This window comes from Vombatus ursinus, unplaced genomic scaffold, assembly GCF_900497805.2.
Source record: "Vombatus ursinus unplaced genomic scaffold, bare-nosed wombat genome assembly UNPS02000749.1, whole genome shotgun sequence".
Lineage (NCBI taxonomy): Eukaryota > Metazoa > Chordata > Mammalia > Diprotodontia > Vombatidae > Vombatus > Vombatus ursinus.
The window spans coordinates 314,042-458,220 of record NW_020940527.1 but is presented as its reverse complement, the minus strand read 5'-3'; the positions used below and the strand labels follow the sequence as shown (position 1 = coordinate 458,220).

At 42.1% G+C, this 144,179-nt stretch overlaps 2 protein-coding genes, 1 long non-coding RNA gene and 1 other non-coding gene across 7 annotated transcripts; 2 read left to right on the top strand and 2 right to left on the bottom strand.

Annotated features, from left to right (window-relative positions):
- The first annotated feature begins 22,174 nt into the window (after positions 1–22,174).
- LOC114042736 lies at positions 22,175–22,279 on the top strand. The gene has a single exon (XR_003569015.1). It is a non-coding gene; the product is annotated as a U6 spliceosomal RNA (small nuclear RNA).
- A 24,221-nt stretch (positions 22,280–46,500) lies between these two features.
- On the top strand, positions 46,501–53,774 carry LOC114040249. 2 transcript variants are annotated; one of them, XR_003568755.1, is made up of 3 exons: positions 46,501–48,067; positions 48,318–48,463; positions 50,116–53,774. It is a non-coding gene; the product is annotated as an uncharacterized LOC114040249 (long non-coding RNA). The 2 variants fall into 2 exon arrangements; XR_003568753.1 differs by having other exon boundaries at positions 50,105–53,774.
- Positions 53,775–53,864: 90 nt separating this feature from the next.
- Positions 53,865–99,330, bottom strand: PPCDC (phosphopantothenoylcysteine decarboxylase). Of its 2 annotated transcripts, none has more exons than XM_027858281.1 (6): positions 99,266–99,330; positions 91,174–91,393; positions 60,612–60,707; positions 59,198–59,326; positions 54,953–55,121; positions 53,865–54,596 (listed from the first exon to the last, which is right to left on the bottom strand). In XM_027858281.1, the coding sequence occupies exons 2-6, from the start codon at positions 91,363–91,365 to the stop codon at positions 54,511–54,513; spliced, it is 672 nt and encodes a 223-aa protein (XP_027714082.1). In that variant the 5' UTR covers positions 91,366–91,393; positions 99,266–99,330; the 3' UTR covers positions 53,865–54,510. The 2 variants fall into 2 exon arrangements, with proteins under 2 accessions (XP_027714082.1, XP_027714075.1); XM_027858274.1 differs by lacking the exon at positions 99,266–99,330 and adding an exon at positions 93,234–93,680.
- A 3,023-nt stretch (positions 99,331–102,353) lies between these two features.
- Positions 102,354–129,712, bottom strand: SCAMP5 (secretory carrier membrane protein 5). Of its 2 annotated transcripts, XM_027857187.1 has the most exons (8): positions 129,488–129,712; positions 121,171–121,236; positions 121,010–121,080; positions 117,076–117,204; positions 110,328–110,484; positions 109,159–109,260; positions 108,063–108,180; positions 102,354–107,022 (listed from the first exon to the last, which is right to left on the bottom strand). In XM_027857187.1, the coding sequence occupies exons 3-8, from the start codon at positions 121,014–121,016 to the stop codon at positions 106,828–106,830; spliced, it is 708 nt and encodes a 235-aa protein (XP_027712988.1). In that variant the 5' UTR covers positions 121,017–121,080; positions 121,171–121,236; positions 129,488–129,712; the 3' UTR covers positions 102,354–106,827. The 2 variants fall into 2 exon arrangements, with proteins under 2 accessions (XP_027712988.1, XP_027712980.1); XM_027857179.1 differs by lacking the exon at positions 121,171–121,236.
- Positions 129,713–144,179: the final 14,467 nt, after the last annotated feature.

Genomic DNA, 144,179 nt, shown 5'->3' with positions numbered 1-144,179 from the left:
CTGCTTTTACTCCCCCATCTTGGTTCCACCCTGCCTTCCCAATAAGATCAAGAGTGAAGTAAAGATGTCCTTTATCATCACTATTATTCAATAGTATACTGGAAATGCTAGCTATACCAATAAAAGAAGAAAACAAAATTGAAAGAATAAAAATAGGCAATGAGGAAACAAAACTATCACTCTTTGAAGATGACATGATGGTGTACTTAGAGAAGTCTAGAGAATCAACTCAAAAACCAGTTGAAACAATTAACAGCTTCAGCAAAGTTGCAGGAGTTAAAATAAACCCACATAAATCATCAGCATTTCTGTATATTACCAACAAAACCCAGCAGGGGAGAGGAGATAGAAAGAGAAATTCCTTTTAAAATCACTGCAGATAATATAAAATATTTAGGAGTCTATCTGCCAAGACAAACCCAGGGATTATATGAACACAATTACCAAACACTTTTCACACAAATAAAGACAGATCTAACAATTGGAGAAATAGTAATTGCTTGTGGGTAAGCTGAGCAAATATAATAAAAATGATTATTCTTTGTTCAGTTGTTTTTCAGTTGTGTCTGACTCTTATTGACCCCATTTGGGGATTGTCAAAGATACTGGAGTGGTTCAACATTTCCTCGTCTAACTCATTTTACAAATGAAGAAACTGAGGCAAGCAGGGTTAAGTGATTTGCCCAGAGTCACACAGCTAGTAAGTGTCTGGGGTCAGATTTTAACTCAGGTCTTCCTGACTCCAGGCCCCACATTCTATCCACTATGTCACGTAGCTGCCCCATAAGTCTACCTAATTCAGTGCCATGCTAATCAAACTATCAAAAAACATTTTATGGTGCTAGAAAAAATAGTAACAAAATTCATCTGGAAGAATAAAAGGTCAAAAATATCAAGGGAATCAATGAAAAAAAATGTTAAGGAAGGTTAGGTTAAGGAAGATCTAGCCATACCAGGTCTCAAACTATGTTACAAAGTGGTGATCCTCAAAACTACCTGATATTGGCTAAGCAATAGAGTGGCGGATCAGTAGAATAGACTACATACATAGTAGCAAATGACCATGGTAATCTAGTGTTTTATAAACCCAAAGATTCAAGCTTTTGGGACAAGAATTCACTATTTGACAAAAGCTGCTGGGAAAACTGGGAAGCAGTTCGACAAAAACTAGGTGTAGACCAACATCTTATACTGTATACCAAGATAAGGTCAAAATGGATACATGATTTAGACATAAAGAATGATACCATAAGCAAATTTTGGAAGCATGGAATATTTTATCTGTCAGATCTATGGATAAGGGAAGAATTTATGACCAAATTAGAGACAGAGAGCATTACAGGATGCAAAATGGATTTTTTTTTATTACATTAAATTTAAGATTTTGCACAAACAAAACCAATGTAGCCAAGATTAGAAGGTAAGCAGAAAATTGGGGGAGGGGATGTTTTTAGCAAGTTTCTCTGATAAAGGTCTTGTTTCTCAAATATATAGAGAACTGATTCAAATTTATAAGAATATGAGTCATTCCCCTCAAAGTAGATAAGCAGGCAGTTTTCAGACAAAGAAATCATAGCTATCTATAATCATATGAAAAAATGCTCTAAATCACTATTGATTAGAGAAATGCAGATTAAAACAACTCACACCTATAACACTGAGGAATATGACAGAAAAGGAAAATGACAAATACTGGAGGGGATATGGGAAAATTGGGTCACCAATGCACTGTTGTCGAGTTGTGAACCGATCCAACCATTTTGGAGAGCAATTTGGAACTATGCCCAAAGTACTACAAAACAGTGCATACCCTTTGACTCAGCAATGGTGCTACTAGGTCTGTATCCCAAAAATATTAAAGATAAGGGGAAAGGATCTATCTGTATAGAAATATTTATAGCAGCTCTTCTTGTGATGGCTAAGAATTGGAAATTGAGAGGATGACTATCAATTGGGGAATGGTTGAACAAGTTGTGGTATATGATTGTGATAGAATACTATTGTGCTATAAGAAATGACAAGCAGGATGCTTTCAGAAAAACTTGGAAAGATTCATATGAACTGATGCAAAGTGAAGTGATCAGAACAAGGAGAACATTGTACATAGTAACAGCAACATTGTAAGGATTAGCAATTGTGAAAGACATAGCTACTCTAATCAAGACAATGATCCAAGATAATTCCAAAGGACCAAAGATGAAAAATGTTATCAACCTCCAGAGAGAGAACTGGTGAACTCTGAATGCAGAATGAAGCATACTTTTTTTAAACTTTCTTTATTTTTGTTGTTTTATTTTGTTTGTGTTTTCTTTTGCAACATGGCTCATATAGAAATAAGTTTTGCATGACCTCACATGCATAATTAAAATCAGTTTGTTTGCCTTTTCAAGGAAGAAGCAGGAGGGAGGAAGAGAATTTGGAACTCAAAATTTTTAAAAATGATTATTTTTTTAAAAGTTTACATGTAATTGGGAAATATTTAATGAAATAACTAAAAAAAATTTAAATATGAGGCAAGGTTCTTAGCTGAGAGAGTGGGGGGGAGGGGAACCATGAGAGGTTTGAGGAGGGATTAAAAGGTTTAGCAGAGCTACTACAGAGAGTAGAATAGTGAATTGAGAAGGGAGGCATGGTAGGATTGTCTACAAGCAATGAGGGCCTAAATGAGGTTGTGTAACATAAATTTGTAGTGGACCCAGTTAGAATGGTTGCATGATTTTTCTCCACCTTTGTCCAGTAGTACATGTGTAGGAGCAAAGGTGGTAGCTAGTGGAAATGATCCAAGCCTGAGGTTGGGTTAGGTGTAATTGCTTTTATAGGGGCAGCTAGGTGGCACAGTGGATAGAGTGTTAGCCCTGGAGTCAAGAGGACCTGAGTTCAAATGAGGCTTCTGACACTTACTAGCTGTGTGACCCTGGGCAAGTCACTTAGCCCTGTTTGCCTCAGTTCTTCATCTGTAAAATGAGCTAGAGAAGGAAATGGCAAAGCACTCCAATATCTTTGCCAAGAAATCCCCAAATGGGGTCACAAAGAGTCAGACATGATTGAAACAACTGAACAGCAAAATTGGTGATATGATAAGGTGTGCAGAGATTCAAGAGAAAAGGACAGTGTAGAGTTGAATTAGTTCACTAAGGGGTCAAGATGGGGAAAAGAAAAGAAGGTGGCTAGTGCAGGGGAGATGACTTGGGAGAGAACTGAGTGGTCAAGGGATTAGAGGTCATGGTGCAGGTGAAGAATAGGGTTTTGTAAGGGAAAGCAGAGGGAGAATTGAAAAGCCAATAGGTTATGTTTGATAAAGGATTTCAGAATTCTTGAGAATGGAGGTGGTACTTTTGTGAGTGATAGCAAAGAAATGAGAAACAGAACAGATTTGCAGTTTCCATAGCAATCCATAGCAGAATTACCACATGTGGACTTTAATAATCCAGTACCTGATACATTTACCATTTGAAGAAATGAAAATGTCTCTCCAGAAAACAAGTCCAGACTGGCTGGATCTGACCAAATAAATACATAGGAAATTGATGTTCAAAGCAACATACTTTTTTTAATAGATAATTTTTGTTTTTATATCACATTCATTTCCAGATATATCTTTCCCCATTCCCCTACCAAGCAAGCCTTCTCTTGTAACAAAGATTAAAAAATAAAAGGAGACAGTTCAGCAAAACCATACAAATCACCAAGCACATTGGGCAGAAGGTAGCATATTCCATACCCAGAATCCCCCATCACTCTGATGAAGGGACAGAGATGGCTTTCTCAACTCTTTTCCAAAGCTAATTTTGATCATTATAGTTACATGGCATTCAGTTTAATGCAGCACAATTTCAAAGACACTCCAGGATCACTTTTTCAAATACATTGGAGAGAGGAAAATTCCAGTAGAACAGAAAAAAAAAATCATCAGTGACATTATTCCTCAGTTTCCAAAATGTAATAAAGGCAACTAGAAGGCATAAGCAAGTTTGGACTCCTGACCTGCTTCTACAACATCTATATGAGAATGGCCTGTGAATATATTGAAGGAATGCTTGAAAATATAATAATGGAGCATTAAAGGTTTTAAAGAAGAGTTGCTATAGCATATCACATTTTCACCATCTTAACTTTGAGAAGTTTGGTTTTAAGATTCTGTTGCGTTTATTGTATGTTGGTTACAAATTCAACTGCAAAGGAGCTAATCAGGGGACTTCCCTGGAGTGAGGCACCACCCATGGAACTGAGCCTACACCCAAGCCCTTTCTGGTAGGCCCCAGGTTTGGGCCCTTTGATAAATGTTTCCAAGGTTTTCATGGGGGGATGTGTCAAAGATAATCAGTGGCTGAGCAGGAAATTAAAGAATCAGTAGGCATTAGTCATGGTGAGCACCAGGTAACATTACAAAAAATGAAAGTCATATTTTAAAATACTGGAAATACTTCATTACTGATTTGGAAATGGATTTCTGGGTCAGCTATCTGTTTACAATGAGGTCACAAACATGTGAGTACAAAAATCAAGATTAATAATGTCACAGTAGACCACCTTTACCGTCATACAATTGGTTGACAAATGAAGAGAATGCAAAATCTCACTCTGCTCACTATTTGCTGATTTTACAGAAGCATTCGTTTCAATAGAGAAAAACACCACTTTGAAGGCTCTTTTCCAATAAGATGTCTATCAGCCATACATCAAAGATGAATCTCTAATCATCAATATCGTCATAAAATAACATCTGCCTGCCAAAGCTATTCACTACTACCAGTCAGTCAGTAAACATTTTTTAATGCCTACTATGTGCCAGGCACTGTGCTAAGTGCAGAGAATACAAAGAAAGGCAAAAGACAGTCCCTATCCACAAGGAGCTTACAACCTAATCATAGAAGGCATAACTTACAGATTTCAAATTGGAAGAATTGGGAGATGGGGATCTACAAATACTTCTGTTTGAGAATGGTATTGTGCTGATCGTCTTAGGCACTGGAACAATACAGAGTTCCCAAGAAAAGATTCAAACCACTCAAAGGAATTTGGATAAACCATCCATGAGGGAAAAATCAAGTGGATGAAGAATGCCTATTACACAGATTATGACATGCAGTTAGATGGATAAGCATTACAGTTCTCGGTATGTATGGGGAAGGAGGGAGAGAGAGAGAGAAAAAGAGACACAGAGACAGACACAGAGACAGAGAAAGAGAGATTGTCATAGTCTCACCATGCCCTCCCACGTGACTCTCTGAGTCAAGATGACATGAGGTAATTTTATAGGAATTTCAAACAAGGAAAAGATCATCATATGTTAAAATACAATTTCAAATTAACAGTCCAGAACTATTTGATTCCTTCCTGGACCACTCCCCTTAAGGATGGAAAAGAGTGCCTTCCTATGATCAGTAACTTAACTTTGAGTGCAAAAGAGGACACTGCTCCTAGGGGTGTGTGTGTGTGTGTGTGTGTGTGTGTGTGTAGTTGTAGTTGCTTCTGTCATGATCAACTCTCCATGGACCACAAGACTAATCATTTCTGGTATGTGAGGAGGCAATGTTCTTACAGAAGCAAGAGTTCAGTTTGGTCCTTACCCTCACTGCCTTTCAAAGGAAAGCCTTAGCTTTTACTTTCCCCACTTAACTAAAAGCAAAATTCTAGAAAGGGTTTTAGACAGGAGAAATGTTATCTCTTAACATTTCTAGAGAAACTGACAGCAGATTTTTAAAACAGGTTTCCACAATTCATCTGTTTGTGCTCCTGCACAATTTAAAGCATATTCTATATTTATTGACTTTCAGATCTCAATTTTGTACCTGCTATTCAGACACTTTACAAATCTCATTTGATCCTCACAAAAGTAGGTAGGTGCTGTTATTATTATTATACCCATTTTACATTTGAGGAAAACTAGACAAAAAGAGGTTAAATGACTTGCCCGTGGTCACATTGCTAGTAAGTTCAGGTACTGTTATTATCCCTATTTTATATTTGACAAAACCGAGGTAAACAATGGTTATGTAAGTGACTGAGGTCTGATTTGAATTCAGGTCTTGACTGGGAGGCCCAGCGCTCTATTCACTATGGCACCACCTAGCTGCCTGCCTCAATTTTTTTTTTAACTGTCCAGCCAATCTTGATGATTGAGCTCAAATGTATGGCCCACAGTTGTTCATTCAAGAAATTGTGGTCATTTGGGCATTCCTCTGTCCCACTGGAATCTCAGTTTGTTACACAATCTCCCTCATCTGCAAGGAAAAGAAAGTTCTCATGTCAATAGTCAATAAACATTTATTAAGTGCCTGCTATTTGCTAAGTGCTGGGGATATAAATAGGAAAAAAAGAAAAACCGTCCCTGCCTGCCCTCAAGGAGCTTACAATCTAATGAGGGAAGACAACACATAATAGGAAGCTGAAAAGGGGGGTACCCTATGTGGGAGTATAGTGAAGTCAATCACAGAAGTCCCAAAGCAGTGCAGTCATGTCTCATCTGAGCTCTTTCCTTGAGTGGAAACTTAGAGTTCATGACTCCACCCTCCAATCAGAGAGGCAGAGGGTGGTGATGAGGTGGAGCACTAGGCTGAGGAGATCTTGCAGATTGGCGAGGTTATCTCAATAATAAGCTTCCTGGGCCATAAGTCAATCTGAAAAGTCCCAAAATAGTGAAGCCTAGAGATGAAGCCACAAAGACAGTAGCTTTTCCTATCATTTCTAATTTTCTAGATTTTATACATTCCACATTAAAATGGTTAAGGTTGGCTTTATCCAAAAGTAAACACTTAAAATTTGCTTACTTCTCCTAAGTAGTAAGGAGACTCTGCTAACTAATCAGGTGGAGTGAAGTTGTGTCAATCAGACAGTTGTAGTCTTAGAGCATTACTGGCATTGGAGAAGCAACAAGTTGTTAAAGGGTCATTTCTATAATTGTTAGCATAGCATTTACTCATCTAACTTCTTTCCCAATTTTGTTGTTGTTGTTAGTCATGTAGTTGGGTCTAACTCTTTATTTATTTATTTATTTTCATTTTTAGGCAATTGGGGTTAAGTGACTTGCCCAGGGTCATACAGCTAGTACGTGTTGTGTGTCTGAGACCAGATTTGAACTCAGGTCCTCCTGACTTCAGGGCCGGTGCTCTATCCACTGCGCCACCTAGCTGCCCCCTGGATCTAACTCTTCATGACCCCATTTGGGGGTTATCTTGGCAGAGATACTGAAGTGGTTTGCCATTTCCTTCTCTAGCTCATTTTATAGGTGAGGAAACTGAGGCAAACAGAGTTAAGTGACTTGCCCAAGGTCACACAACTAGTAAATGTCTGAGGCTGGATTTGAACTCAGAAAGAGGAGTCTTCCTGATGCCAGGGAACTTTATCCACTGCACCACCTAGCTGCCCACAAAATACATTTTCTTTACAATAGAATGAAACATCTCCAGATAGGGGAGAGGTTATTAGTCCAGGAAAATTCACCTTTTGCTTCCAGGTCTATGGAAGCAAAAGTTCATTTACAGTGGAATTTATGAACTCTGTCTTGAGGATCCTAGGGCAGCTAGATGGTACAGTGGATAGAGTATCTCCAGTATCCCTGCCAAGAAAACCCCATCACAAAGAATCAGACACAACTGAAAAATAACTAACCAACAACAAAAATTAAGAATCTTGGCTTTGAATTGCTTTGGTGGTTAACAAGAATATGCTCTGCAATATCTTTCTTCAGCAGTTTCCACAGAGGGTCATTTTGTAGTCTATTTTAGCAGATGGGTGTCAACCTACAGAGTTCCATCTAAGAAAAACAAACAGGATTAGGTTGCATCCATGTTCATTTCTCCCAAAGCGGTTGGCATCCATGCAACCGTGCATGGGAGTCAGTCTGAAACTGAACTCCCTTTGGGTTTAGGGAACACAGTATATATACCCTTTCAGCAGGGGCTAATGTCACTCCCTCACCCCAGGACAGAGAAAATATCTCCATACCAGACCACTCCCAGCCATACCCAGACCATTCCCAGTCTTGGGTTATCTAGATAAAAAGAATCTTGTCTCCACCCAAGCATAAGTAGACCCACTATGGGCTTCCCTACCTTAGATTAAATTACTTGCAAGCTTGGGTGGGGGCTGACCAGGATAAGGAGAATCAACGCCATGTCATTATCAGTAATGCCCTTCTGAAGAAAAACTGAACTTAAAGTCAGGACTTTGGAAGAAGGGGTCAGGGAGAAACTTTGACTCTCTAAGATGTTGGTTATTAATCATCATTTTTCACATGGGTCAACTCATCGTAAAGCAGGAAGGTGTTCATCATAATAGCATTTAGTCATTTGGGTAGAATCACTTGCATGATTAAAAAAGAAAGAAAGAAAAAAGATCCTTTATGTGCTGCTCTTTGTCTTAATGGCTAGCATTTAAATAGGACTTCTAAAGTTTGTAAAGTACTTTATCCTCAAACAAGCCGGTGAAATAAATGTTATTATTATCTATATTTGACAGAGAAGGCTAAGGACAATTTAGTAACTGGAAGAGGCTCACACAGCTAGTAAGTGTGCTTGGCAGGATTTGAACTCAGATCTACCCTGACTCCAAGTTCATTGCTATATCCACCAAGCCACTTACCTCCCCCATTAACTTAGCCTGGCATCCCAATTTTATTTGCTGCCTAGTGGATGAATTGGAATGACACATTCACATTACAAGTACAAGCGTTCACATGGTGGTCAGAAGAAGCGATACAAAGTCACTTTCAAGGTCTCTCTTAAGAACTTTGGAAGTAAAAGAAAAATATAAAAAAAATTAAAAAAAAAGAACTTTGAAAGTGATTGTGTGACATGGGAGATACCGGCACAGCACTGCTTAGCATGGCATGCCTTCTTCAGAGAAGGTGCTGTGCTCCATGAGCAAAGCAGAATTGAAGTAACTCAAAAGAAAGGAGAAATTTAAAAAAAGAAAAGAAAAGACAGGAGAAATGCGCAAATTTAGAGAATCTACCCCAGATGTTTACATGGACTATTTGTACTCGATCTGTGGTAGAGCATTACCAGCTCATATTGGTCTGATCAGCCACAGTGGGACACACCTTAACTTGACTCTAGCATAGTGATGTCATTTTGGTCTTCTTCCAGACCGACGGACAACAACCAACCAACCAATAATGATATTATTGAATTTTTAAACACAAATGTTCAACCAATTCTTTTCAATTCAATTTTTGTCATGCACCAAAGATACCAATTAACACCAACTTTGAAGCATATTTTGTCAAGCCCTGGAGGCAGGTAAGAAAGAATTATCTTAGTTGCAAAAACGAATCTAGGAAAAGATCTTCTAAACTGTCTAACATTAGCTGAAAAGAAAAAAAAAATAAGTCAGTATTGTTCTGCCTGAGGGGAGAAAAAGGACATAGTCTTAGCCTAGAAACCCTACTAGAGCTCCTTTCGTTTGGGGAAAAAAAAACAAAAACAACTACCTGGTCATTCCCAAGATCATCTTGAATTGTACTTTCTGAAAAATCCCTCCCCATATGCTTCAGGCAGCCTATAGAGACAAAAGATGTCAAAGTTTGTTCATGAATCAAATTTTTCCTTTTCAAAAAAATTTTTTTTTTAACTCTCCTGAACCATCATCCCCTATGAACAGATTGACATTCTTTCACAGAGAGGCCTCTGAGCACTTTTGCAGTACTGGAATGTCGTTTCAGGTCCACAAGAAGGGGTGTAGCAGAATTTGTTTGGGCCCATTCACAAACACCCATTAATAAGCATTTCTAACTTCCCATAGTCAAAGCAATACAGTTTACCAAATGGCAATTGACTCTTTTGGTAAACCTGAGTTTATGTATTTGAATACTTAAGGTAGTCCTTTACCAGGGGAAAAGCCCTCTTCCTTTCCAGATCAAAGTGTATAAAAAGTAATTGTTTTAATTTACAAATCAACCACAGCATTCTAAGGATCATTAATCCCAGGATCTAATCTCCTACAAATGAATCACACTATGTATTATTCCAAAAATAAAAAAATACTTTTGTATGATACTTTCTAAAATCATAATGTAAAAAAAACCTCAAAACCTATAAACTTAACACTAACATACAACAGTCTCAAATACTTAAAACATAAATATAAAACTTATTGATGGTCTATTAACATTATCCAGTTGAATGCATCTTCAAATCATATACGTAGGAAAATGCATTCCATCTATCTACCAGTTTCAGCATGTTGTAATAGTCAATTCAGAAACCAGTAGAGGGTAAGTTATCACTTTTACTCTCACAATTACAGTGAGGCTGACCAGCAGTTACGTTCAGAACACAGGTCTACCATGCCGGGAATAATTTTGTTGTTGTTCCGTCATTTTTCATTTATGTCTCTCTCTTAATGACCCTATTTGGGGTTTTCTTGGCAAACAGAGTGAAGTGATTTGCTATTTCTTTCTCCAGCTCATTTTACAGGTGAGGAAACTGAGGTAAACAGGATTAAGTGACATGCTCAGGATCACACAGCTAGTAAGTGTCTAAGTCCAGATTTGAACTTTGGAAGATGAGTCTTCCTGACTATAGGCCCAGTGCTCTGTGCATTATGGTGCCACCTAGCTGCCTTGCTGGGAATAATAACTGACCCCAATTAATGTATCAAATTCAATATAAATATAAAATTTAAATTATTCAATTTTAAAGCTTGTTACACTTCCATAAAGACACCAGAATCTGTGAAATTAAGCTCGGAAATCATTAGTAAAAACTAAATCCAATTCCCTGAGGGGGAAGAAGCATTTCTTCAAAGGAGTTTCACAGCTTTATGGAAATGAATAGCAATCTCACTAGTCTGTTATCTCAATAACATCTAAAAGTCTTTAAATTTTTTTTTTGAACTTTTATTTTAAATTCTAAATTATCTCTCTCCCCCATGCATTGTGAAAGCACTAAAAGTCTTGAAACTTGAATTGCTACTTTCTGAAATTCTGGGCTTTTTTTGTTCTCTGTGCAATTTTTTTTTTCTAAGTTGGTCCTTGCTGGAGATTCTGATAGCTGGGAAAAAATTGTATCCTACCAGAAACTGAAACCATTCATCTGGGTTCTAAATGAGTGTTAATAACTCTAGGCAGAATTGCACTCTTTAGAATTTTCTACTTTCAAGAGCCCTTTATATACTTCTTTTAGTTGCCTTTTAATTCAGCTTTATCTCTTCACTGTGTCTGTGTAAACTCTCAAATTTCCTCTTTAATTCTCTTCTCTCTCTCTCTCTCTCTCTCTCTCTCTGCCTCCCCCTTCTTTGATTAGCCTTGACCGAGGCTTGCAAATCAAAGAATTGTATTTCTCTTTTCAAAAATTTTCAGTCATTGTATCACTATTTTCCTTTCTATCTAATAACTCTTAATTTTTTACCTCATGCCTTTGCTTTCAAATCATTTTAAACTGTTTTCAGATTTAGTTTTCTTTTTCCCAATTGAATCTCTTTTGCAAGTAACACTGAGTTCTTTTTTAAAATTGAATTTATTTTAAAAATTATTTTTTAAAAATATTCTGAGTTCCAAATTCTTTTCCTCCCTCTAGCCCACCCATTGAGAAGGCAAGCAATATAATTTCAATTATACATGTGAAGTCATGCAAAACATATTTCCATATTAACCATGTTGGGATAAAAAGCAAGAAAAATAAAGAAAGTGGGAAAAGTATGCTTCAATCTTCACTTAAAAGTCATCAGTTCTCTCTCTGGAGGAGGATAGCATTTTTCGTCATGGGTCTTTTGGAATTGTCTTGGACCATTATATTAATTAGAGTAGCTAATTCACAGTTGATCATTGTTACAATGTTGTTGTTATGATGTACAATGTTCTCCTGGTTCTGCTCACTCCACTTTGCATCAGTTCATATAAGTATTCCCAGGTTTTTCTGAAATTATCCTGCTTGTCATTTCATTTTTTTAAAAATTATACTTTATTTTAACATTATTTTTAAATGTTGAATTCCCAATTCTCTCCCCTTCCCCAGTCCATCCCCCACACACTAAGAAGGCAAGCAATATGATATCAGTTATACTTGTAAAGTCATATCATAGTGTTTTAATGCATCTCCAATTCATTGTAAAGCTATGCTTTTAGCTGATCCTGAAACTTCAAGATTTATAGATAATTTTTTTTCAATTTTACCATGTAAAACATTTTCAATTTGACTTACTAAGATCTTGAAAGTGCATGGAATATTCAAATTCCTTTTAGGTAACTTTGCTCCTAATTTACTCAGGAAGTGAAATTCTGCCAAATATTCAGAGGAGCTTACTGTGGTCAGGCAAACAAATCTCTTAAAAGGAAATCTTACCTTTTACTTTACTTGACTATTCTGATGCAAAGTCTTCTTGGCTTCAGTTAATTTAAATAAGTATTTTTGTTTCCAAACTGGAGAGAAAAGTTAAAAGAACAACACCTGTAACATGGTTCTTAAGCATCACATAAAGTTTAGCTAAGAAACATCAAATATTGATTTTTTTTCTACTTTTGGAGTCATTAAAGGAAAAACATTTAAATTGGCTTCAGTTCTGTTCGTAAACTGATCACCCTTTTACTAAAAGGGTAACACAGATTGTCAGAAAATACAGGAAACAAATATTTCTGTTGCTAGCAACAATCATTCATTCATAAACCTAAAAATCCAGAGTGATCTTTTAATTTAGATGAAACAAAGATCTTTTTTAAAAAATTGCCAAATCAATTTGTCCAAAAATATGTTTTGTTCCTCTAATAATAATGGCTAGCATTTATATAGTGCCTACTATGTGTCAGGCACTTTGCTAAATGGATTTATAAATATTATCTCATTTGAGCTTCACAATAAATCTGGAAGGTAAGTATTAAGTCTAAGTGTCTAAGTCTAATAGATAGTAAAGTCTGAGTGACTTCCCAGGGTCACATAGCTAGTGAGATTCTGAGGCAGGATTTGAACTCAAGTTTTCTTGACTTGAGGCCCAGCTCGCTACTCACTGCCCCATCTAGCTTCTCTAGTAGAGGAGATGGAAATTACTGGCTTTTCCAAGGACAGAGACATTTTTAAATGCTTTATTCTCCAGCTTGAGGTTCCTCCAACTTTTCCCAAATTGGACACAATACATATCTCACCTACATAGCAGAGGATTTGGTATCAAAACTCACTGACCTGAGTCAGGAATCTGTATCTAGAGATCTACTCCCATACAGCGGGGAACCTGATCTTGTATTGCTGGACACAGTGGCATTTCAAGCTTCACTTACCATTGCTGAGGCTCCACTGATCCTGAGGTCAGTCATTCTCTCTGATAGGAGTGTTGGTGGGCCAATTTTGGTCAAGCACTCGGAAATGACCAATTCAGTTGATCTCTTGAGGTAGAGGTCAAGTATTTCTAGCAGGGATCTTTATGATTTCATGGTTACACACTCCTTTACAGGGACTGGTCTACTGATTTTAAATTGTCATTCCCTTAGGCCTTTATTTCTTTAAACCATAGAACAATGAAAAATATCAAATTTATCCCTTTTAGTCATTTGGGAGCCTCTTATCTGGAATTCCAAGAATGGCTGGTACAGTTAAGCTCCTGCCCACAAACTAGACCATTTGTCCCAGGTGATCTGCTGCCTGCATCTACTGTATCATTCTATGAAGAAGGTAAGGAAAGCTCACTTGTTGCCAAGCTCAAAATGCCTCTTGCTATTAGAGATGTTGGTGAAATTTCCAGTGTTCTGGTGCTGGCTGGCATTGCCTTAGTTTTGGAGTAGTTGGTGATCTAAAGATGCTAAAGAAAGGGTTTATACTGGCATTATATAAGGATTATCACATGACACACAAGGTGTGGTGGCCACCAACACAAAACCAGATGTTAGGAGAACAAACCCAAAATCTGAAATAGTTTTAGGAAGAAGTTTATTAGGCCATTTGGTAGAAGAGAATGAGCCAGAAAGGAGGTGTGGCTCCCTCTCCTCTACCATATTGCCTAATAAATTTATTTCTAAAACTATTTTAGATTTTGGGGCTTGTTCTAGCAAGCCACAATATGGTATCAGAAGCAGGATTCCCTGGTGGTCACTCTGAGCTAAACCAGAAGATTTTCAGAGACCATGGAAACTAAGTAAGTCCTTATGATTTTAGGATTGAACACAGGCAGAACCTGAGCAACACAGGATCAAATGGAAACTATAGAAATTATTTTGCAACATAGAAATATTTGAATATGACATATTAAAATTCTGTCCTTGAAGTAACATAGGGAAGGTATGTCCCAATCCTTAAAGCCTCATGAGCTCCAAAAAAACAGAGATGGGAAGGTGAAACTGCCACCATGAATCTTTGAAAGTGAGCTAAATAGGGGCAGCTAGTTAGCACAGTAGACAGAGCTCTGGCCTTGGAATTAGGAGGACTTGAGTTCAAATCTGGCCTCAGACACTTGACACTTACTAGCTATGTGATGCTGGGCAAGTCACTTAACTCTGAATGTCTCACCAAAAAAAAAAAAAGCGAGCTAAGTAAAAGCAGTAGGCTCTATAATTTGAGGTGCTGGCAGCTAATGGCCCTGGGGAAAATTGAGATTTTTGGGGGCAGCTAGGTGGCTCAGTGGATAGAGCACTGGCCCTGAAGTCAGGAGGATCTGAGTTCAAATCTGGCCTCAGACCAAACACTTGACACTTACTAGCTGTGTGACCCTGGGCAAGTCACTTAATCCCAATTGCCTAAAAAATTTAAAAAAAATTAAAAAAAAAGAAAATTGAGATTTTCAAAGTTATTATTTGTGATTGTAAATCCAAATTTGATAACTGCAGTTTATTTCAAAGCTAAATCATAGTATAATGTTCTTCTATTTGGATAATTATGGTAAATTAGAACTTAATGTAAAATACATTTTATATTTGGCATTGAGGCAATATGCTTAGAAACTTCAAGGATCAGGAAAACCTGAGATCAAATCTGGTCTTAGACACTTAATAGTTGTGTGACTCTGAAAAAGTCATTTTACCACTGTTTTCCTCAGTTTCATCATCTAAAAAGTGGGATAATGGTAGCACATACCTCCCAGGGTTGTTGTAAGGATCAAATGATAAAGCAATTGTAAAGTGCTTAGCATAGTACCTGGCACATAGTAAGCATTATATAAATGTTAGCTATTATTATTTTTATTTTTTTATTTTTTATTTTTTATATTATTATCTTTATTAAGCATAATTATACTGGTTTTTTAAAATACTCTTGGTACAAAATGTCAAATTGATAGCTGAATGAGGTTATTTTTTATATAAGAGGATTTGAAAATACATTCAATTGAATTTATATTATTTGACTGGCAAAAAGTTTTGTGTTATGTTTCTAAAATCCATAATATTGCTTATGTTATTATTAGGCTTCTAATTTTTCTTGTGCTGTGTGTTAACTTGAAAAATAATAACCAGAGGGTGTTGCAATTATACCATTAAAAAAGTAACTTCTCTTTTAATTTGGATGATGTTAGATCATGAATTGGACTAGCAAAGAATGTGGTCACACACATGTACAAAAATATTTATAGCAGCTCTTTTTGTGGTGGCAAAGAATTGGAAATTGAGGGGATGCCCATCAATTGGGGAATGGCTTAACAAGTTGTGGTATATGAATGTAATGGAACACTATTGTGCTATAAGAAATGATAAGCAGGCAGACTTCAGAAAAACCTGTAAAGACTTGTATGGACTGATGCTGAGTGAAGTGAGCAGAACCAGGAGAACATTGTACGCAGTAATAGCCATGTTGTGTGATGACTAACTTTGAAAGATTTAGCTCTTATCAGCAATGCAAGGATCTAAGACATCTCCAAAAGTCTCATGATGGAAAATGCCATCCACATTCAAAGAAAGAACTATGGAGTTTTAATGCAGATCAAAGCATGTTGTTTGCTCTTTTTTTTCTTTGTTTTGTTTGTTTTCTCTTTCTTGTGGTTCCTCCTATTGGTTCTAATTCTTCCTTACAACATGACTAATGTGAAAATATGTTTAATAGGAACGTATATGTAGAGCCTATATCAGATTGCACACCATATTGGGAAGGGAAGAAGGGAGGGAGGGGGAGAAAAATTTAAAACTCAAAAGCTTATGGAAGTGATTGTTGAAAACTAAAAATAAATTAATATAAAAAATAATGTGGTCACAATGTTTGATATATTTAATTGGGTATATTTTGTTTTTAAAATGGATAATAATAATTTACTGTTTGGGGAAAAAATTAGTTCTATAGATCTTTTAAGTTGTTTTTATCTATGAGATTTTTTGGGACCTTCTATTTGGACAAGGCCACAAAATCTTGTGAGAGGAGCTACTGGATGTGAAGTTCTAGAGAATTTACAAGTTTGTTTATAGTAAAGAGTGAGTTTTATCCAATAAATTGTTCAGCCATCACTTATGAAAATAATGAAATTGTACCTGTTAATAAATAAATGGTTAATAAATAGTACATATTAAAGTTACATCTTTGAGGTAAATAACAATAGGCCTTAGATTCAAAGATTTTATTTTTGTCTTAGGGGTTAATAGGCAAGACAGATATCTGTTAGTCTGGAGGCTTTCAGTAACCAGTATTGTTCTGAGGTTCTGAGTAAACTATCATGCATTCACTGTATGTGTGAAACTGTAGCATGTAATTATTCTTAATTTCTAAATGACTGATTTCTCATTTAATTTCTGATTTAAACCAGAAAGGATAAGATAAAGTCTTGTATGTGCCTATACGTGCTTATATGTCCTTATATTTGTTTATTATTAATGGCTATTGTAACATGAGAAAAACAATAATAACCTAGTCCTAAGCTGTGGTTCATGAAATTTTTCTATTTGAAGTGTATCAAATACTGGAATTATAGTTAGATATTGTTCTGAGTTTTTATTTCAGGTATGTTGTACAAATTGTCATTAAGTCAATAGTCTACCATTCAAGGGAAATGCCACATACTACCCAAAAGGAGTTGGGTCTGAAAACTGCCACAGGTGGATGTCTGTGCCTGGGAAGGGTGAGGCATGACTTTGTATACATGAAGGTAAGATCCTCTTGACTCAATTTCTCCATTGTCCTATTCCTTTCTGAGCAAGAAGTTCTCCCACCTAGTTAATTCTCAGCCTGGCTATATAATATCTCATAAATAATGTGGAACTTTGCTGAATAATTGGCTGTTAACTAAGACTCTTACCTGGAATCAAACAGAGCTAATGAAGTTTTTCGCCCTGTTGTATCAGGTTAGTCTGTGCCCTTGAAGGAACAGGCTTGTTATTGTTATAACCATATCCCTCCTTTTTCCTTTCATAACAAATTTCCATAATCAGAGAAGGTGAATTATAAAAGATTTTGTCATGGAAACACTAAATCTATTAATTAATAGATTAATACTAAAGCATTTCTGAATTACTACAATAGGATGCAATTATGAAAGATCTCAGTCATTTTAATCTGATTTTGTGGTCAACTCCATATTTTAAGCAAGTAGGTAAATAAATTCTTAAGCTTGCCATACCCTTGCTAATCATTATATATTCAGGTATAAGATTAGGTCCTTAAAGTGTCTCATTCTTTCAGGATGGTATGAGGATTTTACATCTATATATATATACATCTATCTATATATATATATAGATAGATGTATATATATATGTCCTCAAAAGAGGGGTTAGGATAAAGATGTGGAAGTTTTAAATTTTGATGAAGTAACAAACTTTGAGAAAGCAACTAGACTTTTCTCTAAGAACTAGGAGATATACTCTGTGTGTGTGTGTGTGTGTGTGTGTGTGTGTGTGTGTGTATGATTGGCTTCTAGTGTTTCTAATGGAATATAACAGGCTTTGAGTATATTTTAGTAATAAATTCTCAAAATCGGATTTAGAATTTTAGATATAAATTGTATTAATAATTATAAAGAAAATTTAAATCATGTTTTCCCCTATTTTGAAGTCTCTGTCTGATAATAATAAGACACAAAAGGGCTTATTTTATAAGCCAGGCCTTCATGGATCCTTTTTTAAGATTCTTCCTTCAACCTGTTGATGGCACTATCCATATCAGGTATAGGGTTCAGGTAAAAATAGAAAGAGCAATTTGCATATCAAATCTGAAATTCTCTGAACTTTCAGGTGAATTATGAGTTCCTAATTTAATGTTCTTATAGCTCTGTCATTAATAGAATTAGTTCCATAAGACTGAGCTAGTTATTGCCACATGAACTAGTTATTGGAAAAACAAATTTAGGAGGTTTTACTTAAGATTTTAGCAATATTCAATACAGAATTTCTGAAAATGACTTGGAATCAGGGCAGCAGATCTTCTAAGAGGAGCCCCCTCCAGTGCTGCCCTGAGGTCTATTCCAGAATTTCTAAAGGAAGATGTTTCCAGGGACCAGTCAACTGCAGCTAGGACTCAAAATGTACAGATTTAATGGATATTGGAAGTGGATTATCAGGAACAAGGAGAATGTTATTTAATATTGATGATCATTATTGTATTGCTTTGGCTTTAATGTTTCATGGGGTTTATATCTGCCTACAAGAGGGATGTGCCCGGATTCCTTTTATTTACTGTTCAGGGATCAGGGCCATTCCTGCTATAACTTTTGATTAACTGAAAGCCTGTCTTCTGTTTTTGTTAACTCCACCTTACCAAAACCTGACTTAATGGAACAATAATGATAACTGATATTCCTCAAGTAGAATACAAAGGGAAGTTTGAGGTTTCCCAAAACGATTCAGTTAACACCCTAGTTAACTATATAAGGAAAGATTTCTCTGGCCCTAGTTCTCTTGGTTACTTTTATAGCCCTTTGGGCATAGTTCCAGATTGTTCTCCAGAATAGTTGGAGCAGTTCACTATTCCACCAACAATTCATTAATGTACTTATTCTCCCTCATTCCCCCCAGCATTTGCCGTTTCTGATAGGTGTGAGGTGGTATTTTGGAGTTGTTTTAATTTGCCTTTCTCTAATCAGTAGTGATTTAGAGTTCTTTTATATGACTATAGATAACTTTGATTTATTCTGAAAATTGCCTGTTCATATCCTTTGACCATTTATCAATTGGGGAATGGCTCTTATTTTTATAAATTTGACTCAGTTCTTTATATATTTGAGGAATGAGGCCTTTATCAGAGAAACTTATTGTAAAAAAAATTTATATTACTTCATTATTTATGGTACCTTTTAACAAAATGTAGTTTTCCTGATTATCTATTTTAATTAGGTCTATTTTTGCTTTTACTTTGTCTGAGATCATGATTACTACCCCTGCCCTCTTTACTTCAGCTAAGGCATAATAGACTCTGCTCCAGCCCTCCATTTCCACTCTGTATATGTCTTTCTGTACCATGTGTCTCTTGTACATAACATAATGTTATGTCTTCCAATTCATTTTGTTTTCCAATCCGTTCTCCTGTTTCTGTTCTGTGGGTTAGCTCATTCTATTCCTACTCACATTCACAGTTATGATCACTAACTGTACATTTCCCTCCATCCTTTTTTTACTCCATTTATCCTTCTCTTTTTTTTTGTCCCTCTTCAAAATTCTGCCTGGCTTCCTACCATTACCTCCTCCGATCCATACTCCCACCTCCTTATCATTTCCCACTTCCCATATGTCTTCCCCTTCCCCTCCTATCTCCCTATTAGGCAAGATAGATTTCTTTACTCAGCTGAGTGTGTATACATATTCTTCCTTCTTTGAACTGATTCCAATGACAGTGAGGATCAAGTATTGCCTGCCACCACCCCCTATTTTTCCTCCACTATAAATCTCTTTCTTGCATACCTCCTTTATGTGAGAAAATTTACCCTATTCTTTCTCTCCCTTCCACCTTCTCCCAATGCATTCCTCTTTCTCACTCCTACATTCTTATTTTGGAGATCATCCCCACATAACCAACTCAAACCCATGCCCTCTGTCTATGCAGACTCCTTCTAAGTGCCCTAATAAGGATAAAGTCCTTAGGAGCTACATGTCTCATCTTCCCATATAAAAATATAAACAGTTTAACTTTATTGAGCTCCTTATGATTACTCTTTCATGTTTATCTTTTTATAGCTCTCCTGAGTCTTCTGTTTGAATGCCAAATTTTCTATTCAGTTCTGGTCTTTTCATCAGGAAAGCTTGAAAGTCCTCTATTTCATTAAATATCCATTTCCCTCCTACTGTATTATCCTTAGTTTTCCTAGATAGGTTATTCTTGGTTGTAATCCTAGCTCTGTTGCCCTCCAGAATATCATATTTCAAGCCCTCCACTCCTTTAACATGAAAGCTGCTAAATCTTGTCTGATCCTGACTGTGGTTCCATGATATCTGAACTGTTTCTTTCTGACCGCTTGAAATACTTTCTCCTTGATCAGGGAGTTTTGGAATTTGGCTATAATATTCCTGTGAGTTTTCATTTTGGGATCTCTTTCAGGAGGTAATCAGTGAATTTTTTCTATTTCTATTTTATTCTTTGGTTATAAGATATTGAGGAAGTTTCCTTGATAATTTCTTGAAATATGATATCTAGACTTTTTTTGATCATGGCTTTCAGATAGTCCAATAATTTTTTTTTGGTCTGGGCAATGGGGTTAAGCGACTTACCCAGGGTCACGTGGCTAGTAAGTGTGAAGTGTCTGAGGTTGGATCTGAACTCAGGTCCTCCTGACTCCAGGGCTGGTGCTCTATCCACTATACCTCCTAGCTTCTACCTGGTTCAATAATTCTTAAATTCTCTCTCCTTGATATATTTTCTGGGCCAGTTGTTTTTCTGATAAAATTTTCACATTTTCTTTTTTTTTCATTCTTTTGACATTGTTTTATTGCTTCTTGAAGTCTCCTGTAATCATTTACTTCCACTTCCCCAATTCTAATTTTTAAGGAATTATTTTCTTCAGTGAAGTTTTTGTACCTCTTTTTCCATTTGGCTTAGTCTGCTTTTAAAAGAGTTCTTTTCTTTTTTTCTTTAGGCAATTGGGGCTAAGTGACTTGCCCAGGGTCACACAGCTAGTAAGTATCAAGTGTTTGATCTGAGGCCGGATTTGAACTCAGGTCCTCCTGACTTCAGGGCCAGTGCTCTATCCACTGTGCCACCTAGCTGCCCCCCCTTTTTTTTTTTTGCTTTTTTTTTTTTGGTGAGGCAATCAGGGTTAAGTGATTTGCCCAGGGTCACACAGCTAGTGTCAAGTGTCTGAGGCCAGATTTGAACTCAGGTCCTCCTGATTCCAAAGCCAGAGCTCTATCCACTGCACCACCCAGCTGCCCTGCAATCTCTCACCTTTTTTTTTTTTTTTAGGCAATTGGGGTTAAATGACTTGCCCAGGGTCACACAGCTAGTGTTTCAAGTGTTTAGTCTGAGGCCAGATTTGAACTCAGGTCCTCCTGACTTCAGGGCTGGTGCTCCATCCACTGTGCCACCTAGCTGCCCCAAAAGAGTTATTTTCTTCAGTGATTTTTTATGCCTCTTTTACCATAAGGCAAATTCTGTTTTTTAAGGTGATATTTTCTTTGGTATTTTTTTTGTGCCTCTTTTATCAAGCTGTTAATTGTCTTTTTATAATTTTCTTGCTCTCAGTTTATCTGCTGGTACTTTCATCTACTGGACATACCTTTTTAAACTGGAGCTCATAAAGGAGCTCCCTCTGGAGTCACATCAGTGTCTTTAGACACCACCCTCTATTAATTGTGTAATGGCTAGAGTAATGGACTTGCAATCTGAAAGAACTGGCTTCAACCTGCCTCCATCACCAGAACCGTGTGGCTCTGGACAAGTCACTTAGCCTTTATCAGCCTGTTCCCCATTTGTAAAATGAGAATAATAATACCTCCAGTACCTTCCTCAAAGGGTTATTGTGAGGATCAAATGATAACAGATGCAAAGTGCTTTGCAAACTTTAAAGCACTATAGAAATGTCATGTCTTACTATGATGGTGATGATTCCTCAATGAAATTCATTGGAATTTAAATCTTTAGAGTCTCCCATACTTCTTGAACTACCTGTCCTTTCAGAATTTCAGACTGTCAGAAGTGAATTGTGGGAAGAATGGAACTGACTCCATTTTCTTTGTCCTTGCATTTGTTGTTATTATAGTCATTTTTTACTTTTTCTTGCCTCTTTGGCATGTCTCCTTTGGTATCTCCTTTCCCCCAATTGATTTACAATTACAAAAGAAAACTCATAGAACTTTGTATAGTTCTACAGACTCCTCTTCTTTCCTTTATCTTATCTAAGAAAACATGGAGTGCTCACTTTGGCAGCACACACACTAAAATTGGAACGATACACAGAAGTAGCATGGCCCCAGTGTGAGGATGACATGCAAATTCATGAAGCATTCCATATTTTTAACACCTCATTTCTCAAACATATAGAGAACTGAGTCAAATTTCTATAAATAACAGCCATTTTCCAACTGATAAATGATCAAAAGATGTGATCAGTTTTCAGATGAAATAATCAAAGCCATTTATAGCCATATGAAAAAAACACTCTAACTCACTATTGATTGGAGAAATACAAATTAAAACAATTCTGAGATACTACTTCATACATACTAGATTGACTAATAGGACAGAAAAGGGAAATGACAAATATTGGAGGGAATCTGGGAAAAATGAGACATTAATGCACTGTTGGTGGAGTTGTAAACTGATTCGACCATTCTGGAGAGCAATTTGGAACAATGCCCGAAGGGTTATAAAACGATACAGACCTTTGACCTAGCAATGCCATTACTAGGTCTGCATCCCAAAACAGATATAAAAAAAGGGAAAGGACTATATGTACAAAAATATTTATGGCAGCTCTTTTCTGGGGGCAAAGAGTTAGAAATTGAGGGGATGCTCATCAATTGGGGAATGGCTGAACAAGTTGTGGTATGTGATTATGATGGAATACTATTATATTATAAGAAATGATGAGCAAGATGTTCTTAGAAAAACCTGGAAAGACTTGCATGGGCTGAGGCAAAGTGAAAGGTACTGTGTGCAAAGTAATAGCAATATTATAGGATGATCAGCTGTGAATGATTTACAATTCTCAGCAATACAACAATCCAAGACAGTTCTGAAGGACTTAAGATGAAAAATGCTAATCATCCCCAGAGAAAGAACTGATGGTATCTGAACACAGATTAAAGCATATTTCTTTTTTTTACTTTCTTCATTTTTCTTGAGCTTTTTTGTCTATGTTTTCTTTTACAACATGACTATTACAGAAATGTTTTGCATGACTATACATGTATAACCTATCGAATTGCTTGCCTTCTCAATGAGTGGTGGGGTGGAAGGAGAAAGGGAGAGAATTTGGAACTGAAAGTTTTAAAAATGAATGCTAAAAATGGTTTTTAAATGCAACTGGGGAAAAAGAAAATACTAAAAAGTGTGAAGAAAAAAAAGCAAGCTGATTAACTCACAAAGATACTGTATCCTTTGGTCTAGCATAGATGGCTGTGTTAAAGAACACATTCTTTCTTTTGTAATAATTTAAGCATCTTTTAAAAAAATGTATTCTCTCCTACCCACGTGCCCTATATCATCTTACTCAAACTCTCTGGGTGATAGACGATAAGCAGATAGATAGATGGATAGACAGACAGATGGATAGATAGATAGATGATAAGTAGGTAGATAGATAGACAAGCAGAGAGATAGAGACAGACAGACAAGCAGACAAGTAGATAGACAGACAGTAGACTACCACACAGACAAGCAGATAGATATAATACCTATATTCTTTGTATGTGTGTATATAGATATAGATATATAAACATACCCCATCAATAGATGACAGACACATGTGTCTCATAATTCCACAGATGAAACACATGCACATGTATCTATATGTATACATATATTTATATGTGTATGTGTACATATATTGTATGCATGTATGTGTGTGTGATTTGTGGAATTGTGAGACACACGTATCTGTCACCTATTGATGGGGTATGTCATATTCTTGAGTGGATAGAGAAATTGAAATGTATCTGTCTGCCTGCATCCTGTGCTGGCTTATTCATGCAGTGGCTAGCAGAGATCTTGAAAACTCTTGCAACAAAACCCTGGGAACCTTCTTTCTGAACTTCTCCAAATCGGTAGTCCTGATCTATAGGATACACGTTGTGCCCTCCTTATCTGTTACCTACTCTTCGATAAGGTGGCCACTTCCTCTCAAGGTGCCTATCATTTCCACTTCAACATTCAGCTCCTCCTTAGTGGCCACAATTTGGTCCAGCACTCTGAGGTCAATCTCTGAATTCCCCCATTGCTTCTTCCTCCATTTTCTGAAGATGAAATGATCAGCAAGTCAAGTCAAGAATGTATCCTTGCCGCTTCGATTTCAGCACTTCTGTACATATCCTGAGAATTGAAGTCTCCTATCATAACTTTAACCCTCTGCCAACTTTGAAATGTGGTTCATGAACTTAACGTTCGATTCTTCCATCTGGCCAGGTTGTCTGTAATATTGCATGATATCTCTTCTGATTCTACATCCTTTTATCATCGCCTATAAACTCTATGCCATGTTTCCTCATATCTGCCACCCTATAAATGCCATAAAGGTTAATGACGGTGAGAGTGGCAGAGGTGTGAGAGCATGTCATCCCATAGTTCCCACGAAGGCTAATGAGGATAGCAGGGCTACCCACATCGCTCCCTCTCATGGCCCCATCATAGGCATGAGGGCAGTCCTGATGTTCAGTTCTGGGCACCACCATTTAGCAAGAGCACTAACTAGCTAGAGAGTTTCCAGAGAAGGGTGACAAGGTTGATGAAGGGCATTGTGTCACAGGATTAACCGAAGGAACTAGGAAATGCTTGTTTTGTAGAAGACTCAGGGGACACATGGGAGCAGCAATATTGGAAGGACTATTATATGGAAGAGGGATTCAACTCATGATGCTTGACTCCAGAGGGCACAACTAGGAGCAATGGGTAAAAATTGTAGTGAGGCCCATTTCTACCTGTTACAAGGAAAAACTTCCTAGTGATTAGAGGCACTCCAAAATGGAATGAAGTACCTCAGGAAGGACTTCCTTCCTTCCCCCACAGTGAAGGTCTTTATGCAAAGGTTAGATGACTACTTGTTGGGGGTATTATAGGAGGAATATGTGTGTATGTATGTATATGTGTGTATATATGTATGTAGACACACATGTGTGTATATGCATACACATATAGAGAAACATATACATACAGTCATGTGTGTGTGTGTGTGTGTGTGTGTATGACTAGATGAGCTTTGAGATGTTGCCTAACTGTGAGATTCTGTGATGCTGGCTATGTGTCTGAGCCAAGGATCTAAATAGGAAGCCACCCAGGTTGTTAAACCACTTCCAGCCCTCCAACATTCAGTTCACATCCTTATAAGGTTGGGATTCCATATCGATGGCAACAGATATCCTCACCAATATAGATGCCTTCATCCTCAGCACTGATTTTGTTTTAGCGTCCGAGACACTTTGGTTATTCTTCAAAGATGTCTATCTGCATGACCTCTCATCCATTAGTCAGTCAATAATCATAAATTAAGCATTTATCATTACTTAATCTATATCACATTGCTTACCATCTTAGGGAAGAGGGAAGAGAGGGAGAAAATTTGGAACTCAAAATTTTATTTTAAAAAATGTTTTAAAATTATCTTACGTGTAATTGGGAAAAATAAAATACTATTTAAAAGGGGAGTGGGAACACACAGATTATGCACCAGATGCTGCACTAAGTGCTAGAGATGCAGAGAAAGATTTAAAAGCAGTCCCTACCCTCAAGGAGCTCCCAGTCTAATGGAGAAGACAACATGCAAATAACTATGTTCAAACAACCTATACACCAGACAAATTGGGGATAGTCTCAGAGGGAAAACAGTAAAAGCAAGGAGGCCTGGGAAAGGCTGCTTGCAGGAAGCTGAGACTTGAAGGAAGCCAGGGAATCTGGAATTTCAGAGTTGGAAGGGACCTCAGTGATCATTTAGTTCAGTCCATACCTCGACAAGTATCAATACCTATCAAATAAATGGTTATTCAGTCTTTGTTCTCCTCATATTGGATGGGTGACCTCAACTGACGTCTGAGTTTTGGTCCACCTTGTTCATACCCTCTGTCAACCTTTCAGGGTTGGATCTAAGAAAGACAAACAGAATTAGGCTGTATGCACACGTTTATTTTTCTCACAGTGGGTGGACATGCATATGAATGCAGAGGAGCTCAGTTAAAATGAGCTCAAAGAAAGCTTAGTTGAAGGAGATTATATATCCATGGAATAAGGAAGTGTTCTCTCCTCCTGACTTGGGATGCTGGTGTCTTTTGTCAGCTAAAATTATAGTTTCCATAGAACAAGAGAGTGTCCCCAGGATGTCTGGTTTCTGTCAGCCATAAGCAAAGGAATGTAGTGTCTTAAGAGAGGGCCTTAAAAGAAGATAACAAGAGAAATGCCCCTAATCAAGATAGTGTCTGGTACAAAGCACCTGGTCTTTATCTGTCATAAACAGGAGAATGCTACTGGTCAGCTTCATTTGGTCTTGAGACTGCTGACACAGCAAGAGAACGTTGGATTCACTCAGAGGGCACAGCAAAGGATTATTGGTAAGGGCTCAAATCCTCCTCTCTAGTTGGCTACTCCAGGTTTTCAGCCTTCTTCAGGTAAGGAGGGGCTCAAGTGGGTCTCACATTTCCAAGTTAAGGCTCGTCTCTTTACCCTTCAACCCATGTCCTGCTAGAGAAGACAAGTAAGATACCAGAGATGTGTCTCTATTGTTATGCCGCCTACCACTAGAATGTCTCACAGGCTCTCCTGTCCCCTACATGGCTGACTTCCTCCAACTATGTAAAAACAAGGATCTGTAAGGAATGGGATACAAACTAGAGCTCTGCCCCAGTGGCTAGTACAGGGGAGAGAGAGTGGAGTGCCTAAAAGAAGGGTGGGAGAGCCCTAGAAACACAAAATATTACAGCTGAAGAGGACATAAGATATCATCTAATACAATCCTTTCACTTTAAAGATGAAAAACTGAGGCCTGAAAGGTCAAATGACCTGCCCAAGGTCACACAGCAAGTTAGTGACAGAGCTGGCATTAGGACCCAGGGCTCCTGACTCCTAAATTCACTCCTTCACCTTTTACGGAAGACTACCCTGGAACTGACTCCCTCATGATTCATATGATTTAGAGTAGATAGGGCCTTGGAGACTAGTCCAACCCTTTGCAGATCAGAAAATGGAGGTTCATGGAAGTGGTGTTTTGGCCAAGTTCATGCAGCTAATACAACATGCAGTTGTATGTTCAAATCCTTTCCCAAACACAAGAACTTTTCTTCCAGTTGAGAGAAGAGCCTTGAGGTTTATGAGCTTCCCTTCCCTCAAACCTCAACTTCTCCCAGAGTAAATTGCCCAAAAGTTTATAACCTCCTGATGAGCAGAAAGCAAACACTTCGGTACTTTTTCCCCTTAAATGGTGACTCATAGTGCCCTGCTGTCCTCACCCAAGATTACATGTGACCTCCCCAAGGATAATCATACTTGAATTTCACAAGAAAACAGCTGTCTCCCTTGTCAGTCTTCCTACCCCACCCCCATCCCACCTTCTCTATAACTTATAGGCTAAGTTATCTAGAGCACTGAGAAATTACATGACTTGCCCAGGGTCACAGAACCAGTGTATGTATTCTTAACCCTCATAGTGGAAGTAAAAAATTCTCAGGCTCCACTTCCTCAAATGGAAAAGAAGCTGAATAATACTGTGGTGAGGAAACCTCCTCTCATTATTCCCTTGGTTCTTTTGTAAATAGCAATGGCTACACTGACATGAAATCTGTTGACTTTTGTCCCACTTCCACCCATCATAGTCTGCTCTCCCTTGAGTCTTCTGACAAACATCTTGCTATATTTATATTTTTGCATATCTTTACTAATATTTTACCTTGTGTTTTTGCATTTATATTCATTAGAGAAATTGCCTGCCTGCCTCAAGTCTCTCCCAACTCCAGTTCATCAGTGATTTTCCTAACACGTCTGATCATGTCACCCCCTAGTCAACAGACTTCTGTGACTCCAAGACCAAATATAAACTCCTCTGTTTAGCCTTTGTGAACCACTTACCAAAGGTCTGGTCCAAAGAAACAAACAGAATCAGTTTCCCCCTTAACTAAAAGTTTGTCCTAAGAACAAACGGAATGGCGTCTCCCTTACCAAAGGTTTGTTCAAGAACAAACAGAATAGAGTTCACCTTACCAAAGGTTTGACCAAGGAACAAACAGAATCAGGTTGTATGTGTGCTATAATGTGCTAATTTATTCTCATTAAGCCAGAGGGGTGATACATGATGGAATCAGAAAATAATTCTGAACTCAGAGGCAAACAAGCTGAAGAACATCTTTTATACACTGAGAGCAATCCCAACTCAGGATGCCTGTGTCAACCCAAGATTATAGTCTCCATATGTGTTTAACCATAATGTGAGAAAGGAATTTCTTAATAGGATAGGTTGTAAATACAATAAAATAAGAAAATATCAAGGTATCAATTGAAATTATAAATCCAGGGTGCCTGTGTTTCTTTTATCAATAACGTGACTAGATAGATATAGATATAGATCATAACATAGCACAGCATGTGTCCATAAAATACCAAATAAGAAAAGCTCTATTATTCAAGATAGTGTCCAGTTCCAGGCCCCTTGTCCTTGGTAGTCATAAACAGAAGAATGCTTCTGGTCAGCTTCATCCAGCCTTCTAGCTGCTGACACAGGAAGCAGCATTTTGGGTTCCCTCGGAGAGCAGAACAAAGCACATCTGTTAAGCCAGAGCACTCAAAGCAATATGGGAGGTTAAGCCCAGAATGGGCCAAAAGTATCTTTCTCCTGATTGGCCTATCCAGGTTTTAGGACTTTCTCAGGTGATGAGGGGTTCCCTTTGTAACCAAGCCTTCCTCCTATGGTTCCCATCTTCTTAAATCTTAACTCTTTGTCACATGCTTTTTGAACCAGTAACACTAGCCAACCTCCCTGTTTCACGAACAAGACTCCCCATTTCTCAGCTCTAGGCACCTCCTCTAGCTGCTCCCCCCTCCCCATGCCTGGAATGCTCTTCCTCCTCCTCTGTACCTTCTAGCTTCCCTGGCTTCTTTCAATTCCCACCTAAAATCCCACTTTCCTTCCTTCTATTGATTACTGTCTAATCATTGTCTGTATATAGCTAATTTGTTCATAGTTTTTTGCACATTGCATCCCTAATTAGACTGTGAGCTCCTTGAGGGAAGGAACTGTCTTTTGCCTTTCTTTTTCCCTCAGCACTTAGCACTTAGCCTGGCACGTAACAAGTGCTTAATAAATGCTTATTGACTGATTGATCCTAGGCAATGAGTTGGTCACTTAACCTCTGTCTGCCTCAGTTTCCTCATGGGGACAATAAAATCACCCACTGCACAAGGCTGCTGTGAGGATTAAATGAGATAATACTTGTAAAACCCATGCACAGCCTAGGCACTTTATGAATGTGTGTTTCCTCTCTTTCCTGTTTGGGATGGTTGCTTATAAGAGACTGACTCCATTAGAAGCAGGCAACATCTAACACAGGGGTTAAATTCCTCAGGCCAGTTGGCTGTTCCTCTCAGTCTTTTAGACAAAGAATCCACCTGGCTCTGGGAGAGGGGGACAAAGGGACAAAGGGCAGGGGACTGACGGTTCTTTGCACCTGCACATTTTCCCGGTGGGGTTATTGGTCCGAGGCAGAGAAGCAGCCTTAATTGGTGCCATCCAGTCTGCAGAAACTCCTTAATCCGAAGGATTACTTCCCACTGCAATTCTCTCCCCTGAGGAATGTACATAAATTAGCAGGCCCGAAAAATCTGAGGATTACTCTGGGTGGGGTGGCAGAGGCAGCTCTGAAAGGAGGGGGGAAGACAGGAATGTGGCTTCAAAGTTCTTGGGGCAGGATGGCCGGGCTATCTGGGGACAACCAGTTCTCAAGCGTTCAGCTTATCTCCGTGCCTTCTGAGCTTGTTATCCGGGGGATGTGCTCTCTGAATGGATTCTCCAGCAGGAGGGATTGGGAGGCACCAAGGAAGGCATCTCTGGTCCTTCACTGGCAGTCATCTTCCTTTCCCCTCCTCCCCCAACTATAAAATCATAACAGTCTTAGAGTCAGACTTAGCAGTCACCTGTAAAACCAGGGGACACATTAGATGATCTCTAAAGTCCCTTCCAATGTTAAACATCTGGGATTCTGTGATAAACTCATCACTAGGAAACTCATTATCCCAGAGATTGCATCAGCTTTGGTACTCATGCCTCGTCAATACCATCAGCCTGTGCTCCTCTGATTGGAGGCCTGGAGGGTGGAGCAAAAAAAAAAAAAAAAAAGAGAGAGAGAGAGAGAAAGAAAAAGAAAAAAGAAAAAAGAAAAAAAACCCTTCTCCCAAAGCCTGTGTTTAAAGAAGGCTCACAGTCCAATCATTTCCCACCAGCCGAACTCCTTGGATTCGACTTCACTGTCATCATCCCAACCCCCAACCTTTTCAATTTCCTTTTGTCTGTTGTTTTCCTATTAGTTGCAAGCTCTTTGAGGGCAGGGCCTATCTTTGTTTGGTTGGTTTTTTAATTTATATCCTGCTTAGCACAGTGCCTGGCACATGATAGGGCTTTTAATAAATGTTTATTGAATTGAAGCGGATCTTGTTCAACCTCAACAGAAATCCCTTATAGCCCATTTCATTTTAGCCAGACTACTCAAATTGTTTGAAAGCCCTTACTTGGATTGAACATCTACTGCCTTATAATTTCCAGCCATTTGTCCTAATTCTGCCCTCAGGAGCTACACAGAATAAACCTAATGCCTTTTGAAGACAGCTATAAATTTTCTCTTTTCCAAGCTCAACTTCCCCAGGTCTGTCAACCCTTTCCCATGTGACCTGGTTCTTAGTTCCCTTATGTGTTAACTGAGGTCAGTGTATCAAACTCAAGTAGAAAAATCCCTGCAAGGGCCACATATTGACTCAGAAAACCACAAATTACTATTATCTATGTTGTATTGTAATTTATTGCTTTAAGCCTTCCCCAATTGCACTTTAATTCGGTTCGGGGCCCATTCAGGAGTCAGAAGCAGCTACAGTTTGGTACTTCCAACACAGCCTTAGGAAGCTTCACCTCACCATCTGGTCACCTTTCTTGGGACAGGCTCCACTTTGTCTCTCTTAAAATGAGGTGGTTTTAACTGGGCAGAGTATTGGGATCTCAGAACTATAGAATCATAGAGCTGAAAAAGACCTTAAAAGATCACCTAGCAAAACCTCTCACTCAGCGTAGGAATCCCCACCACATCACTGCATACCAGGATGCAATGCAAGGACAGTGGCACTATGTTCTCCCTTGTTTGGAACTCTCTGTGCTACTGCAGGCAAACATCCTGTGCTGCATCACACTCCTGAATCAAACCGAGAATGCGATTTTCTAAAACTTCAATTCTTGTCCTCAGTAAACTGTTTTGCCTCATCTTGTAGCAGGATTTTACAATTACTGCTATGGACATCCGGTTGACGTCGATGATACTACTAGTGTTGCTGAGTCTGTCACTCATTTTATTATTTATCTTCCCCTCACCCCCCACAGCTGTGTCATTTGTAAGTTTGACAAGCAATCTTTTTATGATTTTATCCACACCATTGATTAAAAAAAGTCAAAACAGCGCAGAGCTATAGAGCTCTGATGATTAAAAAAGAATGTCATAGATAAAAAATATTGTCAACCAGACCAAACCGGCCTCTAACCTGTGGGTGGCCTGAGCCGAACAGAACAGGCTAGAGACAGGAGAGTCAAGAATCAAACAGAAATTTAATTTCAAAGTGAGAGAAATGGCTTGCAAGTAAGGAGGAAGATTAGACACACGCACCAGGCCCTGCCCGAGGCGCTGTGGGGAGATGTCCACACTTATACCAATAGCTGTAGCCCTGACAATGAGAGGTAACAGCAACAATGAGACAAGTCTGATTCCTAGCAGGGCTTCATGACCCCAACACGGAGACTTGTCCAAGCTTGTCCGATGCTCATCCAAGCTCAGAGAACACCTGGTGCTGGTCAAAGGCATACAATAATTATGTGATTTTGCCAGGGGGTGGGATCGTCCAGAGGGCCGGAGCAAAGGATTGTTGTTATGCCAAGCTCAGGGCACAGCCTGCTTGCTGGGCCTTAGCTCTGGAAAACAGGGTGTCTCCTAATATCCTGACGATATCAAACAGAAGAGAGCTCTGTCAGGGACCTCCCTCCAAATTGGCACTAATGAACACTTTCTGAGTATTGGCCACCAATCATTTCACTACATTCCTATTACTCTGTGCACGTCTCTCCAACTTGCTCACAAGCATTTCATGAGAGATTGTCAAATGCTTTGCTAAAACCCATATATGCTATTCATAACATCCCGTGATCTACTAATCCAGTCACTCTATCAAAACTGCACATATTTGTAAGGCCATTTACGGACCATTATGGAGTCCAGGGTGTGGTTGGGGCTGAAGGTCAGTCTACAGTCAGAGTTCGGAATCGGCCTATGTCCAAAGTCAGGTGTAAGGCTGTGGACAAGGATGAGGCTTGCTCTGCATCTTACAAGGGTCATGGCATCAAGAGTTAGTCTGAGGCTGAATCAGGAACGAGTCTAAAACTCAAAATGTCACTGGGGTTAGGCTCAATCTGTTATCAGGAGCCGTATGAGGTACAAGTTAAAGGAACTGGGAATGTTTAGTTTAGACAAGAAGAGGTTTATTGGGGACATAATTGTTGTTTTAAAGTATTTGAAGGCTATTGTATAGAAGACCAATTAGAATTGTCCCAGAACTTCATTGTCTCGGGGTACCAAGGCTGGAGCTGTTGACATGGGTTCAAGCTAGTCCATGAGGGGATAGGTTTGTCTCTCTCTCTCAGGCTTGAACAACACACCAGCATGGCCACCATAGAGGTAGATGCCACACCCAACTGAATTAATGCTCTTTCCTTTCTGGTTATCCTTTCTATGCCATGACTAAATAAACCTCAATTTGCCAATTGTTTGATGGTCTAGGAATATCTTATTTCATTGCAATTCCAAATCTGAAGCACCAGGCCGGGCTGAATCAACCTCAGACTATAGCAGATGCCTCGAGAAAATGGGAGAATTCCTGAATTTCTTCATCATTGTAGATCTTCCATTAAAGGACTGATGAACTGTTTCGGGATACATGTAAAAGGGATTCTCAGCCACGCACAGGTTTAATTACATGGCCTCTAACTTCGCCTTTGAACTTAAGATTCTGTGATTCTTTTTTTTTTTTTTTGGTGAGGCAATTTGGGTTAAGTGACTTGCCTAGGGTCACACAGCTAGTGTCAAGTGTCTGAGGCCAAATTTGAACTCAGGTCCTCCTGACTCCAGGGCTGGTGCTCTATCCACTGTACCACCTAGCTGCCTTATACTTTTTTCCTTTTCTTTCTTTCTTTTCTTTCATTTATTTATTCATTCATTCATTCATTTATTTGATTCTGTGATTCTTAGTCTGTGGCTAGAATTAGCATGCCTGGGGCCAGAGGATGATTATTTTTCCTTTGTAAATCTAATTGATCTAAATCATCTACCACTTCAAAATCTCTACTTTGGCTATAATAATTCTGAGTGATAACCATTGGACCAATCAGTCCACACTGTCTGTAAGGAACTCTGAGTCCTGCTAGACTAGCTGGGGGTGGAAAAATGTGCTCACATCTAAAGACAGCCTCTCTGGACAGATCTCCCGGGGGTCTGAGCATCTTTTGTCCTCAGGACATTCAGAACAATCTGAGCCTGAGGCTAGTGCCAAAGACAGAGCTTCAGAAAGCAGCTGGAGCAGAAGGGACTGGCCAGGAGTCGGCCTGACGCTTTCACTCTCCAGGGGGGTCTGTAAGACAGAGCCAGACACAGGTCCATGGCCTTGACTGTGGCTGCCCTGTGTGCCTCTGGTATTGCAAGCCCCCAGGGCAACACGGAGGACTCCTCATGTGAGGGGTGGGGTAGAGGAGGCAGAGGAATTGGGTAAATGGGGTCCCTGGGGCATTTCACTGGCAGAACACTAAATGCATTGGGGGGCATCAAGTAAGGCTAGAGGAGAAGGAGGCAGGGGGCCAGCTGACAGCAAAGGTTTCTTCTGGAGTGTGCATACTATGTCAGGGGATGTGCCTTCCCCCTCCTTTAGCTACCCAACCTTTGCCCAGCCTTGGCACAGAGACAAGCAGCCCATGAATGCAGACATGTGACTAAATGGGTGGGTATGGGCCCTGGGACAAATGAGAGTGAGGTTGTACTGAGGCCAGTGGTCTAACCTAGGCAATCAAGACCAGCCGGCATCCTTCCCCATCCCTTGAATTTATTAAAAAAGGGAATTGCAAAGAGGAATAAGGACACCCAATATTAAGAAGGAAAATTAAAGTCCAGTGCAGGGAATAAGAAATGTTTTCCTTTTACCCATCATCTTACTCTCCTCCCATGAAGCTGGGCACCAAATCTGCCTCTTCAGACTTAACACAGAGAGTAAACCCAGAAAGGCACATCTCTCAGACAGAAGCCAGATCATATGCCTGGTTCCATGTGAGGTGTCCTAGTCTGCCATGATCACCTGTTCTCCTACCAGCTATGCTACCTTGCGTGCTGTCTGACTCCAGCGGGCTTCAGTTTCTCCAGCCTTGACTGTCTGGTTTGATTGTATGGATCAAATAGGACCATTTGGTCCAAAGAGGACCAAGTAAAACTGCTTTGTAAACTATAAATCGCTATCCAAATATAAAGGATTGCTAGAAACTGCCTTGGGCAGCTAAGTGGCACAATGGGTAGAGTGCTAGGCCTGGAGTCAGAAAGACCTGAGTTCAAATTTGGCCTCAGATACTTATTAGCTTTATGACCCTGAGCAAATCACTTAACCCTGTTTGCCTCAGTTTCCTCATCTGTAAAATGAGCTGGAGAAGGAAATGGCAAACCGCTCCAGTATCTCTGCCAAAAAAAAAAGCCCCAAATGGGGGTCATAAAAGGACTGAACAACAACAAGAAACTGCCTTAAATTATCCATCAGTTACTATTTTCATCAGCATGCTGGAACCATATAACCATCTGATTTGACATCTCATTTTTTCCTGCTTGCTTTCCTCCCTCTCTGTCCTTTGATTTCCAGTGTGGTTTCATCCCCTCACTCTCATTCCCTTCTATAGAAAAGAAAAGGGAGAGAGGGGAGAAGGTATCGATGCCCTATTCTCTTTCCAGTTTTCAGTTCTTTTGAAGATAAGCCTTTTTCTAAAAGCACTGAGCACCACAGTCCTGGCTGGCGATTAATAGTACCCGAGAAGTGAGAAGTGGAGGGAAGGTATTAAGGGGCTCATTAGTTTCAGACAAGGAGACTTCAAGACAGGCAAGTCTGACTGAGAGGAATGCAGAAGGTGGTGAGGGCCCACTTAGGGTAGGTTGAGTGTTTTCTTCTTTGGCTTTCCTGAGCCCTTACTCCTTCATCCCAAACTTCGACCCCAGCCTAGATTAAAATGTCGGTCCTTCTAGGTCCCCAGTAGAGATATCAAAACTTTGCTCTGATTCCCTGGAAGGAAGAAAAGATGGCACCTGTATTCTGCATCTTAAGGTTTAAGGCTAGAAGGATCGCCTGTTTCAACTCCTTTTATTTTACAGATGAAATGACTAAGGATCAGACAGGTTAAATGATGTTTACAAGGCTCTTAAGGTTGTAAGTAGCAGATCCACCCAGTGCTCTTTTCACTATTGCCAAAGAAGGGTGGGTCACTGGCAAGAAAAGGACCAGGGGACTCAAGGACACAATTTAAGTCCTTTTCCCAGCTAAACTGGTCCTTCTCTGCTCCCAAGGCTGGTTTGGTGGTTTTGTTTTAGGAAAAACAGCACCCCCCCCAACAATTAAGCCATTCTTAGAAGCCCTGTTAGCATTCACACACCAGCTGGCCTGTATCTATTTTTCTCATCCAACTTTCTCTTCCTGACTGATGCTTCTATCTCATCTTCTGAACTCAAAGCAGAGGCCTAGGTGGGCACTGGGTTCCATCCTCCTTGCTTGCACTTTTAGGAGTGCCAGCTTCCATTCTGGGCAAGAAGCCACCAAAAGAGAAGGGACATACTCTCCCTGCGGGGGCTGGGAGAGGGGGAGGCCTCTGTGGAGAGTCTGTCTGTTCTGGTCTTAGAGCATTGGAGCGTTCTGCACTAGGTGTATGAGATCAAAGGCACCCACCCGTGCCTGCTTCTTCATTCCTCTGGTTTTCTGGACTCTGAAGAAGCAGGTGCCTCTTGGGCCAGGCAGCCTCCAATCCTGGACACTCATTTCACTTTCCTTTATTCTGGCCACACGGGGCTGCCCAGACTCAGGTGAGATAGCAACAAAATGAATTCTACTCAGGCAGGGTACCCTCTTGGGAATGCCCAACTTTCAGTTTCAATCAAATTGCTCTGGGATGAGAGTTGGGGGAGGGAAGTGTGGGTGGGACGGGGGGAGGTGAACATGACAGAGAAGAAAATATTTATCAACATCAGACCTGGAAGTCTTTGACCACCGGCATTTATCTCTGTGCCTGACACATAGCAGTCACTTAATGCTTGTTGGTGGATGGATTAGTTGATTTATAAAGTCCTGCAAGTTTTAATCCTATACCAACTTTCCATTTCTTCATCTGGGTTTCTACAGGGTGCTTCCAGATTTTCCAAGTCTCTCTTGGTATTCTACAGAAAGATGAGGCAAACTAGAGCCCACAGGCCAAATCCAATATACTGCCTGTTTTTGTATGCCCAGGAGCTAAGAGTGGTTTTTACATTTTAATACTAAAGATAAATATATACATTTTAAAATTAAGGAAATGGAATTTTATTTTAAAATGCAAAAATCATTCTTAGCTCACTGGCCATGCAGGAGGTGGCAGGCTGGATTTGGCTCTCAGTGAAGCCTGTGGGGTCATAATAACTCATTCATCTATTCATTCCATCATTCATTAGTTTAAAAATTCTACTCATTCATTCAACAAATATTTATTGAGAACTTGCTCTGTGCATGACACCCTATCAAAATCAAGCAGGAACTCTCTCTTGTCCTCCTGGAGCTCACAGTTTAGGTTCAAGAAACAAGATATGCATGTGACCCAATTAGGGAACGAAACCGTGTGGTGTGTGCTAAGAGATAAAAGAACGCTGCAGCCAACAAGAATTAAAAGAATCAGAATTGGCGGCAGCGAGGTGGCACAATGGATAGAGCACTCTCCCTGAAGTCAGGAGGACCTGAGTTCAAATCCAGCCTCAGACCAATCACTTGACACTTACTAGCTGTGTGACCATGGGCAAGTTATTTAACCCCAATTGCCTAAAAAAAAAAATCAGAATCTAAATGTTCACTGAAGCCTCCAAGCTCCTTTCGGACTCTTCTCCCCCTCTAGGAGTCTATAGATAGGTTTCAAAGGGTCTCTGAACTTAGATGAGGGGGAAAAAATTACATCTTTGTTTTCACTAACCTTTGATTTCCTTCAAAATCCTATGTATTTTATTTTATGCTTTTAACAACATAATTTTGAGAAAGAGTCCATAGGTTTCAGTAGACTGCCCAAGGAGTCTGTCACACACACACACACATACACACACACACACACACACACACACACACACACACACGCTGAGAACCCTTGCTCTGGTCCAATATAATACCAAGCTTCTCAAACTTCTTTAGGAGTTCAGAGAGGAAAGGAAACAAGCATTTATTAAGCACCCACTATATTCTAGGCACTGTGCTAAGAACTTTACAAATATCATCTCATTTGGTTTTTACAACAACCCTGTGAGGTAGGTGCTGTTATCATCTGCATTTTATAGTTAAGTGACTTGCCCAGGGACACATAGCTGGTAAGTGTCTGAGGCTGGATTTGAACTTAGGTCTTCCTGACTCCCATATCACCTAAATGCTTAAGAATCACTATTGGTTGAAATAAAAGTGAAAAGCCTCTTGAAGGAGGAGGGACTTGATTTGGGCCCAAAGAATAGATACAGTCTGGAACAGACTGAGTGAGGGTGTTCTAGATGGGCAAGGGGCACACTGTGCATTGTTGGGTGGGACTAGGAAGAATTAGGGAACAGTGAGGAGGCTGCCTGTATGGAGCAGATTTCTGGAAGAGTACTTGTTTTGTAACAGACAAAACTGCAGAGGTACTTTGGAGACGACCCTGAATGGGGCGGAGCCAAGATGGTGGAGGGAAAGCAGTGACTTTGCTTGAGCTCTCCCGCCAAACTCCTCAAAATACCTATAAAAAATGGCTCTAAACAAATTCTAAAGTAGCAAAACCCACACAAAGACAGAGTGAAAGAAATTTCCAGCCAAAGACAGCCTGGATGGTTGATCAGAAAGGTATATCGTGCCGGGCTGGGAGAGGAGCAGAGTTTGGCGTGGGCACGCAGGCCGCAGCGAACCTGGAGCAGGCCTCAGAGGACTGAATCGCGGGCAGCTGTGGCGGTTTCCAGACTTCCCAACCCACAAACACCTGACAACTTAGAAGGTCAGTTGGAAAAGTCTGTGACTGTGTGAGCAAAGGAGCTAGGTCTCAGCCTCAAGTCTCAAGCGTGGCCCGGGACCGCAGCTTTTTCCTGAGCTTCCGGCCCACAGACTGAGGGGGAATCAAGTGGCTGATCAGAGGGGGATTATAGAGATCTCTTTGTCAGTGCTGAGGCAGGAATCTCTTGCTTTACCAGTGCTTGGATCTGGGTCACAGTTCTGAGGGACGATCCTGGGGCAAGGAGGAATGCTGGTGTGGTGAAGCTTGTTGTGGTGGTGGAGAGGAAACATCTCACCCCTTATCATAGCACCTCGGAAGAACTGAAAATTTTCAGGTCCCTGGAGGTACCTCTGAAAACAGCTGTACAAACCCCCAAAGCTTGGAACAGTACATTCTCCACTTTGGAAGCAGACTTTTACCTTAACAAAGAGTTTAAAACTCAAGTAATTGGCCGGAATCATGAGTAAGCAGCGAAAAAAGAGTCAGATTATATTATCTTACTTTGGTGACAAAGAAGATCAAAACATACAAGCAGAAGAAGACAACAAAGCCAAAGCTCCTGCATCCAAAGCCTCCAAGAAGAATATGAATCAGTCCCAGGCCTTGGAAGAGCTCAAAAGGGATTTTGAGAAGCAAGTAAGAGAAGTAAAGGAAAAACTGAGAGTTTTGCAAGAAAATTATGAAAAACAAGAGAAGACCCGAATGACAGACAAGGGCTCTAGGTTTTTTCCTGGAGGCAGTGAGGAACCATTGAAGGTTTCCAGGAGGAGAGACCTGCAGTAGAGCAGTACTTCAGAAAGATTAATCAGGTACTGTTGTACAATTTGAATAGGTTACGGAGGGGATTCCTGAAGGCTTCAAGACCAGAAAGGAGGCCTTTATGAGCTAATGAGTGTGAGGATTGCTAACAGTTTGGTTCCCACAGAATTGATAAGAAAACAGGACAGGAGGAGATTAGGTTATTGATTAATTGATTTCTTGGTTTATTGGTTTACACAAATATGTAAACAAGATAAGGGAGTACATCAGGCGATGTCCCCCCGAAAGTATCTTGTTTGTCCAGGCTTTTTGGCCCTTCCCCCCCTTGATTGCCACACCACTGCCACATCAGCATTAGGTTTGCTAAATAAGGACATGTATGTTTGGATTGGCTATACCCTGTTTCCTTGTTCCTTGTCTCCGGGGAAGAATTTTTGCACCTAGATTGTAAGCCTGCCTCCTAGCCAATGGGAAGAAGGGATAGCGGTGGGTAGGGGTTTGTTCACGTCAGGGTATATAACCTCGGTTTGCTTTCTGTGCCTCGCCTCTCTCCTGCTGGTAGTGCACCAGAGAAGGAGATGCCCCTTCTTGCGAGATTGTAATAAAGAGTGACTTTTGCTTCCACCTTGAGAGGTCTCTGAGTTTAATTGGGTGAGGGTCGCTGTCCCACACATGAGCACCTAGTCTATGGTGGTGGCTGTGAGGATAAAAAGGAGTAGATACAAAAGCATTATGAAAGAGGAGTCCATAAGACAGGTTGACTATCTGGATATGGGGAAACGGAGGAGAGGAAAAAAGACAAAGAAGGCTCTGGATTTTCAAGTACCAAGTGCCTCATGGGTTGCTGCTGCTGCTGCTGTTGCTTCTTTTTCGTCTTCTTCGTCTTCTCTCTTTTTAATAGTTTCTATATTATATATTTATTTATTTCATTAAATATTTCCCAATCACATTTTTTTAAAATTTTGAGTTCTAAATTCTCTCCCTCCCTCCAGCCTCTCTGCCACCCCTTGAGAAGGCAAAGCATTATGAAGATTATACATGTGAAGTCATGCAAAACATATTTCCATATTAGGCATGTCACAAAAGAATACAAACTACACCTAAAGAAAAAAAAAAAGAAAACATACCAAAAAAGGAAAAAATAAAGGAAGTGAAAAAGTATGTTTCACTTTGCACTCATTGTTCCTCAGTTCTCTCTCTCTGGAGGTCATCGGCATTTTTCATTGTGGATTCTTTGGAATCGTCTTGGTTCCTTGTCTCTGTCAGAGTAGTTAAGTCTTTCACAGTTGATCAACATTACAATATTGCTGTTACTGTATACAACGTTCTTCTGGTTCTGCTCACTTCACTTTGCATCAGTTCATCTAAAACTTGCCAGGTTTTTCTGAAACCATTGTGCTCATCATTTCTTATAGCACAGTAGTACTCCATCACAATCATGTATCACAACTTGTTTAGCCATTCCCCAATTGATGGGCATCTCCCCAGTTTCCATTTCTTTGCCACCACAAAAAGAGCTGCTATAAATGTTTTGTACAAATAGGTCCTAGACTTTTTATTGAGAAACATAACAACTTCTGCAAGTAGGCCATATTCCCTCAGGGACACAGGTTGCTGTTGGCCAATGTAAAGTGCCAGTGGCCACCTTGATCAAGGATAATTCTGTGTTGTCCAAATTGAGATTAGCCACAGAATCAGCTGCTATCCATTGAAGGAACTGAGGGTGCTTAGCCTAAGGCAGAAAACAATAGGGTAAGACAGAAGGGACAGTGATAGCTATTTTCATGTATTTAAAAGGCCATCCTATGCAAGAGGGATTAAACTGGCTGTTTGGCCCCAGAGGGCTGAAATGGGAGCAGTGGGTGGAAGCTGCAAAGAGGCAAATTTGGGCTTAAAGTCAGGGAAAACTCCCTAAAAACTAGAGCTGTCCCAAAGTCAAATGGGCCGCTTCCTAAGGGGAAAGTAAGAGTGGGATGGGGGAAAAGTAGGAGTGAGGAGGAGTTTTGCTTTTCTTTGAGGTCTCCAAGAAGAAGCTGGATGGTCACTTGTCAGGTATGTCATAGTGGGGAATCCTTTCATGGATAGGTTGAGATAGTCACTGAGGTCCCTTCCAAACCCATAAATTCTGGGATTCCATGTTGGTTTTGCGGATTGAGTTGAGGGCAAGAGAAGATGGTTAGAAGTAGGGGATAGGGGGCAGCTAGGTGGCACAGCAAGGGCCCTGGAGTCAAGAGGACATGAGTTCAAATCCAGTCTCAGACACATAACACTCAGTAGCTGTGTGACTCTGGGCGTGTCACTTAACCTCAATTGCCGAAGAAGAAGAAGAAGTAGGGAATAGTGCAATAAAAGGGAAAGAAAACATGGCCCGAGGAAACAAATGGCCACCATCAAAGTTGTATCTTGGGAACTACTCTCTAGGGTGTGCACACCAGCCACCATCACTGGGTGTGTCACTCCAAATATGCTTTCTAGAAGATGTAGATGGCTTCTCCAAAGACATTTTTTTTCATCTGTTCTAAAAAGCCTTGGCTGAATGAAAACAGAATACAAGCAATGCCCCCAAAGTCAGGGAAAAATAAGGTCTCAGAGCTGGCAAGGACCTTAGACATCCGTAGTCCATCCTTCCAGGGATTTTCTCCAGCAGGGCCACAGGGCAGCTATATAGGAGTGCACACATGGTTGTTCTCCAAGCCCAAGTCAATCTCATAAATTAGATGTGCTAATACCCTTAACTTCCCTTTCATAATCCAAGTTGAACAAATCATCTAAGAATTTATCTAAACTTTTATTACTTTGCAGATCTAAACCTGGGGTCATTAAGGAAGATACTGAACTGTGTTGCATCCATAGGGCATAAAGGAATCCAATCACCTGATGAATCATTCCAGTGCTGTTCATAATCCAATGCAAATCAACAAACACATTGGCAGCATCATGCAAGAGCCCTCATTGGGGCAATAATTAAAAAATACTGAATATGCAAAGTAATTTCAGGAGGAAAAGAGTGCTAACAACTAAGGGGCTCAACCCTCATGTAGGAGAGACAACATGGGCTGTGTTTTAAGGTGGCTGGAGTTCTACAAAGCAGAGAAGGGAGGGGAATGAATTTCAGAGGACAGGGAGCACTTATGCAAAGCATGGAGATATTGGATGGGTATCATATATGGGAAGAGCTATTAGGCCAGTTTGTCAGTCAGTCAAAAAGCATTTACACATAGTAAATTTACTATGTGTAGGGCACTGTGCTAAGAAGTGGAGATATAAAGAAAAGCAAAAAACAGTCCTCAATTAGCTTACATTCTAATGAGGGACATAACATGAAAATACTAGATACATACAAGATAGATACAGAGTGGATGAAATGTAATATGGAAAGGGAAGGCATTAGCAACTGGGAGGAACAGAAAAGGTCTCCTGAAGAAGACAGAATTTGAGCTGAGTTTTGAAAGAAGTCCGATAAACTAAGAGATGAGAAGATAGCCCACTACAGGCATTGGGGCCAGCCATTCAAGGGCATGGAGACAAGGGATGGCTGTTATGCTTGTGGAGCTTGTGGAGCAGCAAGGCTTGTGAAGTTATATTGCAGAGTGTGTGAAGGAGAATAAATTGTCAAAAGTCTATAAAGATCAGAAGAGGTCAAGTCATGAAGGGCTTTAAATGCCAAACAGAGAAGTCCATATTTGTTCCTGGAAGTAATAGGAAGCCACTGAAGCTCATTGAGTAGAGAAGTGGTAAGGGGCATATAATCAGACTTGCATTTTAGAAAAATTACTTTGGCATTTGCATAGAGGATGGAATGGAGAGGGGAAAAACTCGGAGGAAAATCAATTAGATTTATTGAAGATTATTACAATAGCCCAAGTGAGAAACAATGAGCTCCTGAACTAAGGTAGTACCTGTGTGAGTATAGAGAAAGGGATATATATGGGAGATGTTCTAAAGGTAAAAATAACATGATTTGCCAATGGATTGGATTCATGGGGCAAGAGTGAAGAATTAAAGATGACACAGAGGTCTCAAACTTGGGGAGTGCTAGAAGGATGGTAGTGCCCTTGACAATAATAAGGAGGTTAAGACATGGAAAGGATTTTGGAATGAAAAATGAGTTCTGTTTTGGACACGTTGAGTTTGACATGCTTATAGGACATATAGTCTGAGATGTTTAAAAGGAAGGCTGTTTTGATGCAAGGCTTGAAGAAATCAGATCAGCTCCATCTTGTAAACAATATCTATTTTGTGACTTAAAGTTCGGTACAAGCTTTTGCTCAAGTGATTTGAGAAATACTGTACCACAAAATGTTCTGGGATAGCTTTTGCAAGAATACAGAACTTAGCACAAAGCACAACTGTTCTGGGAAATGTTCTGTACATCTTGTGGTTGTACCCTTTGGTTTTACCATGCTCTGTCCAATCAGAAAAATGAAATGCCCTTGTTGCTCAAAATTACAAAACTTTATTTATTCCTCATTATTGACTATAAGAAAGCTTTGATGACTACCATTCAGTGTCCTTGTGCCTACTGAGGGGCCTTGGATCCAGTCTGTTGTACAAGTGCTTAGCCTTGCTAATAAATTGATTTGATTGGATTTTGTTTCCTCAGTCCTAAATCAATTCTATTTGCAACAGACTGTAACTCAGGAAAGAGACTAGGGTTGAATAAATAATCTGGGAATTTAAGATGCTTAACTGAACCTATGAGAGGTGATAAGATCACCAAGTAGATGGCACAGAGCAAAAAAAGACGACCTTGAATGACACCCATGGTTAGTGGGTGTGACATTGATGAAGAAGCAACAAAGGAGACTGAGGAGCAATGGGATAGAGAGGAGAAGAATTAGGAGAGAATAGTGTCACCAAAACCCACGGAGGAGGAAATATCCAGGAGATAATCAACGATGCCAAAGGCTGCAGAGAGGTTAAGGAGAATAAAGATGGAGGAAAAAGCCATTCAAGTAGGCAATTAAGAGATCATTGGTAACTTTGGAGAGGACAGTTGTAGTTGAAGTCGGGAGTCAGACTGCAAAGGGTTTAGAAGAGAGAGAGAGAAGTGGAGTCACTGAGTGTAGACAACTTTCTCAAGGAGTTTAACCATGAAAGGGAAGGGAAATTTAAGATGAGAGCTAGTGGGAATGTAGGATCAAGTAAGGATTTGTTTTGGTTTTGTTTTTAAGACTGGGGGAGACAAGGGAGTGTTTATAGGCAGGAGGGAAAGAGCGAGTAGAGAGGAAGATAAGAGTGATGATAGTAGGTGTAATCTGATAGTGGAGAAGATGGAAAGAATAAATCGCTGATGTATGGGGGTTTGCCTTGGCAAGGAGAAGGTCTGCCTCTTCATCTAAGACCAAAGTGATCAAGGGGGAAGATGTCTGAAAGATGTAAGGTAAGGAGGAGTTTTCAATGAATGACCTCAATGTTTTTTTTCCAAGAAAATATGAGATAAGATCCTTGGCTGAGAGGGTAGAGGTGCTGTAGGAGGCTTGAGAAGAGATAGGAAGGTTTGGAATAGCCACTGTGGACAGTGGGATAGTCAATCAATTATGGAGGAACAGAATGTTTGCTTTGCCACAATGAGTACCCAATTGAGGTTGGATAACATAATTTGGTAATGTGAACCATCAGCATGGTTTTGTGATTTCCTCCAGCTCTGTTTCGTGGCACATTAGAAGGAGGAAAGGAGGAATAATCAAAAACTTAAGTTTAGCAAGGCATGATCAATGAGATAGAACAAGGGATTGGAGAGTAGAAGATAGTGTAGAGTTCAACTGTTTCACCAGTTCAACTGGTCAAGATGGGAAAGGGAAGAGACTTTAGCCCACAAAGAGGTAATGACCTGGGAAAGAATTGAGGGGTGGCGGGATTAGAGGTCAGGTGAGGTGAGAATGAAGAACAGGATTAAGAGTTGTAAGGCAGAGGGAAAGGTAAAATGATAAAAGATCACAACCAGATAGAAGAATTTCATAGATCATGAACATAGAAGTGGAACATTTGTGGGTGGTAGCAAAGCCAAAGGGATAACCATCTCTATGTGAAGCTGAGATGGAGTAGAATAAGTCATGGGAACTAAGTAGAAAACAGCTGGAAAGTTAGGGAATTTGAGGGAGCACCAATATGTATGTTGGAGTCCCCTAGTACAAGAGTAAGAGATGGGAAGGAAAGAAAGTGCTGAATTCACTGAGGAAAGGAGAATTTCCTTGGGAATAATAGATAACAACCACCAGTATCTGAACTAGGTAATATATTTGTAATAATAATAAATCTGTATAAGAATAATAATAATAAATTTAATAAGTAATAAGCACTAGTATAATAAATTTATGATAGTAATAAATTTGAATAGTATGAACCTCAAAGGAAGAAAGGTTGTTCGGTTAAGGTGGTGGAAGAAGAATCTCTCTGGAAGTAGCAACGGGGAGCCAGGAGCATTTCAACTCCCCTACCATGGCAGGTGCTTAGAGAGTGAAATAGGGATAGGCAATATGAAATAGCTTTAAATGTGAAACCAAGGATTTTGTACTTTATCTTAGAGGCAAAGGGAGCCATTGAAGATATCTTGGGGGACAGGGGAGGTGTGACATGCTCAGATCTGTGTTTCAGGAATATCAACTTGGTAGCTGTTGGAGCATGGATTGGACTAGGGAGGCGACAAGCAGAGAGACCTATTAGAAAGCTATTACAGGAGGATGTTAGGAAGCTATTATGTTCTGATCTCAATGAACCTTAAGGATGTCCTGCTAATCCTCATTATCATCCCCTGAGGAGGAAAGGGACAACTGTGTCATCTCCGATAGCGGAAAGCTGCCCAAGATCGAATTGGGCATGATGCACAGCACTGGCCACACCATGTAGTCTCAGGAGACATCCCCTCTTTGGCCCCTGTCCTGAAACACCAGACACGGGGGCCGGTACCTTGAGGTTCTAGGTCAGACTGCTGCCGACTTGCTGTGTGATGCTGCCTAGATTGCTTCCCTTCTCTTTGCATCTGGGGCTTCATCTGAGAAAGGGGACATGTGCCACTTCCTATTTCCCCCATTTCTGGATATGCTACTGAGGGTTTCTGAGAAACTCTTAAAATTTCTGACGGCTTTGTCTTTGTTAAGCATGTGACCTAAGGAGAGGCAGAGAGATAAGTCGGCTAGTAGGTCCATATTCACTAAGTATCCACTGCGTATAAAGCTTTGCACCCAAAAGTTCTATGATAGACATATCCCTACCTTAGGGAGCTTACAGTAGAACGAGGGAGTCATCGCACACATATAATACTTTAAGGACATTTTCAAAACTGTTTATTAGCAAGTGCAAATTAACAAAATGCAAATGAGGCATACCAGAGGTAGTGTGATATGATGGAGAGAACATTAGATTTGGAGTCAAAAGCACTGCGTGGACTGGAACACAGACCCTGCCACATATCACCTGTGTGACTCAACAACACTTTTTGGTTGTTCAGTTTCACCATATGTAAAATGCAGGATTTGGATCAGAAGACCTCGAAGGTCTCTTCCAGCTCTAAATCCCATGGATGTTTGTAGAGATTAAGCCATATGGATTGGAGGTCTCTCCAGCTCCTGTCTCCATGTCTTGGCACTGGCTGCCCTCCATTCCTGGAATGCTCTTCCTCCTAGCTTCCACCTCCTGGCGTCCTTCAAGACTCAGCTCCAATGCCATCTTCCAGAAGAGGCCTTTCCTGTTCCTTCTAGCCTCCAGTGCCTCCAAGGTTACCTTTCACCTACTCAGCAGGTATCTTACATATACCTATTTATCCATGTCATCTCTTTGATGTGTGAGCTCCTTGAATGACAGCTCCTGAGGGCAGGGACTATCTCTTGCTTTTCTTTGTATCATCAGCTCTTAGCACAGAGTCTGGCACATAGTAGGCACTTAATAAATGCTTGCTGACTGATTTTCCAAGTCATTTGAACCTGTAAAGTCCCTTGCAGGTTTAATTCTATGACCCTATCCAAATCCCACTAATCCTTCCAGGCCTAGATTCTTAGAGTCCATTTAAATCTCCCTTCTCTGACTCCCCACATCATTTAATCTAAGCCTAGATCATACACCATTCTACAGTAGAGATGCTACCATCCCTTCTCTTAAATAATCCATATTGAATTTAAACCTTTATTAACTCTCCAGCAATAGTGCAGATTTGCTGGATAACGTCATCCAAGTTACCCTCACGGCCTCCAAGCATATTGTTTCATATGTCTTCTTTGTTTCTCTAATACTAAGTTCTGAAAGGGCAGGAAGCAGGACTTCTCTTGCCTCCTCTATTTGTAGCACGTGACACTGGCAGAGTCAGTGCCCATGCTGACATCTGGGGTAAGAAGAACCCAAAGCGATGTGACTTTAGATTTCTTGTTTGTCTGGAGCAGGATGCACTGAATCATCTCGAAGACGGACTGCATCGTCTTAATGCTGCGGCATCATCTGGCATTCAGATCCGTAGCTTTCACATACATACCCTCTATTTCCCGTCTAACATACATCTGTAGCCCTGGGCAGTTGGGTGGTTGGGAAGCTAATCAGCAGCAGCCCATCAGAGACAAAATCCTCCTGCTTGATTTACTTTGGCTAGTGCTCATGGACGTTGCTCCTTTAAACCACACCCCCCCTCCCCACCATGAAAAAAAGGAAGCATAGCTCAAGCTATGAGGACAGCAGGCAATCAGTCAGGTGGTAAACAAGAATTTAAATGCTTACTATGTGCTAGGCTAGCACAGCACGAGGCATTCCCAGGCCAGTCTCAAGAGACTAGGAAGCTTCAGTCCCAGCTCCACCACTGGCATATCAGTGTTTTGATTTCCCCGTCCATGAAATGGGTCAATTCAGCTGCCCCTCACAGTCTTTTGGAAAGGTATGGATTGGGCAGGGGGCAGGTGATAGAGAGGAAGGGAGGAAGAATAGCCACAGGGTGGATGTGCTGTAAGTTCCTTGAAAGAAGACTGCTAGCAATTTGGGATATTATTAATGAAGACCCAAAGAACTGCTCTCTTTTTTACTGCTAAGGAGAACTAAGGCATGTAGAGATGGAGGAAATCAGACAAAGCATTTTTTTAATGAGATCTCCAGGACAGAGGTAGGTGAATTTGCGATCTTTCTCCTAGAGAAGAAAAGTCTTGTAGGATGGAGTGGCTACTTCTACTAAAGAACTGCAGGAAGAGCATCGGACGCAGGCCCTGTCGCTCACTAGCTGCGTGACTTTGGGCAAGCTTCCATCCTCAGTGGGGGCGTCCCAGCTCATCAAAATTCGGTGGGTTTTTCTGTCTGCTCTTTTCAGTCACAATCTTCTCCCCACTCCCTACCAGCTCACTGCTTCCGTTGCCCTCCCCCCCCCCCTCCCCCCCGCCGGCCCCCATGCCCGTACGTTCTCTCCTCCCCCCCTTCGGCTTTTTGTGTGCTGTATTCCCCCGTTAGACTGTAAGCTCCTTGAGGGTGCTCCGGTCTGTCCATGTCCCTTCTAGAATGTAGTGTGCAGAACAGAACCTCATACTCTGAAGGGGGTGTACCCAGCACACACTGCACCTCCTCCAGGAAGCCCTCCCAACCACTCTGGCCAAAGAGGCTCTCCCCTTCCTCCGAAGCCCTAATGCACTGAGAGTGGTTATGCACTAAAAAGAGGTGAATTCCCACTCTGAGGAAGGACCTTTAAATCCTGCCTCATTTACTGACCTGTGTGACCTCAAGCAACTTACTTAAAGGTCCCTTCCAGCTCTAAAATTATGAACTTTCACATTCATGGCATGAAATTAATATAGTTTTAACTTGGTAGTTGCCTGAGAAGAGCCTGGAAGTAGATGTATAAAATAACAACTCATGTTTATCTAGAACCTTAAGATGTGCAAAGCCCTGTGACATTAGGAGAGTTTAAGTACTGTCTCCATTTTATAGCTGAGGTCAAGTTACTTGCCTTTGGCCAACGACTAGCTTTGAACACACCCTGAGGGAGGGAAGGGGGTGTCAATTATTTTATCCACCTGCATCAGTTTCTCAAGATAAACCCAAAGAACCAGTAGCCCAAGTCTGTCTTGCTTGGAGGGAAGGGGCCAAATAAATTGTGTTTTGAAGAGATCTCCACTAGCCTGAGGGCACCACAATTCAAAGTTGGGGAGCTAACCACAGACACAGCAAAAGACTGCAGAAGTCTCACACTGCTAACTCCCATCCCACTTTTCTTATCATCAAACCCCATCTTCCTGCTGGACACAACAACAAACCATTGAGTTAGAATAGCCCCTATGGCAGAGAAGATTCTTAACAGATGTAGAGGCAGGACCTACTGTCACCTAAAAGCTCCCTCTGACTCACCACAAAGTACACATGTTCCCCCTTTGGATTTTCTTGTATTTGGGTTGTTTTTTTAAAACACCCATTTATTATCTCTCCCTTACCCTTTCCTCTACCACCAACTGAGCAACAATAATGATAAAACAAATTAAAGCTGTCATAGCAAGTATGTCTAGTCTGCCAAAACAAATTCCCAAATTGTCCACGTTTCACTCTGCATTTTAATTCTATCAGTTCTCTGGTAAGAGGTGGACTGCTGGTTTCTTCTCCAGTGCTCAGGTTTCCTGGTTTATCACTGCATTTATCAGACTTTCTCAGGGGTTCTCTTGCATTTGCAACTTGGTTTTCTAATAGAGAGTGAGAGAGGGGTGGCCAGGCTCCTTTTGGAAGCACTCACTTCCTTGTACTCACAGCCCCTCCACCTCTTTTCAGCCTGGCTGCAGCTCAGCACATGCTACACATCCATTTGTACTTTTCAGAGTAAACTACATGGTTCTCTTCAGAACAACCATTTCTAGTTTGTTTGGGTTTGTTCTTTTTTTTTTTTTAAGAATCTTTACGTTATTTTCCCCAGTTTCCTCTCCCCCTTCATTCTAATATTCTCCAGGTCATTTCCAGATGAGAGACACTCCTCAAAGAGTCATCTTCCCTTACTGGAGAAACCCTTTTGACCAGCTCTCATTGACCCTGAAATGCTCCCAAAGAACAGGCTGAGAATCCCCAACCTGAGGTCTGGCAGACGATGAGCTCAGCACCATTGGACAGAATCACAAGGCTGATCCAAGCTCTCAGCTGATTCCAACTGTCCAGGATCCAAGAGATTGTTAGCTGTACTTCTGCCCTTCCAGGGTATCTCAAAGGCCTTCCTCCCCAGCGTGCGCTGCATCTGTCTCTGTTGGCCACCACCCTCGTTGCTTTATGAGACATCAGCAGTTCCCCTTTTGCCCACATGAAGACAAGGCACCTTTGAACTCTCACTGTATTTCCAAGAATCCCAATTACCTCATGGGAGTCTGCTACAGGGTTCTGTTATGTAGGTCAGCAGGCAAAGGGGCAACCATGTGATCTGGATAGATAAGCTTGTGATGAGATCAGCCTGTTCCAGCAAGAGGGCAATGTGTTTGGGAACCACACTTCTACAAGACAGCTCCGTGAACTTCCAGGGCCAAGCTCTCCAAGGTATCAACTGGTGGCCCCGTGTGACCCCTGAGACTGGAATCTGCTGCCACTGTACCCCATGCCCACCCACTGCAGCCAGGCCAAGCCTTTCTTTAATGGCAGAAGCAAGGCCCAGGCCCAACGCATTGCCTCAGTGACATGTGCAATGCCTTATAGAAAAGCGTGGCACCGCCAGAAAGCCTCCTGAGGGTTCATGAACTTGGGAGAAATGTACATCTTTGTTTAACTATATTAGGTTTCCTTTGTAATCCTTTGTATTTTATGCATTTAAAAACATCATTTTGAGAAGAGGTCTATAGGCTTCTCCAGGCTATCAGAGGGGTTCATGATCCAAAAAAGTCTCAGAAGCCCTGATACACATCAACCTTCTTCAAGATTCCTTCAGTTTCCTCATCTCCTACAACACAGGATTAGCTCTGGAAAGGAAGCTGAACCCAAGTTGAATGACCTGTCCAAGGTCACACTGGTGGTATCAGATTTCCCAACTCCAAGTTCAGAGCTCTTTCCACTGCCCCATGAAAATCTCCAATCTTTCAGCTGGCTTTCTCTAAAATGCCTCCAAATCACCTTACCCAATAACCACCAAACCTCTCCCCAACCCAAACAGGGACCTTCCATTCAAGTCAGGCTGGTCTTTACTGTTCATTCTATTGCCGTTCCTTCAGATCATTCCTCTTGCCTGGAATGCCCTCCTTCTCACCTCCACTCTATGTCAATCCTACCCAGACAAGAAGGCCCAGCTCCATTCCCAGCTGCTCCCCAACCATGCCAGCCCTCCCCCTCTGAACTCCAGCTTTAATAGAGCACTTGATTAGATATACTCCAATAGATTTATGATCTCATCTTGTGGGTATTACCTCCAAAAATGCTGGTCAAAATCCATCTGTGTTCACACTTCCTATCTTATCTTGTTCCCTAATTTGAGTCCAGTCACTCTGGCTAAGCTTTCAGGTCCTCGAGGGCAGGGACCATAGCTAATATTTCTCTAACCCAACAGTACTGAGCAGAGGCTGAAGGCTTAACAGGTGCCCACTGACACCATGTAACTAACCAGATCCGTCTCCCTGTAGGTACAAACAGATCTATGGCTGCTGTCACTGCCAGAGCTCCTCAATGACTGCCCTGCCCTGACCAAAAGTCACCAAAGTTATTTAAACTGAGCTCATATCAGCTATCCCTGGTTAGGGTCCAAAGAAGTCTAGGAAGGGCCCACATTCACAGAGAACATAACTGCTCTCAATTCTAGGATGAACTCAGGTAATGCCCTTGACATTTTGAAAGTCATAGCTAATGCCCTGGGCCTTGGTTTCTCTGTACTCAGAATGTAGCCAAATCCTTTGGAAGAGAAAGGACATCAGTAAAAAGGATGACTGAGAAAGCTAAAATGGTGGTTCCCCAGTGACTCTTACCACTCAAACTCAAAGGTGGCCTGGATGCCAGCTGCTTCACCAATCACTGGACCCTCTTCTCATGCAGCAGTGGGGTCCTCCTAACATTCACCTCCATCTGAGGAACCCCCTTGGGGAATGTTCCTCTCCTCAGTTCCAACAGGGCCAGTTCTTAAAATTAGTGCTTTACAGCTGAGGATAATACAATGAACTTTCAGTAATTCAACCAACCACCCTTTTCTTTGCCCACTTAGTGTGGAGATGGGTCTGAAAACAATGCTCTCTGAAGAAGGGTTGGAAAATCAAAGGATTGAGCCTTAACCCTGGAAAAGAAAAGCCATGAGAGTGACACAGGACCGCTGTCTTGAGACACCTGAAGGACAGCCATGTGGCAGATGGTGTAGCTCCAGAGGTGTGCAAGTCCAGACAGCCACCTGGGCCAAGGACTGAAGAACCAATAAAAGTTATGCAGAAGCAAATTTCAGCTCAATGGAAGAATTTTCTAAAATGTGGAGAGCTATTCCACAATGGAATGAGTTTCCTTATGAAGTTAGTGAGCTCTCTGGCCTAGGAAGAACACAAATGCTGTGTAGATAGGGCACTTGTCTTGGGAGTCAGGAAGATCTGAGTTCAAATTTGATCTTAGGCACTTAGTAATATAATGTGTGACCCTGGACAAGTCACTTAACCTCCCTTAGTAGTAGAAAAGGAATGTGCATATGCCTGTGTAATTTTCAACTTAATAATTCTTGCAGTAAATTCTTGGAGAGAGGAAGAAAGTTTGGAACTAATATTGTCATTTGGAACGTCACTTGATCTTCTGTTTCATTGATCCACGTGTCCTCTTGCTTCGGATCATTGAGTTGACTATCAGTGTTCTTTCCTAATGCTGACTTTAGACCACGTTGTTGATTTGTCTCAAACAAAAGCATTGGAATTCTCCTTTCATACTTGTGACCTAAGACAATTTTATTCTACTGGTACAACTCTATTAAGCAAAGAAATGGAGAAATAAAAGCAGCTCAAAGGGGTATGCTGCTGTGGACAATGCTGATCTCCCCCACGTGCCTACCCTGGGATAAGGCCAACAAATTTGGTGACTGAATCTTCTGTTATGATCACCATAGCTCCCACCTCTGGCACCAGAAGTCAGGAACCAACAGGAAACTTCAGAGGAGAGGAATGAGAACAAGATCTGCCCCACGGTGGAAGGACAAAAAGCAGAGAGTAGCAAGCGGGATGCTAGGGAGGTTTGGGGTCTTCTCTGCATCTTACCATAACTGGCTTTCTGTGTGAGGTTTAGGGACTAAACCCACTGAGTGTGTGTGCTATGGGGGAGGCAGGGGGAAAAGCAGTGATGCAAAAAGAATGGTGAATACAGAGGACCCCAGTGTAGAAGTCCTGGGCTCTACTCCGGACATGCCATGAAGACTGAATTCCTTGCCTGGTATTTGTGAAGTGATCATTTGAGGGTACAGGAAAATTCGTGCAAAGTGTGGTAAGGGATTTAATCCTCGCCACAAGATTTTCTTTCTCTGGTTTTCACCATCCCCATTCCTTCTTATTTTTCCAAATCTCTTCCTAAAGAGTAGTACAACTGAATACAAGTATCATTTCGATGGAAATATAGGAAGCATTCACTTGTGAGGGCCATTGTTCTAGGCATTAAGAATGTCAGACTAGTCAACCCACACCCTTCCTTGGGCCAGAGTTTATCAGGTAGGGTCATATCTGCAGACTTTGAAAGTGACCTGTAGACACACACTGCAAGGAAGGAACGAATGATATTTCTCATTCCAGTTAAATAATTCAACAAACATTTACTGAATGCCTATTATGTCGAGACACTGTGCTGGGCACCATGGGGCTATCAGGAGGTACAAGGCATAATTTCTAACTTCAAGGAACTTACAAGAGAGGAAAAAGACGAGAATAGAAACACCGAGTTTCCTGATCTCAAACAGGGTCTGGGCCCTTAGGCTGTGAACCAAGACACCAACCAAATAGCAAGGGATTCAGCTGGTCTGTGGATCTCTAGACAAGAATGAGTCTAAAACCAGTTCCTACATGATGCACATAATTCTTTATCGCAATTTCCCAACCCTCCAATGCATATGAAACACTATGATGAACACCTGCTTCCCCACATTTCAGGAAAACAGTCCAAATCACTATCAGAGAACCTGATTGGCCCCCACGGAGGCAGCACGGGGGTGAGGCGGCTGGAGAGGACTGCCATCTGCACCCCCACAGGAGCCCCAAGAGAAAGCCCAATGGTCCCGGATCCCAGTTCCTGTGTCCTGGGGCCAATCTGCTCCTGGGAAGGGCACAATGCTCCAGACTGGCCCGAGGACCAGACCACTCCAGCCGAGTCTTTGTCAGTGTTACTGCTGCTTCTCCTGGAAAACTGGCCAAGCACAGCCTGGTGCGTAAGCCGTTTCTTGGATCAACTCTGGTGCAGCAAGTCCAGTTCCAAAAGGACCTCTTTCACTTTCCCCACAATCGTCCAGACTTCAGCCATGGCCCCCAGACCTGAAGAGCAAAGCCATCCAAAGTGAAATCTGGGATAATGCAGAGGCACTGTAGCCTTGGTGGCCTTTAACGAAGCCACATGAGCATCCCCACATACCAGGGTTGGAAAAGGAGCCAGGGAAGCTGTAGTCCTGGTGCTAACCAGGAAGCCTGTGAAGAAGGTGAATCCTTGCAGAGACCAGTACGGAGCCCACCTGGCCTGACCATCCCAAATCTACCCCCTCCCCACCCCTGTGACACCCCAAGGACTCGAAGCCCCATCTCGTCTAGGATGGGGGTAGAACAAGCTTCCTGGGACAGGCCAAGCGGAACAAGTGGCTGGGGTAGGGCCCGAGCTGGGGCTCATGAGGCCTTACCTTCATCTCCACATGCGAGTTTCTTAGCCACACAGGGGACTTCGGTGTAGCCGAAGCCCTTCAGCTGTTCCACGTGCTGGGCCGTGATGGGATGCTCCCACATGGCAGTGTTCATGGCCGGGCAGAAGAGAAGAGGCTTTGCCCGATCCCAGGCTCGGATGACGCAGGTCTGTGAGGAAGGGGGAAAGTGTCACTCAACACTAGTTCTTGCCAGAAGATCTTTGATTCCAGCCAGGTGCCTGTCTATCCCCTCCTCAGGCAGAGGCCAGTTCCATTGCCTAGAATGTCTTAGCCTGGCCATATGACACCTGCTAGTTAAGGTCTTGCCGCTTAGTTGACCTCTTTGTTTTCATGTGTATTAGTCCCTTCAGCCCAGAACACCTTCTCCTCTTCCCTTTGCTTAACCCTCAAGGACTGACTCAAGCCTCACCTCAGATGGCAGCTGTCTCCCAGGAGAGTTCTCCTTTAGATCTCCTAATGCACTTAAGGTTTCTAATCAATCACCTGATACTTAGTAAATAGTATCTCATACTATTTGTTAACTATTAGTTGAGGGTCACATCTTGTCATCCCTACTCCACAGTGAGTGCCTCAGTAGCAATTATAACTAATTTACCCAGAGCTTTAGAGTCTGCAAAGTACCTTCCTCATGACCACCTGGGAGGCAGAGAGGCCACCTCTATAACCTGCCCCATACATACAGGGAACCTGAGGCACTGAGAAGTTCAATTACACAGTTAGTAACTGCCCAGATCAGAATTCGAACCCACACCTCCTGTCTATAAGGGCAGAAGTATTTCCACTGTGCAACACTGCTTTTCTCTTTCCATCTTCCCACAGTGCCTTGCTCACAAGACAGTATGGAAGCTCAATAATTACCAGGTGATCAGCCTCTCCTCCTAATCTCTCCCCTAACTTTGTCCTCAGCTCTAAGGAGGCTAAAAATTGTGCAGGATTCCCAGTGAGTGACAGGGTACTTGCCCCAGGATCTCAGCTACAGAGCTGAAAGAGACCTTGGCCCTCATTCATCCAATCCCTGCACTTTTCAGACGAGGAACTGGTGATGGAGAGAAGTTCAGTCTCACAGGAAACACATGGCAGAGGCAGGATTCAATCCCAAGGCCTTGGGAAGCCTCATCCAGTGCTCTCCCCACTGTAATATACTGCCATTGGCTAGAGGCCTCTGGCTAAACCATAAAGGGTCATGGCTAACCTAGTCAGCTAAGCCAGATGACTGCAAGCCACACAATTAAAGGCAGGGTGTCTGACAGGTCTCCAAGCCATCTTACCAAACCACAGCCAAAGATGGGTAGGAGACAGGACAGATTCCCAAAGGAAAAATACTCAAGGGACCAGGGGCTTCTCTGGTGGAAAGGAAGGCTGTGATAGTTCCCATTTATCTACATGTTAAACTTTGTAATTCTCTTAACAACTCTGAAAGGGAGATAATGCCTTGCAAAGGGAGAGGAAATGACCTGCCCACGGTCCCACGGCTAGCAAATAGTAGGAGCCGTGACTCAAATTCAGATCTCTTGAGGGCCAGGACTGTCCTCAGGGACACACTGTGTCTAGTGCACAACCCACCACACCACACAAGGTGACTCTCTGCAGGAGTCATCGCTGTTCGGACGAGTCACTGCTGGTTTGCAATCCGGTTTTGGTTTTTTTTTTTTTTTTTTTTTAAAGATGAGTCTTTTTGTAGTCACACCTCATATGATGTGGCTATTTTCAGTCACAGATAATAAATGCCAAAGGAATTTGGGGTGGGGATGGGGACAGACAGAGATAGCCAGAGACAAAGAAAGAGAGCAATGCTCTCAGTGAGGATCTCACCCAGAAGGTGGGACTTGAACTATTGCCTTTGCAGGCTGGGGAGGACATGGCTAATCCATCGACAGCCATTTACTAAGCACCTACTACGTGCCAGGCACTGTGCTAAGTGCTAGGGATACAAAAAGAGGCAAAAGAGAGTCCCAGCCCTCAGGGAGCTTATAACCTAAGTGGCTGGATGGCCCCTGGTTGGAGAATACTGGAGCAGGGCATCTCATTTATGTATGGGCTGGACGAGATGGCCTTTGAGGTCCCCTCTGACTCTGAGATCCTGTGACCCAGAGGGCCTCCCCGAAGAAGAGAATGCTCCTCTGCCCAGGCAACTGTCCAGATTCGTCTTTCCCTCCTTCCGTCCTGGCTTCAGGGGCCATCGTGAGAAACGGTGGTCTGTGTGCTGCTCTCCTTGATGGGAAGGCTAATGCGTGACGTGCTGATGAGGGAGTCAGCGGTCCTGCTCTCGGGGCTCCAAGGTTCCACCCCGCAGGATGGGAGAGAAGAACTGCTACCTCCGCAGGCCTGCCCGAAAAGCTACCTCAAGCACCAGAATTTCCCTCTCGTCTGTCTCCACCAATAAAACAACTGAAAGAGGTGCAGGCAGCTAGTGGTTTCACTTGCATTTCCTCTTGGCTCCCAGCCAAGCTCCTTCTGCAGAACCTGCCTGTGGGCCTGAACAAGCCCTTTCCATTTGAATTGGTTGTCCTTAGCTTCAGGAGCAGCCACTTAGCACATGTCATTGCTGGCAGAAACACAAGACAACCCCAAGCATCTGCTTTTCCTAATATCTCTCCAGAGCACGGAATCTCTGTTAAACCACAGGCCCCCAAATTCAAGCACTGCTCACAATCACATGGTGCACAGAGGGCAGAAAGGACTCATCACCACTACATCACCTGAACAGCCCCCTCCCCAAACAGCAGGGCACCTTGTCTCTGCTAGAGGGAAGCGTGCTAGGCCGGGGGGAGAGGGGGGAGAGAAGGCCTGCTCACCAGTTAGAAGATCTAGATTCTGGTCTGGGCTCTGCCTTCCCTGTTCCACTGTGACCCTGAGGATGTCACTTACCCTCTGAGGATCTCAGTTAATCTCTTATGTGGCATGGAAGGAACTCATTACTACTAACCTAAATGAGGGGATGGGGATAATCTCTGGGCAACAAAAAATGGGGATGGATGAACCTAAGGCATATTAAATTATACTCGCTGCTTCACGGTACCTCTTCACATACTATCAAAGTCAGAAGGGACCTCAGAGGCAGCATGGTCCAGTCTGACTCAAATGAGCTCATCTGCCACAATGGCCTCTAACAAGTGGGCAGCCAGTCACACGGCCATGTCCCGCCTGGCCTGCACCTTCTGGGTGAAGCCCTCCCTAGGAACACCAGGGTATTCTTTCGAGGACAGCAGTTCCTTTGAAGCCCTTGGGTCTCTGACAAGCCTCACTTCCTAAAGTCAGTATATCTTTGCTTTGCTCCCCCCAAAATCAGCTGATACCTCCATTTCTTTCCTTCCCCTCTCTACCATGCCAAGGTTATTCTAACTGACAGAGAATCTGCACCATAGATCAGTGGCTAAAGCTTCAAGCTAAACAGAGAGAGCAGTTGGGCGTTTGAGTGAGGGCCGACAGGAAGTAAACACACTTATCTGATCTTACATACGTGTTTTCAGACCATACTGATCAAGTGGAGCTGAAGGGGGAAGCCAGAGGGTGGGGAAAAGAGAGGGAAAGAAAGGTGAGGAGTTATAAGATGATGGAAGGAAAGAAACGGCCAGGCAGGGCTGCCCACATCTGTTATCCTGGCTGCCAGAGAGGTGGAAGGTATAGGACGAGTTCAGGAATCCTGAGCTGCCATGGGCTAAGGGCTAAGTGTACTGCACTGGGTGTCTGCACTAAGTCTGGCATCAATATGGAGAATCCTCCAGGGGGCAAGCCTCCTGGCTGTCTGAGGAGGGGAAACTGGCCCAGGTCAGAAACAGAGCACGTCAACAGCCCTTGTACTTTCACCCTGATGGAGACAGGGAGCTCTAGACTTTAAAAAAAAAAAAGAATAAAATGGGGTACCGAAAGATGAGTGAGAGAGACAGAAGGGGGGGGGGGGGGGGGGGAGGAACAGGGAGAAGGAAAGGAAAGTCATCCAGGGTCCAGAACAGAGCATGGAGAAAAGTGACAGGGGATGACATAAGATGCCTTAACCAGGGCCATGCTCTTGGCATGTCTGTTCATCAGCAATTAGTCTATCTACCTTCCTGGACAAAAAAGAGACAAGGTCTGAGGAATGAGCCCCTTCTCCTGAGGCAAGCAGAGGCACCAAGAGCCTGGGCCACCCTCACTCTGACCACAGAGCCAAACGGAAAGTGAGAAGGCCTGATACCAGCAGGAGCAGCAACTCAACAGGAAGGCGGGGCACGAGGGGTCACTCACCAACAAGTTGTCACAGATGCCACTGGCCACCTTTCCCAGCGTGTTAGCATCAAGGGGGGCGACTACCATGAGGTCTGCCCATCTCCGAAGTTCAATGTGCAGGACAGGGTCAGAGCGGAACTTCCACATCTGAAAACAGGAAGTCGATTCAATTCAATCCAGCAAACACTTACTAAATGCCTACTGTGCCAGGCAGACAGAAACCCTGACCCTAGGGAAGCTTACATTCTACCAGGACGTGGAGGGCGCAGGGGCTGCTGCCTTCACAAACACAGACCAATAAGACTTTTGACAGGCCACACCAGAAATGCACAAGGCTGAACACAGAGAGAGATCACCCAGAGAAAGCAGAGGCTGGTAGACCAATGGCCTTAGAGCAGGTGTTCCTCACCTGGGAAGAACTCTGAGGACTCAGATGGGAAAAAGGACCTCTTTGTTTTTACTGACTGCTAACTGAAATTTAGCATTTTCTTCAATTATGAACACCTTTCTAAGAAGGACTTGGGCTTCCCGAGACTACCTGCCAAAGGAGTCTATGACACAGAAGAAGTTCAAGAACCATCCAATACAGAGATGGGTGCCACACCTCACCCTTCTAGTCCCTTAAATTCAGTTGAGGGAACAGAATTGTGGCATTTCCTTTGACAAAGGGAACACGATGCCTCCATTCAATCTTGGGTTTGCATTTATTTGTGTGCTGGAGCTGGAGACAGCAAAGACAAAAGACAAAACGCCACACTCCCTGGCCTGGGGAAGCTAACACTCTCCAGCTTTGGGATGTGGACCATGGGGAAGGCAACACCCGGTGGGGAGCTCCAGCCCCCGAAGGAGGAGGAGAACAAAGGACAAGGGAAGGGAGGCAGAGAACACTGTTTAGTGAGGCCCAGGCAACTGCATATTTTGTGGACCAAGTAGAATTTTTCTGGGTCTAAAGATTTTTAAAAACTATTGGCAAAGCTGCCTGTAGCTTATGCTTTATGGCTGATGAATCAGACCGTGGAATTCCCTGCTGCAGGATATTAGAATCCTGCAGACAGGCTGAGGGAAAGGACTGGATAAGCTCGTGCTAGTGAAGACAGTGCTAAGTGATGTGGACAAAGATTGCAAACTGAGCTCCTCCGAGGTTTCAACAACACAGATAATAATAAAGGGACTCAGCCTCAAGCTGGGGGCAAAGGTCCTCTGCCTGGAAGCACAGACTGGATTTCTGGTCTTTCAGTCGACTTAAGGCACCACAGCACAGCTGGTCGACAGCTTGAGAAATAGTTTCCATGTTTCTTCCGCACGTGAGGTTCTGACCACTGACACATGTCTGGACCTTCTGATATGGTCTGGCAGAGCCCAGGAGAATGGCCATGGGTGGAAAGCGGCAGGAACGGTAAGCAGTTTGGGCCCAGGGCCCCAGAGCACTGACCTCCCATTCATCAGTGTCACTATAGACCGTGACAGGAACATCACAAGAGTTGTAGAAATGTTTTGCTCTCTCCGTGGTCACCACTGCCACTTCCAACTGCCAGTGGAAAAAAGAGGAAGAAGGGAGAGAAGAGAAAACAGTTACTCAAAGGTCTGAAGGCCCAAGAGGGGTTGCAGGCTGAAAAAACAGGTTTGCTTTGGCCACGGCCCTTAGAGGATGATTTCCTCACACTCCCATCATCCCATTTCTCACGTTTGCACAGCACTTCCTCCGTTGCCCAAAGGTCAGACCCCGCCAGGTGCCTGTGGTTTCAGTTCCCCCTCTGAAGGAAGTTGAGTGGGTAGGGCTGCTGAGCTGTTCTGGATGAGTCACCAGGTTCCTGGAGTATATAAATCAGCAGTAGCCCATCACATTAGCAGGGTGAGGCAGAGAAGCAGAAGCAAGGAGATGAGAAAGAGCGGCACTGAGAAAGGGAAGCAGCTTCTCAAAAAGTAGTATGGAGGGGTAGCCAGGCGGCTCTGACCCTAGAGTCAGAAAGACCTGAGTTCAAACCTGGTCTCAGACACTTATGAGCTGTGTGACCCTAGCCATGTCATTTAACCCCATTTGCCTTAAATAAACATAAAACAACAAGAAGTGATATGGCTGAGCCCACAGAAACAGGCAGGGGCCTCACCACTGACACTTCGGTCTGTCCTGCTTTCCAGAAGCAGAACAGGCCTAGCAGACAACACTGGGATCTTGCCCGTCTTGGACAACCACATTAGGATTGTGCCCAAGAGTGGACATCAGTGGTTGAGGGGCTGTAGAAAGACAAGCACACAAATGCACTATTAGTGGGACTGTGAAAGGATTCGATTATTCTGGAAAGCAATTTGGAATTGTGTAAAAAAAGTGATTAAAATGATATTTCACCGCTAGGCACAAACCCGAAGGAAGTCAACGACAGAGAAAAAAAGGTCCCACAGACACCAAAATATTTACAGCAAAAAACTGGAAAGAAAGTAGATGCCCATCTATCAGGGAACAGCTAAACAAACTATGGTACACGAATACAATTGATTACTCTGCTGTGAGAAACAATGAACATGGGGGGCAGCTAGGTGGTGCAGTGGATAAAGCACTGGCCTTGGATTCAGGAGGACCTGAGTTCAAATGCGACCTCAAACATATAACACTTAGCTGTGTGATCTGGGGACAAGTCACTTAACCCCATTGCCTAGCAAAAAAAAAAAAAGAAAAAAGAAAGACAGAAAGAAAGAAAGAAAGAAACAATGAACATGATATATACAAAGAAGCCTGGACAGACATATAAACTGATACAAAGTAAAGTAAGTAGAGCTAAGAAAACAATATACACAATGACTACAATAATGTAAGTTGAAAGAAAAACAGGGAAACTGAGTAGTATAATATCATAAAAGGCAAGCTTAGCTCTAAAGAGATATGAAAAGCTATCTCCCCCTGCTCCTTTGCAGAGATGGGGAGACCCATGGGCACAGAACACTGCATAGAACATCAGACTTTTTTAAAGATATAAATTGGTTTTATTGAACCCTTTCCCCCCTCTTTAGTCTTTAAGGGATACCTCTCTGGAAGGGGGCAGAAAGCAGAGATACAGAGGGAAATGTGAGTGACATAAAGCAAAAGATAATCATTAAAAACCTATTTAAGGGGTAGCTAGGTGGCGCAGTGGATAGGGCACTGGCCCTGGAGTCAGGAGGACCTGAGTTCAAATCCAGCCTCAGATACATAACACTCATTAACTGTGTGACCCTGGTCAAGTCACTTAACCCCAATTGCCTCCCCAGGGGAAAAAAAAAAACCCTATTTAAAAAAGAAATGTGCCCCTCCTGATAACCAAAAATAAAATATGAAGGTTTGATCACATAAGATTGAAAAGCTTGTTTTGCATGAACAAAATCAGGGGCAGCTAGGTGAATAGAGCTCTGGCTTGGAGTCAGGAGGACCTAAGTTCAAATCCGGCCTCAGACACCTGACCCTTACTAGCTGTGTGACCCTGGGCAACTCACTTAACCCCGACTGCCTCACCAAAACAAAACAAAACAAAAAAAAGAATGCATGGACAAAATCAATTAGGATAAGAAAGGAAACTGTCAATTCAGGGAAAAAAAAATCTTTGCATCAAATATCTCTGATAGGTGTGATACCCAAAATATTGAGGAACCTAACACAAATATATGAAGTCAAGAGCCATTCTCCTTGATAAGTAGTCAAAGGACATGAATAAACAGTTCTCCAAAGAAGAATTAGAAATTACAAGCAACTATATGAAAACTAATAGGGAAATGCAAATCAAAACAAGTCTGAGGTGTCACCTCCCATGGGTGTCCTTTTGGCAAAGATGACAGAAGACAGGAGTAGTTAATGATGTATAAGAGTTAGGGCAGGATGGGGATACTAATACACTGCTCCTGACTGTGAATTGGTCCAAACATTCTGGAAAGGAATTTGAATTTATGCCAAGAAAGGGACTATCATGTCCATACCCTTTGACCCAGCAATCCCACTGTTAGGCATATGGCCAAAGGAGGTCAAAGATAGAAAGAAAAGTTCCATAGGTACCAACACTCTTGAGGCAGCACTTTCTGTAGAAGTAAAGAACTGGAAACTAGATAGATTTCCATTAATTAATTTAATTAATAATAATTTCTAAATAATAATAAAGAATTAATTAATTGAACAATGAATTCAAAGAATATAGAGAGGCATGGGAATACCTATGAATTGATGCAAAATAATAGAAGACATAATGACTAGAATAACAGAAATGGAAAGAAGAATGGAGAGCACCTACAAAGTCACACTCAGGACTTAGAGACTACAACCACAAAACACCCCTTAAAGCACTCACTGTGTGCCAGGTACTGTGCTAAGTGCTGGGGAAACAAAGAAAGGCAAAAAATACCCTGTTCCCAAGAAGCTCAAAGCCTCTGTGAGACTTCATGGGGGAGATAACATACAGACAACTATGTGCAAGACATACTGGAGATAAGCTCATTAAGGGGGATCAGGAAAGGCTTCTTGAAGAAGGTGGGGTTCTGGCTGGAGCCCAAAGGGAGCCAGAGAAGCTATGAGCCAGAGATAAGAAGAGAGAAGACTGTATTGCAATATAGAGAGTGTGTTTTGTTTGAGTTACAGCAAGGAAGCCAGTGTCACTTGACTGTAGAGTATCTGGAAGGTGGGAAGGTGTAAGAAGACTGAAAGGCAGAAAGGGCTTTAAAAGCCAAATAGAGAATTTTAATTTGATCTTCAGGGTAATAATAAGCCACTGAAGTTATTAATGAGTAAGTTGGTGACATGGTTAGACCTCGGCTTTAGGAAGATCACTTTGGCAGCTCTGTGGAAGATGGATTGGACTGGGGAGAGACTTGAGGCAGGACAACCAAGCAGAAGACTGTTAGAATAGTCCAGGTGTGAGGTGATAAGGAGCCTGTACGAGGGCGGTAGCAACCTGAGAGGAGAGAAGTGGATTTATACAAGAGATGTTAAGAAAGTATAATCAACAGGACTTGGTAATGGATTGGATATAGGGAGTAAGAGAGAGTAAGGAATCAAGGAGAACACCTAGGTTGAGAACTTGGATGACTGGGAGGAGGGAGGTGAGCTCAAGAGTATTAAGGAAATTAGGAAGAGGGGAAAGTTTTGGGAGACAGATAATGACTTCAGTTTTAGACATGCTGAGTTCAAGGTGGATAACAGGACATCCAATCCAAGAAATAATTGGAAAGACAGTAGTTGTTTGTGTTTGTGCCATGATAATAAAATAAAAATAACACTACTACCTATATTAATTTACAGAGAGAGACTTGGAATACTAGACCTCAAACTACACTAAAAAACAGTAATTGTCATAACTAGTACTGGTTTAAAAATATGGAAAAGTTGATTAATGGGTCAGCAAGACCCATTACAATCGAACATAGCAGTATTGTGTTTGATAACCACAAGAACCTGAATTACTTAGGTAAGGACTCTCTATATGACAAAAATTGCTGGGAAAGCTGGAAAGTAGTCTGGCAGAAAATTGGTTTAGCCCAGTATCTCAAACCATATACCACAATAAGCTCCAAATTGATATATGACCTAAATATAAAAGTTCATATCATAAGCAAATTTGAAGAGGGGAAAGAGATACTTTTTATAACTGTGGATGGAGAATTCTTAACTAAATATGGGATAGAGATGATCTATAAAATTAACATTTTTACTACATTCAACGAAATTTACATTTACAAAATTAAAAAGCTCTTACATAAGAAAAATCAAGGTAGTTTGAAGGAGAATTAGAATTAGGATAATCTGACCATTCTGGAAAACAATTTGAAAGAAAATTCATTAAACTTTGACCCAACAATACCACAACTAGGCATATACAACAAAGAAATAAAAGACAAAGGGGCAAGACCCACACGTACAAAAATATTTGTATCTCCACTATGCATTTTACCAAAGAGCTGTTTGCTCATCAATTGGGGAATGGCTATTGTAGTATATGAATGTAAGGGAATATTACTGTGCCTCAAGAAAGGACAAATATGACAGACTCATAGAAACGAGGGTACACTCGTACGAAATGAGCAGAACCAGAAAAACAATGACTACAGCAATGTAAAGGAAACCAATTTTGAAAGACTTCAGAACTCTGACTAATGAAATGACCCACAATGACTTCATAACACTGATGATGAAACACATCCCCCACTGCTTGGCAAAGAGTTGATAAACTAAAGGTGCAGAATATGACACATTTTCAAACATAGCCAATGTATTGATTTGTCTTTCCAGACTATACTTACTCGTCACAAAGAAAAGACTGTATATTTTTGGGTGGGGTGAGAGAGGTAATAAGAAGTGAGAATAATTCTAAGGTTTGGAATTCAAGTGACTATTCTCAACAGAAATAGAAAAGTTTGGATGGGAAGCAGGTTTGGGTATTTAAAAAGAACAGCTGGACATGTTGAGTCTGAGATGCTAATGAGACATCTTGGTAGAAACGTTTAACAGATTAGTGGCAATGTGGGGCTAAACTGTTGTGATAAATTTACTGAGGTTTCCAGACATTTATTTTTTGTACAGAAATACATTTTTGTAGGTACTCTTAGTATGGAAACTCTCTTCATGGATCCAGAACAGCAACTCTTCCATACCTTAGTCTTAGTTGCCTGAGGCACTGGACAGTTAAGTGACTTGGCCACAGTCTCACTACTGGCATTTGTCAGAAGCAGATCTTGATCCCAGATCCTTCTGACTTAAAGGCTGGTTCTCTATCTGCTTTGCCAGGGGACCTCCCAAGTAAGGCTGTGATAATCAGACATGGAAAGTTAAAGTTTGCCTTCACACTAGTTAATAAAGAAAGGTTTGCTATGCAAATTAAAAGTGTAAAAAGTTTGGGAGGGAGGGATTAGTGTTCAATCTTCTATACATTAGAGAGGCAGAGCTAGTGCTCCTCCATCATATCCCAGCCTCTACAATTATTTTAATTTAATTTGTACGTATTTTCTCTTGACTTATTTGTATTTACGTGGTATCTCCGCTCTCCTCCCCCAGAATGTAAATTCTCTGGGGGCAAGTCTTGTCTCTACTCCTCTCTTGATATACCCAGGGCCCATCAAGGTGCCCGGTGAATTAACAGGTACTTGTTAAACGATGATTTTTGAAGAGAATCTCCATTTTATAGATGGTTGGTTGTTGTTCTTAAGAGGATGAAAATAAACTCACTGTGCTAGAGTCAAGATACCATATGTCCAACTGTGACTGATCAGACCAATATGAGCTTGGAAGACTCTACCACAGGTTGGGCACAAACAGTCCACGTGAATATTTGGAATGGAGATGTCTCTAAATTTGCACATCTTGTGTTTCTTTTGAGCTATTGCAATTCTGCTTCACTCAGAGAGCACAGCACCTTCTTAGATGCAGGCACACCATGCTGCGCATATCCCATGTCATGTGATCAATTCTAAAGTTTTTCAGAGACACCGTGAGAATGTCTTCGTATCACTTCTGATCACCATGTGAGCACTTGCCTTGTGTGAGTTCTCTGTAAAATAGTCTTTTAGGCAAATGTACATTTAGCATTTGAACAATGTGGCCAGCCCACTGGAGTTACACTCTCTGCAGTTGAGTTTGAATGCTCGGCAGTTTAGTTTGAGAAAGAACCTCAGTGTCTGGTGCCTTATCCTGCCAAGTGATCTTCAAAATCTTCCTAAGACAATTCAAATGGAACTGATTCAGTTTCCTGGCACGATGCTGGTATACTGTCCAGGTTTCATAGGCATACAACAATGAGGTCAGCACAACAGCTCTGCAGATCTTCAGTTTGGTAGCCAGTCTAATACCTCTTCTCTCCTACACCTTCCTTCAGAGCCTCCCAAACATTGAGATTGCTCTAGCAATGCGTGCATCAACCTCATTATCAATGTGTACATCCCTGGAAAGCACACTGCCAAGGTACATGAACTTATCCACAGTATTGAAGACTTCTCCATTTGCTATAACCAATGATTCCATATATGGATGGTGTGGTGATGGCTAATGGAGCACCTGTGTTTTTTTTGGTATTAACTGTTAGGCCAAAATTAGCCCAAGCAGGAGAGGAATGATCCATAGTTGGTTGCATCTCAGCTTCAGAGGCTGCACTGAGTACACAATCATCTGTGAACAAAAAATGCACCAAGTCTCCCTCCACTTTAGTCTTGGCTTGTAGCCTTTTCAAGTTAAATATTTATCATCAGTGCGGTAACTGACCTTGATCCTATGTTCGTCCTCATTGAAGGAGCCTGACAACATGGATGAAAACCTTTACCATTTTATAAGTGAGAAAATGGAGGCTTAGAAAAGTTGGGGGATAGGGCAGCCAGCTGGAGTCTTCTGACTCCATAGCTCTTCTCACTCTACTACACTGGGAACTATGTCTTAACATGTGATTTCTTGAGCTGCTGTTTCACAAAATCTCATCTGGCGGTCTTCTGGCAGTTAGTGGGCTTTTTCCTAACTGATCTAGGCAAACCCTTAGATATGCCCCCCCCCCCCAGGCCTTCCAGCTTCCTAGGACAGAGCCTGTGGCCCAATAATCTGGCCTTTGGAGCTTAACAGGATAGAGTCATGATGCAGCATCAAAGGAGGGCATTGGAAATGTACTTTCAGAAGAATTGAACCTTCTATTAAATGAAAACTACATTCAAAACTATTTCTTTTAAAATATTCTATAATTAAAACTAAATATTAAATCAAGCTAGAGTCAGCCCAACTTTATCAAAATCAGTCCCAAATAAGCTGCAACTCCTGTGGGGGTAAGGTCCAGATACTTTTTTTTTTTAACAATACTCATGATCTAATAGAACAATGGGTAGAGCTGTGGAACACAGGACTGGCAGTCATATGTAGTTGGATTGTGCCACTAAAATCTTGCTCTGACATCTCAGTATGGCCAAGGGATTCACAAGAGCTCACTCTACCAGAATACATCAAGCAGGAAAGCCAGGCACAGGCCTAGCAATGGACTTGGAGCCTTAGTAAATGCAGAGGATTCATCTCCAAAGTACTTACTAATTTTTTTGACCACAATGGTTCACACAACTTTCCACTAAGGTGGGGAGGGGCCATGCAAAAATATAGTGGCGGAAGTACTTATAAAAATATCATAAGTTTTCTGATGAAGGGTTCCTTTAGGCCAGGTGTTCTTAACCTGGGGTCCACAGACCCCCACAAATAGATTTCAGAGGGTCCATGAATTTGGATAGGGAAAAATTACATCTGTTTTCACTAACCTCTAACTGAAATTTAGCATTTCCTTCAAGAATTTAAAAGCATTTTTCACCAGACTGCAAAAAGGAGTCCACGGCATTAAACAAAAAAAAAAAAAAAAAAAAAGGCTAAGAACCCCTGCTTCTGACTATAGGTTTCTTTACAACTGAGAGTTCCAGGTTGTGTCTACTGCCCCAGATTACTATGAGCAACTTTAAAACAACTGTTGGTTTTTTTAAATGGCATTCCTTCACATGAGCTGCTGGAGCTCTAAAAGAATTCATTACCCTTTCACCCCTCCCCCTACATTTACAGAAGTACACTAAAATTTTTTTTAAGACTTTTGATTTTTTTTTTTTTGGAGAAAATCTTTCATGAGATCAGTTTCTAGGTATAATCACCCTCACTCTGGTAAGCTAGAGTCAGTTATCACAGCCTGGGAAATGAAAGACCCTTGAGACTCTGGAAGAGGAAACAGAAATTAAGTCTGGGAGGATACATCCATCTTCGCTTCTGGCTTGCTTCTGATGCAGATTACACAGCCTATAGAGAGTGAATTGAATGGAATTCACCTGCACCCCAAAGTCTGAACTTTTGACTTCCACCTTCCACCAGGCACTAAGCCTCCATGACTCCCTGTCTTTCAAGGAAGCAAGCTTCCTCTGAATTCTGAACAAAGCAAAAGAGACGCCGACCAAAAAAAAAGTGAAAATGGCTTTTAACTGGGATCATTGCAAGATGTAAAGCAAAGTAGAGCAAGTCCTGAAAACCACAGAAGTGTAACTTGAGAAGAGTGACCTGCTGCATTACGGCATTCACTGCTTCCAGAAGAAATGGAAACGTATTTTGAAAAGGAAATGCCACCTTGATTTCTGGAGCAAGAGAGTTGCAAGGAAAAGAGCCTCGAGCCTCAGGAGTGTGAGCTGCCAAGGCAAGCTTGGGTAACCACACGGAACAGTATGAAACCCAGATCCAAAGACGTGGTGCATTGACACTGGCAATGCCCACAGGGCACACGCTGCCAGCTCCATGAGATGTGGGGAACATGCGCACTCTGGGAGGAGGGAGTGGCAAGCCAAGAAGTCTGAAGGGAGGAGCCAGGGATGGATGGTCCACCCAGCAAACTCCCAGCACACTCCCAGTGATCATGACACATCCCTAAAAGCCTTCTGATTCAGGAATCACAACAGAAACTTTCCTTCCTCCAACATGAATCCCACCATTCCCCTCAGTGGTCTGAAAGACAGGAAATCTGGGTTAGGGGAAGTCCCAGAGGTTTCAGAATCAGAAGGCCTGTGCTTCAATCTTCACTCTGCTGAGCCACCTGTGGGACCTGGGGCCCGTCACTCTGTGTACCTCCGTTTCCTCATCTTTAACATAAAGAGGTTTGACTACATAATCTCTGAGATTCCTCCTAGCTCTGACCTCATTGGAACCTCGTTGTGTGATCTTAAACAAGTTGCTCAAGGTCTCAGATACCTCACTTGAAAATAGCAAGCTTCGGGGGCAGCTCGGCACCAGCCCTGGAGTCAGGAGGACCTGAGTTCAAATCCGGTCTCAGACACAAATACTCACTAGCTGTGTGACCCTGGGCAAGTCACTTAACCGCATTGGCTAGCCAAAAAAAAATGAAAATAACAAGCTTAGGGGCAGCTAAGTGGTGCAGTGGATAGAGTACCGGCCCTGGAGTCAGGAGGACCTGAGTTCAAATCCAGTCTCAGACCAGACACTTGACACTTACTAGCTGTGTGACCCTGGGCAAGTCACTTAACCCCAATTGCCTCGCAAAAAAAAAAATGACTAGCTTCCCTCTATCCTCTCTCTTCTTTATCCTATCCTCTCCATCGTGCCTTCCTTCCTCTAAGATTAGGCCTAGTGGTCCTGAGACCACCATGACAGTCTCCCCCAAGGGAGGCTTTAGCTTATAGAATCTATTAATAGAAAAATCCTGACAACAATATTTTTAAGGTTAGTGCAGTTGTGTATCCAAAAATACTATCTTTCTCACAGTTAGCTCACTTTTCTCCTTGCACCTGTGTACCCCCTAAATCACATGGGCCCTGAACCTTCACAAGCAAAGTGGCTGGCACCAAGTGGTCACCAAAGTCATGGCAGATGTATCCCACTCTCAGAAGGGCACTTTGGAGCACCCTTTTCCAACTGACTAGACCTGGCCTCTAAGCTCTCCAACTCAGTGCTGCCCTTAAATGAGTTATAGTCTTATGTTAGTGTGTGTGTGTCTGAGTTGTATGTTTGTGTTGAACTCACTCTCACTGTTTTACACCCAAACTCATTAAGGAATTGTTGTCCCTGATGTCTCTGGCTGGTCCATGGGCCTTGCTTTTGACATAAACTGGGTCCCCACCCAAGGCCTTCACCTGTTGGGAGCTGCACCTCTGCTGGTGGAGCACAGCACTGGGAGCCCTATCGCAGAAAGCAAGGATTAGCAGGAGAACCTCATGACCTCTGAGGAGAGCCTCTCATGCCAAGGGCCTGTCACAAAGCACCCAGGAAACTCATCATTGGGAAATCTCATTGTCCTTTAATTTGTCTGGTATTCAGATCTCTTCAATCCCCTTTGCCCCTAGAACTGGACCCTATGACTGGAGAGCACGGCAATGAGTTCTAGGGCCTCCATTTTAAGAAGGGACTCAGCCCAATCTTCTCCCCATTTCTCAGCACCTTCACTGCTCCTGGACTTCTCTGAAATTCTCCGTCCTGCCCCTATGCCCAAGCACCTTCTTCTCATCCCCCAACCCTATGCCCTTCCACTTTGTAATTTCCTTTTGTGTGTCATCTTCCTCCATTAGCACAGTGCCTGGCACACAGTAGGCACTTAATAAATTTTTTTTGGCTAAATGACTGTTTGAACTGTATAATCTCCAACATAATTGGACCCTGGCACACAGTAGGCACTTAACAAATGTTTTTTGGCTAAATGACTGAGTTTGGACTGGATCATCTCCAACATAATTGGTGTCCTGGAAAGTCCTTTCCTCTAACACCCTATGATTATTTACCTAGTGGTAAAGTGGCCCTTTACCACTAGGGCCACGCCTGGGAGAATTCCCCTCCCACTTACCTCTAGATAAGCCCCTGGAAGAAATAAAGAGTAAGATAGATAAAGCATTTATTAAGCTCTATTAGGTGCCAGGCACTGTGAGGAGGGTTCTTAACCTGTTTTGTGTCATGTGCCCCTTCAATAGTCTGACAAAGCCTATGGACCCCTTCTCAGAAGAATTTTTTTAGAGGCATAATATAAAATACTTAGAGTTATAAAGGAAACCAATTATATTGAAATACAGTTATCAAAATATTTCTTAAAAACAAGTTCATAAGTTCAAATCTGGCCTCAGACACTTGACACTTACTAGCTGTGTGACCCTGGGCAAGTCAATTAACCCCAACTGCCTCACCAAAAAGCAAAAAAACAAACAAACAAAAAAAAAACCAAACAAGTTCATAGACCCAAGTTAAGAACCCTGATCTAAAGATAGGAAGTAGAACAACAGTCTAAGTCCATATTTTTCTGTATCAAGTGAGGTTCCACTCAATCAAATATAATACAGCTACTTTCCCTCCTCCAGTTCCTCCAAAACACAAGGGAAAACACAGAAGTCAAAATAATAGTTATCAGCATTTACCTAGAACAGACGTTTCCAAACTTATTTGGCCTACCACCTCCTTTCAAAAAAAAAAAATCACTCAGTGCCCTCCAGGAAACCTTTCTTTAACCTTTAAATAATTTTTTTCTTAAATTTACGTCATTTCAAAAAAATATAATTTTTTTTTAAAAATTACTAATCTTAAATTTAATAATTTATTGGAAATTCATGGGGTTTTTCCTGCATTGAAATTTTGATGCCACAACATTGTATCATGTAACCATATAGTATCATATTGTAAACAAGTCATTACATGCACATATTCTTGCCAATGCATGCTGGACTTCCCAAAATTGCAAATGCTCGCCTGCCGACAGTTGCTTGTTAAGATCTGTCGGTGGATTTGACCACTGATCAGTTATAACTTACATTTTGTGTGTTTATTTGGAAAATAATGTAATCACTACACCTTTAACTCTGTTACACAACAAATGAAATACGTATGAACGGCTTTTCAAATTTTTCTTCTCTTCTCTTCTATCCTTATGCTTGCACTGTCCCCTTATTTTTATTCAACGCCCCCCAGTTGCACCTGGGACTACTTCCATCTGGCACTCCCCAGTGGGTGGTATTGCCTACTTTGGGAACCTATGATAGAACTTTAAAATTTACCAAACATTTTACAGATGCTACCTTATTTGAGTCTCAAAAGAAAACTGGGATGTGGGTGCTATTACTATTCTCACTTTACAGAAGAGGAAACTGAGTCACAGTGGTTAAGTGACTTGTCCAGGGTCACAGTAAGGTCATCAGTAAGGATTTGAACACAGTCCTCCTACCTCGAGTGCTAGCTCTGTCTACTACACCAGGCCTGGATAGCCTATTCAGCTAAGATATCATATAACCAGGCAAATGGTCTATAATTTTAACTTGGGCCTCACTTGAATGGCTTTCTCTGAGCAATGCACATGATAGCAATAACAGAAAAAGAAGGATGAGAGGTGTGCAGGGTCCCAGCTGGCCATGGGGCTACTGCATTAGGGTCCAGTGCCTGCAGAGGTAGCTGTGTGGCATGAATCGAGGTATTACTGCAAAGCTGCTCTGAGAGAAACTACAGAAGAAATGTGAATGCCACAGATGGCTCTGGTCTTAGTGTGTTGCTGCCAGAGACGAGCCACCAAGAGGGATCTGAAACATTATTGCCAGCCTCAGTAACAAGTTCGTAGTGTCAAGCAGGTGGCACTCTGATCTGGAAAAAACAAAAATCAAAAACAACTCTATGCAGCCAATGCTGCTTCTGCTCTCTTACTCCCTCTAAGGGCACTCTGCACAGCTGTTCTCAGCAAAATCCTTTTCTAATCTCTGAGTGTTTTTTTCTTGTGCCTTGCATGAATAACTGGAGTCATCTTTTTCAAAACCCCTCTCCTGGCTTCTCTGCCTCTACAACTCGTTGCCATAGCCAGGAGGAGCTCACAAAGAACACCTGTTTATTCAGACATAGATTGTTGAGAGTAAATTGTGCTTACGAGCTCCCAACCCCTGGTATCTTGCCCAAAGTCTAATCCAGGATTTGATCCGTTGGTATTTGCTGAGGTGGGCTAGCCCCGTCTACAAAAGTCACTTGTTGGGTTCCATCTGGGAAATCAGAATGCTAATTCCCAGTAAGGGCAGCTTTGCCTTGTCGCATTAGAGAAAAGGTGAGAAGCCTGTCCTAAGCAAATTAACACTAACTCTCTCATGTCTCCCAAGTGGAGACAGAAAGCCTCAAAGCCAAGAAGAACTGGGAAGGATCTGGAGATCAGTTTCAAGGAAACACAAAATGGGAAACAGGCTGATTTCTGCTTCTGCCTCCCCTCCTGTTCGATTTGTTTCATTAGGGCACAGCACAGACGTGCTACCTGCCAATTTAAGGCAGCTGACCAGATTGCCTCCACTTATTATGGGCTAGCCAAGAGTAGTACCAAAAAGATGAGCAAGAACTCCAGATCAAGCTTCAAGCAAGTATAGCAGCAAAGTGAATTTTGCAATGACTGCAGAAAGTGCAGGTTTGTTCTTCTACCACTATTGCACAGCACTTACGTTCACACTGACTCCAAGCAGGCTTCCTTAGTCAAGGGCAGGGGGAAGAGGCTAAAGGAACAGTCTCTGTTCTTCAAGTTATGGTAAAATGAGATGTTCATTGAAAGAGGAGAAGTGTTTCAAGAAGGAAACAAAGAAGAAAGGACCCCAAGAGGCTGACAGGACTCTAGCCCAAATTAGGAGGTCAGAGGGTAGACACAATGAAGGGTACGGTACAGTACAGTGTGAGGGGCTTCCTGTAAAGGAGAGCTGGATAATTTCAGGAGGAAGCAGTTTCTTGTGCTCTGCGGGATGATGACGCCCAGCCACAAGTGTATCTTGGTGAGAGATTATACAATAATGGTCAGAGAAAGAAGAGATAAGCAGTAGTTGTTAGTGGCTCCCTGATGAGGGGCACAGAGGTGACTGTTTGTCAATCTGACAAAAAAAAATGGAGAGATCTGCTATCTTGCCAAGGCATATATCCAAGATGTAACTGAAATCCCTCTTAGACTTGCCAAAACTGATAACAACAACAACCCACTCACGGTGATTCATGTAGGAACAAATTATACCATTAGAAGGAACCTCAAAAGAGCGCTAAGGATTTCATGTCCTGTGCCAAAAACTGAAGACTTTGGTGGCACAGGTGGTGTTAGCATTGTTTCTGCTGACTAAAGATACGAAACTTGGAGAAGAAGTGAAGTTGGAAAGTGAAATTCAGAAGAATATATACACACACATATAATATGTATACACACATATATATGTGTACATATATACATATATATTTATACACACACACACACACACACACATATATATATTTCTCTTAAAGAACCATTCCCCAATAGATAAGTGGTCAAAGGATATAAACAGACAGGCAGTTTTCAAGTGAAGAAATGCAAGCTATCAAGAACCATGTGAAAGTATGCTCAAAATCACTAATAATATTAAAATATCTCTGAGGTCTTACCAAAAATTCATTAGATTGTCAAATTTGGCAAAAGATGAAAATAGCGATGGCTACAGAGGTTTGGGAAACACAGGCACATTAATATAATAGTGAAGCTATGAACTAAGAAGCAATTTGGAACTGTATCCCAAAAGTCACTGAACTGGGCATACTTTCTGGCTCAATGGTACCACTATTAAGCCTATAACTGTCCTTCTCCTCCATCCCCCCACCCAACACGGAGTCAAAGATAGAGAGGAAGGACTCATATGAACAAAAATATTAGAATTATAATAATAATAACTAACATTTACATAGTGTTTACTATATGCCAGGAACTGTGCTAAGTGCTCTACAATTATTATTTCATTTGATAGCAGCGTGTTTTATTGTAGCAAACAACTGGAAACAAAGCAAAAGCACATTAAAAGGAAAATAGCCAAACAAATTTTGGTATATGAATGTAGGGATAGGAATAGGAATTGGACCTACAGTTTCGCTAGTAAAAGGAATTCTCGGGTAAGGAAACTCCTGCTACAAAAAGCAGATTGGCACCTTCTGTGCAACTTTTAAGAACTTTAGAGTAAAAGGTTAAGAGATTTGCCGAGGATCACACAACTAGTATAGGTCAGAGGTAAACCAGGACTTCCTGGCTTTGAGGTCACTGGTCTTTCTACTACTTCAAGTTGTCTCCATGATGAACGTAAAAGAATATCACTATACCACAATAAAAGATGAATATGAAGAAATCAAAGGAACTTGGGAAGATGTAAACTGATGCATATTGAAATGAGCAGAAAGAGAACAATTTACATAATGACCATAACAATGTGCAAGAAAACAATTCGGAAAGACTTCAAGAGTTTAATCAATGTAGCAACCATTCATGACTCCAGAAAACTGATGATGAAGCGTGTTTCCCACCTTCTGGTGAAGAGTTGCACTATAGGTACAGATGGGACATCAATTTTTTTGATTGACTATATTTATTTGTTATAAGGAAGAGCTCCTATGGGGACTAGGGGCTGAATTAGCCTGTCCTAATAGAAATATCCTAAAAAAGAGAAGGAAAGGGGCATCAATAAAATATTTTTTCAATATACAGAAAAAAAACCCCAAAGTTCAGAAGGAGATACAAACAGGCCAGTTTTGCTACAGTCTTATTTTTTAAAACACTGTAACAAAAGTTTATGATTTCATATACAATCTTCTTTTTTGTACTTTGTATATCGAAATGTCAGTCAGGCAGTCAGTCACCTAGTATTTATAGCTTACTAGGTGCCAGGCACTGACAAAGAAAGGCAAAAACATGGTCTCTGCTCTCAAGGAGCTCACGTTCTAATAGGTGAAATAAATGTTCCGATAACCACGTATGTATAAGATGTACAGTATAATGAAAGACCATATTGGAGAGAAAGAGCTGAGAGGAAGGGGAAGAGAGAGGGTAGGAAAAGTCTCCTGCAGATAAAGTCTGAGGCTGAATCTCAAAGGAAGCCAGAGAAGCTGGGAGTCAGAGGTAAGGAAGGATGTGAAGAAAATTTTGATACCCCTAACTCAATTTAATCAGCATTAACTCAGTTCACGATGATTTTACGGGCATCCGTGATTAACGTCAGATTGAACAGAGATTAATAGGTATATTGTTAGATTAAGAGTTATATATGTTAGGGCCAAATAACCTCATGTATATCTCAATATATATAAGATCATAAGATAAAATCATATGACTGTCTGTTATAGAGGATGACATTACATTAACCCTGGCGCTTGTTACTGTAGCATCAATCCCCTCATCCCTATGAATCATTATGACTGTTCCCTTGTGATACTTCCTTTTGCCCACCACTTCCTTATTTCCTAGGATACTGCTGACCAAAACACCAGATGTTTGATTTCCTATAAAACTCTCTGCCAAGGTTGTAGGTGGAATGCCTTTTCCAAGAAAAACCTGTGGTTAATAACACGGAATTAATGACTTAAAAGCCCACTAACAAAGAGGTTATGATTAATGTTTATGTCCCTCAACCAATCACAGAATTTTCCTCACTTCTGGTGTTCACCAATCATGAAATTTTACTGCTTCATTCTATTTTTAGTGTGCTCTCAATCTATATAAATACTGGCCATCTTCAACCAGTAGGCATCGTTGACTGTGAGGTAGGTCTTGGATCTTGACAGCTTAGGGACCGTAGGTCTCCCTAAATAAATCAATTATTGCTTATACCTCAGTTGCCCCTTGTTGCTGATTGGAAATTTTGCGGCCCACAAGGAGTACATTCCAGCCAATTCGAAGCAAATGTGGAGTCAGGAGATGGCGTGTGTGAGGGCCAATAAGAAGGCCAATGTAGATGGACTGGAGAGTGTTCAGAGGGAAGTGAAGAAGCAGCCTGGAAAAGCAGGAAGAGGCCAGGCTAAAAACTATTTAAATGCCACAGAGAGGATTTTATATTGGATCCTAGAGGTAAGAGAACCATCCACTGGAGTTTAATGAGCAAGGGGATAACATGGCTAGGCCTGCACTTTAGGAAGCTCACCTTGGCAGCTGAATGGAGGACAGACTGGAGTAGGGAGAGATTTGAGGCAGGGAAGTCAATTAGAAGGTAACCATTCAAGTCAAAGGGGATGAGTTTGTACAAGGGTGATGTTTCTGTGAGTAGAGAGAAGGAAAACCATACAAGAGATGGTGTACTGGTAAAAATTGTTTGGTAACAGATTAGATATGTGGAGTGAATAAGAATGAGAAGTTAAGGATGACACCCAGGTTTTGGGCTGGGGTGCCTGGGAGGATGGTGGTGCCCTCAACAGTAACAAGAAAGTTGGAAAAGGGGAAGGTTTATGAGGGAAAGTTAAGGAGTTCTGCTCTGGGCAAGTTGAATTTAAGATGCTTATGGGACATCAGATTCAACATTGTTCAAAAATCAGCTGGTAATTCAGAACTGACACTCAGTAAAAAGATTACGGAGGTATATAGATCTGGGCATCATCTGCATAGAAATGGTAGTTGAACCTATGGGAGTTAATAAGATTACCAAACAAAGACAGTACAGAGGGAAAAGAAAAGTGGGTCTAGTACGAGCCTTGGGGGGCAGCCATGGGTAGTAGCCTAACCTACAGATGATGATCTGCCAAAGGAGATGGAGGAGTGATCAGACAGGTAGGAAGGGAGTCAGGGGACAGTCATGTCACAAAAACCAAGAGAAGAGAGACTATGAAAGAGAAGAGGGTGATGGGACAAGTACCAAAGGCTGCAGAGACGTCAAGGAGGATGAGGTTGGAGGAAAGGTCTTTGGATTTGGCAACTAAGAGGTCGTCAGTAACTTTGGACAGAGCAGTGTTTGCTGAATGATGAGACTGGAAACAAGACTGCGGAGCGTTCTGAAGGGAGTGAGAGGAGACGAAGGAGAGTTACTTCAATGGATTTCTCCAAGGAGGTGAGCCAAGAGGAGGAGAGATATGGGATGACAGTTGCTGGAGCAGTAATGTAGAGGGAATGTTTGTGTTTGTCGATGATTGTCAAGTTCATATTACTCAAATACTCCAACGATCTGTGATCTCATCAATCTGAATGTTTCCTCTTTTACTCACAGATCACAACTCATCCATGTCTGCCCACCCTGTGCAACTCTTGTCCACGTCCTCCCACAAGTACGGACTGTACCTGAAGTTCAAGAGGCCTCCCTCAATTTCTCTCAGCACTAGGAAGGTGGCAGTGGAGCTCTCTGGATGTCCACCTGCCATCCTTCATTCTTGACGTGTTTCCATCTTCTCTTCCTATCATGCAATTCCTCGATGACATCTTTTACAAATGTTCTTCTTCAGAGTTCCACCTTGGTTATAGGCGACAGACTGCCTGCTCACACTCTACGTGCCTCTCCGTCACCTTCTGTGTGACACTCATCTTCTGTTCTCCAGAGGCAGTGTTATCTAACTCCAAACTCCACTGCCACAGGGTGGTACTCTTGGGATATTAGTATTTTTTTAATGGGATTTTAAAAGCACCTTACAAAGCAAAAGTCTAATTTATTTGCAAAAAGGAGAAAGATGGCTGCCAAAGGTAACACTGGGTTAGAATATAAATGTGTTTGTAAATTTTATGAACGAGCAGTATCATCTCATAAAAAAGAGAAACAGTGGAAAATAAAACAAAAACTATTTTAAAGAAAAAATGGCAAGGCAGACAACTAAATAAAGTCACCCCAAGGGCATTCAAAGACAAAAATGGAAAGAGGACTACATCAGAAGAAAAAATTTAAAGACTTACAAAAATAATTAAAATAAACTGTTTTCTCCAACAAGGACAATGGAACCACCATGGCTAGACCCTAACATAATACTCTTGGATGTGCTTAAAGAGTAAGGAGAAATGACGGGCAAAGCAGCCAGCCTGGACCAAGTAGATAGAGAGGAGATCCCTGCTAGAGGTAACAAAATTTTGATGTCATCAACAGACCAATACACAAGGTATTTTAAGGAGGAGAAGACATGAAAGTCCTCGAAAAAGAACCCAGAACTTATTAATAATGAAAAAAAGTCAACCAAGAAAACATCAACAACTACTGCCCTTTACGCCTACTCTCCCATCAACACAAAATCTTAATTCAAAGGTATGCTTGACGCAGGCACTGGGGAACAAGAAGTCTTTCAAAATCAATATTTAATAACAGATCACATTTTTACCATTTCACAATTAGTGGAAAGATGTAGGGAATAAAAGATGTAACATCCCATTACACTTATTGTTTGTTGATTACAAAAAAGCATTTGCTCAGGCAGAACAAAATGCTGCCTTAGCCATACGGGTCTTTTTACAACAAGGTGTCCCCCATCCATACATCAAAATCATTCAAGATTCTTTGAAAGATATAACAGAAATAATCTTTTGATGATCAACATCAAGAGAAACACAAACCAGGAGATGTATGATCCTTAGGAGGAACAGTATTATAATAATGGGTGACGGGGGAAAGTTGAGTTAATGTGTTCATTCTTCTTTTGAGAGTGGGTCTCTCTCTTAGGCTAGAAGCACACTGGCCACTGAAGGGTCTGATCCTACTGACAACTGGCACAGAAGCTTCAACGCTTTCTCCTGTTTCACCTAAAAGCCCTGTTCAGGGCATGCCTGTACCCTCACAACACCTCCTGGTGCCCCTCCCCTAACCTAGTCCAGTCTTATGTTGCTTCTGTTGTCTCTTCCATCAGAATGATCATTGGACTGGAAATGAGAGAACAAAAAATGATTAACAAGAAGTTACAACTGAACAAAAATAAGGAGATGATGACAGCACTTGTCTGTCTTCAATGAGTTGAAGTCACCAGGGATGGAAGAAAAACATCCTAAGGCCCCGAAATAAATGGTAGGTGTAAATGCTGAATTCCTGTCAATGATCTTTCAAAGAACATGGGCAACAAGAAAAATGCCACAGGCCTGGAGCAGGGCAAATGTTCCCGTTTTCATTAAAGAAGAAGGTAGAGTCTACAGACTACAAGCCAGTCACCTTGACTTTCATTCCCAGCAAGATTGTAGGACAAGTTATTAAAGGCATGGCTTATGAGCATTTAGAAAGAGAAGCAGTAATCCCACACGCCAATGAAGTTTCATCTAGTAGAGGTCATCCCAGGCTAGGGTCATGCACTTTTCTGAAAGGAGAAGCGGGCTGAGAGAGATCAGGGGAATGCTGCAGGCGTACTGAGAAAAATCAAATTGACTTTGTTTTGTAATTGACTCTATTCTGTATCACTGCTGATATTTTGTATAGCTCCTTCAGTCATATTTCTTTGTCTATGAATTAAGTTCAGAAGTTCATTCTTCCTATATGAGTTTAGAAGTCATTTCTCTATAAATCATTTTAATTAAAAGAAAACTGTTATCTCCCTACCACTAGCTGTCCTTGCATAATTAGAAGAAATCTGTTATCTACATGCCATTAGTCATTCTTGCAGATAGATTAAATCAACCAGCATTTCTTATCAACAAGATAGAGAAGGAGAGGTTGTTGCTAGCCCTTCATTCCCAATTTCCAGCTAATCATATCGTCCACTAGGTCTGTGATGCCTCTGACTTTGTCACCGATCATATTGTCTTCCCCACCTATGACGATGTCTTCCAGTTTTTGGATGATTCTTTTTCTATAAAAATGATCTTTCAGCCCTCATTCAGGGTCTCAGCTTGCTGAGGAGGCTGAGACTCTTCTTATTGGCAAATCTGTGCTTTGCTAATAAATTGATCATGCTCGAAGCTTTGTGCCTTAGATTGCCTTAATTTCACTCTCGACAGTCTGCTTAGAGTTCAGGAAAGCATTTGATAAATCTCTCACGCTGGATAAAATGGAGAGATGAGAACTAGAAAATAGCATACCTCAGATGGCTTCAGAACAAGTTAAATGACTGAACCTAAAAGAGTAGTTATTAATGAGTCAACATCAATTTGGAGGAATTCTCTGGTAAAATATCCCAGGGATTTGCCCCTTGCTGTCAGTAGCTCAATATTTTGGACAAAGCCATAAACCATACACTTATGAGAACTGCGGATGACACAAAGCCCAGAGAGATAACTGATATACAGGATGACAGAGCCAGATCCAAAAAGCTCTTGAGGAGCTAGAACAGAGATTGTTTACCTCTTTTGTGTCACGGACCCCTTTGGCGGTCCTGGGAGCCCCTTCTCAGAAGCATATTTTTAAATGATTGAAGAAAATGTTCAATTTTAGTTAGAGGTTAGTGGAAATACAAATGAGATAATTTTTTCCACATCTAAATTCACAAATCCCCTGAAATCTATCCCTGGACTTTTGGGGGTTGCATGAATCTCAGATTAAGAACCTGGGCCAGAACAACAGGCCAACTCCAATACAAGAAAATGTAATAAGCATAAATGTAAAGTTCTATACTTGGGTCCAAAAAATTAGCTTCATGATTATAGAATGAAGGTGTAGCTAGACAATAGATTCTATGAAAGAGATCTGGGGGGTTGGTGGACTACACACTCCACATGTAACAACTTAACAAACATGGATTCAAGTTTGACATGGCAACTAAAAAAGCTAGTGTTGGCCCAGGTTACATAAAGAGATACACAATGCCCAGAAGGATGGCCTTCACCTGCTCAAGTTAGATCACCCCTGGTGTGCTGTGTTGAGTTCTGGGTACCAGATTTTAGGAGGAATATGGACAAGCTGGAGAGACGTTCAGAAGAGGGGGACCAGCATGGTAAAGAGTCTCTAGTTTGTGACATACGAAGTTCAACTGAAGGCACTAATAGCTATAAATAGCCTAAAGAAGAAAGAACTTTGTGAGTGGCATGAGAGCAGTCTTCAAATATCTGAAGGGTCTTCATATGGAAGGGCTTAGACTTCTGTGGAGTCTCAAAGGCCAGTGTGTTACAGTAGAACAGAGTGTGGATTGATTCTCTGTCACTTGTGCTAATTTTGGCCTGACTAAGAAAACGGAGGTTCTCCACTGGCCAGCACATTACCATCCATAGGTGGAACCATCAGTTACATTAAACAGAGAAATGCTGAATGGCGTGGATAAGTTCACTCATCTTGGCAGTGTACTTTCCAGGGATGTACACACAGATGATGAGGTTGATGTAAGCACTGCTAGAGCTAGCTCAATGTTTAGGAGGCTCCTAGTAAAGCATGGGAGAGAAAAGGTACTAGGATGCCTACCAAAGATCTACAGAGCCGTTGTGCTGACCTCATTGATGTACACCTGTAAAATCTGGACAGTATACCAGCACTGTGCCAGGAAATCGAATCACTTCCATTTGAATTTTTTTTTTTGGCACATAAAACTGAAAATCTATTATGTACAACTTGCTATTTGTTTTAAATATATAATAAAGTTATCGTGTAACTTTCTTTTTTTTCTTTTCTTTTCTTCCCTCCCTCTCCCCCCACCCTAAAGATGGCTACCATTAGACACAAATATGTATGTGTATGTGTGTATGTATATGCTTGTGTGTGTGTGTGTGTGTGTGTAAAATCATTGTATACGTACTTCTATTTATCAGTTCTTTCTCTCGATGTAGCTAGTGTCTTCCTTCATAGATCCTTTGTAGTTAATTTAGGTATTTATAATAGTCAAAATGACTTATTCACTAATAGTTGTCCTTAAAATAATATTGCTGTTATTGTATACAACGTTCTCTTGATTCTGCTCATTTTTACTCTTCATTATTTCGTGCAAGTCTATCCATGTTTTTCTTTCTTTTTTTTTTTGGTTAGGCATGGGGTTAAGTGACTTGCCCAGGGTCACACAGCTAGTAAGTGTATATATCCGAGGCCGGATTTGAACTCAGATCCTCCCGACTCCAAGGTTGGAGCTCTATCCACTGCGCCACCTAGCTGCCCTCATGTTTTTCTAAGATCATTTGAGCTCATCATTTCTTTAGCACAGTAGTATTTCATCATAATCATATACCACAACTTGTTTAGCTATCCCCCAATTGACAGGCATCCCTGCAGTTTCCAGTTCTTTGCCACCACAAAGATGGGGTGTAGGGTGTGTTCAGGGAAGACTAATACCTCTGGTGTGAAGGCTGCTGAGCCCTTTGCAGGGCTGCTTTCCACCTTTGGTGTCCACCTGTTCCACCCACCTCTCACCTGTGGCTCCAAGAAGCTGCAGAATGCACAGCAGCCACACCCCGGTAAACCCTTTCAGCAGACAGGCTAAGCCATGGTTGAGAGTAACCAAGAGGTCTCAAACCCATTGGTGGGTTAGGGGGGTATCTACCCCAAGCATGTGAAGATTTCCCTGGTGGAATGGGCGGATGAGAACAAATTGTTCCAACAGCCATGAAGACAGCTGAAGCAGGAGCTGGGGAGCGCTTCGAGCTTGGTTAGACATCGAAGAAGCCAAGGTCATCCACCGCATCTTGAGCCGCTTGAGTCCTGCCACTGGACTGTGATGACTCTGGAGGTGAGAATGAGGCCAACGACTTCGTGCAACTCTGCTTCACTTAAATCCAATTTACACACGAATCAAAGAGCATTACCCATACCATCACTGTTTTACAACAACCACAAAGATAGCAGCTATAAATATTTTAGACCATACAGGTTCTTTTCCTTTTTCTCTAATCATCTTTGGAAACAGATGTAGTAGTGGTATTGCTAGATCAAAGCGTTTAATAACTCTCTAGGCAATAAATTGCTCTCCAAAATGGTTGGACCAGTTCACAGTTCCACCAACAATGAATTAGTGTTCCAATTTTTCCACATCCCCTCCAATACTTGTCACTTTCCCCTTCAATCATTTTAGCCAATCTGATCGGTGTGAAATGGTATCTCAAAGTTTTTAATTTGCATTTCTCTAATCAATAATGATTTAGAACATTTTTTCATATGACTATAAATTGTTTTCATTTCTTCATCAGAAAACTGCCTGTTCACATCCTTTGACTTGTATTGTTATAGATTTTATAAAGTTTTTTATATATCTAAGATATGAGACCTTTATTTGAGAAACTGTCTATAAAATTTTTCTCAATTTTCTGCTTTTCTTCTAATCTTGGCTACATTTGTTTTATTTGTACAAAAGCTTTTTAATTTAATATAATCAAAATTATCTACTTTACCTCACTCTGCCATCTCTTACTTATTCACAAATTGTTCACCTATCCATAAGTCTGTTCTTCAAATTTTCTTGAAATATCTCTCTTTATATCTAGGTCATGTATCCATTTTGACTTATCTCGGTAAATGGTGTAAGATATTGGTCTATACCCAGTTTCTGCCTTTCCAGTTTTCCCAACAACTTTTACCAAATAATGAATTCTTATCCCAAAAACTTAAGTCTTTACAGTTGTCAAATATAAGGTTACTATATTCATTTGCTGCTGTAAATTTCATGTCTACCCTATTCCACTGAGTTACCTTTCTATTTCTTAACCAGTACCAGATAGTTTTGATAATTACTACCATATAATATAGTTTAAGATCTGGTATATGAATTGTCTTAGGAAGATTCTGAAGATCACCTGGCAAGACGAAATACAAACACTGAGGTCCTCTGTCGAGCTGAACTGCCAAGCATTCAAACTCTACTTCGAGAACACAACTCCAATAGGACAGCCACATGGTTCAAGTGACGAACGTTATGCTTAACTAAGCGACTTTTCAGACTCACACAAGGTAAGCACTCACATGGAGGTCAGAAGAAGTGATACAAATATACTTTCAAGGTCTCTCTGAAGAATTTTGCAATCAATTACGAGACATGGGAAACGCTGGCACAGGCTGGCCAGCATAGCGTGCCCACATCAAAGGGGCTGTGCTCCATGAGTAATGCAGAACTGCAGCACCTCAAAAGAAATGTGCAAATTTAGAGAAATCTCCACTCCAAATGTTCACATGGACCATTTGTGCCCAACCCGCGATAAAGTCTTCCAAGCTCGGATTGGTCTAATCAACCACAGTTGGACACATTGTACCTTGACTCCAACATAGTGATGTCATTTTGGTCTTCTTCGAGTACAAAGGATAATAGGCAACCATATTTTTGGATTTTGGATTCCTGCCAAAGTGGGAATTTGTTTTGCTCCACTATGCATATTTGTTAAGGGGGTGGTGGGAGGAAGAGAAAGTAAATTTTCACTAATTAAAAAAAGTTTAATTTAATTTTTAGAAAGCCACCAAACCTAAGTGGCATGGGCTGCCTCAGGAGGTTCCCTCTCACTGCAGCTGTTCAATGACAGGCTGAATGACTTCTTGTCAAGGATGTTGTAGAGAGCATTTGCTCAGGCCTGGGTTACACTAGAAGGTCTCCAAGATGTCCAGCTCTGAGCTTCTGTGATTCTCCTGGCCTGGCTAAGTTCCACACCCAACCCCTTTGCTACGGCCAAACTACACAGGAACTGTATGTAAGGACTGGTGGCTGCTCCTTGGTTTGATTTGGGAATAAGAACTCACATTTACATAGCACCTTAAAGTTTATGAAGAAGCCTCCTAACAATAACCCTGTGAAGTGGAGAGTATAAGTATTATTATACCCATTTTAGAGATAAGGAAACAGAAATGCAGAGAAAAGGTCACTCTACTTGTAAATATCAGAATATTGAACTCAGGCATTCCAGAGTATAAGTTCAATGTCCATTCCACTATACCATGATGCTTCTGACCTGTAGGCACAGAAAAGGGATAGTGCATAGACAGTCTCCACCAGTAGACTATGGGAAATCTGGTTGTGTTGGCTCATTTAACCAAGCAGGTTAAGCACTTCACTATTCAGCAGGCTACATTTCTTTCAGGTTAAAGCTAAAGCATCTGAAGACACTTCATCCAACCACAGGATGACAGAAGCACAGACAAAGAACTGGAAGAGACCAAAGAACTGGAAGATTGTCTGGTCACAGAGTGAGAATTGGGAGGAACTTTGGAAGCCCTCCATCCAGTCTAAAATCCCATTGCTTCTTTTCACAAAGGAGGAAACTGTGCCAACAATCAGCAGTCAGAGATGAAGTGGCTGATTTAAACCCAGGTCTTCTCATTCCCAGTGCTGCACACTCTCCACTCTTCCCACCAGGCTCTGACCCGTGTGAAGGAGACACCAGCACAAATCAGAAATCAGCTTGGCCCGTGAGAGGCTTACGATCTACAGGGAAGATAAGACAAAACCTGTGCAGCTACTCTGCAAAAGAGGATAGAATATGAAAGTACCCAGGAAAGGTATAAAGAACCATGAGAGTTCAAAGGAGGAAGAGATTATTTCTGGCTGGGGGTGATCAGGAAAGGCTTCACAGAGGAGTTCTCAACTAAGCCAGATCCTAAAGAGTCAGGCTTTTCAACAGGCAGGAGACAGGCAGGGGAAAAGGTGAGGAAAAGAGGGCATTTCAGACTCAGAAAACAGCATGAGTAAATGAATGGAGGCAGTTAAGTCCTGGCATATGCTTACAGCCAGTTTGCCTGGACCTCTGAAAGCCTGGGAGGGCATAGTGTCAGATAATGCTAGAAAGGTAGGCAGATTGCTGAAGACCTTGGAATGCCAGGCTAAGGAATCTGGGCATCACTCAGTAAGCAATGGGAAACCATTAGCCTTTCAAGCCACTCACCTGAAGGCTAACCCAATTACTAGGCTTTCTTCCCACAGGAGTAACTGCCACCAACCACACTGGAGGAGGCCACTTCCTCCTCCAGATATCCTTTACATCTCAAAGTGTTTAGACAGATGGGAATGGGTGTAGATGGACTTCCCCTCCTCATATCCTAGTAAATTCTGATGAGAACCCAGCAAAGCAGGGAGGGAAATAGTGCTGGGCTGACGTTTCCCACTGAGTCCCAGACTCAGTTACAGTATGAACTGCCTGAGTATTTCCTGGGTCTTCCTTTGTCTGAACTAAATCCTGGAACTTCCATGCTGGGAAAAATTAAATGCACCCACGAGCAGCAACAACTGTATTCAGTAAGATGTAAACAGCCACCCCCTTTAAAATCCACACATACACACCCCAACTTGTTACTACTCCCTCAGAAACTTCATTGGCACAAACTAAATCCCTTGGAGACTGGGGATCAGCAGGGGGAACCCCTTGCAGTTCCAAACTAACCCCTGGAGACATTATCTAATGATCACATCACCACAGACCTCCATCACACACTTGACCTACATTTCAGATCTGCTGACCAGTTTCCTCTCCCCATCCTGCTTCTTGTCTGGGCAGCTCTAACTAGTTGCCAGGAGCAGGGAGAATAAAGAGAAAGCCCTTTCTGGCTGAATTAAGTCAAGTTTTCATAAGCAAAATGAAGTAAAGCCTCATTCATTACACTTGCCCAATTTGGAATCGGTGGGGCTATGGACAGGAGTTTTGTGCTGTCAGTGAGAAGTCTGCTAAGCAAACAACCATGCGGCAGTTTTTGAATACTTTAGAAGCTCTTATGTACTTACAATCAGTGACAAATCCCCCATATTCAAAAACCACATCCTTTACTTGTTAACATAATGGACTAGCTTCTGCAATTGAATATACTTAGAATAAAGGTATAGATCTTTCAACACAATCTCTGTTAATTCTAGAAGTTCGGCACAATGTAGAAGAAAGAGCACTGGGTTTTCGAGTCAAGAGCTGAGCTGAACCTAAGGATAAGCAAGACAAATGAGGGGAGATAGGCTGCCTACAGCCAAACATAAAGGGAGAGGAACAGACCAGGGACATTTGTTTAAATGACTCCATGTAAAGGCACATGTTCTTAATGACATGGAACACAAGTATCTAAGACAACTGGTGGTACAACGGATAGCGCACTTGGCCTGGAGTCAGGAAGACCTGAGTTCAAATCTAACCTCAAGCACTATGTGACCCTGGACAAGTCATTTAACATGCCTACCTCAGTTTCCTCATCTGTAAAATGGGGATAATAATAGCACCTACCTCCCAGGGTTGTTGTGAGGATCAAAAGAGATAACACTTGTTAAAAAGAAAAAAAAAAAACGACTTAGCACAGTAGCTGGCACCTAGTGGGAACTATATAAATGCTTATTCTCTTCCTCCCCTTTTCTGCTAAGTCAAGTTGCATGTGTTATAGTAAAAGCTCAAAGCCTCTAACGGATCAACAATAACCCACTGGGTCACCATTTTCCAACTTCGCTTATGACACAGTTAGACTCTGGTCAGAAGAACCAATTGCTAGTTCTAACTCTGCACCAACCAACTATGTGACCTCGGCAAGTTACTTCCTCCTGGGTCCTCAGTTTACCTGATTTATAAAATGAGGAGGTTGGGCTTCAGATGATTTCCAAAGTGGCTTCCACCTCTAAAATCTTATGAATAAGTTTCAATGAAAAGTGAAAGGAAGGTTTGGGGCTGGTGGCTTCAGCATGCTGTGTTCACCCTTAGATCAACACTGCCACCTACTGAACACACACATTACGGTCAAGTAAGAAGCAAGGGGCAAAACAAGGACTGAATCAGCAGTCCATTCATTCATTCATTCATTCATTCATCCAACAAATATTTATTGCCCACCAGCCAGAAGTAAACTTTGTGCTATATGTTACTGGGAATAAAACAGAAGGTGACAATCCCTGCCTTCAAGGAGCTTATAATCTAGTTGGAAAAACATGTAAATCATAACACAGCATCTCATGTTCTAATTAAGTCCGGAGCAGGGAGAGGGAATTATATATGGTCTGATAGAGTCAGGAAGGCTCTATCAAGGTGAGAGGATTTAAACTAGACCTTGCACAGAAGTTAAAATTTGGTTGGGGAGAAGGTGTGCTACACTAGCAATCAAAGGGGAAAAAATGAAACTGTAAGTTTATGGGGGAGGGGGGATTCTAAAATCCCTAATCTCATAATAAAAGGTCACACATGTTTTAGGGCTAACTTGCCCCCCACACTCCCCTTCCCATCTAACTAGCCTCCAGGACTGAAAACAGGAAGGAATCAGAGCTCCCCAGAGGCCAGATAAGATTGGTGACTTATACAGAGAACATCAGGCCAAGGTCATAGACTCAGCCAATCAGTATTCTCCCCGTTCCTATCCTACTCGGAGATATTTCTTACAATAAATATAGTATGAACTTTCTTCCCCTCTTTTTAGAGGTGGAGAACTAGAGTTGTGGAAGGGTAGTGTGAGACACAATTGATATGTTGATTAGTTCTGCTGAAATGCTTTTCTTTCTTTTTATTATTATTATTTTTTGGTGAGGCAATTGGGGCAAATGACTTGCCCAGAGTCACACAGCTAGTGAGTGTTATATGTCTGAGGCCGGATTTGATCTCAGGTCCTCCTTACTCCAAGGCCAGTGCTCCGTCCACTGCGCCACCTAGCTGCCCCTTCTTTCTTTTTTAAAATCTCTGTTACAAGAGATAGCTCACTGGGTTGCAGGAAGGCTATATTTGGGGAAAAAAATGATGTGATAACAAAACATATGAATACAAATAAGACGTCTTTAAAAAAGAAACATGGCATGAGCAAAGGCTGGAAGATTAGTAGACCAGCCTGGTTAAACCAGAGTTTGTATAAGGGATCAGAAAAGGATGGGGATCAACCCAGCCAGACCAGCAACACCTCTCACCTGTACTACTGCAATACCTTCTTAATTGGGCTCTCTGCTTCCAGCCTCTCGCAGGGGTGAGGAACCAGCAGGCTCAAGGCCACATGTGGCCCTCTAGGTCCTCAAGTGTGGCTCTCTGACTGAATCCAAACTTCAGAGAACAAATCCCCTTAATAAAAGGATTTGTTCTGTAAAACATGGACTCAGTCAAAAGGCCACACCCAAGGACCAGTTCCCACCTCTGCCAACCCTCTCTAACCCATCCTCCTCACAGCTGCCAAAATTAACCTTCCTGATAATGTCCCTCCACTACTCAAAAATTCTTCAGGGCTCCTGATTATTTCTAGGATAAAATTCAAACCCTTCAGCCAAGTGTTTGATGACCTTCACAATCTAGCTGCAGTCAGCTCTTCTAGGCTTAATTCACCTTACTCCCCTCCATGTAACTCACTCCATTCCTGCCATATGGTCCAACTGCCATTCTCCGAATTCAACATTTTGTTTCCTTCTACCATGCCCAGAATGCATTCCCTCCTCACTTCTGCCTCTTCCATCGGGGTTCAGTTCAGGTTCTCCCTCCAGTGGGAAGCTTCTTCTGATATTCCTACTTGAAAGGGCTCCCTCCCTCCCTGTATTGTCTGTTTTTCCATTTTTATCCTTGCACCCTCAAACACCTACAAAGAACAGAGATTTGCACATAATAAGCACTTAGTTACTAAATTTTCACTGAATTTAATTGAAATCATGTTCTGGAGAGCCCTCAATACCAGTCTAAGGAGTTTGGTGTTTATCCTGTTATAACAACAACAATGATAAAAATAATAATAATATTAATAGCAATAATTGTAAAATGTCAGCTATTATTATCATATAGAGACAATAGGGAGTCCCTGGAGATTTCCAAGCAGAACTTTACATTAGGAAGATTAATCTGATAGCTGTGTGTAGGATCCATGGTACAGCAGATAGCATGTTGGACTTGGAGATGGAGGTTCAAATCCTGGCTTGGACCTCTCCTCTTCTGAGCTCCGAATAAATATTTTTCAACTGATTGATGAAAGGCTCCCTACCCCCATTTAGTCTTGGCACCTAAACAGTTCATAATAAGTGACGTAGGGAGAGGGAGAGGGGCCTTCTTTTCCTCATGAGATCACCCAAAACTTTATTTGGTGACACTTACCCCTGGAATCTCTAAAAGGTCAGCAACCAGAAGAGGCAGCTTTAAGGCAGCCACACTCCCAGTGACTCCCACGAGCACATGGACATTTTTCTTCCTTGTTGATAGAGCTGTTCCTGATGCAGGCACTGGCTTGGAATACAGGCTGACTGCAACAGCATCAGGCTCTGGGGAACCACATGCTCTAGGCTCCATGAGATACCTTGGCAGCAACGTGCAGGACCTAAAGACAGAGGAAGGACAACATTCTCAGTTTGTATCCCAACTGGGGCTAAAAATTGGTGTCAGGAACCTTAACTAAGAAGCTTCATTGTTTATATTTGTAAGCAGCATATTTAAAGAGGAAAACGCCGTACAGAGAGGTACTCTGCCAACACTGCAGAGGCAAACTCCACTTTTGGTGGGGAAGCAAGCTCAGGCAGTCTTTCCAAATTCCTAAATGCCTCTGGGACACCCTTATTGGTAGAGAGTCATCTTCCCGGGTTTTTTCCCCCACCCCTTTATATACCATACACACCAGTCCCATGTCTCCAAAGGTCCTAGTGCTCCTTATCCTACCATTCTGCCCTCTGAAACTCTTGTTCTGTTACTAACAAACTGCCCTTCACATCAGTCCTATGTTCTCCCCCTAGAAATTACTTTGTTTACTTACACATGTACATGTGGTTTCTTCCCCAAAATAAGGCAGGGATTATTTCATTATCTCTGTATCCTCAGTACCTAGCATAGCACACAAGTACTTAATAGGGGGCAGCTAGGTGGTGCAGTGGATAGAGCACCGGCCTAAGTCAGAAGAACCTGAGTTCAAATCCAGCCTCAGACCAAACACTTGACACTTACTAGCTAGATTTAAGGCCTAAGAACTTAGGACTGGAAGAGCTGTGAGCAAAAGGAAGGGACTATTTCCTTTTTTGCTTTTATATCCCTCAGTGCCTTGCAAATGGTAGATGCCTAATAAAATAAAATGCTTGTTGAATAAATGGAAACACAACACCATAGAACTGAACCTAACAACATCTAAAGAACCTGCCATGAAGGACACTAGATGCCCACTGGAGAACCCACCTTCTCTCCTAACAGTCTCTGGCTCCCCGTGGCCATCTGTAAGGAAGAGAAACCCCTGCCTGGCACCTCCCTACCCCCAAACTTCTAAAGAAGAATGACAAAGGCAAAGAGAATTAAGTCCACATAAATTATTTTTTGGCTCTTTGGGCTTCTACAATCTACTCTTCCCCATAAAGACCCCAGCCAACAGAGGCCAGACTTTTCGGAGCAGTAGCTAAGAGTACTGCATTATCATACGTAGCACAAGCTAGTGCCAGCTTGATCTAAATTATCAGTGACAAGGTCCCCAAAGTACCAGCTGCCTTTTGGCCTGGGATGTGCTGCCCCAGCGGCAGGGACATGGGTAGAACTGCCCAGTTGAAAAACTAAACTCCAAATGAATGTATTAAAAGATTACTGAGTAATAAGAAATGAATGGTATGAATAATTCAAAGAAACTGATGCAAGATGAAATACATAGTACTACAAGAACAATATACCACATACAATGACATAAATGATATAAAATAAAAATAACATTAAACTGAAAGAACTCTGAGTAACGAAAATGCCAATAATGGTTCCTGAAAATCGATAATGAAACATCTCTCCATCAGACAATTATTCACACCATCAGCCGTTTGGAGGGCTTTGCGGGGTTTTCTTTGTTTCAAGGGAGGGTTCAGCTGAGCTCTGCACCTGGAAGGGGGGATACCCAATTCAATGGATAAGATTTGTGAAAGGCAGTGAGGCAGACAATGAAAGTAACATTGAAAGTAAAAACAGGCCCACCCTGGAAGAGGCTTACGTTCTTCTGGGGGAAGCAACATGTACACAGATAAGAAAATACAAAGTAGATACAAAGTAATGGGGAGGAGGAGACGTGGCTAACAATTGTAATAAAAAAAAGACTTGGAATACAGACATGGCCGTATTGTGATGATATAAAACCAAAAGGAAACAATCTATCTTATTTTTAAACATAAGTAACCACTGCTCCAGTATAGGGAGTCACTCACCCAGCCGTGCTGGGAAAACCAGTCCTGCCAGCTGAGAGGGAGAGCCTGCTTATTCCCAGCACCTCCACGGCCCGTCCTTCAGAGAATAAGCCACTCCCCCTCCTTGCCATTCCCAAGGGAAGGAAGATGTAGATTCTGTGCTTTAGGGGAGACAACCAAAGGCTGGACCCCAAACCTGGAGCCAATACCAGTCAGACTGAGAAAGAATAGAAATGAGCTCCTGGTTTCTGTTTGGGGACTGGGTTTCTTCTCGGTGTCTCAAGAGTTTTCTCATCATGTCGTCATCATCACCTCTGGGGAACAGGTGACCCTGGAGAAATCAGATCAAAGGCAGGAAGCCAGTCTTTTATTTCTTTTGCCTCCTCCCCAGAACGGGGCCCCTCCCTAACACAAAGAATGAGCAAGGCTATTTTGTCTCAGTCCCCAGTTGTGAGTGCTCGGCCCCATCTGAAAAACAAACAAACAAACAAACACTGTACCCCCTGTCCTGATGGATATCTGCACATATTGTCTGTCCCTTACCTTCCATCCCCCTACCCAGTAGAATGCCAGTTCCTTGGGAGGCACAGGCTGCTTGTTTGTCTCTGTATCCCCAGGGCAGTCAGGACACAGCTAGAGGGCCAACTGTGAAGTCAGGAGGAGCAGCATTCAAAGCCTATACTGATCTAACCCCAGAGTGTGACCCTAGTAAAGTCACTTACCCTCTCAGGGCTCTAAACAACTCTCTCAAACCAGAGAGGGTCCTGCCCAGGCAGAGGGAGTTTCCTCACCCTGGACTTCTCCATATCAAGGAAGTCACAGGTCCAGCCTCTATCTCTAGACCCAGGTTCTACTAGTGCTATGCCTTGCACATAGTTAATGCTTAATAAAAACTTGTTTCACCAATTCATAAACCAAAAAGGTTTTATTAAGTGCCTACTATGTGCTAGACACTGCGCTAGGCACTGGGGAAACAAAAACAAAAGCAAATAGTCCCAGAATTGGATTCCCTTTCTCGTAGAAAACCTTTCTATTGCCCTGGGTCAAATCTGCAGAAATGGGAGTGAGGGATGGGAGTAGTTACAAATCCATTGGCTTAAACAAAGACACCACAGCAATATTCCCAAGGCAAGGATGCTATCCTATCTGTGTGACCTTGGCCAAGTCACTCCCTTTGCCTCCAGCTCTTCCGCTATAAACAAAGCAGTTGGACTCAGCTGACTTCTTAAGTCCCTTCCAGCTCTCGGGGTATTATCCTATGATTATCCTTTCCAGTATGGAAACATTTCTATGCTTCCAGGCTGAGGGTTTATGGCCATCAGTCTATATTTACTTTAAATTAAAATTAAATACCAAATCAATAAAGCTGTTACTACATCCTGATCCTGCTGGATTCATGTATTGACACAATGGGGCAAGGCTGAAGTGCCCCAATGAGTTGAAGGCAGTACCTTGATTCTCTAACCTCTATCATTCCTCCCCCACCCCAACCCCAGTTCATATCATAAAGACACAAGTTCATGAAGGTTCAAGTACTCTCACAACTTCCAGTGCCATGCAAAGTGAAAATTCTTGGCTCAAGTTCAAACAGTTGGCTAACTGGAATCAAGCATCTACTACGTGTAAGATTCAAAGCCAAAAATGAAATAGCCCCGACCCTCCAGAAGCTTCCAATCTACTGAGCTAATGAAGCCCTGAAAGCCATTGTGGGTCCTTAGTCTCAAAGCCCACTGCCACATGCTGATCCCATCTGTCAGCACAGCATAACTAGAAGTTTAAACTGTAGCGGGTAGGATTTAGACAAGACATTAAGCTAATCACAAGTGTCTTGTAAAGATTTTTATGAAACCAGTAGAGCACTAATTTTCAAGAAGGAAGTTTTCCCATTTATTTAAAAGAGGTTTTATTGATGCCTCAATTTCTGGAAATACTCCCTTGATCTCCTAAGCTGAACCCTCCTTTGTTACAAAGGAAAACAGTTAAGCACAAAAACTCAAGGGTATTTTAAATAGAATCCAGCCTAGAATCTATGGGCAACAAAATACAGTATGAGCTTAGTCAAAAATCCAGCCAGTAACTCTTGGTAACAGATAACAAAGTAATTAACATATGTAAAGTGCTTTGCAAACCATAAAACATTATGTAAATGTTAACTACTAATACTATTAATAATAGTAATAAAAAGCTGACATTTACATACAGTGTTTGATAGTTTTTAAAACACTCTGCAGTTACCTTATGTGAACTATTTTTGAGCCCCCCATCACCTAAGAAAGGCCTAAAACCTGGAATGGTCAATCAGGAGAAAGACATTTTGGCCCACTTAAGCTTAACTTCCTTCCCATAATGCTCTGGCATAATAGACATGCTTTGTTCTGCTCTCTGAGTGAACCCAAAATGTCCCTTCCTGTGTCAGCAACTACAAGGCCAGATGAAGCTGACCAGCAGCATTCTTATGTTTATGACTACCAAGGACAAGGTGTCTTGAACTGGACACTATCTTGAATAATGGGCCTTTTATTATGTTTTCTTATGTTATATTATGTCATGTTAATAGTAAAAGAAACACAGACAAACTGGATCTATAATTTCAATTGACACCTTGACATTCTCTTATCTTATTGTATTTACAACCTATCCTATTAAGAAATCCCTTTCTCACATTATGGTTAAACACATATGGAGACTATAATTTTGGGCCAACACAGATATCCTGAGTTGGGATTGCTCTAAGTGTATAAAGAGTCTCCTTCAGCTTGTTTGCCTCTGAGTTCAGAATTATTTTCTGATTCCATCATGCATGATTCTCTGGCTTAATGAGAATAAATAGGCACATTATATCATGAGTACAGCCTGATTCTGTTTGTTCCTTGGTCAAACCTTTGGTAAGGTGAACCCCAATCTGTTCGTTCTTGAACAAACCTTTGGTGAGGGGGATCCCATTCTGTTTTTTCTTAGGGTAAACTTTCGGTTATGGGAAAAATTAATTCTATTTGCTTCTTTGAACCAAACCTTTGGTATGTGGTTGACACTTAATTTGCAATAACCCTGCAGAGAACACAGGGCAGATATTGTTAATTACCCTTACTTTAAAGATGAGAAGAAAACTAAGGCTCAGAGGTTGGATACCTGCCTAAGGCTTCACAGGGGGAAGCAAGGTGAAAGAGCCAGAACATGGCTCCAAGACTTGGGATTCCAAATCTATTATTTTCTTTTCTTTTCTTTTCTTTTCTTTTCAAAGTGTAATGGCACAAAGAATACTGAAAAAAGAGTCAGATGCCTGTTTTTGAGTTCTGGTCCTAACATTTACTAAGTCAGACTCAAAGACTATTAAATCTGGATAAGACCTTTGAGATGAGTCATGTCATGAGATGAGTCTGAACCTGTTTCCTGATCCATAAAATGGGAGTGATGAACCCTGCTCTGTGTACCTCACCAGGGATATGTGGATCAAATGAAATAACACTGTATATAAATTACCTGCTTTGTAAGATATAATGTACAATACGAATTTTAGGTATTACTGTTACTGTACCAAAAGCTAGTGTCTGCTGTGAGGTCTCTTCATATTTCCTGGCCTCAGAGTAGGGAGTCCTGAGAGTACCTGGCTAGAGTGGGGAGGAAAGGGGCAGAGAAGGGCAGTTTTTGAGAAGAAGAAGAGAATAGACTTGACTTAAATGACCTCTGGAGGTTCCTAGTATGCTATGAACAACAAAAGGTTAAAAAAAAGGAGAAGAAGATGGATGGTGCCTCCCAGTGGACAACCAGAGACAACTGGCATCCTGGGCTTCCGATAAGCTTCCTTTCTACAAGGAAATGATCCAGAAATTCCAAAAGCACAGTATCCTTCCTTAAGTCAATGTTCTATCTGATAGAAGCCCATTGGACACACAAAAATGTTTTTGAATCAAAACTACTTCCTAAATGAGTCACTCTATGACTCACTGGTATGTGGGCCACTCCACATACATCTAGAAATATGCATGAAAGGGACCTTCTCTCACAGCAGGAAGTTCTGGACCACCTCATTGGCCAATAAAAGGTAAGGTCAAGCAAATGATCTATTTCTTAAAGAGTGAGTCTAGGGGCAGCTAGGTGGAGCAGTGGCTAGAGCTCCAGCCTTGGAGTCAGGAGGACCTGAGTTCAAATATGACCTCAGACACTTGACACTTACTTACTAGCTGTGTGACCCTGGGCAACTCACTTAACCCCAAATGCCTCACCAAAAAAAAAAAGAGTCAGTCAAACTCTGTATGCCATTAAGTGATGATCAGGTCTACCAGCCAAACTGTAGACAAAGTCTAATTCTTATCCTGCTGAACATTACGAGTATGTAAATATTAGATTTATAAATGCACATAATTTGAGAACATATTTTTATTAATTCTGTTCTCCATGGCACAAGGGGGTTTATATTGTGATAAATCAAGGCTCTGCTACTTACCACCAGGGTGACTAGCCTCTCATTTTCTTCATCTATATAAAATGAGAAGGTTGAACTTAATTGATTTTAAGATCACTTTCTAACTCCTGGTCTATGAGGGGCAGGTATGCCACTGAAGGCTTGAAGTTTCAAGTGATAATAACAGCATGTACATTAATTTCTAGGATTTGCATAAGATACATAAATGCCTTGACTTTTTGCTATCCAGCCTAGTGTAGTGGAAAGGGTACCTGACTTGGAATTAGAAGTCCTGGGTATGAATCTGAGCTCTTATACACAGAATCTGTGATTTCACTTCCAGTGACTCATAATAATTGACATTTCTATAGGGTAAAAGCTCTTTGTAAGCAAATAGTTTGAGGGTAAAGACCATTTCCTTTTTGGTTTTGTACCTCCTAGCTCCTAAGTAGTGACTGGCACACAGTAGGGATTTAATAAATGCTGAACTGAATTATTTCACTTCAATCTCATATCTGAGGTAGATACTTAGGTATTATGAGGAAACTGAGACACAGGGAAGTTAAAGTGATTCATTTGCCTATGGTCCCACTGCTACTAACTGTGGTTACATTTGAACCCAGGCCTCTTAATGCCAAATCCAGAGCTCTTTCCAGTTTTCCAGGTTATAGTCTTAGATTCACAGAGCATTCTTAATTTTCCCAAAGTACTTTACCACATATATTCCCCAACCTTCTAAATCTGGGGTATACTTGCTCCCAAGGGGGTAGGAGCTTGTCAAGAGAGTAAGGGGAATATTTCGTAAATAATTCTATCTAGTAGACAGCTAGTTCAGCCTCAGACCCTTACTAGCAGTGTAACCCTGGGCAAGTCATTTAATTTCTGTATGCCTCAGTTTCCTCACCTATAAAATGTGCATACTAGCAGCACATGCCTCAAAGGGTTGTTGTGAGGATCAAATAAAATGGGATCCCATGATTTCAATGGAGATAATAGTTAATAATAACTAGCATTTTTACAGCTCGAATGGAATGTGTCAAGCACCATGCACGTGAACCTTACAGCACTATATTATATTGCCCCTTTAAGGTTTGCAAAGTGCTTGGCACATTATCTCATTTGCTATTATTTATATGTGTGTATGCATGTCTGCATGTATGCACATGTTACATATGCACATAAATACATATATGTGTATATGTGCACATGTATACATATAAAATTAATGATATATTCATCTCTATATCTACGAACTCGTGGTTTCAATGGGGTAATAGTTAATAACAACTAGCATTTATGTATTATATATGACAGAGTCGGATATTACTATATATATATAGTCTATATATAGACTATAGTCTATATAAACTGAGGCCCAGCAAGGCTGCGCGACATTGGGAGCAACCTTTCACCCTCTCCTGCCCCAGGTGGAAATAAAGACTCCCCCTCCCCTCCTTCCCCCCTCCCCTCCCACTGAGGACTTCCGCTCCGTGGGTGACTCATTTCCTCTCTCTGGACCTCAGTTTCCTTATCTGTAAAATGACTCTTTGATCTCAAAGGCCCCTCCCGCTATCTGGGATACTACAAGCCCCTAACCCAGCCCACCACCATCCCCCTGCCCCATCTGGGTCGAGCTCGCTTTCGGCCTCACCCCCAAGCCAGGTACGTCTCCCACCGGGCCTCCAAATCTCGCGACACTTTAGTTCCCAAGCCCGTAACCCCAGACTGTCAACCTCGCGAGAAACTGCGAGTGGCCGATGGCGCGCAGCCTGATGGGAGTTGTAGTTTGTCGCTCGGTAGTCAGCCGTCTCCAAGAGACGGCGTTAGTGGCTGGAGTATGTCCCGTGCGGAAAGATCTACTGCGCAAACTCGAGCTCCCCAGTGCCTGGGGAGGAATCCACGCCCACCCAGGCTTCAAGCCCGGCTCCTTCCTTCCGCCTTTTTTAAGTGCTTACAATCAGCTGACGGCAAGGATTGTAGATAACAACGTGGTTTGCTGAAGGTCTTGGACGGGGTTTATATTTTTAATAAGAGCACAAATCACCTGCGTAAAGCCATCTGTGACCGCTTTGCCTTTTGTAGATTACCTGCTGTCTACTCTGGACACATCTGCATGTACTTGTAGTTACTGATATGTTGTCTCTCCCCCCCCCATTAGACTGTAAGCCCCATGAGGGCAGAAATTGTTTTTACCTTGGTATCTCTACTGCCTAGCATAGTGCCTGGCACATAGTAGGAGCTTAATAAATGGTTCTTGACTAGCTGATGTGTCTCACTTAGCTCTCCCATCTCTGAGCTCCTCCAGTATTTAGGATTCAATCCACTGAGTTCAGTACTTAACAGGTTTTAGCACTAGAACTTTTAGCCCCAGAAAGATCTAGAATGCAAGGGATCCAAGTCTTCAGCCATCCTTACATTTAATTAGCACTTGAGGTACTTAGTAAATACTTGTCCATTGAGTGGGAAACCCATGCAGCACGATTTTTGCTGTGACATTGGGTTCTCTACCCACATCCTCAGGTACTCCCAAGACCACCTACCCTCTTCAGGAGGCTCTCCCTAATTAACCCCTTTCAGTTATTATGTCCTTGTATTTCTGCAATTATACATATAGATATCATATACATGTATATATTTCCTACTTGTTTATGTGCATATATGTATATATACATATATGCATACATACCTATATATATATCTATATTTCTGTGTGTATATATGGTATGTGTATGTGTATGTGTGTATAATACATATATACATTTTTTTCTCATGATTACACCATGATCTGACATGTCCCCATTTAGAGTGTGAGCTCCTGGAAATCAGGAATGTTTCTGTTCTTTATTGTATTGCCCAAGTTGCTGAGATAGAGCAGATTTTCAGTCACAATTTAGGTTTTTTTGGTCTATAGAATGTACTTTCCAAATCCTTTACCACTCTCTGCCCTGCCCCACCCCACCCTAAGACGTTTAGCTCTTTGAGGCACCAGAAATGTCCCCTTGCAAAGGATACCAAGGAGTCCTGAATGCTCCAGACAGGTTTTATTTGTAGGGAATACCTGTGCGCTGTCCAACATGCTACATGCAAGAGTCTACAGGTCATGCCTACCCTGCAATGGAAAGACATAGGGCAGTGGATTCTGCTGGTAGTCGTTAGGAAAAAGAAAAAAAAAGGCCCTGCTTGATCCAGCCAACCCTGCTGGCTATCACCTCTTCTCAGCTGAACTGCCCAAGATAATCTAAACTGAGTGCTACCTCTACTTCCTCTTCCCTCATTCTCTAATCTGCCTTCCATCCTCAATATTCAACTGAAACTGCCTTCTCCAAAGTTACCAGTGATCTCTTAACTGAGAAATCCCATGACCTTTCCTCAATCTTCATCCTTCTCTGCAGCCTTTAATATTGGCCATCCTCTGCTCTTGGATACTCTCTTCTCTTGATTTCCATGACACTGCTCTCTGCTGGTTCTCCTCCTACCTATCTGACCACTCCTCAGTTTCCTTCACTCATGCTTCCCTCAGGTCAGGCCCACTCACCCTAGATATCCCCCAGGGCTCTGTCCTGAATCCTCTTTTCTTCTCCCTCTATGCTATTTCACTTGGTGCTCCTATCAGCTTCCATGGGCTCAATTTTCATACATGCAGATAATTCCCAGATCTATATACTGAGCCCTAGTCTCTCTTCTGAGGTCTAGTCCCACAACACCACCTGCCTTTTGGACATCTTGAACTGTATATCCCGAAGGTATTTCAAATTCAACATGCCCAAATCAGAACTCATGTCAAAGGCACCACCATCCTCCTGGTCACCCAGGCTTGAAATTTTGATGTCATCCTTGACTCCTCAGTCTCAATTACTCCACTTACCAACCTGTTGTCAAATCTTGTTTCTACCTTCACAACCTCTCTCATGTACGTGCCCTTCTCTTCATTAGCCACAGTCCCAATTAATGCCCTCATCTCCTCTCATCTGGACTCTTCCACTGGTCTTCTGGACAGTTTCCCTGCCTCAAGTCTCTCCCTAATCCAGTCTGTTCTCCACTCAGCTGGAGAAGTGATCTTCTAAAAACTCAGTTTTAACCATGGCATCTCCCCTACTCAATAAACTCCACTGGCTCCCTATTGCCTCCAGCATCAAATATGAAATACTAAACCTGGACCCTTCCTACCTTTCCAGTCTTTTTTACACTTTACTCCCCCCATGAATTCTACTTGAGATTCCTCATACATGACTTTCCATCTCCCAACTCCATGCCTTTACCCTGGCTCTCTTCCATCCCTCCTTGCCTCTGACTCCTAGATTCCCTGGCTTCCTTCAAGACTCATCTCAAATCCCACCTTCTGCAGAAGGTCTTTCTCAGCACACCCCCCCCCCCCTCAATTAGTGCCTCTCCTCTGATACTCCCTCTGTGTATATCATGTATGTACATAGTAGTTTGTATGTCATCTCCACTATTAGAATGTGAGCTCCTTGAAGAGAGGGACAGTGTTTTTGACTCTCTTTGTATCTCCAACATTTAGCACAGTGCCTGGCACATATCAAGTGCTTAATCAATCATTTGTCAACTGTCTAGAACTGAAGGCAGACTGGATTTGTCATTGACTCAAGCTGCATAAACAGAATCCTGAAAAAAAAAATCCAAGTATGATGATGATGAGGAGGAGGAGGAGGAGAAGCCCAGCGATAAGCTGGGTATAATGAGCTCCACCTAAGGACAAAGGGCACAGTTCGAGTCCGAGGTGCCAGATGATTCTTGTTTATTATTAATAAGTCTACAGAGTCGACACTCAGTTACCAGGGACAAATACAGAATGGCTCAAAGTGGGGATTGGCACAGGGAATGTGACCACCCCCCCAGTGAATAACATAAAAATACCTTCTGTCCAATGGAGGGTGTCAGGACAAAAACAAAATTCAGTTATTCTCCAGATGGCCAGGCGCTGACAAGGGACCAGAGAACACTCCTTCCCTCTCCCCTCCACCCCACCCTGACCCCTAATCTAGGCCTACATTGGCGTCTTCTCCAGGCTCCTCTCCCTTTGCCTGAGCCAGACAGTAAGTACCTGCCTCTTACTTAGAATAGTTCAGAGTGTAGGAAGAGAGGGACTGCCTGCCTCTCAGAGAAGCTGCAAAGTAGAGAGAGAATGCAAGCCCTCCCAGCCCTTCTCTGGGGTGGGGCACAGAAGTACATAGATCCCCAGAACCAGAGGCCCCACTTCCTGGGAGGGTAGACTAGGGCAGCACCCAATGGACTGGGCTTCTGGCCAAAAACTACATAACCCGCCCATTTGTTAGCCTAAAATCACTGCTTGGCCTGTGGTCTCTGGCAGGTCTGAGCAGAAAGGACTCTGGGAAGAAATGCAAAGTGAATATGGCAGACAGAATATTAGGTAAAAGTCCCAGTGAAATTATGATCCCCATAGGAAGCAGGCTTGAGAGAAAATGACCTCACACTGCACTGTAGGGATCTTCTGGGGTTATCAGACAGAAAGCAAGTCACAAGTTTTCTAAAAAGGACCGACAGCACCAGGAATCTGGAGCTGGGGACACAGGAGAAGAAGGGAAGGACAACTTACCTGTTGACCCTATCGTCCCTTTCTGCTATGGGGCAGAGGAAGGAGAAGCATTTGTCTGGTCTCATGCGGAAGAGATAACATGGGCTGGAGAAGCAAGCACGAGACCGAGAGCCCAGAAATGCTGGGGTTGAGTCCTGATTTCGTCACTCACTACCTACGTGACCTTGAATTACTTCCTCTCTCTGGGCCTCAGTTTCCCCATCTCTAAAATGCAACGAGTTGGACTAGATAGTCTCTAAGTCCCCTTTCAGTTCTAACATTCTAGGACTATGTGACTCTCCAACCCAGTCACCTTAGGTTTCTAAACTAGTATCTTATTGTCCTATGGAAAGAAACAATAACAGGAAAGTGGAATTAGATATCTACAGACCCAAACTTGAGAACCGGTTTAAACAAAGTCTTCCCATGCAATTTTCAGTTCTTACAAGGGATCACTGGCTCCCTAAGTGCAGGGAACCCAAAAAAGCCTCCAAAAGGTTCTTGAATTTGCCTGTGTTAATCCAGGGCAAGACAGGGGCCCAGTGCCCCAGAGGCTTGATAAATCTGACAGTAGCAAAAAGAGATTCACTAGTGGAAAGGGCACTCAGATATCAAGTGATCACATAAGTCAGCCACATGGAGGATAAACAAAGGACCCAGAGAATCTGGGAGATTACCCAGGGCTGCATGAGGCCCTAGGATGGCAGATGGCTGGTCTGCCCAAAGCCCCCATCTGGTCTCTATTGATCAACAAGCAGCAGAAGAGGGGATCAAACACAAGAAGCATCATATTGAGCAGGTTGGTACAAATGGTGATATCGCCACTGGATGAAGTATTTCCTTTTAATATCATATACAGGATTGAAATTCAGAATGGGTTTTTTTTTCCTGTGCCCTTCATAAAGAAGACTGACGGTCATAATACAGAAGTCAGCGTATAAAGCAACTAGAGACATCAAAGATGGGATAGTGGGTGGAGAACTATTGCTGCCTGACCCTAAAGGAAATGGTCCATGGCCAGCAACCTTCATTTTTTCCAAACAAAGAAGATCAAACTCTGGCCTTTGTGCTGAGCAAGGGGCCAAATATCAACGCTGGGGTAAAAGTGGGAAAAAGATTCTGTGTCATGGGGTGGGGGGGAAGTGCTGTTAGCCCCGTGCAATTCTCTCCAAGTGATGGTTGATATTAGGATGACCCCAAAGACAGTGAGGCTTAGAATGGGCCTCAGCCATGGGGACTCTTGGCATCAGCTGGTAAAATTTACAGTGGCCAAAATGTTGCCTTGATTTTGAAGCTCCTAAAGTCTAGAGAACTCTCCTGCTGGAAATTCTTTTCTGTCCGCAGTGCTTCCATCTGAGGCTGGTCACATGTGTCTTTACAGATTTGTTTGGCTAAGTCCATAGTCAATGTTCTGAGTCCTGAACCTCTCATCAGACTAAGAACTCTCCAAAAGTAGAGATTCCAGCAGACAAGCATGTTGAAAACGACTTACTTCTTTCCCATCAGACTTGGAGCAGGGAGTGCTTGAGGGTAGAAATTGTGTATTCCCATTAGACCAGAGTTTCCCTACACTGGTATCATCTCTGTCCATCAGATTGACTGGGACTATGTCTGGGGAGTGGGTGTGAGTTTAAGTCCCCTAAGGAGGTCTCTGGTCACACAGAGTACATGAAAGAAGTCTAACCAAGCATGATTAGAAATTTTCTGATGAACCAAACAACCCAATTTGCCTCACTTCCATTTGGGGTTAAGGGCTGAGGACACCTGAAGACCAGAGACCTTAATGCCCATCGCAGGACAGATACTCAAGGGCCAAGGGCAAAACACTATCAATTCCTCCTGAGCCTGCTGACTGAAGCCATGATGCCATGCAGATACCAAGGTGTTTCAAAGGTTAGAACAGATCATGTCTCCTTCACGTCCCCAGATTGCTAGATGCCTATAACCTGTTTAGCCTACCTAGGCAGGGACCCCTGATCATTCCAGCAATATGAGTGTATACCATAGCATTCTCAACTCAAGCTGCACTTTTACCTATTAGTCCCAGACAATGATTGTTATCAACTGCCAAGAAGTGATTGAATGTCTGCCCTTTAAAAGAAGTTAGCTTTTCCCCCTTGTAACCTGCAAATACCACTGGGCATCAAGGAGGAACAGGAAGGGTTGAGCAGCCATAGGTAAGCAGAGATAAGGGAGCCTTTGGCATGGACAGGATTTCAGCAGGCTAAAGGGTAACCTGATAAAAAGTCTCAAGTCTAAAAGAGTCACTGGTAGGGTGGGCAGGTTAAGCTGTGAAGAGGAGGAGAAGAAAGAGGGCCAAAAAGAAGGGGAGAAGAGTCGGAGGAAGCAAAAGCCTGGGACAGGGAAAGCCACTGCTTTGTTCTGATGGAGGTTTGAAAAACTGTTCCCAGTCTAAGTCTGGCCTCTTCCCTCTGTCTTTGCAGGCTGAGACCTCAAAAAATCATGAGCACTTTTCTATATTCTGCATGCCCACACTATTCAAGTTACCCCTACCCGCTACTTCTCCCTCCTTCCAGGAACAAACACTGTCATGACACAAAGCTATTAAGGAGTTCCAACCATTTTCCAGCTATGGGGCACCCCACCATCCATGCCCACACCTGGCCAGAAGAGCACTATGTGGGACTGGGGGCATCTCAGCTCCCCTAAGCTTGGGAGGACCAGGCAGGAGACCAGCGAAAGGATGGAGATATCACTCATTTCAGCCCTGGATAAAGGTAGGGAATGAACCACCTGACTTAGGTCATTTCCTACAGCTCAGACTCAATCTGTGAAACACTAAGCTTCAGGAAGGCCAAGGGAAAAATACACATTGGGCACAGAGGAGAAGGAAATGGAGTGAGTCCAAGAGATGGGAAGCAATAAAATAGAAAATCAGAGAGAAGAGAGGCTAAGTTAAAGAAAAAGGGGAGCAGATGAGATAGTTAACTCAGCCCTGTAGTGCAGCAATCATACACCAATACTGTCATTTTCTAACACACTGAAGAAACCATCCCCAGCTCGTGACACCATGGCAGTGAGGAAGAGCTAAGGGGTGGTAAAGAGGAGATGTCTCAGAAGTCTGTACCTCCCCCCCCTACCCACACTCCCAATCAACAGCTTCAAGAGAAAGAGAGCAGGGTGGCAGGAGTCCATTGGGAACAATATCCTGAGCTGGTCTGTAACAGGCAGCCCTGCCCAGCTCCAAAGTCAGGCAGGGAGGATGTCCTTAGCTGTCATATCAAGTTGGAGATGAGGTCCGGGCAGGGTAAGGGGAGGGTGGGGAACCAGAATGCCGTGGCTCTGGGGACTGGCTGGATTCTAAAACATACTTAGCACCACGACAATGGGCGTCTCCACTCTACACTAGATCATGATGAAACACAGACACACAGGTACTACCACATAGCACCGTCTGCCACATGGACCTACGGCTTCTACAGATACCACAAAGGAAATATGGAGTTGGGACAGTGGGAGGGGAAATATACATATATGTATAATTCTTTACAAAGTAGGAAGGTAAGGAAACAAAGGAAAAGATAGGAAAGGGCAACCCCAACTTAATCACCAAGCTGGACACAAGGCAGTTTTAGATCAGCTCCTCTCCTCTCTCTACCTTCCTACTTTCCCCCTTCCCTGCCCTCCCAGTCTCCTGTTCACATCTCATTAGAATAAGTGTAATTGGGGGTGGCAGAATATGGGTTCTGATGTTGGCTCACAGCTCCCTGGGCAGCCCCCATGGCAGCATTCTGGGCTGCCTGCTGAACATGTGGGTTCTTCCAAGCCCCAGTAGTCCACTCTTCTTGGGCTTTACTTATACTCCCACCACTGCCCCGGTAGAATTTATGAACCTGTAGTCAGAGGACAAAGATGAGGAGGATGGGATTGGGAGGGAGGGGGAAGAGACAGAGAAAAAAGTTAAGTGAAAAGAAAATCCAAAATTTTCCTGCCCCAAAGTTCTAGGCCTTTCTAGATGGGCATCCTTCCCTCTAACAGGCTGATGTTTCTCTTTTTTCCAGTTGAGGGAAAAGAGGTACCAAGAAAGCCAATGGCTTGACTAGAATGGGAACCCAGAAGTCCTAGTACCCAACCCATATTCTGTCTACTAGTAGGAAAGCTCAACAGGATTAGAAAGGGAGGATGGCACAGTGGGAAGGGAACGGGTTTTGAATCCTGGCTTTGCTCCTACCTCTACTATACCTGTGTGAACTTAAAAAACCTCCCTCTGGGCTGTGGTTTCCTCATCTACAAAATGGGAATGCTAATTTTAATAAAGTCTAAGGTTCCTTTGGAGTTCCAAATTCTATGAAGCTGTCATAAATCTCAGCTTGGAGGAAAGGGAAAAGAAGAAATGGGAAGCAGGGGTGGGCACAAGGTAGAGGAGGGGCAGGAGCTGAGACTGGAGCTGATCCACATGCAAAAATGTTATTGCAGACTCCGGAAAAATTAACGAGGCTCATCCAATGGATGAGAGGCACAGTGAGGAAGTTCAAATGCTGCCACTGACATAAGTAAATCACTGAAATTCCCAGGGCTCCAGGAGACTCAAACACTATCAGCAGAACAGCTGCCAATCCCAATGCATAAAGGGAGTTTCCCTGGGGCAGTTTCTTTCACCAATAAAATCACAGGTCTAGACCAAAATGAAACCCCAAACTTATCAAATGTAAGCATCCTGGGAGGAGCCCCTTCTGTCTGGGGCCCGAGTATCTATCTCCAAATGAGCTAATGCTCCCTCAGTGCTCTCGTGTAGATATAGTCTTGGCTCTTGGTGACCTAGCCAGCCTAGGTCCCCTTAGAACAGAGGGCGTTCATGCTGATTCCCAGGCCGGCTATCTTGACAGCTCCATCCAGCCTTTATTACCCCAGCTGCCCCAGAGGGCCTACATACCATGCTGAGGGCGATGAAAGAAAAGACAGCCATGAGGGAAAACATGATGGTGGGGATAAGCATCACCACTGCGGCTCCCACATTGGTCCCAAAGAAAGTGATGGTTGCGATCCAGCCACTGCAAGATTTTGGAACCCCAGTTAAGGACCCACCCCATTGCCACAGGACAGGATGATCCCATTAGCACAGGGAGAGACTGCCCTATTGGCACCAATAAGGACCACCATCCAAAATGGCACTGGGAGAGGCAAGCCACTGCCACAAAGAGGAACCCTGCTCCAATGGCACTGGGAAGAACTATACCATTGGAACCAGGAAGGATTCCACTCCAATGGTACTGGGACAGATCACAACATAGTCAGAGGAATCCTGCCCCATTGGCCCTGAGAAGGAACACAATTCCATTATTACTAGAAAAGACCCCATGCCATTGACACAAAGATGGGACAACCCAGTACCATACAATGCAGGTTTCTAGTCACAATGAGTATTCCTCTCCTCCAACAGTCACTACATGACACTCTTTTTCTAATCTCTTCCCATTATTCTCTCCTTTGCTCTCACCCAGCATTTCCCAAAGCAAATACGAGGGAAGCCTGGCATTCAGTGCAATGCAAATAGAAATTCTATGGGGGAATGTTCTTATTAGTGATATTCTTCCTTCTAAGATATTAAATATGAAACATAGCAAAAGTACTGATTATATGCAGCAAATTTTCAGCAAGAAAATGGACTAATTTTCCTCTGTTTCTTTCCAAAATTGTTCTAAAGTGTCTCCCTCTTTCCAGGGGACTTGGGTATTTCAGGCTTCTCAGACCATAATTTATGGTCTCCATCAATCTATTTCAAGCCCCAAAGTTTTCCCTGGCTAAACAAGCCTGGGGAGTACTATTCTGACCCTAACTTTTCCACTACCCCAAATTCCAGTTGTTTTCCCAAATTTGCCTGGTTCCGTGTCCCTTCTTTGGAGGACTGCCCTTCCCTGGACTAAGCCTCCAATGTGCCTGAAGGGCTCTTTACTCTCTCAGTACTAGCCATATCATCCCCATCCCCTCCCAGTGACCAACCCTTCCTTCCCCAACCCTTCCCTCCATACCAGACTCCCCAGCCAGGAATCCCCACAGACTGGATGATGCTGATGACCAATTGAGCCAAGAAGGTGAAGAAGAAGGCCATGAAGTTAAAAGAGCTGTCTGATCTGCAAGAAGAGAAGGCAAAGCTGGGGTCATCCAGCAGAGCTGCCATTGGCGGGGAAGGGTCGGGAAGTGTGCAGGAGCTTCCTTGATCTAAGGACTTTTCAGCTCTTCCAACTCCAGCAAGTTTGTAATGAACTAAAGAAAATTATAACCCCCTTAGGTCCAGGTAGGACAAATCTCACCCAGTGGGCCACACCAGCTCTTTGGGTGCCAGGCTACTAGGTAGAGCTTCTACTGGGACCATGGGCTCTTTTTTTTACATGATGCCACAGGGAGTGGGATGGAGGGAGAGTTTAGGAGTGGGCAGCTATTGTGACTCCCCCCTGGAGCCCTTGATGTCAACCAAAAAGCACTGGGAGTGATTTTACGAGACTGCAGATGGTTAGGTCTTTGCTTGGGCCTCTTGTGTTCACAGAGGCCCTTAGAGGCCAGAGTTATCAAAGGTAGCCTGGAAAAAAATAGAAAGGGTGCCAGAAGACATGGGTTGGAATCCTGCTCATGTTACTCATTACCTTTGTGACCTTGAGCAAATCTCTGACCTCTCTGGGTCTCAGTTTCCATGTCTATATATAAAATGAGGGAGTTTAGTTAGATATTTTTCAAAGGTCCCTTCTGGCTATAAATGCTCTGAACCTAGATGGGAAAAGTGTCCATGTTCTTTTCCTAGGCCAGAGATTGAAGAAACTCTGCCTAGATCGGGATAGGAAGCACTAGGCAAAGCTAGAACATTCCTGCTATTTCAAAGGGAGTTCTGAAGCACCCAATTGCCTCTGCCAGAGCTAGGCTCTTTGTTCAGGGACTCTCTATAGCTGTAATACCTATCTGCCTGCCTCAGAAGAACCTCTCAAGGAATCATTAGGCCTTATCTAAATATCTGGGGCAAGAGATCCCAAACCGTCTGAATGGGTAGTCCTGGAGAGAAGAGAGAGAAACAGAAGGAGGGGCAAAAAGAGGGCAAGGAAAAAGAGATACGGACAGAAAGAGAGGGGCACTGGAAGGGGACAGGAAAGACAAGGATGGGGAGCTGAGATGGGAGGGAGAAAGGTTAGGCTCAGCAGTGACCACTTACTTGAAAGCTTTGTAAATAGGCCGAAACCAGCAGACATAGGAGCAGGGGGTAAAGAGAATGAACCAGAGAAAGGCCAGTCCAAAGTTAACAGCTCCACCGCCTCCAATCAGCCACGCCAAGCAGCCCACCAGGTTCATGGCCAATGTGATGCTGTTTACTGCAAACACACGCATGCAGAAGCACACACACACACACACACACACACACACACACACACGACAGAAATTGTAAGAAGAAAGTTGAGACCTCAGGGCACCCATCATTCCCCAGCCTTAGGAAGATGGGGAAAGAGGGGTCTGCACCTCGAGGACCTCCCAGGCCAAGAAGCAAAAACTCCCAAGCCCGGAAAATCCATCTTACAGTCCCCCAAACCTCTGGGGCCCAGGAGCACAATTGGCCTTAGCTACAGGCTACAACTCCTCCCACACCACTCCCAGCTCATTCCAGAGCCAGGAGGCCATCACCCTCCCAATCTCCTCCACCCCAGGGAGTATCTAACCAGGAAGAGAAGCAGGTATAAGTCATAGTTCATGGTCTGCTCCTTTGTGCCCACAGGTGCCATTCCTTAATATCCTTAGAGATCTTGGGAACACCTGGGGTGTAAGGTCTCTGATACGTCCCAAAGACAATAAGTTCCCAGTACTTTAATGAGACAGGGTCTCACTACACTTCAAATTCAGAACTTTAACCTCACCCCTCATCCCAAGATCAGCTCTATGTATCAATAGGGATCCATGGACAGACACTGGAATCAGATGGGAGGATAAGGGATGGAGAATTCCAACTTTTTCATTCAACAGACAAGGAAACAGAGCCAGAGAAGGGAAATGACTTGTCCATAGTCATACAGCAAGTTAGTGACAGCCAGGATAGGAACCCAGGACTCCCGCTTTTGCATCCACCCAGGTATCATGGAGCAAAGCAAAAACAGAGGCTCTACTCAAAGCCTTCTGGGAAATGGCCCTTAAATAAATGGTAGAAAGAACCAAATGAGGAATCTCTTACATTGTCATTTAACTCTTACAATGATTTCCCCAACGAGACTGAATTCCCTGTCTTTTTCCTGTGTCTCCCAAAGGACAGCCTGGCACCCACCAAAAACATGAGAGGCATGCATAAGGCAAATAAGAAATCTATTGGCCATCCTGGTTTGATTAGTGATGATAACGATGATATTTATTATTTATATCATCCTTTCTAATTTTCAGAGAGCAAAAATATACCAGGTCTCATTTGACCCCCGCAACATCCCCACAAGGTAGGGAAGAGAAGGTATTAACATTCTCATTCAATTGAGTAGTTTGCCCATGGCACACAGTCATATGGGCAAACCACCAGGTTTTCTGAACCTTGTGCCAACATTCCATTGCACCAACATTTAATTGTATATTGATTCAATCGAACTACTTTATAGAGATAGAAAAAATATCAATATTCATTTCAAGGAATAAAAGGTCAAGAATCACAAAGGGAATAATGAAAAAAAAAAGTAGGAAGGAAAGGGGACCAGCAGTACCAGATCTCAAATGATGGAACAAAATGGGAAACATAAAAACAATTTAATACTGGTTAAGAAACAGATATTGGGCTTTGTCCCTTTGCTTCTTCTGTCCCCCTCCCCCAACACTTAGCAATAGTAATTGCTCATATTTCAATATCGCTCAAAGGTTTACAAAGTGCTTCCTTCACCACATCCCTGGGAGATTGGGAGCCCAGCAAATCTCATCCCCAGTTTAGAGATGAAGAAATTCCAAGAGGTGTAGTGACTTGTTCACAGTCACACAGCAAACATATTCAGTTTGGGATTTGGACCCACGTCCACAGCTAGACACACAATTGACGCTTGATAAAGATGACAAGGAAGGGAAGGAAGGAAGGAAACGCAGTCCAAGCTGGGTTTTATGAAGCCAGAGCCACTTCGATGCCATAAAGAATTCTATTGGATCAGGAAGACTCCAAAGCTTTCCTGAACGGGCACTGTGAGCTTTACCAAGTCTTAGTAGATAGAAGATGTATTTACAGACTCTGGGATATATTTACAGACATTAAATCTAGGCCCTGAAGGGGCAGCTAGGTGGCGCAGTGGATAAACTCTGGCCTTGAAGTCAGGAGGACCTGAATTCAAAAATCCAGCCTCAGACACATGACACTTACTAGCTGTGTGACCCTGGGCAAGTCATTTAACCCTGAATGCCTGGCCAAAAAGGCCAAAAAAAAAAAAATCTAGGCCCTGAGACAAAAACTCTGTAATGGAAACCCCCAAGATCAAGATGTCTCTTTGCTAAATTGGGTTTTCACTGGTAAATCTAACCCACTTCCAGTTATCCCTAGGTGGAATAATACTCCCCAAGTGGTCATCACCTTTCTTAACAATCAGATTTGAAACCTCGGAGTGAACCCTCCCTCACTTCCCCTATCCAACCAGTTAACAAGTTTTGTTTATTCTTCCATGACATCTCTTATCTGTCCCCTTCTCTCTGCTCATATGGCCCTCACCCTAGTTCAGGCTCTCAACATCTCTCAACTACTGAAATCCTCATGGCCTCCCCAATCCAATCAGTTTCCTGCAGACACAGCCAGAGAAAAGGGGAGCCGTCTAACCACTCGAATGTCTAATCTTTCAGCTGTTATAAGCCTGCATTCTGCTATTAAAGCTATCATATAATAGAAGCATTTATCTGAAGAACACTCTTCTAGAAAAGTATTATCTATGTATTCAAAAGTGTATAACCCAATATATCAAAAGTTAATGTTTTTGGTAAAGAGTGGAGGAGACCTCGTGAAGTTGTAAATCCTATCAGCCTTTGAGTAAGCCTATAAGAATATCTGCCAATAGTTTCCAGGAGGACAGAAATGCCTTAATGAATATTCAAGCTTGAAATAGAAATTCCAGTCAGAAATGCTTCCATGTTTTAATGGAAATTCGTTGGTACTCTAAGTATTTTCATTAGAATGATAAATAAGATATTTAGAAAATTTTTTTTGTATTTTAAAGTTCCATACTAATTGTGATGAAGAAGTTCCATAGATTTTGTAAATTTAAACATCTGGATATGAATATGTCTAATTGAACAACTTAAAGATATTGGAGTCCTGAGGCACTGAACACAGTGCCTGGCATACAGTCAGTGCTTAATAAATGTTTGTTGACTAGGTGCCCTCCCTACTAGATGGGAAGATGGCCATGCTATGTCAGCTTATTAAGATATTATTTGATTCTAAATTTATTCAAATCTAATAATTTTTTCTTTTGCTTTAATAAGTAGGCAGGGCGACCTTTGAGAACAACAAAGAAACACGAGCATGGATTGAAAACAGTGCATGTCACAAGAACTTAGAATACTAAGAATGGAGACAAAATGTGGAAGAGGTCGTCTAGACAGTAGGTATTGTCAATGTTGGAGTTAGTGATTTGCCCCCAGAAATCAGGACCCTACAACTGTAGCATATTCATTTTAATTCTCTCTTATGATAATTTTCTTCATAAAATCTCATAGCATTGTGAAAGAAGTTATTATTTTGCTATAATATTAACAACCAATTATTAAATTAGGATTATTTCCTCATTCAGGGACCAGTCTCTAAAGGATCTGCCTGATAGCCTAGATCGCCCTGATCCTGGAGAACAAGCTTTTCTTCATTCTTGGGTTGGACCCACCCAACTAGGAGACCTTACTTCTGTTTAAAGTGTAAACAGAATCTAATCTAAGTGAATTCTTGCCCCAGGGCAATGAGCCTAAATCCTTAGCCTCCTCCATTAGAGTTTAGGGTGACCCAGCTCAAGAAGGAGAAAACTAATCAGAGTGGTCTGGGTGGAGATGGATCACTAGAGGTGGCAAGTCTCCTGATCAAGCCACATTCTCAGCAGGAGGAGCTGAAGACTGCTAGCCCACTTCCTCATTTAAATGTCCACTAATCAGGGCTGATATCTCCTGGCTGAGACATTCCCTTTCAAAAAAATATTTAAAGGGGCAGCTAGGTGATGAAGTGGATAGAGCACTGGCCTTGGAGTCAGGAAGGCCTGAGTTCAGATGTGACCTAAGATACATAACACACTCTGGGCAAGTCACTTAACCCCAATTGCCTCACCAAAAAAAAAAAAAATATATATATATATATATATATAGAAGGCATTTGGTATCTCCATTAGGTGTTTTTGGTTACTGAAAAAAACCACTGACCATCAAGTTATTGATTAGCTAGTCCAATTAATAAATTGATTATTAATTACCCAGAAACTCTGTCTCTTGGGTTTTTCATTTGTCACAGTTGTTTTTATACTCATGATTTTTAATTTAATCATTGGTGTTTGGTTTGGAATGTGTTATAAGAGGGATATATAGTATGTCATATATGAATGAGAAAGACCCAGAAAGAGCTAGAAGCTTTTAGAAAGGCCTTTTATGAGCTTACTGGGTACAAAAAATAGCTACTTTTCCATGACAGTCACGTATTACCTTACACCTAGAAACCAATGCTAGAATCAAAGTTAGCTTTAAAATAATTATACTTTGCTCTATTTGTAAGCACTGGGATTTTCTGGATCAGATAGAATCCCTTGGGGACATAAATCTGGCTTATCGCCTAAATTCTCACCTTGATCCTGGAAAAGGGTTTATGCTAACAAATCAGCAGTTTACTATGCAAGGCAAAAATGGTGGATGGCCATCTACTGGGAGTGCTACAAATGCACATCACATTTTTCAACCATTTTCAGACAGATGTTGATCCCTGGGAAGTTCAGGGAGACATCAAGGTGAAGTTATTATGTATAAATTGGTTATTTTTTCAAAATCTCTTTACATAATCACAAGTTGGCTATTTCAAAAATCCATGATCAAATCTAATTGAGGGAGTCTTGTCCCACTATATCCATGAGACATGAGGCTATAACTTTTAGACAAAGGCCTGGCTGAATCTTTTCATGTTACCATAATGTCTCTCTTTCCTCTTTTATGGAAAATTCCTCTGACCATTATAGGAGATGGCCAAATGTGTAGTATGTTTCAATGTCACTAGGAATCCTTGAATTCACAGTAATGGGGAAAACTTTCTTAAAAGAATTAGCCTTTTCCTACTTGTTGCATGTATAAAAATATCAGTGATCCTTTAAGATTCTAATGGTTGTGTGGAGTATAGTGCCCAGCAAGGGAAAAGAGCTGGTGAACCTTAGTCCACGAACAGGTTCAAAGAGTTTCAAGGCTTGCTGTCTCTCTCTCTCTCTCTCTCTCTCTCTCTCTCTCTCTCTCTCTGTGTGTGTCTCTCTCTCCCCATCTCTGATTCCAAGTCCTCTTCTGCACCATCCTTCCTTCAGAGCCTGGAGATGACCTCAGTCAACCCTACTGTTACTTGCTTATAATCTGAATAAAGTATCTCTGACAGACTTCATTGAAAATACAGAGTGAAACATGTTTCTTCTATAGCACCTTGGCAAGCAGCCATCTGCAAACCTGCCTTGAGATCATGGGCAGACACAGCAAAGCCCACAGCTGGGGAAGAGGTGGGAAATCAAGCATCAGTTCCAAGCTGGGAGGCACTTGGGAGTGTTTCCATTCCTGGTTTCACACCCCACCCCTAGTTCTCTAAAGTGAATAGTGGTAGATGAGCTGATTGGTCAAAAACATGGCTGGAAGAGGCAGATACTAGGCATGGCCCAGGGTTAGGGTCAGATTATCCAGAAAACACTCATTTCTCAGGCTGGACACCCAGAACAGCGATTTTCTCTGTCGTGTAGAGTGGTAACTCCTCAATCCTGAACTCATTCAAGGTACCTGATCTTCAAAGTCTGAAGCAGCTCCCAGAGCTTCCCTAAGGGGATGCCACCATTAGAAAGGGAGTGAAAAAGAAGATAACGAGGAGAGAAAAAAATTACATAGGAGAGAAGGGAGACCCCAAGGGAGAGGAGAGGGGCTGGAGACCTCCTCAGGAAGAAAACTTCCTCCTCCCCACCAACTGCTCAGAGAGAAAAAGAAATGTCTAGTCTTTGCCCTTTGGCATAAAGGAAAATCTGAAGCACAGAAAGGGGAAACAAAGGCATAGAAAGGGAAACCTAGTAAGGAACAAAGATAAGGTGGAATAAATGGCCCAGGGAGTTTTGCTCTACAGGTCACTAGGGCAGGTGGAGGGGAGGGAATAGAAAACCCAAAGTAAGTTCCTATCTACAAGGGACTAACATTCTAACAGGGCATTCCATGCCCTTTCCATAGCAAGGATAATTATTAATTTGTTTACTATAGTAAAAGGTAAAAACCAGGGGGCCAAGTAAAGGGCATACACATGTGGCAGCAGGGGAGATGGGGCAAATCCTAGGTGGCCTGAGTTTTCCTGTAGGGTGGCTGGACAGGAAGTGGAGCACGCTACTTGGCTCAGTCCCAGAGCTCCAAAGATGAGTGGACTGAATCCTCCAGGAAGGAGCCTGATGTCTACAAGTCAGGTCTAGAGGGAGATTGTTTCAGGTGGGGCAGATGGTAAGATGCCCAGGTAAGCCCAGGGTTTCCTGGTGGATAGCTAGATAGGATATGAGGCATGGGGCGGAATTTGCAGGTTAGGTAAGGTACATTCACTTATATGATACTCAGCAGGGACCAGAATACAAGTAAACTAGGGGGCAGAAGCCTAAGGAAACTCAAAGGCCAAACCTGTGCCCTGGGATGAGTCAGACAGCGGCCCCTCCCCAATGCTCACAATCTCCTGCACTTCTCCCCCCACCCGTGTTGTCCCATGTCCGTCCCAACCTGCTGATACTTACACATCCAGAGATAATAGAGGCGCTTGGTCATGGCGAGGTGTTGAGGGGGAATCTCTGCCTCAAAGTCCTGGTAGAAACATGGCTTCAGTGGGATGAACTTGGGCAGGGGAGGGAAATTGTTCACTTTCTCTGCAGCAGAAACATAAATCAAACCAAGGTCATGATCAGATGAGATGGTATATGTAAAGCACTTTGCAATATTAAAGCACAACATAAATGCTAGCTATCATTATTACTATAATAACAGTGATAGCATATATAGAGTACCTATTATGTGCCAGACATTATGCCAAGCATTTACAATATTATCTCATTTGATCCTCACAACAACTCTGTGAGGTAGTTACTATTATTACTCCCATTTTTACAGATGAGGAACTGAGGCAAACAGAGGTTTGGTGACTTGCCCAAGATCATAGGGCTAGTAAGTGTCTAAGACTTGATTCCAAATCAAGTCTTCCTGACTCCAGGCCAAACTATATCCACTATACCACTTAACTGCATATTACGGACCAATTCAATTCAACAAGCATTTATTATGCTCTAGTTAGTTACATGCAAGGCACTGTACTAGGCCCCTGGGAATACAAAAACAAAATGGTAAGAATCCATGCTCTCAAGGAGCTCATGTTCTGGGGAAGGGGTGATACATAGAAAATTATTGCAAGTACCTGGAGGAGGGAGTTAGGGGCATCAGGAAAGATTTATTTGTTCATTTATTTGTTTATTTGCCCTTACGCATATTTATTCTTTCAACAAGACTACAGCATTTTGTCTTATTGAATGTTTATCATCTTCAGAGGGCAGATAGGTGGCACAGTGGACAAAGTGCTGGGTCTGTAATCAGAAAGGAAGACTCATCTTCCTGAGCTTGAATCTGGCCTCAGATACTTACTAGTTGTGTGACCCTGGGAAAGTCACTTAACCCTATTTGCTTCAGTTTCCTCATCTGTAAAGTGAGCTGGAGAAGGAAATGGCAAACCACTCCAGTATCTTTGTCAAGAAAACCCCAAATGGGTCATGAAGAGTCAGACACTACTGACATGACTGGACAACAACATCTTTAGTACCAGCTAACATTTTTTATCCTCTTTCTCCCCCCCCACCACCACCACTTGAAGGAAGTTAAGGATTCTGAGAAGAAAATAAATAAGAATATTACTACTAATAATAACTACTAATACTTTATATGCAATCTCAGCTGAGTCTTATAACAACACTGTGAAATAGCATAGGGATTGTTATTCCCATTTTAAAGATGAGGAAACTGAGGCTAACATACTTGTCCATGACAACATAACTAGTGAGTGTTAGAGATGGGATTCGGATACCCCAATCTTCTTTCCAATAGTCCATGTAAAGGCTTGAGGGAGTGGGGGGGCAGAAAGTGAGAGGAATACAGCTGGCCCCTTCTCTAGCCAGAGTTGCCCTCAACTCAACCACTCTCCTTAGGACCCAGCCCATTGTGCCATGAGGACCTAAGTATTTCTATTGAGTCAGGATGGCAAGACCTCTACAGTAGGGCAGGAATATTAATTCTGGGAGGGTGCCCACTCTTTCTCCACCAAGGAAATGACCCAAGATCAGGGTTCAGAGTTGGCCAGACCAGTCTGGTAGCAGCCAAATCAAGTGACATGGACTGCTAGGCATCATAGAAATCTTGCTCCTAGGACACTTATATTTAATGAGGAATTACTTGTTCTTCTCAGTCTTAGAAGAAGGAGGAACAACGAACTGAAGTCATAGAGAGGCAGATACAGGCTCAGTATAACTGAAAACTTCCTAACAATTACAGCTATTCAGAAGTGAAAAGGGCTTTGTAGGTAGCTGTCCTTAGAGGCCTTCAGGTGGGGGCTAGAAGTGATTTCCTATAGAGGGCATCCCTGCTGAGGTAAGAGTTGGACCAAGAGGTATCTTCCAACTCAGAGATTTTTAAAATCTATAGTGTCCTTAATCCCACCCCTTCTCCTACATTGAGGGATCTGAGCCAAAGGTCCACAGGGATAGTGATGGGGTCTTGACCTGTGATTTCATTAAGGAGCACGAGGCGAGACATTCACTCTACCAATGCTGATTGGCACCTCCTCTGCATAAATTAGTCTTAGACAGTTGCCAAGGGCTTTCAAAGGCTGCCTTCCCTTGGGTCACAATACTAGTAAGGGTCAGAGGCAGGACCTGAACCCAGCTCTTCCTGGTTCCCAGGCCAGCTCTGTACCCACTATACTCTGCTGTCTTTAGTCCAGGATACGGGGAACTCAGAACAAGTAAGAGAGTAAAGCATTCACCACATGAGACCAAAGGGTACATTTTTCTTTCCTTTTTTGAAAGAAAATTAATTTTCATTTATTGTTTCATTTATAAATTTATTTTTTGACATCTGTTTTTAATTTTGAGCTCTAGATTCTCTCCCTCCATCCAACCCCTCCCCCACCCATTGAGAAGAAGCCATGCAATATGATACTCATTATACCTGTGATATCATGCAAAACATGTTTCCACATTAAGCATGTTGCAAAAAAAAAAAGGAAGAAAAATAAAGCAAAAAAAGTATACTTCAGTCTGCACTCAGAGTTCATCAGTTCTCTCTGGAGGTAGACAGCAATTTTTTTTATCATGGTTCCTTCGGAATTGTCTCAATCAGAGTAGCTAAGTCTTTCACAATCAAATTTTGTTACAATATTGCTGTTATTGTGTACAATGTTCTACTGCTTCTGCTCACTTGACTTTGCATGAATTCATGTCTTCCCAAGGTTGTCTGAAATCATCCTGCTTGTCATTTCTTATAGCACAATAATATTTCATCACAATCATATACTACAATTTGTTGGCCATTCCCCAATTGACAGACATCCCATCAATTTCCAATTCTTTGACACCACAAAAAAAGAGTTGCTATAAATTATATAGTTATAAATTATATACATATACATATATATAGGGAAAAGGACATTGTGTGATTGTGTGTGTGTGTGTGTGTGTGTGTGTGTGTGTATCCTTTTCCCTTTTCTTTCATCTCTCTGAGATGGATAAAGACCTACTAGTGGTATTGCTGGGTATTCACAGTTTTATAGCCCTTTGGATGTAGTTCCAAATTGTTCTCCAGAATGGCTGGACTAGTTCATAACTCCACCAACAATGCATTAGTGTACTTATTGCCCCACATCCCTTCCAGCATTTGACATTTTTCTTTGCTGTCCTGTTAGCCAATCTGATAGGTGTGAGGTAGTACTTCAGAGTTGTTTTAATTTGCATTTTTCTAATCAATAGTGATTTAGAGCATTTTTTCATGACTATTGATAGCTTTGATTTCTTTTTCTGAAAACTGCCTGTTCATATCCTTTGACCATTTATCAATTGGGGAATGGCTCTTATTTTTATACATTTGACTCAGTTCTCTATATATTTGAGAAATTAGGCCTTTATCAGAGAAACTTGCTGCATAATTTTCCCACCAGTTTCCTGCTTTTCTTCTAATTTTGACTGTACTAGTTCTAGATTCAGATCTCTGCTCTGTTCCTTATTACCCATGCCCAATAATGACTTTTTGGGCAAGTCACTTAACCTGAATTTCCTCATCTAGAAAATGAACAGTTTGGCCTAAGTAATTACTAATGGCCCTTTGAGCTCTATGATCTCATAAATCTTTCAGGGAGGTGGATTTCAACTCAGTCTAAAAAAGCATTTCCTAAAAATCAGCATGGCCCAACAATGGAACAGGCTTGCCCATCACTGGAAGTGTTAGAGCAGCCCCAATCAGGGCAGTTGAACAAGAAATTATTGTATTAGGTGAGATATTTAAAGTCCCTTCCAGAGTGAAGATTCTGATTCTATCCTGAGTCAGGACTCAGTTTGGGGGACACAGGCCAATCTACCCACTACTTTCATTCTGCTGCCCAAACATCATCCCTTTTCTGTCCTTGGCATCCCTCCTTACCTGCCATTGTGACACCAGCCCTTAACACCCAGGTGCAGCCAAGGACCTATCCTCGTCTTCTCTTTCCTGAGCTGAAAGAGAGAACAGAAGCAAGCCAGGATCAGAGCATGGTAGACAGTATTCCTTTGTCCCCCTTCTCCTCTCCTTCTGGGAAATACTACCTGTAGCTGAGGCCAGCGAGCCAGAATCCTGGACTCCCTCTCTGAGCACTCTTGGAGGAAGGGTGTCTAGGGGAAAAATAGTGAGAAGATCTTGACTCCAACTTTAATGTCCTCAACCTTCATAGAAGAGAAGCTAGGACTACAGGCAAAGGACCTACATATTAGTGATCCACACACTCAGATCAGAGAGGGGCTAGATCCCATAAGTCTCATTCTACAAGTCTTGTCCAATTTTCCCACTCCATCTCCCCACAGAAACATGTACAACCTCATATTCCACCAACCTGAGCATTCCAAGTACCCACCCTCTTCCATCCAGTGCTCTCTGTCCTCCAAGAATATTGGACTTTAAAAGCCAGAAGATCTGAGTTCAAATCCTAATTTTAACACTACCTGTGTGACTCTGTACATGTTCCTTTCTCTCTCTAGGTCTCAGCTTCCTCACTTTTAAAAAAGATTTCCATAATAGCCACGTAGAAAAAAAAGGGCAGAAAAAGAAAGAAAGAAAGAAAGAAAGAAAATTATGCTTTAATCTGTACTCAGAGTTCATCAGTTCTCTCTCTGGAAGTAGATAGCATTTTTCATCATGGGTCCTTTGGAATTGTCTTAGATCATTGTATTGATTAGGTTGCTAAGTCTTTCCCAGTTGATCATTGTTACAATACTACTGTTACTGTACACAATGTTTACTTTTTAATGAGAAGGTTGGACTAGATAATTCCTGAAGTCTCTTCCAGCTCTAAGTTCTATGGTCCTATAATTCCATTAGCCAAGGCCCCATATTATCAAAAGGAAGGGTGGGCAGTCCCATACAGAAAGGACACACTTGTGGCCAAGGTCACAAGTTTGGTCTCTCTCTGGTAGGAAAACTCTATTCTCCCCCATGACAGATCACTCAAACTCCAGACTTGGCCCTAATCCCAAGCACATACTGACCCTCTAAGACTGACCCCTGGAATTGGTCACAGGATGGGTACCAAATCCTGGCCATTGATGGCCTCTAATCTTAGGCATACACTGACCCCTACATCTAGCCAAAGAATGACTAACCTTGGTATCCTAACCTTGGTCACAGATTGATCCCAGGTCCAACCATAGACTGACCTCTAATACTGGCCAGAATGACCTCTTGATCCCAGCTACACTTTCTCTTAAACCTAGCCAAAAACTGACCTCCTACAGATTGACCTTATAAACTTGTTCATGGGCAAAAGTCTATCATTAAAAACTGATTCCTAACTCTAGTCTCAGACTAATTTGCCAGCTAAGAAGTATCTCCCACTAATCACAAGAAGAAAGGGGTTAAGGAATGTTAACAATGACTCAATAGAACCCATCTCCACCCCTGGATATATAACTCAAAAAAAAAAATCATCTTTGTGTATTAAGAACAGCACACAGAAAAATATGACTCAGTTAAGACACAAGAATGGGAGACAGATATATGGACGGATGGATGGATGGATGGATAGATAGATAGATAACATTTATTTAGTACTTATTGTGTATTAGGCACTGTGCTAAGTGCTGGGAATACAAATACAAAAAAACAAAAACAAAAACAAAAAACAAAGCAGTCTCTACCTTCAAGAAAAGGAAAGGAGAGGAAGGGCATCAATCAGGAGAGGAGGGCCCCAGAATGGAGGTTTCTCAGGGCAATGTTTTCTTGGGGTAGCCATGCAGCAGGCAAGAAATCTAGGTAAAAGTGAGGTGAAGCAATTCTAAAATGGTAGTCCTGGCAGGGACGTCACCAATCAGGAAAGGAAGGCCTTAGAGAGGAGGTCTCTGGGAATGCAGCATAGGTGAGAAGGAAAGGGATTTCAGAGGAAGTCTAAGTATGGGTAACACAGGAAAGCAGGATCTATTCCCAATGTACTGTGTTACTTGGCCTTGCTGGGTTTCAATCTTTTCATCTACAAAATAGGAGGGGAGAGGAAGGACTTAAGGAAGGGGAAATAGCAATCTACTCTTCCCCAAGAATGAATGACCATCTTTTAAGGACATTATATGGCCTTGTTAATTATTAACAACAAATCTAATCCTCCCTTGGTTTTGAGCATAGATTTAGGGCTGAAAGGAACCTGAGATACCACCTAATCTAACTCATTTTGCAGATAAGGAAATCCCCTTCCCCCAGGAAGGGGAAATGATTTCCCTAAGATAACTAAATTAGTAAATCACAGGGCCAGAATTTGACAGATCCATCACCTCTAAGTCCAAAAACACTTTCCATTATTTCTCACTGCCTCAAAATAAAAATCCAAAGTCCTATGGAGACCTTAGAAGTCATCTCGTCCAACTCCCTCATGTTACAGATGAAGAAAATGGGACCCAAAGATATTATATGATTTACCTAGTCATCTGGGTACTTTTTAAAGTAGGAGAATTTGAGCCAGAATTTGAACCCAAGTCCTCTGACTACAAATCCTCTATTCTTTCCACTACACCATATCAGAGAATTTGAAAGCTGGAAGGCATCTCAGTGGTCATCTAATCCAACCTATGCTTCAAGAAGTTAGAAGCCAAGTTGTCCAAACTAACCTATTTTCTGACCCATGAACAAAACATTTCATCTCACAGGTCTCCGTGCCCTTGTTCAGGCAAGGTCGTTGTCCATACTTGGTATGAACTCAGTCCTCAACTCCAACTCTTGGAATTCCCATCTTCCTTCAAAACTCAGCTGCCACCTCCTACATGAGGCCTTCTTGATCTTCCACCCCATTTCCCAGCTGTCAGTGCCTTCCCCTGGGAGGGGGGAAATGATTCTGAATTTATTTTGTACTTATTTATCCTTCTACATGTTGTTTCCTACTCTCTAGCCCCAATAGAATGTAAACCCTTTGAGGTCAGGGACTGTTTTGGCTTTTGTCGTTGAATCCCCAACACCTAGCAGAGTTCCTATCACATAGGAGATGTTTAATAAATACTTATTGAATTAAAGAACCTTACTCTCCTATCATCCACTCATGTGCTACAAAACTGGGAGGCAGGATGCCATATTGGTCCATTTTATACATAGGGTGACTAAGATGTTGAACAAAGAGAAAGACATTTCCACCGACCACACAGCATTCCAGGGATAAATTGGATGCTAAAATTCTTTTTCACTTTCTCCCCATGAGTTAGTAAAACTGGAAAGTACTACAATTCAGAGAAATCTGAAAAGGGTATGTTCAAAGGGTAAGCACTCCCTTCATCTGCTTCTGACAGAAAGTCCTCCTCAGTATCCCTACTTTCTTGGGAGCATCCTGGTCTTTCCCAGATCTGCTCACTTTGTAGTTTGATCATCTTCCATTTTGCCCATGGGTCACATTCATTATATTTCTCCTCCCCCCTTCGCCTTTACTACCCACCCCAGATACTTGATATCTATTAATATTCTTCCCAAAACATAGCTTCTATGGTATCATTGAACTACTCAAGAACTCACGGTAACTCCCTATTGTCTAAGTAAAGTAAACTCTTCTACCTGGCATTCAAGGGTTTCTATCAACAAATACCATTTCATTGGTAGCAAAGATTATCTTGCCTTTCTACTTGAATTCTCAAGCTCAGCACAGTGCATTGCACATAGAGTGCTTGATGAATGCCGTTTCCATCATTTTTTTTCATTTTCTTCATCACCAACTTCATCTCTTGTTACTTCCAGAAATGACCCTTCTTGTCCTAGTCAGACCATCTTACTCACTATTCGTTAACATGACATCCCTGTGTCTCTGATCATGTCATACTGTTCACTGATTTAATAAACATTTATTAAACACCTTCTCTGTACAGAGACAAAAACAAATAAGATACAGTACTTGCTTTGCTCACCATGACTGGCATGCCCTTCCCAACCCCTTCTCTCTGACTACATAAGTCCCACCAATCCTTCAAGGACCACCTCAAATTCTGCCCTCCCCCTCCTTTAGGAAGCCTGTCTGAGCACCCTGGTACATACTGACTAATTTCTTCCTACTTGTCTAAACATTCATTTGCTACTTATAGCATCATAAATTTTCAAGTTGGAAAGAAACTTAGAGATCTTCTATTCCAATGCCCTCAGGCCATTTTGTAGTATGGATTCTCTTCCATGGTCTTACCTACCCAACAATTCTCCCTGAAGGGAAGGTCCCTGGCTTATACCACTTCATATTCCTAGTACCTACCACAGAGTAAGGTGCTCTGTAAATGTTTATTGTTATTGACAACAACAATGACCCCTCTCCCACCCATCTGCATTGTTAATACCTTTTCTGTTCCTCTCAACAAATCACTAACCAATATTCACTAGTTTTCAAAACTTGGCTTAAAGACATCTCCTCCAGGATGTCTTCTCTGATTAATTCTACCCCTAAACTGTCCCCTTCCCAAACTACTATAAAATTTTATACATCCCATTTGTATGGGCAAACCCAGATAATCCATTCCTATCTATACTTTACCTGAGATACTAGGAGAGGAAAAGAACAGAAGGGCTATTATTATCTTTTCCCAGGCAGAAGAAACATACAAACACATATAACTTAAATTTGTATAGATTTTTATACATTCAAAGGATTTACACGTCAAGGGAAGAACAGGAGGTTCCCTGATCAACTTGAAGAACATACTGTAATGAATCTGGGTCTAGAATTTGGATTCTTCTTGTTGAGGGTGAATTGATTGACAATTGTGGGTCAGAGCCACCCCTTTGGGTTAATCCCCTACAGAAGAGGGTCAGTTGAAGAGTCATGCTCTTTTGACTCCCCCCCCACCCCACCCCCACCTTTTCTGAGCATTAATCTAATTGGCTATCTCCCCTTTGGCCCCAAAGGTTGCAGCTTCTTGGTCTGAGAGTTAGCAGCAGCTGGGCAGTGGTGGTGAAGTGAGTTTCTGGATCTTAAGCAGCTGTAGCCAGCCCTGGAAAAGCAGTGGTAGAAGGACATGGAAGCTGCATATGTTCTCAATTATGTGGTCCCAGAGGAGTGGAACTACATGGCCAAATGATGGGAGTTCTGGAATCTAGCCTTCTAGAAAGAAGTATCTTGCTGGGCTGGAGGGTGAGGGGGGAGGAGAAAGATCACACATATATCCTCCTCAGCTGGAGGTACAATAAGGGTCTAAGGCCATGACATGGGGATCAAAAGGCCTGGTCCTCCAATATTACCCTAAGTTATTCAGATGTTGTTGAGTCATATTTCAATATGTCTGACTCTTCATGACCTCATTTGGGGTTTTCTTGGCAGAGATACTGGGGTGGTTTGCCATTTCCTTCTCCAGCTCATTTTACAGGTGAGGAACTGAGGCAAATACAGTTAAGTGACTTTCCCTGGATCGTACTGCTAGTCTGAGGCTAGGTTTGAATTCAGGAAGATGAGTCTTCCTGACTCCAAGCCTAGTGCTCTGTGCACTATGGCGCCATCTAGCAGCTCCCAAGTTATTTAGATGGTTAAAGTTAAATAGGAAGAGTTACTTCTGCAGTAGACTTAAAAGTTCAGTGAGTAATATGGCTTCCAAAAAAGTTAGTACAATCTTAGGTCAGAGGTCAGAAGTCAGAAAAAAGAGAAGTCATGGTCCTGCTATACCCAGAATCACTGATTTGGAAAGAACCTTAGAATTCACCTAACCCAACCTGTAACTGAACAGGAATCCCCTTCCTAACCAAACTCAATAAGTGGCCCTCACTTTCCTTTCTTAAGAGTGCTTCTTGACCTGACTATCCTGAGAAAAAAAACACTTTCTTATGCAGCTCATGGTTCTAATCATTAGGAAGGGTTTTCCCATATATCAAGCATTAATCTGACCTTCTGGAACTTCCCTTCCCTAGTCAAACTACATTTGGAATATTGCATCCAGTTCTGGGTCTCACATTTTAAAAAGGACATTGACAAGCTGGAACATGTAACCAGAACTGTGAATGAACTTAAAAACATGTCATATGAGAATGGAGTAAAAGAGTTGGGAGATATTTGGCCAGAAGAAAAACTGGAGCAGAGGGATGGGATAGAGAGAGCTATGACTGCTGTCTACAAGTCTTGTTATACTTGGCTCTAGAGAACAGAAGTAGGGTCAACATGAGGCAGATTTCAGGTCAATGTAAATAAGGATTTCCTAGCAATCAATGATCCTAATGTGGAACGAGCTGCTAAATATAGAACTGACTTCCCCATCACCTGAGGTCTTCAATCAGAATGTGAATGTTCATTTGTTGAGGCTGGTGTAGGCAGGATTTCTGTTCAGGTATGTGTTGAGCTGGATGGCCTGCAAAGTCCCTTGCAAGTCTGAGACTCTGATTCTATGTAGCTCCTGACACTGTTGCTTCACAGAGCTCTGAGAAAATGCCTTCTGGGACATGATCATGGGGAAATGGAGCTGTGGTGCAGAGGAAAGAGCCCTGCCCCGGGAATTAGGAGACCTGGATTCTCTTTCTAGCTGTGCTATTTACTAAATCTATGACCTTGGGAAAATGCCTTCCCCTCACTGGGCTTTAGTTTCCTCCTCTGTGAAATCAGGGTCTCTAAGGTCTTTCTGAGCTCTGTCTGACTCCTTAAGTAGAGGAAAGGGTAGTGGGGGGTAAGGAAGATGAGTTTCCCGAGGGAATTATAGAGAAGAAAACTATATACAATAGTCTCTACAGCAGCTCTCTCTAAAGAGGTCAAAACACTTTACATCCATTATCTTGTCCACTCCCCACAACCCCATGAAATAGTGATGGGGGCTGCAATTGTCTAGGGTAAGCTTGGGCACCGGAGAATAGAAACAATTTGTTCAGGATCCTTCAGTTAAAAAAAAAAAAAATACTAGGAGTCCTGAGCCCCATGTCTGAAGGTTCAGGGTTTGCTAGGCATGTGCTCCTCCTTCTTATAGCCAAATCCCAAAGAATGCCCAGCCTTGCACAGGTATGCCTGAGTGTTCCTATCCAATTCACCCCACAGCCCAGCTCAGGAGTCAATCCTCTTCTCCCCCACCCCCAAACACCCACTTAAAGCAGGGAAACCATATACCTAATTCTATAGCACTTAGTTTGGGACTTAAGACCCTGACCATCCCAACCCACAGGGATCTTTCTTTTGACCTCCGATATCACTTTGATCGATGATTACCTTCTCATTTGTGTGTCCTGTCATCCCAACTAGACTGAGCTCCCTAAGGAATCAGAGTATTTAGAATTGGAAGGGACCGTACAGTTCCTTCTAGCCCAACCCCCTCATTTTACAGATAAAGAAACTGGGGCTCCAAGAGATTAAGTCACTTGCCCAAGGTCACACAGGTAATAACAATCGGATCCGGGATTCAAGCCCAGGTCCTCAGATTCCAGGCCCAGTACCCTTTCCACTGTACAATATACAGTAGACACTATACCTCCTTCTTCCCATTTCCTCCTTCCCCACTGCAATCTAACCCAGGGCTGGGCACATAGTAGTCGCTTTGCAAATATTTGTGGAAAGGCTGAATCATGGTACTGATAAGAGAGATGCCCTCTGGTCCCCATAGGGAGAGATCAGAGGCTCACCACAATTAAGCCTCCACTTGGTGAGGTCCCAAGCTGGGTACTCACAGGACAGCATTGGCCACATCTGCCTTCTTTTCCCACAATTTATCACTCTGAGGCTTAGTATTTTTTTTTTTAATAATGAATTCTTTTTTTTTTAAACTTTGCTAGATTCTGCAACCATGCCCAAAACTGGTCTTTTCCTGGATGGAAGAGAGAGAGGCCTTAACCAGAGGCCTTACCAGGATTTCCCTTCCCCCACACACCCCCATGGCAGGGAAGGTATTAGAAACAGGAAATATCAAAACTGGAAGGGACGAGAAGGTGGTTTCTAAGGAAAAGGAGTTGGAAACCCAGGCAATGGCATCAGGTCTATGAAATCTTACGTCAATGGAGGGGGGAGGGGGACGCAGTGCTAAGAGAGGAAGACGAAGGAAGGATGGAGGAAGAGGGGATTGCACTGGGGCCTTGGGTGGCGCCTTAACCTGCGAGCTCCCCGCTGCTTCCCCACCTGCTGCAGAAATCGCACCTTTCCCCCGTCCAGGGGACACCCCCCCCCGACCCTGTACAGAACGAAGGTCACCTGGGCTCTTCTCGACACACTCTGCAGGTGAAGGGGAAAAGGGGGCGCAACGCGAAGGGAAGCAGAAAGGAGGTTCAGCCCACCCAGCCCGTTAACCAATGTCCCCAGCCCAACGCCCCCGCCCCGCCCCCGCGCCCTGTCCTCTGCAGCAAAGCCTGAAGCTCCAAGACCCGGAGCCTGTAATCCCAGATCTCTGGGGCTATGTATAGCGGCAGCCCGTCTGGGCCTCCAGCTTCCAACCCTATTGCACCCCCCCCCACCCCAGTCCCAAAACTCACCCTCCCGAGGGCTGCTCCACTGCCAAAGAAGCGGGGATAGGGTTGGGGGGAAAGGGGGGAGGGAGAAAAATCTGTGAGCGGCCACGCAATGCAATGCAATGCAATGCCCTGCAATGCAAGGCAAGGCAAGGCAAGGTACGGACGATGCACTCCGAATGGTGCAGCCCCTCCGCTCTAGGCTTCGGGGCTGGGAGGGGGCAAGCGCGCGCACGCCCGCCAGCCGGCTCCTCCTCGCGCTCCCGCTCCCGCAGCAGCGCCGCTGCTGCCGCCGCCTCCTCCTGCAGCAGAACCTCTCGCGAGATTCACCCCTCTAACACCTCCTCCCCCCCCCCGCCCCAATCCGATCCAACTCCAGCACTGCTTGGGTTATCACGAGAGAGGACCCAACAGGCTGCCTGAGCTCCCACAACGCTGTCCGAGGTGCTGCGACCCGGGAAAGGCTTGCAGAGCGCAGGTGGGCCAGCAGGGGGCAATGTGGGGGCGGAGTCGGGATGCAGGGATTGAGCAGGGATGCTGGAGGAGAGGAAGGAGTGAGGGAGAGGGCAGTGATGAGGAATGGAGTGGGAGGAGAACAGACAGGAAAAAGAGAAAGGTTGGGAGAGAGAGACAGAAGCAGGGAGGACAAGGACTGTGACACGTCCACAGACAAATCAATCAAGAAAGAGACACAGAGAAGAGAGGGACGGAGGGAGAGAGAGGAGGAGAAGAAGGGAGCGAGAGAGAGAGAGATGGAGGGAGGGAAAAGAGAGAAGGAGAGGGGGGGAGGGAGAGAGAGGAGGAGAAGAAGGGAGTGAGAGACAGAGACGGAGGGAGGGAAAAGAGGAGAGGGAGGGAGGGAGAGAGGGAAAGAGAGGAGGAGAAGAAGGGAGGGAGAGAGAGACAGAGACGGAGGGAGGGAAAAGAGAGAAGGAGAGGGAGGGAGGGAGAGAGAGGAGGAGAAGAAGGGAGTGAGAGAGAGACAGAGATGGAGGGAGGGAAAAGAGAGAAGGAGAGGGAGTCAGGGCTGGAGAGAAAGAGAGAGGAGGGAAGGAAGAGAGAGAGAAGTAAGGGCACTTCTCTGGGCCTCCATTTCCCCATCTGTAAAATAAGGAAAATGGACGAGATGATCGCTAAACTTCTTTCCAGCTCTGACATTCTTTAGCAACAGTGAGAAACAGACTGGTCCAGGGGGACAGATGCAAAGAGCTGGGTGAGAGGGGACAGAAACAGTGATGGAAAAGGAGATGGAGAAACATGGAAAGACAGAGCCACATAGATACACTGGGTGGGGATAGTGAGACAGACTGAAAAACAAGAGGCAAGGACAGAGAGAGGAGAAAAGACATGGAAAGACAGAGAGCAAGGGTTGATAGATGCACAGAGATACATAGAGAAAGCCTGTGTAGAAGGCACATGTCTGGTTTGTGAGGTTTCTTTTTTTATTTAAAATGGTATTTACATAGAATACAGATTGTCAGATTTCGGTCACCAGGATAAGTCACCCTGTTGCTCCTTACATGCCCACTCTCAACCCCTCTCTCAGCCCACCCACACAGTTCTGGGTCCTAAAAGGAAATTTTCTGGGGGAGGGAGACACTGAAAGGATTCTTTCCCAGGAATAAGGGCTAATTGTCTGACTGAGGCCCTACGGAAATGGACATTGATGGTTCACTCTCGCAGCTGCTTCAAAATGGAGCAGGGGCAAGAAGAAACTCTTGAGGAGATTAGGGTGATAAGGAGGGATAGAATCAGCACAAGAGAGATGCAGGTCTTTCCCTTTTATCAGGAAAGAAAAAGAAGAAAGTGGGGGAGTCTGACTTCTGGGTCTTTATATTGTGCTAAGGTTTGCCAGACATCTTGGAGAATGGCTGAGGATCAATAGATCCAAGTTTCAATTCTTATTTGGATACTAACTTGAAGTATGCTCTTAAGTCATTTCCCAAATATGGACCTCCATTTCTCCATGCATTGAATGAAGTTCAGAATTGCTAGGTTTTTTAATTGTCATTTCTTTGTCCAAACCTGTGATTTCATCCATTGTATGGGAAGCTCAGTGAAGAAGTAACTGTTACCTTATAAGTTTAGGGGCCTGGTGTGCAGAGAAATTCAATGATTTGTATGTGGCAATACATCAGAGTCAGGACTTGAACCAGATCTTCATGACATTCAGATTAGCATAACCACTACGCTACCTCTCTAGTTGGGAAAATCAAATGAGATGATGAACCTGACCAGGTTTTGGAAAGCATAATAAGATCTTAGCTACATATAAGGAACATTAGAGAGAAAGCCTAGGGGCAAGGATTTTCAAGACTGTCTCTCCCCACCTCTAAGAATCAGCAGGGACTCCCCACCACAGGCAAGCAGTGGAATCATGTGCTTGCCCAGATCCTCTTCTACCGTCATCAGATGCCAGCAATCTTTGTCATTTTATGGCGAGGTAAGTGGGCAGAGCTATGTGTTAATTCATTCTCAGGTTTTTAGAACTAGGACTTTTTAGTAGAGCTTTTTAATAAAGCCCTTATTACATCAACCAGAAGATTGGAAAATAACAGAGTAATAGGAATACAAGAAGGATCTGTGATTCATCATGGTGAAGGAGAGGGCTCCTAGTGTGGGAAAAGTCCCCACCAAGCCGATCATATAACTTAGTGGCTATGTCTAAGGTAGAGGACTTGCTAAGTCACTGAGAGGTTATGACTTGCCCAAAGTCATAAAGTTGATATTGCAGGGTACATTAAACTATGAATGTTGAAATTCATGTCATAATGTTTGCTGTGAGATCTCAGTGAGTCTTCCTAGGATCTGTACAAAGAGATGCTTGCTTCTTAGAATTTATAATTTCAATTTTCTTTCCTCCAGGGAATTAAAATTAACTGATATTGCTAGCTGGAAAATATATACATACTATAAACATTTATAAATATCTGCATTAAGGAGCAGCTAAGTGGCCCCATGGATAGAGCACCAGACCTGCAGTCAGGAAGACCTGAGTTCAAATCTGGCCTCAAAAACTTTCTAGCTGGGTGACCCTGGGCGAGTCACTTAACCTGTTTGACTTAGTTTCCTCATCTGTAAAACAGGGATAACAATAGCACCTACCTCTCAAAGTTGTTATGAGGATCACTGACATAACATTTGAAAAGCACTTAGTATAGTGCCTGGCATATAGTAAGAACACATAAATGTTAGTAACAATTATTATCATTATTATTATTATTTTTATTATTATTATTATTGAGGCTCCTTTCCCCTAATAGGATCCTTGTGTTTTCAAAATATATATTTCCCTCCCTTATAAAATTTCAAGAGAAAAGCCTCTCCTTAAGAGGGCCTTTGATTCTCCTTTTACATAATCCAAGGTCATATCTTCACAATGGCCAGTTAATTAAGAGACTGAACTCCTTGGAAAGTTGAATACCCACTGTCTTGTATACCCATGTAGTTTTAATTGCTTCTCTCTTTCTTTGCTTTCAACCCTAAAATTAGCCAAGATCTCCCTTGTCTCCCCAATTATAACTTTATGGATGATTGTCTGTCCGAGCCCAAACAGTGCCATAACTACTGCAATCACAGATAAGATCCTCTACATTCCCCCTGTTGGCCAACCTTGATTATACATGGACACTCTGATTCTATTTCTCTCATCTCCACATGCAGGAGGCGGATGAACATGAGTATTGTAAATCTTGGTTATACATCTTCTCACTAGACAAAGTAATCTCAGAGGCCAAAGAAACAGAGCTACTGGGTTTTGTAAATGGTGCCCCTTAGGCTATATTTTATTCCCTGCCTTAATGGAAACAACAGGACGAGCCTGACTGATTCTATCTTGAAGGAGGCCTCTACCATTGTAGAGATTTACTGCCAACACGAGATATTCTGATAAAACTAACCACTGCAAAATGCATTTTCCCACTGGAACAAATCTGACCTTTCGCAACTTCTGTGTCCCCAGGGCTTGCATATTTGTCCAATTCCGTTCTGCTGCAGAATGCCACTGATTGGCTGTGTATGCTAGAAGTTTCCCTAAAAAGCTATAAAAACCCAATCTATAGCCTATGAAGTGGAAGCTGTTACCAGCCCAAGCATTCTTCCTTAGTGCACTAATAAATTTCTTTTTCCTTTCAGTCTGCCTACTCACTTTTTGACCTCCAGTCTTATAGATCTCATGATGTGTGAGATTCTCCCTGGGTTCTCATGGAACCCAGGCTGGGAAACTCCTGAAATACCCATCAACCAGTTACAGTCCTCAAAGACCTGAAAGAATAGATCTGCAAGCAGAAAAAACAGAGAACTCCTTGGTGCTCCTCTGCCAATCCTGAAGCTCCTGAAAAAGAGCATGCATCCCTAACACGTGTCAGAGATAAGAATCTTTGTGTACCAAGGGGAAAACTTGGGAAGCAAGGAAAGCCATCTTGGAAACTGCCACACCACCACCCCAATCTGGATGCAAATTTGGAGGACCACAGCATCTCCCTCCTATCTCCTCCAATATGCCTAAGGCCTTGGCTGGTATACACTATATCCTTTGATAAATATCATTTATACATGTAAGCTTTCTTCTTCTCCTTCTCCTTCTTCTTCTTCCCCAGGGTCACACAGCTAGTAAGTGTCTGAGACCACATTTTAACTCAAGTCCTCCTGACTCCAGGGTCAGTGCTCTATCCACTGAGCCACCTAGCTGCCACTATATACATGTAAGTTTTCTATATGTCTTTACTCTTTTTTCCTTCCCTATTGTGGACAGTGAGTTACCATGAAGTCATTCATTTGTAGATAACTTTGCTACCAAATGTAAAATGTAAATGGGCAGGTGATGATAATCAAGACTCCCGATTTTAAACCCCTAGAACTCACACAGAGCCCTCATTCAAATTGCTGCCTTGAGTAGACCTAATTCATCTAGTAAGCTTCAGATAGAATTTGAACCCACATCTTAGGGATTTCAAATCCAGCACTCTATCCACTACTCACACTCAGCCTCTCAACAGAGAAACTTTAAAAATTGTGTTTTTCATTATGTTCACTATACATCCTCCCATTGAAATTTGTGTGGAAAATGTGTGGAAAATCTATTTTAAAAAAGGTCAGTGATAAAAGGACCCCATATATACCAAAATATTTGTAACAGCAAATTTGTGACAAAGGACTGGAAACAAAGTAGACACCCATTAGCAGGGGAATGGCTAAAAAAGTATGCTACATGAATATAATAGAATATTACTACACTGTAAGAAATGATGAATATGAAAAATACAGAAAATTATGGGGAGACAAATGAAATGATGCAAAGTGAAGGAAGCAAAAGCAGGAAAACATATATAGTGACTACAACATTATAGGTAGCTAGGTGGCACCATAGATAGAGTACTGGACCTGGATTCAGAAACTCCTGAGTTCAAATCCAGGCTCAGACACCTACTACTTGTGTGACCCTAGGCAAGTCACTTAATCTGTCTCAGTTTACTCAACTGCAAAATGGGGATAATAATAACACCTACCTCCCAGAGTTATTGTATGGATCAAATGAATTAATAATTGTAAAGCACTTAACAGTGCTTAGCACATGGTAAGAGCCATGTAAATGTCAGCTATTATTATTATTACAACAGTATAAATGGAAAAAACAACAGCAACAAGAAAAATTGTAACTGAATCATATGTAATTATTATGACCAGCCTTGGCTCTACGGAAGAGATATGAGAATGTATCTCCCCTACTTATTTGCCGACGTGAGTGATTAAGGGTGTGTAACACTACATATAATATTTGACGTGGTTGATGTGTTGATTCTTTTTGAAGAACTCTTTACTTCTTTTTTCTATTCTTTGTTATAAGGGATGGCTCTCTGGGAGGAAGGGGTATATGTTGAAAAATAGTGGTGATGTTGAAAACAAAAGATGCAAGTAAAACAATTATATTATAAAATATAAATAAATTTTAAAAATAAATTCATATTTAATAAAGCCAAAGCTCAAGAGAAAAATTAACCCAAGGGACAATAGAAAGGCATACATTGGGTCCAATGAAAAGATGTATCTCTTTAAGAGGTTCTAGCCAGTAGAATTTCAGCATCTCCCCTACAATCCTTTTTTATGTCTTTTGTCTCTGCCTCTTTCTCTAATCTTCTGTCTTCCCAGACACATACGGCATCAATGCCACAGTAAATGCCTGGTTACAGTATATGGGAGACAAGGTAGTATTGGGTGAGGGTGGGGGAGAAACACTGGATTGGGAATCAGAAGATCTGAGTTCATATCTCAGTTCTGCCACTTTCTGACCTACATGGCCATGGGTGAGTCACTTTCCTCAGTTTTCTAATTGGAAAATGAGGAGGTTAAATATCCAGTCCTACAAAACTCAGCCACTTGAACATTAATTGTCTTTCATGCCATCAATCTTTTAGGTATTTGGAAACATCGACCTGGCAGGAGTTTCTATTTCACATATGGACATTTGTAATCATGTGGCCACAATTATGCAGATCCATAAAAATCAAGCCAAAGAGGTAGAGGGAGGGATGCTAAAATGTTCATAATTGCTCACAGAGACTACTCAGGGTCAGGTATCACACATGCCTGGGGATTCAGCCACAATGAACTGCCACATTCTCAATTTTCACTTAGCATAAATGTTGCTTCCCAGCTATCACCAAAGAAATCATCCACCAATGGGACTTATGAAAAGACACCAGAATAATACTCAGTTCTTTTCAATTTTATGCTGTCTGTGGTCCTTGAACACAGGGAAAGCCTATATAATAGAAAATCATAGGTAATCGCCAATTTCCATTTTTATTGTTTCAACCTTCATTCCCTTTTTCAAAGGACACAATTCATCTGGAAATAAACAGCTCTGAAGAATTCCCCCCTCCTTTTTTTGTCTGCTCTTATTAACCTTCTGGAGAAATAGAAAGAGAGGTAGTTGAGGAAGAAGAGATATAGAGGGGCCTAGATAATCCACAAGCTGGATACAAGGCAGCCCCTCTTTGTCCTAACTAGGGTTGAAATAGCTCAGATTCATTCCAATTTTTCTGAGAATCGAGGAACCTGGAAGGAAATGCCTTTTAGAAAGATATAATAGGACAAGAACACTCCTGGGTAAAAGCAGGAGATTCCCCCCAAGGGGGCAGGTTATGGGGGATTAATTCAAGTCAGTCAGAGCAAACAAGACCACAGGAAACAAAAGGGAGGAAGAGAAGGAAGTGGGAGAGCAGAGCCAAGAATGAAAGAAAAGCTCTGTTGTGGGTATGCAAAGCGTGACCTCAGTCAAGGAGAGAAAAAAAGAATGTTGAGTAAGAGGTAGGGTACAGTGAGAAACCCCATCCTGCCCCAACCTCAAGAACACCTAGGCTGGTGTAGTAAAAAGCTCATGGCCTCTGGAGTCAGAGTACTTAGGTTTATATCCCACCTCTGATCTGTGACCTTGGATAATAACTTAACAAAAATAATAACAACAAAAGCAACAACAATAATAATGATAATAATTAGCACCTTAAGGTTTGCAAAACGTTTACAAATATTATCTCATTTTACACTCACAACAACCCTGGTAGGTAAGGGCTATTATTATCCCCATTTTAGAGACGAGGAAAATGCGGTGTATAGAGATTATGTTACTTGCCCACAATCACACAGCTAATTACTATCTGAGGCCAGATTTGAACTCAGATCTTCCTGAATCTAGGTCCAGCACTCGCTCTATCAACTACATCATCTTAACCTCCACGGACCTCAGTTTTCTTACCAATAAAATGAAGGGGATGCACTATATGACCTCTAGACCTATGGCCAAATGAATTCTGGTAATTACTCAATTGTCTTGAATATAGATCACACCTTTTTTGTCCCAAGATTTGGCTTGCATAAAAATCGAGTCAGCCATCCTCTAGGGATGCAAGTGGGAGTTAGGCGAGTGAGCCCAGAGGAAATGCTATGTGTATAAAATGTTTTGCAAGTTTCGACATAGTTTCAACAAGTTTCGACTGTAAAAATGTTGTAGGATCATCGTTTTAGAGATAGCAGGGACCCTAGAGGCCAGAGACTCCAACCCACTCATTTTATAGATAAGGAAACGGAGGCACAGAGAAAGTGAAATGACGTCTCCATGGACAAGCCATGTAACCAACCTACAATCAAATTCTGGTTTGATACAGACCACCTGGAATCACCGAATTCATCAAATTGAGGGGGAGTGTAATATTCTGGTGCAAAGAGCTTTGGACTTGGAATGAGCAGAGACCTGTCCCACTCCTTTTGCCGCTTACTAGCTGTATGACACAAGCAAGACATTTTGCCTATCTAGGCCTCAGTTTTCTTGTCTTTAAAATGGGGTGGAGGGTTAATAATACCTGTTCATGCTTACTTTTTCAGGTTGTTGTTAGACTCTAAGGAAATAATACATGTAAAGTGATTTGTGAACCTTAAAGTATTATATTGTTGTTCATCCTTTGTTTTTGAAGAGCACTAATGATATCATGGGTGATGTTTTGACTAGCGAGTGAATTGGATTTAAGTGAGGCAGAGCTGCACAAAGTCATAAGCTTCACTCTCTTCCAGAGTCATTAAAGTCCAATGGCAGGACAAAAGTCAAGATGACTGGTGATGGCCCAGGATGCAGTGGATGACCTTGGCATCTTTGAGGTCTGACCAAGCTCTAAGCCCTCCACAGCGCCTACTTCAGCCAGTTTCATGGCCGTTGGAAGCAATTATTCTCATTTGCTCATTCCACCAGGGGAAGCCTTCACATGCTTGGGGTAGACATCTCCCTGACTTGCTGAAGGATTTAAAACCCCTTAGTTACCCTCAGTCTGGTTTAACCTGTCTGTCCAAAAGGTTTACCAGGATGTGGGCATTATGCATGCTGCAGCTTCTTGGAGCCACAGGTGAGAATTGGGTGAAAGGTGGACACCAGAGGTGGATGAGCAGCCCTGAAAAGGGTTCACGTCGGAGGTGCTAGTCCCCCATGAACGCCCCATATACCCCAAAGCACTAGATAAATGTTACTTGTCAATTCAATATGCTTACATTGAATTTATTGAGTGACTAGTTATCAAGTGAGCCCTCAGTTATAGAGTTCAGGATAGAGGAAATTTAACCCTAGTCTGATGTACCCTAGAGAGCATATTTCAAAGGCTTCAAAGGAAAAAAAAAGATAGGCTCCAATGGCTTAATATTCTGAAAGGAAAGTCAACACGAGAGAGATGGGAAAAATATAAAAGTGGAATTCCGACGAGGCAGAGAGGCATGATTCCAATGAAACCACCGAGGTAGCTTCGAAGGGAAGTAACTGACCCGATGATGGGTTGGACTATACGTATGGCTACTGAGTTCCCTTCCAACTCTCCAGTTTTGTGGTTCTGTGGTTCTGTGACCATTTCAGAATTTTAAATGCTAGGACTCCTTCTCCACTCACATGGTCACCATCCCTGTTCAGGCTTTCATCACCTCTCACCTGAACTCTGCCTCCTAATTAGTGTCCTTGCCTCAAGTCTCTCCTTTCTCCAATCCATACTCTATGCAGGGGCCAAGTGTTATACCTATAGGATAGGTCTCACCATATCACCCTACTGCTTGGTAAGAAACTTCCCTATTGCCTCTAGGATCAAATACAAACTCTTTTTTGTATTTAATGTCCTTTAAATGCCCAGTCTATATCTAGACAACCTTTGTTGGCTTATCCCACATTTTTCCCATTCATTCTTTCTTTGTTCTGGTCAAATTGGCCTTCTTTTTTAAATTTTATTTATTTATTTTTAGTTGTCAACATTCGCTTCCCTAAGATTTCGGATTCTAAATTTTCTCCCCTTCCCTCCTCTCCCCCCAAGATGGCATGCAATCTGATATAAGCTATACATACACATTCCTATTAAACATATTTGCACGTTAGTCATGTTGTAAAGAAGAATTAGAACCCATGGGACAAACCACAGGAACAAATCGGCCTTCTTGCTGCTCCCCAGACGTGATATTCGGTCTCCCATCTCTGAGCATTTGCAGTCTGTTCCCTGTGTCTAACGTTAACACTCTTCTCACCTGCAGCTCTTAGCATCCCCCATTTCCTCCAAAGCTCAGCATAGGTGCCAGCTCCTCCATTTGGCTTTTCTGAATCCTCTAGCTGTTATTGCTCTTCCTGAATTCCAGGCTCCTTCCTATGCAATATTGATCTTTACAGCATCAGACTTCCTTTCATCACCAGACACGTCCGAAGCTGAGCTTCCTTTCAGCTTTGGCTCAGGCACTTCATTAGTACGGGACCTACTTGTAGTTGTCCTCTCCTCTTCCTCAGGAACATGTTGAACACCTTCTGACCTGAGGGGTTCATCTTCTGGTGTCATATAGTTTATCATTTAACGCTGTCCATGTGTTTTCTTGGAGTTGTTTGCCATTTCATTCTCCAATGGATCTCCTTTTAACAGAACTCTTCACTATGACCTGTCCATCTTAGGTAACCCTGCATGGCATAGCTCATAGTTTCATTGAGCTATGCAAGCCCCTCTGCCACAGCAAGGCAGTGATCCAGGAGGGGAGCACATAGTAGGTACTATGTAAATGCTAGCTATGATTATCATTATTTTTACTATATATATTTCTTTTTGCACTTGATACCTTCACTTTTCTGTCAGGAGGTGAATAACATACTTCATCATTGGAATCATGGTTAGTCACTGCATTTCTTAGATTTCTTAAGTCTTTCAAAAATTGTTTGTCTTGGGGCAGCTAGATGGCGCAGTGGATAGAGCACTGGCCCTGAAGTCAGGAAGACCTGAGTTCAAATTTGGCCTCAGACCAAACACTTGACACTTACTAGATGTGTGACCCTGGGCAAGTCACTTAACCCCAATTGCCTAAAAAGAAAAAAAATATTTAAAAAATTGTTTGTCTTTATAACATTGTTTTTATTATATAAATTGCTCTCTCCAAAACCATAGCCTTTATCAATCACTTCACTTTGCATCAGTTTATATAAATCTTTTCAGGTTTCTTTTGTAGCAAGTGTGGGGGCACTATCCCAAAGACAGGTTGCTTCACCTCTCCCTCAGGGTTCTAGAGGTACCTTATGAGGTTTAGGGTATCTCTCCTCTAATTCCATCAGGCTGAACCTCTACCAGTTGTGTTTCTCCACATGCACTATTAAGTACAATGACTAGCACTCCAGTTCCATTTAATCACATAACATCAGTTAACTTTTAGAATGGAATGCCTAGTTTGAAGATATGGTAACTACAGTACAAATATCTCCCTCCAATACTTCCAAGTGTATGATCTCCTCTATACCACCTTGGGTTCTAGGAAAAGTAGACTCAAATTTAGAAAAGTTTCTACCCATCACCGACTTTATGGAGTTCTCTTCCAGATGCTAGAAAAGCATCCAGTCCTCCTCTCAGCTACCACTGGGCAGGGTCCCAAAGGTCATTCTTTACCTTTTGGGGAATTTATACTAACCTGGCTAGAAAAGCTGGATGCTAGGATCATGATATGCTAAGGTACCCAGAGATTTACTCTCCTGAACTTTCAAATCTTAGGTCTGAGTCTCAAATCTCCTCAACTAAAATGGAAAAAGAACAAATGCAGAAGCAAAAGATTAAGGCATGTTTCACACATGCTGACCCCAGTAGGGAGAGGTCAAGGTCTGTCCATTTACAGCTTTAGCTGTCACTGGATGTCATCAGCAAAGGAGTCAAACCAAGAGAGAACAGCCAAAGAGAATGAACAAAGCTCTGGTTGCCTATGAATTTTGAAGACACTCCTCCAGTTCTGGCTATGATCAAAAAGACTTCTCCTAACCACCTGGTTAACAAACTGAAACCATTTAATGAATGTCTTCTATTATGCCTCATAACTCTCCTGGTAGCAAGCTCCCCAGCCTCTTCCGCATGACTGGTGGCTGTCAGAGGTGTCTTGCACATGTGTCCATCTCATGTTATACTCCAAAACCATCCCCTTTATCATTTCTTACAGTGCAATAATATTCCATTACATTTATATTCCATAATTTGTTCAGCCATTCTTCAATTGATGGGCACCCTTAGTTTCCAGTTATTTGCCACAACAAAAGAACTGCTATAAATATTTTCCTAATATGGGTCTCTTTTCTTTTTTTTAATCTCTTTGGGATATAGGTCTAGTAACAGTATCAAATGTCAAAGAAAATGCACAACTTAGTTACTTCAGGGGCATCCAAATGGTTTTCCACAATTGCTGGACTAATTACAGCTTCACAACAAGTATACTGCAATGACTGTTTTCTTGCAGCCTCTCCAATATTTGTCATTCTCCTTCTTTGCCATCTTTGCTAACCTTATGCCTATGAGGGGAAATCTCAGAGTTGCTTTAATTTACATTTTTCTAGTGATTTGAAGCATTTTTTCATATGGCTGTTGATAGTTTGTGTTTCTTCTTTTGAAAAGTACCTCTTCATATTCTTTGACCATTTATCTATCAGGGATTAGTTCTTAGTCTTATAAATTTGAATCAATTAATTAAATTTTAATAACTTGAAACTCTGCTAAAACTTTTGGAACTGCAACATATTTTAGAAATGAGAGTTTTACCATTGAAGCTTGTTGCAAAGAATTTTTCCCAGTTAACTATTTCCCCTCCAAGTTTAACTTCATTGGTTTTGTTTGTACAAAACCTTTTTAATTCTATGTTATCAGAATTGTCCATAGAGGCAGCTAGGTGGCGCAGTGGATAGAGCTCTGGCCTTGGAGTCAGGAGGACCTGAATTCAAATCTGCCTTCAGACATTTGACACTTACTAGCTGTGTGACCCTGGGCAAGTCACTTAACCCCGACTGCCTCACCAAAAAGCAAAAAAAAAAAAAAAAAAAAAGAATTGTCCATTCTAACTTTTGTAATCCTCTCTATCTCTTGTCATGAACTCTTCCCCTATCCACAGATCTAAACGGTGATTTCTTCCTTGCTCCTCTAATTTCTTTATGATGTGACCTTTTACATCGAAGGCATGTATCCAGTTGGAGCTTGTCATGGTATATGATATGAGGTGATAGTCTAACCCTAGTTTCTTCCAGACTGCTTTTTCAGCAGTTTTTTTCAAATAATGAGTCCTTGATCCAGCAGCTATGGTCTTTAAGCTTAGGAAATGCCAGATTGCTCCTACCACTACTACTAGCTAGCTAATATTCACATATGTCCCTAAAGTTTGCAAAATGTTTTACAAATATCATCTCCTTTCATGCTCAAAACAATCCTGAGAGGTAGGTGCTATTATTAACCCCATTTTGCAAATGAGAGAACTGAAACACACAGAGGTTAAGTGGTTTACCCAGAGTTATACAGCTAGTGAGGGTCTGAGTCAGAGTCTGACCTGCAGCCTCAAGCCTATATGTGACCTTCTAGGTCCTTAGATGCAGCCTTTTGACTGAGTCCAAGTTTTACAGAACAAATCCTTTTATTAATGGGACTTGTTCTGAAGTTTGAATTCAGTCAAAGGGCCACACTTGAGGACCTTGAGGGTCCTCACAAGGCCACACATGTGGCCTTGAAGCTGCAGGTTCCCCTCCCCTGGGTCAGACTGTGGCTGAGGCAGGATTTGACTTCAGGTCTTCTTGATTCCAGGCCCAGTGTTCTACCTACTGCAATACCAGCTAGCCACCTCTACTAGATTTGTTTGCTTCTGTGTTATATACCTAATCTGTTCCACTGATGAGTCTCTCTGGTTTTTAAGCCAGTAGCAAATCATATTGACCAAGACTACTTTGTATTGTAATTTGACCACTGGTACTGCAGGCCACCTTCCTTTCCATTTTTTTTATGTCTTATAAGATGCTTGACCTTTTGTTCCTTCGGATAAATTTCATTATTTTTTTTCTAGTTTGATAAATCTTATTTGTAGTTTGATTGGTATGGCATTGAATAAGTAGATTAATTTAGGTGGTGTTATCATTTTTGTTACAGCAGTTTTACCTACCCATGAGCAATGAATATTTCTCTAATTCTAGAGATCTGTTTTTATTTCAGTAAAGAATATTTTGCAGTTGTATTCAGATACTTCCTCTGTGTGTGTGTGTGTGTGTGTGTGTGTGTGTGTGTCTTGGTAGGTAAACTCTCAAATATTTTAAGTATTCTATAGTATTTTAATGGAATTTGTCTATCTCTTCCTGTGAGGTTTTGCAACATACAGAAATGCTGATGATCTGTATTGATTTATTCTACATCCTGCAATTTTTCTAAAGTTATTGATTGTTTCAATTAAATATTTAATTGGCTCTAGTCCTGGAGGTCTTTAAGAAGAGGCTGGTTGATTACGCATTGGGGAAGGTGTAGAAGGATTCTTTTTCAGACGTCTTTGCTCCTTCCAACCCTGAGAATCTGTGATGGTATGTAGACCTTACATCACATTAAAATACCTTTGTACCCCAAGTGAGAGTAATTTCTTAGAACAATTACATGCTGGGAAAACCAAGCTTTTAAAAAAGAATGCAGCGAAAAGAGGGCCAGCAGCTGCCAAAAGTAGTGATTAATTACCCTTCAGGCTATGGGAGAGCTGTCCAACATTCTCCTGACACCAGAGAAGATAAAATAGTTGGAAGCTGGCCTCTGGGTGTTAGTTATAAAGTGTATTAAGTGTATTAAGGAGTTTGAGTGTGCAGAGGACAGGGAATGTATGGGAGCAGAGAGGGTGAGGAGTTAGCGAAAAGCACCCTGTTGGAGCTGAAGGAATGTGAGTCACTCACTGCTTGCAAGTG

Excerpts from the sequence above, each read along its gene's own strand:
- SCAMP5 (XM_027857187.1), bottom strand. Across the intron at positions 110,485-117,075 it reads CCTCTATTATCTCTGGATGT|TAAACAGCATCACATTGGCC; the intron begins GTAAGTATCAGC and ends GTGTGTTTGCAG. Across the intron at positions 109,261-110,327 it reads CCTATTTACAAAGCTTTCAA|ATCAGACAGCTCTTTTAACT; the intron begins GTAAGTGGTCAC and ends CTCTTCTTGCAG.
- PPCDC (XM_027858274.1), bottom strand. The coding sequence starts at position 93,343 with ATGGCAAGGAGGGGGAGTGGCTTATTCTCTGAAGGACGGGCCGTGGAG. Across the intron at positions 91,394-93,233 it reads GGTTTTCCCAGCACGGCTGG|GTCCTGCACGTTGCTGCCAA; the intron begins GTGAGTGACTCC and ends CTCTGTCTTTAG. Across the intron at positions 59,327-60,611 it reads GTGACACTGATGAATGGGAG|ATGTGGAAGTTCCGCTCTGA; the intron begins GTCAGTGCTCTG and ends TCCTGTTTTCAG.